This window comes from Nomascus leucogenys, chromosome 23 (assembly GCF_006542625.1).
Source record: "Nomascus leucogenys isolate Asia chromosome 23, Asia_NLE_v1, whole genome shotgun sequence".
Classification (NCBI taxonomy): domain Eukaryota; kingdom Metazoa; phylum Chordata; class Mammalia; order Primates; family Hylobatidae; genus Nomascus; species Nomascus leucogenys.
The window spans coordinates 3414856-3559034 of record NC_044403.1 but is presented as its reverse complement, the minus strand read 5'-3'; the positions used below and the strand labels follow the sequence as shown (position 1 = coordinate 3559034).

Sequence of the window (144179 nt, the reverse complement as noted above, 5' to 3'; positions counted from 1 at the left end):
CAGAGGTAAACCAATTGAGGAATGCTACCAAGAGGAGGCTAAGTTGATTCTCCAGAACCATACAATACTTGGGACGTATGTATACTTAAAAAAAAGAAAATTATTGTTTATCTAAAATTCAAATGTAACAGGGTACTCTATTTTTCATTTGTTTGTTTGTTGCTAAATCTGGCACTCTTCCTTCAGCTGGGAACATTCACCCATATGTTTGTCACTTTTGTCCCATGCCATGAGATGACTGGATGGGGAAGAGTTGAGTCAGCAAATATGTGTTACATTCGTGGTTGGAGTCTGGCTCTAGGGACGATATGAAAGAAGTCAGCTACTTCACCCTATCATTTAAGACTTGGGACCTGGACGGCTTGTACAGTGCATTCCTTATACATGGTGAGCACTCCAGAAATCTTTGTAGATGCTTGAAGGAATGAATGATATTGTGGGTTTTTATAAGATTGCTACATCAGTGGTGTGTAGGATATAGACTTGCAGATCTTAATGATTTCTGATTGTTGTTAGAGAGCTGGATGATACTGGTAATAGAGTTTTTATTGGAATAAAGACTTTCTGCAAAGAGATAAGAATTCAATTTTGAGGGATATAAGTCTGCTTGAACTAAAAGAGTATAATAGTTTAGCATCTGTCCCACTGCAATTTTATGGAAAGAAGCTGCAGTTACTGACCCATTATTCTTTTTTTTCTATATAAAGGAAATTTGCCACTCCTTCATAAGTGGTATCCAAATGGAAGGGCTTGCGATTAAGAAGGAAAGTGCTGATCTGAGTATTTATGAAGCCTGCATCAGCTTTTGAGCACAGGTCATCAGCTGAATTGAGTTTCAGGCCCAACAATGTTGGTACCACACTGCTGTTCACTAGTCTTTTTGAAAATTTGTTCAACTGAAGTAAATTCATTTTTACTTATGGAGAACTGCATACTCCAGTGGGAGATACTGGAGTAGATAAAGATTCATGAGACAAAAATTCTGCCATGAAGAAGTTTATAGAGCACCAGATTCCATGCATTCGGCCTGCTCAAACACATCCCTCCAGTAATGTCCCCTTCACTTCTAACATTGTCACCATCATTTTTTGCTCTCTTCTGGATTGCTTCCATCAGTATATAAACATGCTGCTATTGCTGCTGTTCTGTAATTAAAACAAAACTTTCTCTGGACCCCATTTCCTCTGCCAGCTACTGCTCTATTTCTTTTCACTAAAACTCCTAAAAAGATTTTACTAAACTCACTGCTACCAATTCTTCATCTTCTGTTCTCTCTCAAACCCACCCAGACTTTCCATCTACCTATCTCCAGTCCTCTGATACTATTCTAGTTAAGGTCACCAATTCTTCCATGCTGCTAAATTCAATGGCAATTCCCAGCTGAAAATTTCATCAATTTAATAGCAGTATTTGAAATGGTTCATCACTGTCCTTCCCTGGAGCACTTTCTTCACTTAACTTCTAAGACCACATACTCTCTCAGCTTTCTTTCTTATCCCTTAGGTTTGGGCTGCAATAACATTGCACAACAAATAATCCCAAAATCTTAGTGGCTTGCAAAGACCACCATTCCATTTCTCACACACGGGTCTGATGGTTGGTTGTGGCTCAGCTGATCTTGGTTGGCTTAGCTGAGCCAGGTTGAACTCTAGCTTCTGGTTCTGCTCTATAGCCCTTCATCCTAGGACCCAGGCTAGGGAGATAGCAATTTCTTGGAATGTGCTATTCTCATTACAGATTATGGAGGCACAGGAGAGGTGGACAGAAATAAGCAACACTTCTTAAGACCTTGGCTTAGAACAGGCACATTGTCGATTTCACCAATATTTCACCACCAGAGCAAGTCACATGGCTAAGCCCAGTACTAAATTAGGTGAAAAAACAGTCTCTGCCAACTCCAGTCAGATTCATGCAAGTCATGGGACAAAGGGTGTGGACATATAATTCTACTACAGGTAAGAAGTGGAGAATTAGGGCAATGATATAATCTACCACATCATTCTATGTCACTGGCTGTTGCTTCTTAGATTCTTTATTTTTCCTTTATTATTATTATTTGTAGAGACAGGGTCTTGCTAATAGCTCACTGCAGCCTCGAACTCCTGGGCTCAAAGTGATCCTCCCACCTCAGCCTCCTGAGTAGCTGGAACTACAGATGTACACCACCACACTCACTCAATATTACCAATATTCTTTACTGGTTCAATATCTTCTCATTAACCTCTTTATTTTGAAGCTTACAAGAGCTGTTTTAGTCCTCTTTCTCTTCTCCATCTGTGCTCATTCTTTTATTGATTTACTCTAGTCCCATGACTTTAAATAATATCTGTATGCTGAAAACTTACAAATACCTACCTTCAACTCAGACCTCTCTCTAAAATTACAGATTTGGGTACTACCACTAGAATGTTTAACATCTCAAAGTCAACATGTCCAAGAGGAAACTTGGAACCCCGGTCTTCCTCCCATCCCCAAACCTGCAGCCTTCACATCTCAGTTGACAGCAGCTCCATCTTTTCCATTGCTCAAATCATAAACCTTGGAGTCATCCTTGACTCCTCTATTTCACCATGTTCATTTCATCTTTAAACAGATCTTGAATTTGACCTCTTCTTACCACTCCCAGTGTCACCATCCTAATTGAACCTAACATCACCTCTCTTGCCTGGACTATTGCAACTGCCTCCTAATTGGGCTCTCTGCTTCCACTCTTTGCCACAGTATAATCTATTCTCTATCACTAGAGTGATCTTTTTAAAAACCAAGTCAGATCATAAAATTTTCTTGCTTAAAACCCTCTAATGGCTTACAATAAAATCTAAACACCTTAAGATGACTTACATGCTATGGCCCTTCCCTACAGCTCTGATGTCCTCTCCTGCCACACTCCCCTGTGAGCACTGTGCTCCAACAACACTGACCTTTTCTTGTTCCTCAAACATGCAAACCATGCCCAGCTTCAGGGACTTTGCCCTTGTAGATCCCAGACTGACACATGCTTCCCCAGATATCTAGTTGGTTCCTTTCTCCACACCAAGCTTCTGCTCAAATTTCCCTTCCTTAGAAAAAACTTCCATCACAATCCTGTCTACAAGTCTACTTTCCATTTCTCTCATTCCCACAGCCTGCTTTATTTACCTTCATAGCACTTATCATTACATAAATTTGTATCATATACATAATTGCTTATGTATATTGTGTATTGTGCATAATGTGTATTGCCTGTCTCCCCCACTAGAATATAGGCTCTATGCGGTCAGGGACACACCTCATCATACACTGAGCTCCTAGTTGAAGCTGCCAACAACATAAGTACAGGCAGTGTCACTATAGAGTTTTGTACTTTTTAATATACCATCTGTATCGCTTAGGAATATATCCTATAATTATAAAAACTCCAAATCACAATTCTTTAAATAAATGGATGTATTTGTCTCACATAACAAGAAGCCTAGGTAGACTGTTCCTGGCAGCAGAACTTCAGTGGGCCCTCAGGGACCTCAGCATTGTCCTTCTTTCTATCCCATTGTGCTGACAATGTTGGTTCTTGTCTGTGTGTTGCCCCACAGTAGCAAAGATGGCTGCCCCTTCTCAAGCCTCAATTTATACTCCAGGCAGGAAGAATAAGGAAGTAGCAAAAAGTCGTGGGGCTTTTTGTTGGGTAGGATTTGAAGGCAAAGTGCCATAAGGTGAAAGATGACCGCAATTCATTGAACTTGTTGGAGTCAGAGTCCACCTCAAGCTCCCAGTGTTCAGGGAGACTGGAGGGCTTGTTTCCTGAAGAAACTAGCAAAGCGAAGCTCAGTTGTCATGGCAACCCACCAATCAATTTTTGCTGCCCTTGCTTTTTATAATTACTTCTTAAAACTCTTCTTTGTATAAATTCCCATGTTTCAGGACAGTAATTAGCAAATGTTAAGAACATGGTGAAAACAGGCCAGTTGCAGTGGCTCACACCTACAATCCCAACACTTTGGGAGGCTGAGGCAGGCGGATCACTTGAGGTCAGGAGTTTGAGACCAACCTGGCCAACGTGGTGAAACCCCATCTCTACCGAAAATACAAAAGTTAGCCAGGTGTGATGGCATGCACCTGTAATCCCAGCTACTCAAGAGGCTGAGGCACAAGAATTGCTTGAACTCAGAAGGTGGAAGTTGCAGCAAGCCGCGATTGTACCACTGCACTTCAGCCTGAGCAACAGAGCAAGGCTGTGTCTCAAAACAACAACAACAGCAACAAAAGAATATGATGAACAAAGTTAGTAAACTTAATGAGGAAACTGAATCTATTTTGTGTGCTTTGTAGCATACAACAGCTGAGTAAATATGCTGATGTACTTGGGAACCAAGTTTCTCATTGTAGTTGCCAGTAATATCAATATATTTACTCATTTGTTTTATCCTACAAATATGTAAATTTAGAAAGACCAAAGCTAAGAAATTTTCCAGTAGGTTTTTTTTGAATTGTAGGTACCAATTCGAACTCAAATTTTTGAAAGGGTTCTCACTTACCAAATTAATTCATTGGATTTTTTTAAAAGGAACCCAAGAGTCTACAAAGAGAATGGGGTGGGATGAAGTGCTGTTTGAACTTCATAACAGAGTAACACCTTTCACATTCCTGTAAAAGGAATGATAGAATTCAAAATCACTATTTTTCAGTCTCCCACGTAAGCACTGATTTAGGCAAGGATCATCAATGGATACTAACACCATTTTGCAGAACAGGATATTCAACAATATTCTCCAAGTATTATTTCACAGGTAATTACTTATTAATTTATTAGTACTATTAATTTCAAGGGTGAAATGTTACCCTTACTATGAAGAGATCTCTCCAGCACCACCCCAATAAAGAAATCTAACGTAGAATAGATTTGTATTCTACAACAGTGGCATACACTACCAATAATAGGACACACTGACATTATGTACCTCTTAATGTAATAGAATAAGAAACACACAATCTCACCTAAGTATTCTCACCAAAAATGTTTAACTTGAATTCCGAACACAATGGAACAATGAGAAAATTCAAATTGTGGGACATTCTATAAAGGAAGTGACCTGAATTTGCCAAAATGTCAATCTTATGAAAGATTATTTATTTAAAAAAAGAAAGATTGGAGGAATGTTCAAGATCAGCAGTTCTCAAAGTGTGATCTATAAATCCCTGGGGGTACTTGAGACTTAAAAAAAAACATAAAGTCAAAACTATTTGTATAAAAAGCTTAATAGGTTATTTGCCTTTTTCACTGTGTGGACATTTGCAGTGCTGGTACAGAAGCGATGGGAGTAAAATTGCTGGCATCTTAGCATGAACCAAGCCAAGGCCGTGGCACCACACTGTACTAGTAGTGATTGTATTCTTTACCACCAGGCACTTTTTATGAATTCTGTTTTCATTTTTAATTTTTGTGAGTACATAGTAGGTATATGTGTTTACGGGGTACATGAGATGTTTTGATACAGACGTGCAATGTGTAATAATCACTTCATGGAAAATAGGGTCTCCATCCCCTCAAGCATTTATCCTTTGTGTTACAAACAATCCAGTTATAGTCTTTTCATTATTTTAAAGTGTACAATTAAATTACTACTGATGATAGGCACTCTGTTGTGCTATCAAATACTAGGTCTTATTCATTCTTTCTAACTAAATTTTTTGAACCTATTAACCATCCCCACCTCCCCCTACCCCCACTACCGCCCCCACCCCCCAACTACCCTTCCCAGCCTTTGGTAACCATCCTTCTACTCTGTCTCCGTGAGTTCAGTTGCCATGATTTTAGCTCCTACAAATAAGTGAGAATATGTAATACTTGTCTTTCTATGCCTGGTTTATTTCACTTAACATGAAAGTGTGGTCTGTGGATCCCTGAGGGTCCTTGAAACTAGGGAGAACACAAGGTCAAAACTATTTATATACTAATGTTAAGTTTCTAACTCAAGCATACATATTTTTAACATTCTGTGTGGTAAAGTGGGAAGTACACATAAAGCACTTTTGCAAAGCAAAGAGCAATGGCTGTCCTAAGGAAAAGTACTTGTATAACTGAACTGCTGGCTGAGCCAGCCACTTGCATTCATAGAGCACAATTTTTATGTGAAAGAACTACTGACAAACACATGGTTTTTTGGACTGAGATATTTGGCAGACACTTTCTCAAAAATAAACAAACTAAGCCTGTCACCAAGGAAATCACTGACAGTATTTGTTGCCAATGATAAAATTCTAGTTTTCAAGCAAAAATTAGAATTTTGGAAAAATTGCACTCATCCTCATATTTATTTGTATTCATCAGCTTTTCAGTGCTTAAAGACTCTTAGTGAGATTGATGGTGATATCAATGCATGTGATTTTTTTATCTGGAATAATGAACAGTACTAACATTGCAAAAATCTGCATAATTCTGTGAACGGGTATTTTCCAAATGGCCAATGCATGATGTTTTATCCATGCATATATGAAAGCGGCACTGACAGTGCAAAATAACCAATGGTTTTTAATGTAACAGAGTATGAGAAGTTTATTAGTATGGTTTCAGATTCCATACTGCAGTTAACTTTTCAGTAACACTTTTTAACTTTTCAGTAACCTTCGCTAACATTTATGGAGTACTCACTATACACCAGACACTGTACAAGGTAGCTTACATACTGTGCCATAACAATTTAGATTTTTAACAAGGGCCTGTGATGGGATTCCACCTCAAAAACAACTGGAAAGAAGAGTAACGTGGAGTTTGTTGAGAGAGGAGAGTCTTATTATGCGTTGAGAAATGCTTTAGATGCAAAGCAGAAAAAAGGAAAGGGTAAAAGAGTATAATAAGACGTTAAATTAAAATTTTTAACTTAGGCACCAAAATATAATACCAGATTCTAACAGAGCGCAAGGCAAACCATCACAACGTGGCGATTTCAAAGAGTTGAAAGTGTACAGATGCGGAGGAAACCCTCAATGTATTTCTTTGGAGAAAAAACATTGGTGCATTTTGGCTCCCACCTTTATGGAGGAGGAATGCGTGCTCTTCCCTCAGCTCAAACCTAGGGCTAAAAGCTTCAACAGGATCACTTGGAGAACTTTCTATGTTCCTTGCAGTGGTGAGGGCAAAAGGGACTGTGCGTGACTCACAAGAGGGACAGTCAAAGTGGCCTGGCATACCAGAATGGAGGGCTATGTGGAGAGCAGCCTGATGCCTCGAAATTGGTCAGGGCAAGGGATGCAAGAGTGCTTCCCAGGGACCAGATGCAAACCATGAGGAAGAGGGTGACCTGGAGTCACTTTGACTACTGCCTAAGAGGACAATGGGAATCCAACAGTGAACATCTGTGCAGAAGAACCTGTCAGAAAAATGAAGGCTAAGGAAGAGAATTGTGGAAAAGAAAGTGAACACATCACCCATGCCAAAAAAGTTGTAATGGGACAGTTGGATCCGAAAAACCAGGAAGACACCCATAAGAATCAGTTTTAGACATCTGCCAAGGCCAGACAGTTCAAAGCCATCTTATGATAGTACCATTCAGGTAAGAGCTTCCTGCCTCCCTTTCGCTGCCCCCTCCTCATGTTTTGGAAGGAGGTTACTGGAGGGAACAGAGGCTAACTGCCTCACCCTCCCAGGAGCACAGGTGCCTGTGCTGGGAAGGGAAAAGGGGGAGATTCTTATCTTTAAATCAAGATTGAAGTTTGCTTGATACACCGAACTTGACATCCTAATCTATGAATCTTCAGGATTGTGAAGCCTTTTAGGATGTGAGCTTCAGGAAGAAATGAACGATGAAGTCCCAGGAGTTTCCAAATGACATCAAACTTTGCCAAGTAGTGAAGAGCTAGACAGAAGGATGAGGACAGACCATGGAACAAGTCTGTAGGAAAGGGCGATACATTATGCTCAGGATAGAAGACTCGCTGGCCTAGAATTCTCTCTGGGATTTTTCTTGTAAACCCAGGTTTCCTGGAGTACTGGCATATGGCCCAATTTTGAGGAATGTTGCACTATCCACAGCCCTTTTCTTGGGGTTTTATAAGTGTTCAGAGGTGGCTTTATCATGTAACCCTGATAATATGGGCACAACTCACCAAAAAACAAACCAACGAACAAAGAAAAACACATCTGGCTCTTGACCAAAGATGCTCTAAAAAATTCAGAACCTCCCTCGTGGGAATTCTAAGGGCCTTCTAAATTAGAAAGCAATTCATCAATCAATTGTATCCTCTCCCCCGGGGGGCTTAAGCGGCAGAAATACAGAGGGTGTGGTCTGTGTATAGAGAGAGGAAGATGAAGAAATGTAGAGTAGAAAGGTAAATAGAAGGCATGACTTGGAGAGCCAGGTTTGGGCAATCCATTAGAAAGAAAAAGCTAAAGAAAGAGAATCCAAGTATTGAATCCAAGTAAAGCAACTTTTAAATCTGGAGTGGATCACCAGAATGACTACCAGACTATTTGACCTGCCACTGCATTCTGAATGGTAGTAAATGAGGCTTCTATTGTCCTTAGGTGCAGGTGGTTAGATTTTCTTTTCCCTTGACTTTCTTTCTCCATCGAGTCCTTCAACAAACCCCCATTGATTGAGGTCATTGTACTGCTTTTCCCAGTAACTGGGAAGAAATTGATACAATGATAGGTGAATTCCACCAGGTGTAGATACTGAATGAAAGAAACCTGGGACTGGGCATGGTGGGTGACACCTGTAATCCCAGCACTTTGGAAGGCTGACAGGAGGACTGCCTGAGCCCAAGAGTTCAAGATCAGCCTGGGCAACATAATGAGACTCTTGTCTCTACCAAAAAAAAAAAATTAGCTGGGCATGTTGATGCATACCTGTAGTCTCAGCTACTTGGGAGGCTGAGGTGGGAGGATCACTTGAGCCTGAGAAGTGGAGGCTGCAGTGAGCCTTGATCACACCACTGCAACTCCAGCCTGGGTAAGACCCTGTCTCTGAGAAAAAAAAAAGACAGACACCTGAGTCAGCCAGCAAAGGTTATTAAAACTTTCCCAATAGACTCCCTCTGGGATTCCCTAATTCAAAGCAAAGGTCAGCAAACTTTTCCTGTAAAGGGCCAAATAGTAAATATTTAGTCACTATGGGCTGTATCATCTCTGTTGTAACCAATCAATTCTGCCAGTAGCAAGAAAACAGTCATAGACAATACATAAACAAATAAACATGGTTATATTTCTTTCTTTCTTTTTTTTTAATGAGACAAGAGTCTCACTCCGTTGCCCAGGCTGGAGTGCAGTGGAGTGATCTTGGCTCACTGTAACCTCCGCCTCCTGGGTTCAAGCAATTCCCCTGCTTCAGCCTCCCGAGTAGCTGGGATTTCAGGTGCCTGCCACCACGCTCGGCTAATTTTTGTATTTTTAGTAGAGATGGGGTTTCGCAATGTTGGCCAGGCTGGTCTCGAACTCCTGACCTCAGGTGATCTGCCAACCTCAGCCTCCCAAAGTGTTGGGATTATAGTCGTGACTCACCATACCTATCCAGAGCATGGCTATAGTTCATAAAACTTTAATGAACACTGAAATTTGAACGTATATACTTTTTACACATCATAGAATTTTTTTTCAGCCATTTAAAAATGTTAAAGCCATTCTTAACTTTTGAGCTGCATAAAAATAGGCAGTAGCCAGGCACAGTGGCTCACGCCTATAATCCCAGCACTATGGGAGGCTGAGGCAGGTGGATCACCTGAGGTTGGGAGTTCAAGACCAGCCTGACCAACATGGAGAAACCCCGTCTCTACTAAAAACACAAAATTAGCCGGGTGTGGTGGCGTATGCCTGTAATCCCAGCTATTCGGAAGGCTGAGGCAGGAGAAGCACTTGAACCCAGGAGGCGGAGTTTGCAGTGAGCCGAGACCATGCCATTGCACTCCAGCCTGGCTAACAAGAGTAAAACTCCAACTCGACAAAAAAAAAAAAAAAAAAAAAAAAAAAAAAAAGGCAGTTAACTGTCTTTGGTCCCCAGGCCATAGTTTTTCCACCCCTGGCTTAACCCCGTGACCAAAAACAGAATCCTTAAATGATTGTAGATCAGCATCAAGACTGCTAATTACAAACCTTGGCTTATCAGGGTGAAAACTCTGCCTCCCCAGGAACAGATAAGAGTTGAGAAGGAAACCAATGGAATAAAGTAGGCGGAGGGCATTGTATAAAAAGAAAAAAGAATCATTTACATTCATGACTTTAATTAACTGAAAAACTTAAAATCTTTATATGAAGAAATAAATACACATTGTTTTTCTCTCTGCTCCAGAAACCACAGAAGTTTGTTTTCTATAGAATTCTGCCAAAATAGCATTATAAAAATGATAATTAACTTCAAAAGAATAAAGAAAAAGAAAAAATCAAAGAAGTAGTTTAAAACAAAGTAATTTATATTTTATCTTCGTGCACTTAAATGTCATTGTCATTGTGGTTGTTGTTCTTTAACTAGAATCAGCAGAGGCTATGGAAGCAAGGTGGTGGCTCTGGAAGGAGATCAGCACAACACCCAAGCCATCCTGCGAAAGCAAAGCAATACTACAGGTATGGAACTGATGTTTATGATGTTAAGGCCTAAGATTATATGTTATTTATACAGGGAAAAATTCCCACCCACAGAAATAGTTCTTTTTCATGTATGATTCAGCCTAGGAGGCAGGCTCTGGGATTAGAAAGCCAGATAAGAATCCATTTCGGGGGCCGGGTGCAGTGGCCCATTCTGTAATCCCAGCACTTTGGGAGGCCAAGGTGGGTGGATCACCTGAGGTTAGGAGTTCAAGGCCAGCCTGACCAAGATAGTGAAACCCCATCTCTTCTAAAAATACAAAATTAGCCAGACATGGTGGTGCACACCTGTAATCCCAGCTACTCAGGAGTCTGAGGCAGGAGAATCACTACCCAGGAGGCAGAGGTTGCAGTGAGCAGAGATCGCACCATTGCACCCCAGCCTGGGCAACAAGAGTGAAACTCCATCTCAAAAAAAAAAAATCCGTTTTGGGGTTCTCAAGTTGTATTTAACATTGGGTCAATGGAGTTCCATATCTACCCTTTTTAATATAATGGCTCTCAATGATTTTGATTTGTGAATGTATTTGAATATTTTATGAAAACTATGGAACTTTCCTCTATAAAATACGCCGATAGACAACATTTTGCATTGAATTTTATGGAGTTCATGGTGTCCCTGAACTACCAGGACCCATATCTGAAAAAGTGTTATAAAGCACGAAGTGTGAAGGCACTTGTCTTAGGGTTACTCCACCAGCCACCTGATTTCACAGATACCACTTTCGCTGATGTTTTTCTTTTAACAATTCACTTTTGCAATGTCTAATAATTAAGTTACATTAAAAGTGCTGAGGTATGAGATCGCTTCTTCAGCAACCATGTGGAAAAATCATTTGTCATTTAAAGAAGCTTCTAAAAGGATTACAGGGGTCAGCCTCGGGCTTCACCCTGGAGGTGTCCTGGCTGTAAATAATTTAAAGGATGTCTCTTATAGGAGAAGGAGATGCTGAATGGGAATTGAATCTGTTCTGCCTTCTATATTTTTATCCTTCTCATCCTAACCTGGGGGCTGCCTCTATCCAGTTCTTCATGCTTCCAGATGTCATCATCAAGTCACAGAACATTAGGTCTGGAAGGCCTATCTGAAATTGCCTAGTCCAGTGCTTCCAAGACTTTAGTGCGTGTCAGAATCGCCAGGAGAGCTTATTAAAAGGTCGATTTCCTCCCACACCTCCCCAGGTCTGAGAGAGTACTCTGAGTGGTACCAGATGATTCTAACAAGTTCCCAGGTGATTCTTAGGTGGCCCTTTTTGGAATCACACTTTTAAAAGCATAGATTTAGTCTTCTTTTATAAAGGAGGGACTGAGACTGTGTTATGCCATTCTTGCATTGCTATAAAGAAATACCTGAGACTGGGTAATTTATAAAGAAGTGGTTTAACTGGCTTACTGTTCTGCAGGCTGAACAGGAGGCATGGTGCTGGTGTCTGCTCAGCTTCTGGTGAACCCTCAGGGAGCTCACAATCTGGCAGAAGGCAAAGGGGGAACAGGCACATCGCTTGGCAAAAGCAGGAGCAAGTGAGAGAGAGAGAGAGAGAGAGAGGAGAAAGAGGTGCCGCACACTTTCAAATGACCAGATCTCGTGTAAACTCAGAGTGAACGCTCATTTATCACCAAAGGGATGGCCCAAGCCCTTCATGAGGGATCCACTCCCATGATCCAAACACCTCCACCAGGCCCCACCTCCAACAGTGGAAATTACATTTCAACATGAGAGTTAAGTGGGGACAAACATCCAAACTATGTCAGAGATCTTCCCCTCTGTGATGGTTAATACTGAGTGTCAACTTGATTGGATCGAAGGATGCAAAGTATTGATCCTGGGTGTGTCTGTGAGGGTGTTGCCAAAGGAGATTAACATCTGAGTCAGTGGGCTGGGAAAGGCAGACCCACCCTTAATCTGGGTGGGCAACCTCTAATCAGCTGCCAGCACAGCCAGAATATAAAGCAGCAGAAAAACGTGAAAAGGCTAGACTGGCTTAGCCTCCCAGCCTACATCTTTCGCCTGTGCTGGATGCTTCCTGCCCCTGAACATTGGACTCCAAGTTCTTCAGCTTTGGGACTTGGACTGGATTCCTCACTCCTCAGCTTGCTGATGGCCTGTTGTGGGACCTTGTGATTGTGTGAGTTAATAAACTCCACTATATATATAATATATAATTATATAATATATATTAATATAATATAAATATTATATATATTTTATATATATATATATATTAGTTCAGTCCCTCTAGAGAACTCTGACTAATATACCCTCTTTCTGCCCTCCTTCCTTGTCTGTACCTTGAAGATGGTAGCCTAAAACTATTTGGATCATCAAATGAGATAATGTTTGCCAACACATCAAGCTCATTGCTGCCTCAAAACGTTTGGTGTTCCCTCTGTATTAAAAAAATATCTATCTTCTGCCCATATTTCTATGACTTCCTCCCTCCCATCACTAGGTCTTTGCTCCAGTGTCCCTTCCTCAAGTTTTCCTGACCATCCTGTGTAAAGCAGACAGCCCTCCACCCTACCCGCATTGTCTCCATTCCTCTACGCTGTTTTCTTTTTCTTCATATAACTTACCCCTATCTGAATTATGTATGTATTTCTTTACAAGTTTACTATCTATGACTGTGGTTTCATAGAGACAGCTTCTAGCACTGTGCCTGGGAAACAAGGGGCTCACAGTGAATGTTTATTGAAAGGGTGAATGAATATACCAGTGAAAAAATAAAGTACTTATTTATACTTTATACTATTCCTTAAATTCGTAACCTTTTTTTTTTATCTTCCCAGACGCACAAAAAGGGGGAAATATTTATGTTCAGCCACTGCAAACATAGTGGATGAACATAAATATTTCCTTCACAATGTTAGTCAATGTGATTGGGAGTGTATGGAAGCCAAGGCGAGATAAGCATGCATACAGAATTATTTAATTGAGAGAGAATTAAAGGAAATTTATTTGCCATGTGATTGCTTTTATTCATTCAGTCTATAAATATTTGTTAAAGGCATCTGAGGGGCCAGACTAGGGATAAAACACAGAACAAAGCCGTCATGGAGCTCACACCCTTGGGGGAGGAAGGAACAGCACAGCTACACAATATCAATAAGTACATTATAGAGTAGATTGAAGGTGATTGGTGCTTTGGAGAAAAATTAAGAATGTTAGGAAGATGCAGAGTATAGAGGGCTGCAATTTTAAATAGAATAGTCCAGGAAGGCCTCAATGAGAAGGTAACATTTGAGCAAAGACTTTACAGTGGTGAAGCAGAGAGCCACATAGGTTTTGAGGTAGGAGGCAAGACTGGACTCTGGAGGCAGGGCTCAGACACTGGACTAAATTGAGGACTAACTAAAACAGGGGCAGGGTGAAAGAAGCTTTCCATAGGACATGCCCATCAGTGTGCCATGTCAGCTTACCATTGCCATGGCAACACCCAGAAGTTATCACCCCTTTCCATGGCAATGGCCTGACAACCCAGAAGTTACCACCTTATTTCTAGAAATTTCTGTGTAATCTGCCCCTTAATTTACATATAATTAAAGTAGATATAAAGATGACTGCAAAACTGCCTCAGAGCTGCTCCTCTGGACACACTGCCTGGGAGGTTACCCTGCTCTGTGAGGAACAGCACCTCTGCACTGTCGCTTCAATACAAGTTGCTATCTAACACCACCAGCTTGCCCCTAAATTATTTCCTGAGTGAAGCCAAAAGATCTCCTGGACTAAGCCCCAATTTGGGGCTTCACCTGCCTGCATCAGTTTCTTGAGGAAGTGTGCTCCAGGCAGAGAAAATAGCAAGTGCAAAGGCCCTGGGGCTGGCCAGTGCGAGTGAATAGGAGGAGGTCGAAGATGAGCTCAGAGCCGGTGGGGGACTGTGAGTCACGCAGGGCTCTACTGGCCACTCCAAGAACTCTGGCTCTTCCTCTGAGTGAGCTGGACCTCACTAGGAAGATCTGAGCAGAAAAATGACTTGATCTGACTTAGGCTTTCACAGGATCACACTGCCTGCTGTGTTGAAAAGAGTACTTGCCTCAGATCCAGCCATGCACTTCCTGCTCAAAAAAGCAGATTCCAGAGATGTTTTAAAACAAAACACCAGTTGTTAATAACACTCACAGATATATTTAAATCAGCAAAGGACTTAAAGAGTTTAACTGATTCTCCAAAGAAGATTCACATATGGCCAATGAGCACATAAAAAGATGTTCAACATCACTAATCACTGGGGAACTCTAAAGAAAACAACAGTGAGATACCACCTCACACCCATTACAATGGCTATCAAAAAAATGGAAAATAATGGCAAGAATATGGAGGAATTAGAACTCTCGTGCGTTGCTGCTGGAAATGTACAGGGATGCAGGCACTATGGAAAACAGTATGCAGGTGCTTCAGAAAGTTAAACAGAATTATCAGAGGCTTCAGCAACTGCACTTCTAGGTTATATACCCCCAAAAATTGAAATCAGGGACTCAGATACTTGTATACCAATATTCATAGCAGTATTATTCACAGCAGCCAAAATGTAGAAACAACTCAAACGTCCATCAACAGATGAATGGATAAATAAAATGTGGTATATACATACAATGGAATATTGTTTGATCTTCAAATGGAATGAACTCTGATGCATGCTACACCCTGGCAGAACCTTGGAAACATTATGCTAAATGGAAATAAGCCAGACGCAAAAGAACAACTATTGTATGATTCTGCTTATGTGAGGTACCTAGAATAGGTGGATTCATAGAGACAGAAGGAGCACAGGTTGCCAGAGACAGAGGGGAGGGGAGAAAGGGAAGTTCTTGTCTAATGAGTATAGAGTTCCAGTTTTGCAAGATGAAAATGTTCTGAAAATGGATGGTTATGATAGTAGCACAACAACGTAAATGCATTTAATGTCACTGAATTGTACACATAAAAATGGTTACGATGGTAAATTATGTATATTTTATCCCAATAAAAAATTTTTCATTTTTCTAAGTTTCTAAGCTCTGCCTCAATGTACCTTTTCATTTAACAAATATTTATTAAGCATCAACTATGAACCAAGCAATGTGGATAAAATTTTCCAAGTAAAAAAAGAGGTACAACCATCATTTATTAAGTGCCTACTTGGGACACATTGGCTATATTCTTTTCAGACCCTTTGTCTTCCTTGGGATTTTGAGAAGTTAGAAGTCAAAAAACGTGCAAAAATAACATTGAGGACTTTGTAATGCAGGCTCCCAAGGACACAGATAAAGCATTACTGGCTTTTTGAAGCAGGAAAGATCACTTCTAACTGGGAGCTCCATCAAGTCTTCATGGAATGGCCAGCACGGGAACAGAGGCTGGGGCAGGGCAGATCTCAGGCACCAGCAGGAGGTCAACGGTGCTCAGGAACAGAGGGGAGCAAACGTGGTGGGCACATGGGATATATGAGGAGGAGAAAGGAAAGGCAGGAAGCCAGGGAGTTGGCAGGATCCAGATCCTGAAGGGGTCTTAAATTAGGCCAGTCATAGCCTTAGGGGTCAAGGAGCCATTGAAGACGTTTAAGAAGGGGATGCCAAGGCAAAGCCATAGACACTTGCAGGTGGGGAAAGTAAGATGCTGTGAGAGAGAGAACAGCAGGAGAAGGAAGGATGGAGTCACTGCCTATGGGGAACTCTCATCTGAAATGACTTCGTGTTGATGCAAAGCATTTCTTGCTAACTTCTAAGCATATGGAAAGTCTCATCTGCACATTCCAACTTCTGCCTGGGGAGGGAGAGCCAAGTGAGAATTTTTTCCATTAAGACTGTGATGAAGGAAAAATTCCTTAGGGCAGACAATTATGTCAACATATTTTTCTAATTTATATTTTTAAATGTGCAAATGTTCCTAGAGGCCTGGTGGCAGACACAACTTTTATAAATATAAAAATGTCAATCTGCACACAACTGCTAGCCTGCTGAAGACACCCACCTCCTTCCAAATTTAACCAGTCTGATTTTTTTTTAAGACAATTGTGTTTGGTAATTGTAAACATGCAGCTAATGAGTCTAAGGAAAAACAGAGTTTATCCAATAACATTGCACAAAGGCAAATTTCTCCCAAACCTTTTTTCTTCAGCATCAGAGTCTTTTTTCTTAAAATGAGAGCTAGGAGACCTGTTTGCATCACCAAGTATGTGATGTGAGGATGAAACATGATCACGTGCAGGCAGATACAGTGGTGTGAAGCCATCAAGGGAGGCTGGAGTCTGCAGTCAGGGGGGCCAGGTACAAATCCCAGTCTCATCCTTTCGAAGTGACATTGCCCTTGGCCAGATTACTTACCCCTCTTCCAAAGAGGAAGGTCAGTATGGTGGCTGAGGGTCTGGACTCTGTAAGCCAGACTTCCCCAGGCTTGACTCCCGCTCTGCCACCTCCATGCTGGTAACCTCTCAATGGGGTGATAAGAACAACAGTATCTGTCTCATGGTGGGATCATGAGGAGTAAATGAGTTAACATATGTAAAATACCTAAGAGGGTACCTGTTATCTAAAGTGCTATGTATAAATGCTTGCTCATTTGTTATCAGTTAAAATGAAAAACTAGATATAAGCCCTCACAAGGCATTCGTGACAATTAACTGAGATGTGGGTGGAGGCACACTCTATGCGGGTTCTAAACCTAAAATCCTAGCTCTACCACTCATTAGCCATATATTCTAAGTTCCTTTATCTTCCTGTATTTGATTTTGAGGTTGAACTTCGCATAGGCCCTTGTGCACAGTGAGTAGACAGGAAATCTCATCAGCAACAAATGTTAGTTTCCCCTGTCCTTCTCATTCTCATTCCAACATGTTTTCTCCTAAGAGGACAAGATCTTCTGGTCTGTTGAAGTCCATTTAGGGTATTCTCCAGATGAGGGTTGTTGCAGGCTGAATTGTGTTCCCCAAAAATTCATGTATTGAAGACTTAATTCGCAGCACCTCATAATGTAACCATATTCACAATAAGATCTTTAAACAAGTGATTAAGTTAAAATGACACAATTGCAATTGGAATAGGCCCTAATCCAATCTGATTGATGCTCTTGCAAAAAAAGGAAATTTGGACACACAGAGAAACATCAGATGCATGCCTGCAGAGGAAAGACCAGGTGAGGATGCAGTGAAAATCTGGCCATCTAGAAGCCAAGGAGAGAGGCCTCAGGAGAAACCAGCCCTGCCAGCATCTCGATCTTGGACTTTCAGCCTCTGGAACTATAAGAAAATCCATTCCGTTGTTTAAGCCATCTATTCTGTGGCATTTTGTTATGGCAGCTCTAAAAAACTAATACAGAGTATAAATGTTATTCTCCTACATATTTTTGAGAAAAGGATACTTCATTTTTCAAAGTCCAAAGAGGGTGGCAATTTATTCAGCAAGCATTTGATGATCCCCTGATATGGAAGAGGATCACTTGATATGGAAGTTGTTCTAGGGCTCCAAGTAACTTGACGTAGCACTGTGTGTCCTCAGGGAGCTCACAGTCCAGGGACTGACCCTGACAATTAAAGGAGGAATTGTAATTTGGGGTGATGGATGGTATAGTAGAGCCACATGAGATATGTTTGGACTGTGTCCCCACCCAAATCTCATGTTGAATTGTAATCCCCAATGTTGGAGGTGGGGCCTGGTGAGAGGTTATTGGATCATGGGGGTGATTTCTCGTGGTTTAACACCATCCTCTTTGGTGCTGTTGAGTTCTTGTGAGATCCGGGTGTTTAAAAGTGGCACCTCCCCGCTCTCTCTCTTGCTCCTGCTCCAGCCATGTAAGACGTGCCTGCTTCCCCTTTGTCTTCCACCATGACTGTAGGTTTCCTGAGGCCTCCCAAGAAGCAGAAGCTGCTATGCTTTCTGTACAGCCTGCAGAACTATAAGCCCATGAAACCTCTTTTCTTTATAAATTACCCAGTCTCAGGTCTATATAGCAGTACAAGAACAGACTAATACAACCCATAAGGTAAAGAAGTGACACAAAGGGGAGAGAGAACAACTCTGCCAGAGGGAGGAAAAGCCTTTTCCAGTGAGGAACTGGTGAGCTGGGCATAAAGTGTGCAAGGAGTCTTCCAGGCAGGTACGAGTACAGAAAGCATTTTAGGCAGAGGGACAACATTTATAAAAGACTCTTCCTCCGGATGCTCACCATCTGTCCAGGGAGGTGGGTGGATAAATGTTGTTGAGTATACATACACTGGTGAAGGGATAAATACTCTGCTACGAGACTGAAGTCAGGAACATTTAACTGAGGCTGAGGAGACCAGGAAAGGTACTAGCTTAGCCAAGTTTTGAAGATTGTGTGAGTCACAGAAGGGCATTCCAGGCACAAGGGACAGCATGAAGGCTTGAGAAAGAATGGTGTATAAAGTAACTCAGAAGTGCAGGCATGTGGAACTCAAGACAGGATAAGAAGATTTGTATTAAGCAGGGTGCTACATGCTTTCATGCATTATCTCAGCTGATCCATTCTAACAACTCAATGGGGTAGTTTGTCATGGTTATTAATGCTGCCTAAATAGAAAAACCCTGAAATTTCAGGGGCTTAATACAATAATGAAACTGAAAAATAACCCATTAAGTTCAATGAGGGTCAGGCAGTCTGCCTACCTCAACCAGCTATGCCATCCTGAACATCTCCAAGGTGGTCACAGCAAGAAAAGAGAAACATGGGGGAAGGTCACAGGGCTCACATCAACTCCACTTCCAGTCAGTTGGCCAGAAATAGTCACATGACCCTGACTTAACTTCAGGAAAGGCTGAGAAATCCAGGGAAGTGTGTGGGTATTTGGTGACTAACTATCACAGGTAGAAATCTTTATTATATTCTCATTCTGTCAGAAAAGTTTAAGTATTTTGCCCAAAGCCACACAACTAATGAGCAGTAGAGCCAAGAGTCTCATACAATTGACTCTAAAACCTACATCTGAGCCGCCATGGTGTATTGCCAGATCATACAGAGCTTTCTATTATAAGACTGGGGCCGGACACAGTGGCTCATGCCTGTAATCCCAGCACTTTGGGAGGCTGAGGTGGGCGGATCACCTGAGGCCGGGAGTTTGAGACCAGACTGACCAACATGGAGAAACACCATCTCTACTAAAAATACAAAATTAGCTGGGCGTGGTGGCATATGCCTGTAATCCCAGCTACTTGGGAGGCTGAGGCAGGTGAATCACTTGAACCTGGGAGCTGGAGGTTGCGGCGAGCCAAGATCACGCCATTGCACTCCAGCTTGGGCAACAAGAGTGAAACTCTGTGTCAATAAAAAAAAGAAAAAAGAAGATTGGACATTACCCTGTAGACAATGGGGAGCTAGGACAATCAGATTTTCCTTTTAGATAGACCACTTTGGCTGTGCTTTGAAGGATGGCTTTGAGAAAGCAAGGTTGGGTGCAAGAAAATCAATAGAGAGGCTATTGACATAGGTCAGATGAGGGATGATGAGGGCTTCAAGTAGGACAATCATAGGAGGAACAGAGAAGATGGACATATTGGAGAAGTTTTGGGGACATGGATAAAAGTAGCCAGACTTATTGCTTTAGTATGAGGATGAGAAAAGAGTATTCAAGAAAGATATCCTTGTATTTGTATCATGACCTAGAAAGATGGTGTCAGGCCAGGCGTGGCTGCTCACATCTGTAATCCCAGCACTTTGGGAGGCCAAGGCAGGAGGATCACTTGAGCCCAAGAGTTCAAGACCAATCTAGGAAACACGGCGAAACCCAGTCTCCACAAAAAAAAAATACAAAAATTAGGCAGGTGTGGTGGCATGCACCTATAGTCCCAGCTACTCGGGAGGCTGAAGTGAATCACTTGAGACCAGGAGGTGGAGGGTGCAGTGAACCAAGATTGCTCAACTCCAGCCTGGGCAACACAGCAAGACCCTGCCTCAAAAAAAAAAAGAAAAGAAAAGAAAAGAAAGATGGTATCATCAATGAAAGAAAAATACAGAAGAAGGAGCAGAGAAAATGGTGAAGAAAACAATGATTTTAGTTTTGGAAATGCTGTTTAAAGAACTTGGGAGACATCAAATGGCAACACATACTCAACTTCTTATATAATCCCCAGCTTGGGAAAGAAGTTGGGGTAGGGAGTTACAAATATGTAGATGTTAGTTGAATAAAAGGAGAGTTGGAATCCTGTGGGAAACAATTATAAAAGTTCCCAAGAACAGATGGGAGAAAGTGACGGAAGCATCCAATGCAGATAGGCCAGTATAAACAATATTACTTAGGTTTTGCCATTAAAAGTCATTGATGACCTCCATGGAAACAGCCTCAGTGGAGTGGGAAAGGGTGGGGCAGAGTGAAAACAAATGTAAAGTGCTACCACTTTTAATCCTCTAAATAAGGCAGTATTATTATCCCTATTTAATAATGAAGCTGTGATATTGTGAAATATGTTTAGCCTTTGACCAGGTTTCCTGGCATGTAACTCCTTAAATCCTTGGACTCTGAAGTGGTAAGAGTGCTTTTTACATGCTAATGAGATGACTGGTGCCTGGCTATCCCTAGGTAGTTTCAGGATGGGGACTGGCCACCAGAAAGACCAAATCATGATTAGAAGGTTGAGACTTTCAGCCTCACCCCCCAACCTGTAAGGGAGGGGAGAGGGACTGAAGGTTAAGTTGCTCACCAATAGCCAATGGTTTAATCAATCGTGTCTACATACTGAAGCCTCCATAAAACCCAAAAAGACAGTTCAGATGAGCTTCCACATAGCCAAGGCTCCTGGAAGGTGGTGCACCCAGAGAAGGCGTGAAAGCTCTATTCTTCCTTCCCCCACACCTTGCCCTATCCATCTCTTCATCTGGTGCTCATCTGTATCCCTTGTAATATCCTTTATAATAAACCAGTAAAGATAAATGTGCACATCCCTCAGTTCTGTGAGCTGCTCTAGCAAATTAATCAAACCTGAGGAGGGGGTTGTGGAAACCCTGATTTATAGCTGGTTGATCAGAAGCACAGGTAAAACAACCTGGGGCTTGCAGTCAGCATCAGTGGTGGGGGCAGTCTTGCGGACTGAGCCCTCAGCCAGTGGGATCTGATGCTATCTCCAGGTAGATAGTGTCACAGTGAATTGATTTAGAGGACACCCAGCTAGTGTGCACTGCAGAATTGATTGCTTGCTTAGTGTGTGGAGAAAAACCTACACATCATGATTGTTGAGTGAGAGTCTAAGTAAAACTGAGTTTGACCTGTTTCCCTATAATCTCAGAGCAGCTCAGAGTGGTGACTTACAATATCAAACAGTGGCAGAGAACCCAGACTCTGGAAGGCAGCCATCTGGACTGGGTTCCTTGGAATTAGACTCTGAGATGGATATTTGTATGCAGCTTTCCTTGGGAGCATTTTCAAAACCAATACCTGTAAGAAAATGAGAGAAGCAGGGTTGGGCAGAAGTGATGAAGGAGCTACACAGGACAAATTTGATCTTGCAGAGAGCCCTTGAGTTGGAAAGGGACTTCAAGTTGCCTCAAATACAGGCAAAGGGTTTTGACCAGGCCATTAGTCCACACATTGACCAGATATTGGTTAGGGGCTAACCCCAATAAAAGATCTAACTTTGGGCAAGGCAGCTCCCTTTGGTCAAGAACAATGCCCAGAGAGGGACACACCTGACAGCCACCAGGAGTCAGCTCTCCCAGAGGCTGAGGGAGTGAGCACTTCGGTTCTGAACAGGAAATCTGGGTGGTGCATGAGGCATCCCTGACACTGTCTGGCACCAAGGTCAGTTCAGCTACTTACTCAGTATGAGATCTTGGTTAGTTTCTTAATCCTTCTGTGCCTCAGTTTCCTCAACCTTAAAGTGGGAATAATAATGCATTTACCTCAAACAATTGTTGGAGAATTGGATGAGTTAAGACTGCTAGAAACACACCTGACACAGAGTTAACACTTCATAAGAATAGAAGGTCGAAACCTCACGACAACCCAAGTCTTCTGATTTCCAGTCCTGTGCCATTTCTTCAAGTCATTCATTTCATCAAGGCTCCTCCTTTCTCATTCTGTTTCCAATATATGTAGTACATGAGCATTGTGTGCTGCAATGTGCTACCCATAACTATATTGCACCTTTACAAAAGTATGTATTAATTACTATGACCAAAACAAGGGTATTTAACAAAACAACCTGGAAATTTTAGTGGTTTGCAGCCATCTATTACTCACTGACTAACTCACCTGTGGGTTTGGCTAATCTGGGCTAGGCTTGGCTGGGCCTGACTCCTAGCTCCATGGCTGGGCCCAGGCCTTTCCCCATGTCTCTTGTCTTTCTTAGATTAGCAGTACTCACAGCATATTCTGTTCATAGTGAAAGACAGGAGCTCAAGAGACCACACCTAAATATGCAAGCACATTCTAAGCCTCTGCTCACATCTGTGGTCATCCCATTGGCTAAGGCAAACCAGGTGGCTAAGCCCAAAGTCAAGCACACACACCAAAGAGAGAAGGTACCAATAGAGGTTGAGGCAACAGAAGGCCTGGAAATTTGCTGAACAATAATCTTCCATACAGCCTGATGAACAAAGAGTTTGCAATAGAAAAGAAGATACTCATGACCAGAATCTTAAGAAGAAAAAAAGCTGCAGGTGAAAACCTTTACTAAATACTTATTACCAGTATGTCTAGGCAGATCCTTCTAGCCTCTCTCTGACTCAGTCTCCTCATTTGCAAAACAATTATAATACTCCCCTTCTATTTAATTCATAGAAATGGGATATCATCATTCTCATCCACGCATCATACTTTTTTGTGGAATACTGCAGCAAGTCTTTGTAATAAGTTGGCATTCTCTGCCATCTAGCATGCTTATAATTCTTTACTGAGCATTCCAGCATGGGACTGATCCCCCCAGAACTGTCATAAAAAGGCATGAGAATTGCAGAATCACTTCAGCAGGTAGGAGTGGCTAGAATCTAATGTGCTATAGATTTTTTAAGCATTGGGTCTTCATCTCATAGACTTCTATCTATCCTGACAGCACTTGAGTATATATAAGCCCTCCATAAAATCTAGTTGAATTTTCTGTTTTCAAGGTCAGTTAAATAGAGGATGGTACCAACACTGCTGAGACACCAATCAGCCAATGCCCTCTGCTAAAAGCCTAATGCAAGCTTCTTTGCCTATCGTAGTTACTAAATACCCAGCTGAGCACTTTTGCTCCTTAATTCCAAAACCTTCTATTTGGGTAGCATCAAATTCCTTTAAAATAAAACAAAAGAATGATGGTTCAGCAAACTGTAGCTTTTGGTCCAAAAAATTACATTTCTAATTCATTTAGTTACAGCGAGACAGATGCCAAACTTTTATGGCTTTTTAGTCTAATCAAATTTGTGTAAATAAAGATGAAATCCTCCTCTCTCTACTTGCCAGGAATGAGGCATAATCTTTATTCCAATAAAAGCTTTATTGCTACAAGTATCACCTAGTTCTTTAAAGACCCTCTGAAATCATTTTGATCTCGGGAACTCTTTTTCATACCTCTTCCAGATTGATCTTATAAACGTACCATAGAACTTCTAGCAAAAAAAAAAAAAAAGCAGAAAATCTTAGTGGTTTGGTGACTATTTGCTAAGGTTGCTAGAATTAAGTACCACAAACTGAGGACTTAAACCACAGAAATGTATTATCTCACAGTTCTGGGGGCTGGAAGTCCAAGGTCAAAGTGTCAGCAGGGCTGTTCCCTCTGAGCGCTGTGAGAGAGAATCTGTTCCATGCTTCTCTCCTGCTCTAGTACTGTCCTGGCACGTTTGGCATTCCTCAGCTTGTAAATTATCACCCCAACTCTGCTTTTATGTTTACATGGCATTCTCCCTGTGTGTGTATCTGTCTTCAGATATACCCTTTACACAAGGACACCAGTCCTATTGGATTAGAACCCACCCCCAATAACCCCATTTTAACTTGATCATCTCTGTGAAGACCCTATTTCCAAACAAGGTCACATTCTAAGGTAGGGCTTACCTTACCTTAGGGCTTACTGGGGGTTAGGGCTTCAACATATTAAATGGGGGGCAGGGAGAATACAATTCAACCCATAACACATTGACCTTGTGTTAAGCAAAGATTTCTCCCAAATTATAAAAAGCACAAATTACAAAAGAAGAAAACTGTTAAACTGGTCATCATCAAAATTAAACACTACTACTATTTGAAAAAACACTCTTAAGAAAATGAAAAGTTTTCCAGTCAGAAATGACAACCACAGATGGAATTAATCATACAGATAAATGACTGTATCAGGATTTCATTTGCATGTTAGTCCACAGAGTTGCCCAGAATCCTACATTTATTCATAAGAGAAAATATTGATTAATTATTGGTCATTCCTCATAAGTGTAGCTGTTGATGTGTGCATCTGATTACTGCTTTTTTAATTTTACGAAAATTGTGTAAAATTACATTTTTTTCCCAGGGGAGAAAAAAAACATCAAACAAAAAGAGAAACATCTAAATCATCCTTTCTGTTCTTTTTCAGTTTTTAACCACTTTTAGGTTTTCCCCTTGCAGAAACTACAGAAATATTCCCTTAGAATAAAACAGTATATTTAAAAAAATAAATGAAAAGACAAATCAGCTAGGTAAAAATATTTCCAAACACAAAAAAAGAGCTTGTATCTAGAATATATATTTAAAACTCTTACCCAATAATAACGACTCAGTAATAAAAATACAACTCATATTAAGACAAACAACCTAGTGAAAAATGGGCAAAAGATCTGGACACCTCATCAGAGAAGATATACAAATGGCCAGAAAGCATGTGAAAATATGCTCAAAATCATTACTGATCAGGGAAATGCCAACTGAAACTGCAAGTTACCTCTACATACCAATACAATATAAAATCAAAATGATCGACAACACCAAGTGTTGACAAGGATACGGAGCAACTAGACCCTCACACAGTCACGTTGGAAAACAGTATGGCAGTTTCTAGTAAAAGTAATAACGCATCTACCATACAACACACCAATCCAAATCCTAGGTGTTTACACAAAAGAAACAAATACCTATGTTTACGCAGAGGCCTCTACATGAACGTTCATAGCAGCTATATTGAGTAGTCAAAAACAGGAAACAACCCAAATACCCAACTGGAGAATAGATAACCAAATAATGCTATATATGTACAATGGAATATTCCTCAGCGATAAAAAGAATGAATTACTAATACATGTATGCAAAAATATACATATTCCACATTCCATCTATATAGCATTCTAGAAAAGACAGTGCTATAAGCATAGAAAATAGACTAGTGGTTGGCAGGAGGTGGTGGTAGTGCATGGGAATGACTGAAAAGGAGTAAACAGGAACTCTTGGGGGTGATGGACATTTCTGTATCTTGAGTGTAATGATGGTTAGATGACAATATATTTGCCAAAACTCATTGAATTATACACTTAAAAAGGAGAATTCATTTTAAGTAAATTATTCTGCAATATTTTTAAAGTGCTACGGTATCCTTCACTCTCTCCAGCAGCTACAAGGGTTTCTGGAGTAGCCCAGCCTCACATGCTAAGCACTGTGAAAATTCCCCAGCACGAAGTCTTTAAGGGCAGGGTTGTAGTTTACTCCTTTCAGCTCATTCCTAGAACCAGCTTCCCAATAGGAACATAATACATACTTGCTGGCTTTATTATTCTGCATCCAATCATTCTATGGGATAAGATAAAAATGATAAACATACAGGTAAGTTTTCCCAACCCTTTTCTCTGTCAGATAAATCAGGTTCTGATTCTGCAAACTGTTTAGTTCCTCCCCCTCTTCTCCTTTTGAACAAGAGTAAGGTTCTTGGGAGGCAGAATGAAAAGGCATTGAGGAATGAATGACCTATTCTTGTGAAACTGGCAGTGAAGGTAAAGAGGGGCTTCTCTTCCCAGGAGGCATTGAGTGAAGAAAGATCCTACACCTGCAGACTCTGGAGAGCCCAGGGCAGAGCTGGGAGAAGTCACTTCGAGCTGGATGAGGAGTGGGCTGGACAGCAACCGGGGATGGGCCAGGGTGAGTGAGAGGGCGTCCTTCTGTGGAAGGAGAGTGACAGGCCTCAGGAGTTGCCAGATGCTACAGAATGTGAGAAAAAGGAGATCTTAGTAAAACCTGTCTCCGAGCTCTACATTTGATTTGTGTATGAACTGAATTCCTGTTTGTACTAATCTTTGAATATGGCCCCACTGCTGAATGACCCACAAAAGTCTTGACTTCAAGATGATCATAAGTGCAACAAACACATATTAAACACTTTCTGGGGCTCCTACATCTTACTGGCCACACAGGGGAGACAAAAATATATAAAAGACAATATTAGAGACACTTGATTAGGTAAGAGATGAAACATAATCAATAACATTTGTAAAGTCATTAACTACTTTCAAATTCTTAGTATGTGTATTAGTCCATTCTTGCTTTGCTATAAAGAAATACCTGAGACTGGGTAATTTACAAAGAAAAGAGATTTAATTGGCTCACAGTTCTGCAGGCTGCATAGGAAGCAAGGTGCCAGCATCTGCTCAGTTTCTGGCAGGCCTCAGGGAGCTTTTACTCGTGGCAGAAGACAATGTAGGAGCAGACACATCACATAGCAAGAGCGGAGCAAGGGAGACAGAGTGGGGGTGAGGGGTGCCATACACTTTTACATGACCAGATCTCCCAAAAACTCACTCACTATCACAAGGATAGCACCAAGCCATGAGGCATCTGCCCCCATGAGCCAAACACCTCCCACCAGGCCCCGGCTCCAGCATTGGGGATTACATTTCAACATGAGATTTGGGTGGGGACAAATATCCAGATTATATTGGTGTACTTGATACATTATGATTTTACTGAACCCTCTTAGGAACTCTAAAGTAGACAGGACAGGCCAATTCGTTATTATCTAAACTAAATGATCTGACAGTGGCTGACATTCAGCTCAGCAGCAAGAGTCAATCTGAATCTAAGTCTTGAGAACTCCAAAGTTTGTTTTCTTCGTTCCCTCTGCAATTTCTTCTCTCTGGCATGGAAAGAAACATATAACACAAGACAGAGACCCAGAAGTCGAGGTCCAGTGTCTGATGTATAAAATGGCTTTTCAGGATTACAAGAGACATGCCCAGTTACTTTCAGTGCAAGGATATCTCACAAAAATTCAAGAGCATATTAAGTCTCAAGTCATCCATCTCCCTTCTGGCTGGACAGTCACTGATATGATCTGACTGTGTCCCCACCAAATATCGATTTGAATTGTATCTCCCAGAACTCCCACGTGTTGTGGGAGGGACTCAGGGGGAGGTAATTAAATCATGGGGGCTGGCCTTTCTCGTGCTATTCTCGTGATAGTGAATAAGTCTGACGAGATCTGATGGGTTTATCAGGGGTTTCCGCTTTTGCTTCTCTCTCATTTTCTCTTGCCGCCACCAGGTCAGAATGGCCTTTTGCCTCCCGCCATGATTCTGAGGCCTCCCCAGCCATGTGGAACTGTAAGTCCAATTAAACCTCTTTTCTTCCCAGTCTTGGGTATGTCTTTATCAGCAGCATGAAAATGGACTAATACAGTCACTCTTGGTCTCAAAGACTTGGCTACACCTCAGAGCTCATGGAACACTGCACATATCTCAGAAAACATTGGAGTGTAACTTCCACTTATGTGTATCTCTCAAAATCTATATTTATTATTAAGAAAGAGGATCAAATTGACCAATTTGTCACCATCCCATGTGGAGTTCCTATGCAGGGCAGTTCTGCCCAATACCCCACAAAGACATCTGGCTTCCCTGGCTTTTTAAGAAGAGGGTTGTAGGTGTGGTAAGCCGTGGTGAATGGGGTAGGCCTGTGACTTCAATGTGGATGATTAAAGTAATCCCGCTATTGTGCTGTGTTTCCTGAAATAACAAATATGCAGTCTTGGTATTTCCTTTGGCACAACGTAAACCTACTACCTCATGTGCTCTCACATATTTGTCTTAAATCCTTTCAGGCACCATTGGATTTTTAGAGCACTTATTTTTAATTCCCCTCACCCGCCCACTATTCTTTACTTCATCCTCTCAGCTTTGAGAGTATGTTGATTTAAATTTAGTAGGGGAAGAAAAACACGCATGCTGTTATTTTTTAAATAACACTGAACCCCTTTCAAAGGCAGCATTCATGTGCAGGTATCACTTATCATTAAGGGATTATAAAGGTTCTGAAAGAAATATTTTAAAAATTGACACAAATTACTTGTGGGTTATATTATTTACTATATTTTAAAGTTTCATGATTTTTCATGAAACTGTCTGGTTTGTAACTCAAAGGTTGAGTGTTATCAAGATTTAAAAATACATAATCTTTAATATAGTACAGACAAATGAAAAGTCATGCCTGCTGTATTCAGAGTAATTTAATATCATTCAATTCTGTAACACCATCATAAAGAAAGATCAACAGTTCAACAGCTGCTCTGTAAGCATAGCAATTATTGTTGTTGAAATTCAGGATTCTATAAGCTACCCCCTCACATTGAACTGTATCAAAGAAAATAGACAGCAATTGTTGATTCAATATAGGATTAGGAAAGGATTGTTGCCATTACATCACTTAGATCATAATCCTTATAATAAAGTCAACCATTGCAGTGTTTGCAAAAGATCATAGGACTGACCTTTTTACCTAAGATGAAAGAATCCATCTGGAGAGATCACATTACAGCAGCAGCCTTTTTTGTCACTGTCATATCCCATCTCAGAATTTCATGGTAGGCATTCACATCTTGTATGAGTCAGTTTATCAGGGCTTACTAGGACTAGATTTAAGGGCTGAGAACTAGTAGGCAACCATTCACATTATGATTTGGAGGATTCTGGAAAGGATTTCCTTCACCAAACGTATCTCCTCTATAGTCTGTTAGGATATTTGAAATCCAGGCATTCTTGACTTTCTGACATTTGTATCGCCGAACAGGCTAGTTGGTTCTTTTTCCAAAGTACAAGACTTGCAGAGCTGGCCCCTGACATGTGATGAGGCCCCTAATCCAGTCATGTATGCCTTTTCTTTTTCTGCTACGCAAAGGTGACATACTTAGAGAAAAAAGGCAAAGGAGCAGAAAAAAATGTGAAAAATGACTGAAAACTTACATTTGATGAAAAACATTAATCTTCACGTCCAAGAAGCTCAACATCCAAGAAGCTCAACAATCTCTAAGTAGGATAAACTCAAACAGATCCACACCTAGGCACATCAAAGTCAAACAAAGGATAAAGAAAAAACTCTAAATGTAGCAAGAGAAAAACAATTCTTCACCCAAGACCCACAATAAGACTAACACGCTTTTTTTCACAAGATGGTGGATTACACACTTTTAGCATGCCTCAGTCACTTGGAAATAGCAAGATAGTGCATAAAGATCAACTCTGTGAGCATTAATTCAAGAAGGAAAATAGGAATTCACCAGAATCATGAAGGACACCTCAGATCCCAGAGAGGAAAATGTGGGCAAACAGACCCCATGACAGCATCTGGCTGATAAAAGTGAGTGAAACCCCAGTATGTGAGAGAGGCAGACAGCCTCCTTCTGTTACTTGCCTTTCCACTGGGGATCAGAGCAACCCAGGCCAAGGGAGGACACGTTGTTTATCCTAAGCCTTGCAGCCAACCTGGGGAGGAGCTTGGAGATGCTATGAGAAAAAGACACTGGGGAACACTGCAGGCATTTTCCCAGACCTGGGACCAAAAGCAGGATGTGCTTTAACCCAGGGACATAAAGTCAGCCATTCTTTAGCAACCTGGCAGTGCAGCCATGCAGGCATTTTAGTCTCAGGTCAGAGACTGAAGTGCCTGCTCTAGAATGGCGTAGGGGTCTCCAGAGCTAGAACTATGAAAAGTACCTCAGCAGTAGGCACTGGAATTGTGTTCTTCCCCATTGCAAGACTAGGGTGGGATGGGAGCTGCTACCACTGCAGTTTCTCCTGAGCAGCAAGACTTGCAGCCAGGGTCAGCTTAGTGACTTGGAACCAGTCTGTGCATGCCCTTTCTGGGTGCCCCATCCTGTTCCCCTGAGATCATGGTGCAGTGGGGCCCTATCCACTCTACCCACAGGCAGAAATCCAGGCATTTGGAGTACCTGTTTGCCTGGACCAGCAGCCTGAGCTGCCCCACCCTTCATAGACACAGATCAAGATATAGTGGGGCCCTTTCTGCTCCATGCCCAGGCAGATCTCCAGGCATTTGGAGGACCCATTTGCTTAGTTCAGCAGCTTGAGCCACCTCACCCTTCCTGAGCATAGATTGTGGTGGAACAGGGCTCTCTCTGCTCCACAACAGGCAGCTCTCCAGGTATTCAAAGTACCCACTCACCTGGATTGGCATTCTGACCTATGCCATTCTTCCTATAAAGAGATCCTGGTGAAGCAGGGACCTCTTCACTCTACACCCAGGCAGATCTCCAGGCACCTGGAATGCCCCCTCTCCTAGGGAGTTTAGGCCATCCCCCATCCCTGTGCAGTGAACTTGGGGCTAAAGAGTTTTCCCAGCTCCATGCCGAGGTGCACCTCTAGGTACTTGATGGCTGCTCACTGGATTCTCCCTCAGCACTTGTGCTTGTCCCTGGAGGCTGTAGGCAGACTCACCTGGTCCAGCTCCATCTATCATGTCCCCCACTCACCAGGGGCTAAACAGGAAGCTCAGACCACTGTGCACTCCATGGATCAGCCCATTTGCCTGAAGCAACAGGGAGCTTCTCCCAGTAAACAAGGGTCAAGTATATCCCCAAATTGGCTGCAACCAGCTCGTACCTATAAGTGCCATCTACAGGCTTAGAGTTTGAACTGCACAGCCCAATATAAAATTTGCCATCAGAAGCGCATATAGCTATAGAAGCAAAGCCAAACAACTCTACTCAACATTCTCTACAGTTATACCTGTGGAGAGATGGAAAAAAGGAAAGAAAAAATAATAATAATATAGGGAAAGAAATAAAAAGAAAAGTTCTACCTGCTAGAAAATAAATACAAAAATTATAAGTGTCAGCATCTCAGATGAGAAGGAACCAGGGCAAGAATTCTGGTGCCATGAAAAATATGAATGTAGTGATACCATCAAAGGATTGCACTAGCTCTCCAGCAATTGTTGCGAACCAAAATTGAAACTAAGAAATGATAGATAAAGTGTTCAAAGCATGGACTAGGAAAAAAAAAAACTCAATGATATCCAAGACAAGGTTAAAAATCAACACAAAGAAACTTCTAAAGCAATCTCCGGGAAATGAAGGAAGAGATGAACATCCTAAAAAGAAATTAATCAGGGCTGGGTGCAGTGGCTCACACTTGTAATCCCAGCACTTTGGGAGGCCGAGGTGGGCAGATCAGTTGAGGTCAGGAGTTCGAGGCCAGCCTGGCCAACATGGTAAAACCCCATCTCTACTAAAAACACAAAAATTAGCTGGGCGTGGTGGCACACATCCGTAATCCCAGCTACTCAGAAGGCTGAGGCAGGAGAAATGCTTGAACCCAGGAGGCAGATGTTGCAGTGAATCGAGTTCATGCCACTGTACTCCAGCCTGGGCGACAGAGTGAGTCTCTGTCTCAAAAAAAAAAAAAAGAAAGAAAGAAAGAAAAAGAAAAAAAAAGAAATCAATCAGACCTACTGGAATTGAAAAACTCACCTAAGGAGTTTCAAAATACAATTAAAAGTTTTATCAATAGATTGGGCCAAGCAGAAGAAAGAATTACAGAGCTTGAAGACCAGTCTTTCAAACTAACCCAGCCAAACAAAAATAAAGGAAAATGAATGTAAAAAAAGAACAGTCTTCAAGAAATATGTAATTACGTAAAGTGAAAAAACCTACAAATTATTAACATTCCTGAGAGGAAGAAAAAGTAAACAATCTGGTAAATATATTTTTGAGGGAATAACTCAAGAAAAGTTTCCTAATCTTGCTAGAAAGACAGACATCGAGATACAAGAAATCCAGAGAACACCTGCAAGATACTATACAAAACAACATCACCAAGGCATATAGTCACCAGACTGTCCAAAAGTGAACACTAAAGAAAAAATCTTAAAGGCAGCTAGCAAAAAAAAAGGTCAGATCACATACAAAGGGAACCCCGTTAGGCTAACAGCAGACGTCTTAGCAGAAACTTATAAGTCAGGAGAGATTGGGGCCTATTTTTAAAATTCTTTAAATTGCCAAAGCAATCCTAAGCAGAAGGAACAAAGCCAGAGGTATCACATTACCTGATTTCAAACTATACTATAAGGCTACAGTAACCAAAACAGCATGGTATTGGTACAAAAACAGACACCTAGACCAATGGAACAGAATAAAGAATACAGAAATAAAGCCACACACCTACAGCCATCTGCTCTTCAACAAAGTTGACAAAAACAAGCAAAAGAGAAAAGACTCCCTATTCAATAAATTATGCAAGATAGTTGGCTGGCCACATGCAGGAGAATAAAACAGGATCCCTACCTGTCACCATATACGAAAGTTAACTCAAGATTAATTAGAGATTTAAATGTAAGACCATAAACTATAAAAATCCTAGAAGAAAACCTAGGAAACATCAGGCTTGGGAAAGAAATTACAACTAAGACCACAAAAGCAACCACAACCAAAAAATTAAAAAGCAGGACCTAATAAAACTAAAGAGCACAGTAAAAGAAACTATCAGTCAATTGCTAGCAAGATGGCTGAATAGGAACAGCTCCGGTCTGCAGCTCCCAACGAGATTGATGCAGAAGGCAGGTGATTTCTGCATTTCCAACTGAGGTACCTAGTTCATCTCACTGGGACTGGTTGGACAACCACAGAGGGCAAGCCAAAGCAGGGTGGGGCATTGCCTCATCTGGGAAGTGCAAGGGGTTGGGGGATTTTTCCTCACCTACCCAAGGAAAGCCTTAAGGAACTGAATCCGAGGAACAATGCACACTCCAGCCCAGATATTGCCCTTGTCCCACAGTCTTTGCAACCTGCAGACCAGGAGATTCCCTCCAGTGCCTACCCCACCAGGGCCCTGTATTTCAAGCACAAAACTGGGCGGCCGTTTGGGCAGACACAGAACTAGCTGCAGGAGTTGTTGTTGTTGTTTTTTTTCCATACCCCAGTGGTGCCTGGAACGCCAGTGAGACAGAGTCGTTCGCTCCCCTGGAAAGGGGTGCTGAAGCCCCAGGGAGCCAAGTGGTCTGGATCGGCGGGTCCCACCCCCATGGAGCCCAGCAAACTAAGATACACTGGCTGGAAATTCTAGCTGCCAGCACAGCAGCAGTCTGAGATTGACCTGGGATGCTCGAGCTTGGTGGGGGAAGGGGCGTCCACCATTGCTGAGGCTTGAGTAGGCAGTTTTTTGCTCACAGTGTAAAAAAAGCAGCCAGGAAGTTCGAACTGGGTGGAGCCCACTGCAGCTCAGCAAGGCTGCTGTGGCCAGACTGCCAGATTTCTCCTGTCTGGGCAGGGCATCTCTGAAAAAAAGGCAGCAGCCCCTGTCAAGGACTTACAGATAAAACCCCCATCTCCCTGGGACAGAGCACCTGAGGGAAGGGGAAGCTTTGGGTGCAGCTTTATTAGACTTAAACATCCCTGCCTGACAGCTCTGAAGAGAGAAGCGGACCTCCCAGCACAGCATTTGAGCTCTGCTAAGGGTCAGACTGCCTCCTCAAGTGGGTCCCTGACCCCTGTATATCCTGACTGGGAGATATCTCCCAGTAGGGGCCGACAGACACCTCCTACAGGAGAGCTCTGGCTGGCATCTGGCAGGTGCCCCTCTGGGACAAAGCTTCCAGAGGAAAGAACAGGCATCAATTTTTGCTGTTCTGCAGCCTTCGCTGGTGATACCCAGTCAAACATGGTCTGGAGTGGACCTCCAGCAAACTCCAGCAGACCTGCAGCTGAGGGGCCTGACTGTTAGAAGGAAAACTAACAAACAGAAAGGAATAGAACTCTCCACCCCAAATCAACAGAATATACATTCTTCTCAGCACCTCATCGTACTTATTCTAAAATTGACCACATAATTGGAAGTAAAACACTCCTCAGCAAATGAAAAAGAACGGAAATCATAACAGTCTCTCAGACCACAGAGCAATCAAATTAGAACTCAGGATTAAGAAACTCACTCAAAACTGCACAACTGCATGGAAACTGAACAACCTGCTCCTGAATGACTACCAGGTAAATAATGAAATGAAAGCAGAAATAAAGATATTATTTGAAACCAATGAGAACGAAGACACAACGTACCAGAATCTCTGGGACACATATTTAAAGCAGTGTGTAGAAGAAAATTTAAACACTAAAAGCCCACAAGAGAAAGTAGGAAAGATCTAAAATTGACACCCTAACATCACAATTAAAAGAACTAGAGAAGTAACAGCAAATAAATTCAAAAGCTAGCAGAAGACAAGAAATAACTAAGGTCAGAGCAGAACTGAAAGAGATAGAGACATGAAAAACCCTTCAAAAAATCAATGAATCCAGCAGCTGTTTTTTTTTTAAAGATCAACAAAATAGACTGCTAGCCAGACTAATAAAGAAGAAAAGAGAGAAGAATCAAGTAGATGCAATAAAAAATGATACAAGGGATATCACCACCGATTCTACAGAAATACAAACTACCATGAGAGAATACTATAAACACCTCCATGCAAATAAAGTAGAAAACCTAGAAGAAATGGATAAATACAACTTCCCAAGTCTAAACCAGGAAGAAGTCGAATCCTTCAATAGACCAATAACAAGTTCTGAAATTGAGGCAGTAATTAATAGCCTATCAACCAAAAAAAGTCCAGGAACAGACAGATTCACAGCTGAATTTTACCAGAGGTACAAAAAGGAGCTGGTACCATTCCTTCTGAAATTATTCCAAACAATAGAAAAAGAGGGAATCCTCCCTAACTCATTTTATGAGGCCAGCATCATCCTGATGCCAAAACCTGGCAGACACAACAAAAAAGGAAAATTTCAGGCCAGTGTCCCTGATGAATATCGATGCAAAAATCCTCAATAAAATACTGGCAAACTGAATCCAGCAGCACATCAAAAAGCTTATCCACCATGATCAAGTTGGCTTCATACCTGGGATGCAAGGCTGGTTCAACATAAACAAATCAATAAATGTAATCCATCACATACACAGAACCAGCGACAAAAACCACATGATTATCTTTATAGATGCAGAAAAGGCCTTCGACAAAATTCAACACCCCTTCCTGCTAAAAACTGTCAATAAACTAGGTATCAATAGAATGTATCTCAAAATAATAAGAGCTATTTATGACAAACCCATAGCCAATAGCATACTGAAGGGGCAAAAACTGGAAGCATTCCCTTTGAAAACTGGCACAAAACAAGGATGCCCTCTCTCACCACTCCTATTCAACATAGTATTGGAAGTTCTGGTCGGGGCAATCAGCAAGAGAAAGAAATAAAGCATATTCAGATGGGAAGAGAGGAGGTCAAATTGTCTCTGTTTGCAGAAGACATGATTGTATATTTAGAAAACCCCATCATCTCAGCCCAAAATCTCCTTAAGCTGATAAACAACTTCAGCAAAGTCTCAGGATACAAAATCAACGTGCAAAAATCACAAGCATTCCTATACACCAATAACAGGCAAATAGCCAAATCATGAGTGAACTCCCATTCACAATTGCCACTAAGAGAATAAAATACATAGGAATACAACTTACAAGGGATGTGAAGAACCTCTTCAAGGAGAACTACAAACCACTGCTCAACAAAATAAGAGGGGACACAAAGAAATGGGAAAACATTTCGTGCTCATGGATAGCAAGAATCAATATTGTGAAAATGGCCATACTGCCAAAAGTAATTTATAGATTCAATGCTATCCCCATCAAGCTACCATTTACTTTCTTCATAAAATTTGAAAAAGCTACTTTAAACTTCATATGGAACTAAGAAGGAGCCCGCATAGCGAAGACAATCCTAAGCAAAAAGAACAAAGCTGGAGGCATCCTGCTACCTGACTTCAAACTATACTACAAGGCTACAGTAACCAAAACAGCATGGTACTGGTACCAAAACAGATATACAGACCAATGGAACAGAACAGAGGCCTCAGAAATAACACCACACATTTACAACCATCTGATCTTTGACAAATCTGATACAAACAAGCAATGGGAAAAAGATTCCCTATTTAATAAATGATGCTAGGAAAACTGGCTAGCCATATGCAGAAAACTGAAACTGGACCCCTTCCTTAAACCTTAAACAAAAATCCACTCAAGATGGATTAAAGACTTAAACATAAGACCAAAAACCATAAAAATCCTAGAAGAAAACCTGGGCAATACCATTCAGGACATAGGCATGGGCAAAGATTTCATGTCTAAAACACCAAAAGCAATGGCAACAAAATCCAAAATTGACAAATGGGATCTAATTAAACTAAAGAGCTTCTGCACAGCAAAAGAAACTATCATCAGAGTGAACAGGCAACTACAGAATGGGAGAAAATTTTTGCAATCTATCCATATGAGAAAGGGCTAATATCCAGAATCTACAAAGAACTTAAACAAATTTACAAGAGAAAAACAAACAACCCCATTAAAAAGTGGGCAAAGGATATGAACAGACACTTCTCAAAAGAAGACATTTATGCAGCCAACAAACATGAAAGAATGCTCATCATCACTGGTCATTAGAGAAATGCAAATCAAAACCACAATGAGATGCCATCTAACACCAGTTAGAATGGCAATCATTAAAAAGTCAGGAAACAACAGGTGCTGGAGAGGATGTGGAGAAATAGGAATGCTTTTATACTGTTGGTGGGAGTGTAAATTAGTTCAACCATTGTGGAAGACAGTGAGGCAATTCTTAAGGATCTAGAACTAGAAATACCATTTGACTCAGGAATCCCATTACTGGGTATATACCCAAAGGATTATAAATCATTCTACTATAAAGACACATGCACACGTATGTTTATTGCGGCACTATTTACAATAGCAAAGACTTGGAATCAACCCAAATGTCCATCAATGATAGACTGAATTGAGAAAATGTGGCATATATACATCTTGGAATATTATGCAGCCATAAAAAAGGATGAGTTCATGTCCTTTGCAGGGACATGATGAAGCTGGAAACCATCATTCTCAGCAAACTATCACACGAACAGAGAACCAAACACCACATGTTCTCACTCAAAAGTGGGAGTTGAACAAGGAGAACACATGGACACAGGGCAGAGAACATCACACACCAGGGACTCTCAGGGGGTAGGGAGCTAGGGGAGGGATAGCATTATGATAAATACCTAATGTAGGTGATGGGTTGATGTCTGCAGCAAACCACCATGATACGTTTACACATATGTAACAAAACTGCATGTTCTGCACATGTACCCCAGAACTTAAAGTATTACACACACACACACACACACACAGAAAACAAAACAAAAGAAAAAAAAACTGTCAACACAATAAACAACCTACAGAATGGGAGAAAATAGTCACAAATATTTGTCAGAAAAAAAACTGACAAAGATCCAATATCCAGAATCTATAAGGAACTTAAACAACCCAAGAAGCAAAAAAACAAATAACCCTGTTAACAATTGGGCAAAAGACATGAACAGACACTTCTCAAAACAGACATACAAGCAGCTAACACACCTACAAAAAATGTTGCACATCACTAATTATCAGCGAAGTGCAAATGAAAACCACAGTGAGATAACATCTCACGCCAGTCAGAATGGCTTTTATGAAAACGTTCAAAAACAACAGATACTGGCAAGACTATGGAGAAAAGGGAATGCGTATACACTGTTGGTGGGAATGTAAATTAGTTCAACCACTGTGGAAATCTGTTTGGAGATTTCTCAAAGAACTTAAAACAGAACTGCCATTTGATCCAGCAATCCTATTACTGGGTATATATATTCAAAAGAAAACAAGGCACTCACATGTTCATCACGGCAGTATTCATAATAGGAAAGACATGGAATCAAACTAGGTGCCCACCAACAGTGGATTGAACAAAGAAAATGTAGTACATATACACCATAGAATACTACACAGCCATAAAAAGAATGAAATCACATCCTTTGCAGCAACATGGACAGAGCTGGAGACCATAATCCTAAGCGAATTAATGCCAAAAGCAATTTCAACAAAAACAAAAATTGACAAATGGGATCTAATTAAACTAAAGAGCTTCTGCACAGCAAAAGAAACTATCAACAGAGTAAACAGACAACCTACAGGATGGGAACAAATCTTCGCAAACTACGCATCTGAAAAAGGTCTAATATCTAGCATCTATAAGGAACTTAAACAAATTTACAAGAAAAAAACAAACAATCTCATTAAAAAGTTGGCCAAGGACATGAACAGACACTTCTTAATAGAAGACATATATGTGACAAACAAGCATATGAAACAAGCATATGAAAAAAATCTCAACATCACTGATCATTAGAGAAACACAAATCAAAACCACAATAAGATACTATCTCACACCAGTCAGAATGGCTATTATTCAAAAGTCAAAAAAGATGTTGGTGAGGTTGTGGAGAAAAAGGAATATTTATACATTGTTAGTGGGCATGTAAATTACTTCAACCATTGTGGAAGACGGTGTGGTGATTCTTCAAAGGCCTAAAGACAGAAATACCAATGGAATGGACCCAGCAATTCCATTACTGGGTATATACCCCAGGGAATATAAACTATTCTATTATAAAGGCACATGGATGTGTATGTTCATTGTAGCACTATTCACAATAGTAAAGACATGGAATCAACCTAACTGCCTATCAATGATAGATTGGATAAAGAAAATGTAGTACATATACACCATGGAATACTATGCAGCCATAAAAAGGAACAAGTTCATGCTCTTTGTGGGGACATGGATGTAGCTGGAGGCCATTATACTTAGCAAACTAACACAGGAACAGAAAACCAAACACTGCATGTTCTCACTTATAAGTGAAAGCTAAATGATGAGAACTCACGGACACATGAGAGGGGAACAACACACACTGGGACCTACTTGAGAGTGGAGGTTAGGAGGAGGGAGAGGATTGGGAAAAATAACTAATGGGTACTAGGCTTAATACCTGGGTGATGAAACAATCGGTACAACAAACCCCCATGACACAAGTTTACCTATGCACCAAACCTAAATTTAAAATAAAAGTTATAAAACAGGCCAGGCGCGGTGGCTCACGCCTGTAATCCCAGCAGTTTGGGAGGCCGAGGCGGGCGGATCACGAGGTCAGGAGATCGAGACCATCTTGGCTAACATGGTGAAACCCCGTCTCTACTAAAAATACAAAAAATTAGCCGGGCGCAGTGGCGGGAGCCTGTAGTCCCAGCTACTCAGGAGGCTGAGGCAGGAGAATGGTGCGAACCCAGGAGGCGGAGCTTGCAGTGAGCCGAGATAGCGCCACTGCACTCCAGCCTGGGCGAAAGAGCGAGACTCTGTCTCAAAAAAAAACAAGTTAAAAAACAAAACACAATAAAAACAGTGCTGTTATAGAGAGTCTTGTAAGTGACTCCTGTTATGCCTGTGCAAGAGTTTATCTTGGTAGGAGTGAAATTTACAGGTTATAGGATAATGGCTGTTTAAGTTTTCAAGTTGTTGCAAACCTGTTTTACAGTGGTTGTGTCAAATGACACTTGTTAGCAATAGACCTTTTGATCTCATTTCTTGCAACAGTGAATACTATCTAATTACTTGGAACATTCAATAATTCAGAGAATGTTGTTCATGTGAATTCTTCTTAAGAAAACTAGGGGAAAAACTAACCAATCATGAATGACCAGGGAAACCTCAACAAAAGGACTTCTCATGGGCATCAAATATATCTACCTGTAAGCTATAAGATGAAAAACAATGGGGAAAATAAAGGTGACAGAATAGAATGAAAGTGATGTAAGATTTGACAACATAAAACTTTTTTAAAAAGCAAAGATGGGGAAAGAAAAGGTGGAGGAAAGAATAAGCTTGCTAGTTGCTTCATCAATAATACCTGGCAACCAAGAGATAAATCAAGTTGAAAAATCAAGCTTTAGAAGTATAGCATACTTAACAATATAAAAGTAAACACTAAGAAAGACAGTATTATTAACTAAAATTGTATATTTGAGGGGAGGGATGAAGAGGGAAGAAAAGAATATAAGTTAATTTTAATGCTAATTACATTAAGAAAATTATAGATATATTTTTTTTTTTGATATGGAGTCCCACTCTGTCACCAGGCTGGAATGCAATGGCGTGATCTTGGCTCACTGCAACCTCCGCCTCCTGGTTTTAAGCGATTCTCCTGCCTCGGCCTCCAAAGTAGGTGGGATTATGAGTGCGTGCCACCACCCCCCACTAATTTTTGTATTTTTAGTAGAGATGGGGCTTCACCATGTTAGCCAGGATGGTCTCCGTCTGCTGACCTCATGATCTGCCCAGCTCAGCCTCCCAAAGTGCTGGGATTACAGGTGTGAGCCACCGTACCCAGCCAAATTATAGATATAATTCTAAAGAAAGCAGAGAATAAGCTGGATATGGTGGCATGCGTCTGTGGTCCCAGCTACTCAGAAGGCTGAGGTGTGAGGATCGCTCGAGCCCTCGAAGTCAAGGCTGCAGTGAGCCAAGATTGTGCCACTGCACTGCAGCCTGGGCAACAGAGCAAGACCCTGTCTCAGAAAAAAAAAAAAAAAAGAAAGAAGAAGAAAGAAGGGGCCAGGCGCGGTGGCTCACGCTTGTAATCCCAGCACTTTGGGAGGCCGAGGCGGGCGAATCACGAGGTCAGGAGATCGAGACCACAGTGAAACCCCGTCTCTACTAAAAATACAAAAAATTAGCTGGGCGTGGTGGTGGGCGCCTGTAGTCCCAGCTACTCGGAGAGGCTGAGGCAGGAGAATGGCGTGAACCCGGGAGGCAGAGCTTGCAGTGAGCTGAGATAGCGCCACTGCACTCCAGCCTGGGTGACAGAGCGAGACTCCGTCTCAAAAAAAAAAAAATTTAAGGAAAATAATTTTTGCATAACCACCCTCTTTTTCTTCTCTCCCTGTTTTTTTTTGTTTTTGTTTTTTCAACTTTTAAGTTCAGGAGTACATGTGCCAGGTGTGCAGGTTTCTTACACAGGTAAACCAGGGCAATGGTGGTTTGCTGCACAGATCATCCCATCACCTAGGTATTAAGCCCAGCATCCATCAGCCATTCTTCCTGATGCTCTCCCTCCCCCACCCCTCCCTCCAACGGGCCCCAGTGTGTGTTGTTGCCTCCCTCATCACTCAACTCCCACTTATAAGTGATAACATGCAGTGTTAGCTTTCTGTTCCTGCATTAGTTTGCGGAGGATAACGGCTTTCAACTCCATCCATGTCCCTGCAAAGGACATGATCTTATTCGTTTTTATGGCTGCACAGTATTCCATGGTGTATATGTACCACATCTTCTTTACCCAGTCTATCACTGATGGGTATTTGGGTTGATTCCATGTCTTTGCTATTGTGATTAGTGCTGCAATGAGCATATGCATGCATGTATCTTTATAAAGAATGATTTATATTCCTTGAGGTATATACCCAGTAATGGTATTGCTGGGTTGATCCCATTGGTATTTCTGTCTTTAGGTCTTTGAAGAATTGCCACACTGTCTTCCACAATGGCTGAACTAATTTACGCTCCCACCACCTGTGTAAAAGCGTTCCTTTTTCTCTGCAACCTCGCCAGCATCTGTTGTTTTTTGACATTTTAATAATAGCCATTCTGACTGGCATGTTTTCTCCCTGTTTTTAATGCTAAATTACAAGGTAAAAAAGAAACAAAAAAAACCCTAAGAATATAGACAATTTTCCTTTTATACAACGTCACGCTCACGATTAGAGGGTGTAACTCACCAAGGCAGCCAGGTCTTCCTCTACAAATCCCTGTTCTATAGACAAAGAAACTCCTACCCAGTCAGTGTCAAAATGCAGAAACTCAGATTTCCTCAACTTCTGCTGTCTGAAAAATCACATTTTTTCTGCTAAACAGCTTTGTCTAATACTTAATTAGTAATATCTAATACTGAAAATAATAATCTATAAGACAGAGTCATTTTGTTATTGGCTAATCTTCTGAAAAAAGAATGTGAAACTGTACCTCAGTAGCACCGTGACACTTTGGTTTAATTTCTTAAACCAAAAATATCATCACTTACCTTTTCCTCTTTGGTTCTGATTTTCACGAAAATCAAAACATAGAAACTGGCCGTTTTCTAAGAGTCTCAATTCACAAAGTCCATCTGAAATTTTGGAAACTAAAGTAAAGATTAAGCAAATGATTGGTATTCTCAAGCTGTTTTTTTGAACTGCTCTGTCAGGCTGATAGCAGCCTTTAACTTGCAAAGCTATCAACCCCTCAAATACTTTTTTATGTCTAAAATATTTAAATTAAAAAATTCAAGTCACCTTGCAGCAGTCTTCCTACCTTGCTCATTATGAACCAATTTCTTCTATCCCTTTTCTCTCCACTGCATTTTGAGTTCATAGAGTAAGGTGCATTAACAAGTGGATGATTAAGTCAACTTCATTTTCTGCCCTTTGGGGCTGTAAGGATGATGTCCTATTGGCTATGTTCTATAGTTACTGAGAAAAGTGATAGATAGTCAAGTCCAAAAATAACAAGTACTGACTACAAGTGCTCACAAGTCCCACCTACTGTGTGTTCAGCACAAAGCAGAGCCCTGGGGCAAGGGTGGGGTGGGGAGAAGCGCAAAGGAAAAATATGGCATCTCTGGCATCAGCCCTACCAGAGTGACCACCGCCCCTACCTCCCAATATGCACATACACACAAAGCCTTTGGGAGTGTGTAGGTTAGTTTTTCAGTGGAAGGATTTGACTTTGTTCCCAGCCTTCCAATGATGACAACATGACTTATGCCATTATCCACTCTATTTCCTCATCTACTCTTCTCCTTCTATCTGTTGCTTCTTTTATATCAGATAGTCAAAATACTCAGGGTGAACCAGACTAAGAACTATTCCATCTCTAAAACTCTAGTAGATATTTAATGAGCTTAGCATGTATAGCTAGTATGTTTCTAATATAAATTAAATTTTCAGATAGGAGTAAAAGGAAATAAAGAGGTATTGAAAGAAAAATTAGAAAATGGAAGATAAATGAGAATGATAAAGCACAAAAGCTTGTTAAAAATGGTATCAATGACCTTTAAAAGGTATGTTGGTCCATAAATGCTCTTTTTAAAGACAACAAACGACATACCAAGGGTTTACAATTCCAGAATGTTTTACAGAGTATCAAGAAATGTGTATGGGCAAAAATACTTTCTGATGGTCTTGATCTCCTGACCTCGTAACACGGTGAAACCCCGTCTCCACTAAAAATCCAAAAAATTAGCCGAGGGTGGTGGCGGGTGCCTGTAGTCCCAGCTACTCGGGAGGCTGAGGCAGGAGAATGGCATGAACCCGGGAGGAGGAGCTTGCAGTGAGTCAAGATCACGCCACTGCACTCCAGCCTGGGGGACAGAGCAAGACTCCGTCTCAAAAAAAAAAAAAATACTTTTTGAAATACAGGAGACAAGAATTGGTCTGTCCAGAATTAGTAACAGAGAATGAAGGTGGCCCCCGGATGAAGACAAACAGCCCAGTCCCCCTCCCCGGCTTGCCCAGTGTGCATGGCCAAGGCAGAAGCTGGCCACGGCCCTGCTCACGGTCATATTCTTCTGTGGTGACTTTTAGACATCCTTTCTTCTCGATTTCTGGTGACCTCTGCACATTTCTACAGCTCTCAAAAGAGGAAATTATGCAAAGGCAATTCACTCCATTTTTAAAACATTCTTTTTCTCTCATATATGTATATGTTTTTAAATTCTATACTTAAACTTTGCTTTAAAAGGGCCATAAATTAATACCCCAAGGACCATATTTACCATTGTATAGAAAGCATGCAGTGGAAAACATATTCATCATAAAGAAACGCACTTTACAGCATTTAAAAAACATGTTTCCTTAATTAAGGTATACTGTTAATCATGATATAGTACAACTGGACCATGTTGATTTCATTCCCTTGCAAAATCTCTTAGAGGTTCTGTTAAACCTGATTGACAGCACAACCCATTACTCTAATTTACTGGTTCTCTGCATGGCAGAATAAAATTAACAGTGTCACCATTGCCAAGCCACAGCTCAACAGAAGATCTGAGGAGCCAAAAGCCTGTGTTATTATATGAGCAATTCTCTTCTTGTCTTTAAAGCCCGCAGTGAATTCTAAACCCAGAAGTCTCTGAAAAGCAGATTTCTAAGTTGAATATAAACATGAGATGGCAAAAATCGAACCCAAGGGCAGAAGGCATGCCAGGCTTATGAATACTCCCAAATGATTCCGAGAAAGCTTTGCGGCAGTGCAAGTTTATCATGAACTTTAAACTGATCTATTGAACTGTGTCAGTTGCGTGACTTAGTAGAGCTGACCCACTGAGTAACAGACACATCCATTACTACAAATCAGCGTATTAACAAGTATAACTCAAGATAATGCCTGAATATGTGAGAAATTCATTCAGCCACAGCTACAAATGGGGTTTTATGACCACATAAATATAACCTATAAATTAGATCATGCCTTTTCATTTGTAGAAAGTTTTACATATTAAAAAAATAAAGCTGGCTAAAAATAAAAATGATAGTCCCTGAGAACAAAGGCATAACATCTGTAAACAGATGCAAACCAAATCTAAGCTACAGATTGTCATATCTGTTTTTAAATGTAGCTTAGTTTGAAAGTAGACAACTGAGACCATTTTAGGAAAACTCAGTTATATTCACTTTTGAATTTCACCCTATCATTGAATTTTGGGGTGAGGAAGGGTCTTGGAGATTGCCTAGTTCTGCTTCATATGAGAGGTCTGCATTGCCTCTCCTGTGTTCTTGTATGGACAATGCCTGATTGTTCTCCTGGCAGTTCAGTGTGCATTGCCTTTATTTATATTGCAAAGCATAGGAGAGCGTATGGGACCCTAGGTTAGAAGAAAGAGACTATTTCAGATAACACAAACATTCCACTCTGTAGCCCCCAAATAAACAGAAGTAAAGGCTTCTGCCTCACTTGTCAAAATGAGAATCCAGTGTTCTCACACTCGTGCTGGAAATCATGTTTAGCCTTTGTTTTCTGTTCAATTTCTATTTTTCATGATCTTTCCCTTGCTCTCTTCTTCACTATGTTTTTACCCCAATATTTCTCACAGTTTCTACATTTTTACAAGTTACTAAATATTGGAGCTTTCTGAGCTTTGTGTGATATTTTACCCCAAATCATAGCTTTTTAAAATGGAATATGTATCTTTAAGCAGGCCACTTTCAAAGATAAACAGCAACAAGAGATAGAAATGATGTTAGAAGGCATGTCAACTTTTATTTGCCAACAGACTTCTCCCTTAGAAAAGAGATGAGAAGCAGGCCGGGTGCAGTGGCTCACACCTGTAATCCCAGCAATTTGGGACGCCGAGGCAGAAAGATCACTTGAGCTCAGGTGTTTGAGACCAGCCGGCCAACATGGCAAAACCCTGTCTCTACTAAAAATACAAAAATTAGCCGGGCATGGTGGTGTGAGCCTGTAGTCCCAGTTACTCAGGAGGCTAAGGCAGGAGAATAGCTTAAACCCAGGAGGCGGAAGTTGCAGTGAGCTAAGATCGCACCACTGCACTCCAGCCTGGGCAATAGAGCGAGACTCCACCAAAAAGAAAAAAAAGAAAAAAGATGCTATCTTTCATGAAGAGGTGGTCTGTGTCCCCTCCTTTTGAATTTGGGATGGCCTTGTGACTCATCTTGGCCAACAGGATGCCTAACTGGCATTGTGTGACTGTTGAAGCTGGGCTATGGAGAAGCCCCCTACATGCATCCATGTCTGCTTTCTTGGAACACAGTCATTGCTGGGTGAAGGAGTCCAGCCTAGCTTCCTTGAAGACGAATGTTCAAATAGACAGGCCCAGCATGCAAGCTAAGCCCAATCCTCCATCAACTTGCCACTTGACTGCAGCCACATGAGTGACCACAGGCAAGCCCAGCAGCAGTATTCAACCAACCCACAAAACCCTAAGAAATAATAAATCATTGTTGCTTTAAGCCATAAATTTTAGAGTAGTTACACAATAAAGGCTGAGATAGGGGTGGGGTGCTATTATACCAAACAAAAAAACTAAGCATGTGGTATCAGGTAACTATTAGAAACTGGAGAGAGGATGGGCCACATTCTGTAGGAGAGGAAAAATCGGTAAAACTGGTGCCCATGGTAACTCAGAAGGTTAAGAAATCCACCTAATAAACTTGTGAGTCTGGCAAAGGGGATTTAAAAGTAAAATTTGGGAGAATCAGTTGGCTTTTTTTTTTTTAAGCTATGTATGATGCAGCTTGGAAAGAAAAAGATAAACAAAAGAATTGTTCAGTTTGCAAGTCAAATTTAGAGAAAAAAGAGCTAGGGTGTTCTAGATCAGGAAAGAAAACTGTTCAGTATTTCTAATATCTCCAATCAGCAAAACATCATCAAAATAAGAGATGACCTTAGTGTTGAATCAAAGATATGGCTGGTGGTAAGATCTTTTGTTGTTTTTTTTTTTTTTTTTTTTTCTTGAGACAGAGTCTCGCTCTGTCACCCAGGCTGGAGTGCAGTGGCACGATCTCTGCTCACTGCAAGCTCCGCCTCCTGGGTTCACGCCATTCTCCTGCCTCAGCCTCCCGGGTAGCTGGGACTACAGGTGCCTGCCATCACACCTGGCTAATTTTTGTATTTTTAGTAGAGACGGGGTTTCACCGTGTTAGCCAGGACAGTCTCGATCTCCTGACTTTGTGATCCACCCGCCTCAGCCTCCAAAGTGCTGAGATTACAGGCGTGAGCCACCACGTGCAGCCAAGATCTTTTGTTAAGACATCAGATTTAAGGGAGACCTAGCAGACATTTCTCAGCAAGGTAAAGGATTTCTAACAAGCTTAAAACATTGTCTTACCTGTGGGACAAATTAGAGAGGTTTGTCTCAAAAAGAATTATGGCTTTGGGGTATGGAGTAAACCCCAATAAGACACGTAGCAAACCCACAAAGTTTCTGAGAGAATTATATTGGTGAGAGCACCACTGGTTTGAATTAGAAGGGACAAAGACCATTCACAATGAAGAGAGTTCGGGGTTAAATTTTTTATAGTTGGTAAACAAGCTGAGAAGTCTACTCAGCTACAAAGATGGGCCATTTTTATTGAAAAGGAAAAACATCTCAGAAGGCAGAACCCAAATATCATAGCAGAGCCAAAAGCTGGGGAAAAAAAACAGGACTAGACAATCACTCCCAGGAAGCAAAGTGAGGTCTCATCAAGTATTCCCTGTCACCAAAGGAATGGGTCCTGGCAATGTGTGTCCAGATAGATTTCAAAATTCCTATGGGCTAATCTTTGCTAAGTACCTTCCATTCCTCACATTTTTAAAATATCTATGTGAATATTCTCTCTCTGCCTCACCTTTGTGTGTTGGATGGAGGTGAGGAGGGCAGCAAACTTCTTTTAGTTCTCTGGTGTCTGCATCAAGAAGAGCACATACTGCTTTTGGACCTAATGCAGACAGATTATAAAATAATGGATTTTGAGTATGATGCCATAACTGGATGAGACTTTGGGAGTCTTGGGAAGGGACTTGAATTACTGGGAGAGAATGCAGATTGTGGTATATTTTTACTATAATGGCTCCCAGTGAACTACAATATCCTGTGTCCACCTGCTTTTGCAAAGTGACTTTGCCACCCCACCCATCAAGAGGTAGAATCTACTGCTCTACCCCTTTAATCTGAGCTGAACTTGTTTTATTATAATAGAATTTAGCCTAGGCCAGGCACAGTAGCTCATGCCTGTAATTGCAGCAACTTGGGAGGCCGAGGCATGTGGATCACTTGAGCCCAGGAGTTCAAGACCACCCTGGGCAACATGGTGAAACTCCATCTTTACAAAAAACACAAAAAATTAGCCTGGCGTGGTGGCATGTGCCTGTAGTACCAGCTACTTGGGAGGCTGAGGTAGGAGGATCACTTGAGCCTGGGAGGCAGAGGTTGCAGTGAGCTGTGATCATGCCACTGCACTTCAGCCTAGGTGACAGAGACCCGATCTCAAAAAAAAAAAAAAAAATTGAATGTAACCTAAGTGATATTGTGACTTCAAAGGCTAGACCATAACAAGTCAGGCAGCTTCTATTTACACTCTCTTGTGAAGTAGCCGTCATCATGTAAAAACCTTTGGTCTTTCTCCTTGAGGATGAATGACTACATGGAGACGGGGCCTCGTGACTCAGATGAGCCCAGCCCCAGGCAATCAAGCAGCTAAATTCGGCTGTGGGAGTGAGCCCTGACAATGTCAAAAAAAAAAAAAAAAACCACCTGATCAATCCACAGAACAGGGAAGGGGGGAAATTATTTTTTTTTAAGCCCGCAAATTTTGGGGTGATTTTTTATACAGCAAAACTGACTGGAAACAGTACATAATGACATGCCTACTTAACAATAGGTGTCTAATTAATTTCAAATCCCTTTCTTAAATTGTCAGAAGGGCTAATTCCCAAATTTCTGCAGTCATAGTTAAGCCTTACATAGATACAGATAATCTGACCAGCTTTCTCTTCTTAAGCTTCACAGTGCATGAAAAATTCCTCTTTAGAAACATAAAAAAGAAAAAAATGCTCCATCCTTTACCCTGCCTTATCTCCTCTCAAAGTGGGCTTATGAACGTGTATTAGTTATCCATATTAGCATAACAAATGGTCCCCAAATTTAGCAGCTCAAAACAATAATTGTTTATCTCACAGTTTCTGAGAGTCAGGAATCCAGCAGTGACTTAGTTGGGCAATTATGACTCAGGGCTTTCATGAGGTGGTAGTCAAGCCAGGGCTAAGTTTATGAAGACTTGTCAAGGGTTGAAGCATCTACTTCCATGTTGACTCATATGTCTACTGGAAGGAGGCTTCAGTTCCAAATGATGTAGGCCTCTCCATAAAGCTGTTCATGACATGGCTTATGAGCCATGACATTAGAGCAAATAGTATCAGATAAAGCACCCAAGAAGGAAATCAGTTTTTCATAACCTAATCTTGGAAGTGACATCCCATAACTTCTCCTGCATGCTTCTAAACTCATAGTCCAACCATAGAACAATGTGAGGAAATTAGTCAAGGGATAGCAAGAATCACATGGGGCCATCTGGGAGGCTGGATATCACAAGCGAAGAATAATCCATCCGCAGTCACACATCTCTCTAGATGCAAAGTGCAAGTGTGTCTCCTACCTCAGTTAGCGTTCCACATTGTAAGCAACAGCAGCCAGCTCTAGCTAATTTAAGTAGAAAAGGAACTCAATGAAAGGATCCTAGGTTCTCACAGAACTAAAAGGAAATCTTACAAACAAGGCTCAGAAACTGTCAGGATATTTGCTGAATGATTAAAGAGGTATTTGATAAATGAAAATATTACATTGATAATATTTTACATTTGTTTAGATACTATGCTATTATAAGAAGTACATTAAACAATCACAGCCTAAGGGATGTAATCAAAATGCAAATTTATTTTTGTTTTCTATTCTCTCTTTAAATGTTATCCACTGGAAAAAGTTTTTCTCTGCTTTTAGCTAACAATCCCTAGCAGACCTGAGGGTTTTCTGATCATGCTTAGGAAATAGGCCTCAAAATCACTTAATATTGTAAAACATAATCTTGATTTAGAAATTTAAATGTCCAGCCCAAAATATTAATCAATACTTCAGTCTTCAAAGATGAGAATTCTCCTGCATCTGTCCTCCACCAGTCTGTGTATTTATTTTCTATTGTTGCTGTAACAAATTACCACTAACGTAATGGCTTACAACCCACAAATGTATCATCTTACAGTTCTAGAGGTCAGCAGTCCTAGATGGGTCTCACTGGGCTAAAATGAAGGTGTTGGTAGGTCGACATTTCATCCTGGAGACTGTTTCCCTGCCTTTTCCAGCTCCTAACGGCCGCCTGCATTTGTTGGCTCACAGCACCCTTCCTCCATCTTCAAAGTCAGCAATAGTGGACTTAGTCCTCAAATCTTGTCACTCCAGCCTTCTCTTCTGCCTCCCTCTCCCACTTTTAAGAAACTCCATGATTACATTGGGTGCATGTGGATAACCCAGGATACTCTCCCTGTTTTAAGATCAGCTGATTAGCAAACTGAATTCTATCTGGAATCTTAATTCCCCTTTGCCATGTAAAGTTACATTTTTACAGTTTCCAAGGATTAGAACATAGACATATTTGCGTGTTTGGGGATCGTGGTTCAGGAGTCACTATTCTGCCTACCACAGCCTATAATACAGCAGCCAATCACAGGACAACCACTGGTAAGGATTAACACAGTGTGGTGGGATCATGAAACAGCAGAAAGGGAAGTAGCACCACCTGGCAGTGGTGGCTAGTTAAGATTATTCCCTATTTATTAAACCTATGTTGAAAGAAGAGGCTAACAAGTGGAGTTATACTGAAAAAGTAAACAATCTGCTTATTTATTTCTGCCTTCAGAGAATCACTTGACTATACTGCCCAGCCACAACCCCATTAATGGTACTTGCAGTACCCAATGTAAAGAGTCTAAAACTTCACTCATTGGAAATATGGTGCCTCACAGCAAAGGTTTCAAATGCAACCCATTTAACTAGCAAAATGAAAATTGGTCTTATTCCCCCGAAGTAGACAACACCCTCATGAAGAAATAAACACTTCTTGCTGGTACCTATTGATGTTAAATATCTTGTTTTATTTGAAAATGCTACCAATCCTGACCCCACCCAGCTGAGGGTTGTCTGACAGCAGCAGCTGCAGGGAGCTAAAAATTATGAAATTAAATTTGTAGCTTTGATTACCGGGATTGGCCAACATTGGGTTATCTGGTTTGGAAATCTGTGTGTAATACATACATACAACAAACTCCTTATTTTGAAAAAAGTACATAATTTGTATTAGTAAAAAAAAAAATCAGCTTCTTGCTAAATAGCAACACAAAAGCATATGAAAGTATAAATCTCACTGCTAAGGGTAAATACATAGACAAATATAGAATAATGTAATATTGTAATGATGGTGCATAAATCACTTTTAACCCTAGCATAAAAGACAAAAGTATTAAGAATATAACCACAAAATATTGGTTAATGGATACACAACATGAAAAGCAAATTCCAACATCAATAACAAAGTGGGGAATGGGAGAGTAAAAGTGTAGTTTTTGTATGTGATTGAAGTTATCAGCTCAAAATAGACTGGTACAATTCTAAGGAGGGTTATGCAAGCACAGTAACTACAAAGAAAAAATCTTCAGCAGATACAAAATAGAGAAAAGAATCAGAGTATATAACCATAAAAAATTATCAAATCACAAATACAGCAAGAGGGGAAGAGAGGAACAAAAGAACCACAAAACAGAAGCCAATGAAAAAAATGGCAGTAGTAAGTTCTTACCAATCAATAATTTCTTTAAATGTAAATGTATTAAATTCACCAATCAAAGATATAGAGTAGCTGAATGCATTAAAAAGCAAGATCTAATTATAGGGTGTCTGCAAAAGACTCACTTTAGATTTAAGGACATACATAGGCTGAAAGTGAAGGGATGAAACAAGATACATCATGCAAACGGTCACCAAAACAGAGCGTAAGCAGCTTTTCTTATATTAGACAAAAAGACTTTAAGTCAAAAACTGTCACAAGAGACAAAGAAGGTCATTACATAAGGATAAAAGGGTCAATTCAACAGGAAGACATAACAATTATATATGCACCCAACATCAGAGCGCCTATATATATAAAGCACACATTGATAAATATGAAGGGAGAAATAAGGAGTAGAATGTATTAGGAGACTTCAATACCCCACTTTCAATAATAGTTCATCCAGACATTAGAGAAATAGAGAAACGGTGGTTTTGACTAACACTATAGGCCAAATGGACCTAACAGACATGTACAGAACCTTCTACCTAACGGCAGCAGAGTAAACATTCCTCTCAACTGCACATGAAAGATTCTCCAAGACAGATTACATGCAAGGTCACAAAACAAGTTCTAACAAATTTAAGAAGACTGAAATAATTTCAGTTATCTTTTTTGACTACAAAGAAATGAAACTAGAAATCAATAAAAGAAAACTGGAAAAATTCACAAATACATGGAAACTAAACAATATATTCAACCATTGGGTCAAAGAAGAAATTTTTAAAAATAGAAGATATTGTGAGACAAACAAAAATACAACACGCCAAAACTTACGGGAGGCGGCAAAAGCAGTGCTGAAATGGAAGTGTACAAATGTCTACATTAAAAAAGATCTCAAACAACCTAACATTATACCTCAAGGAACTAGAAAAAGAAATAAGCCCAAAACTAGCAGAAAGAAGGAAATAATAAAGACTAGAGCAGAAATAAATGAAGACCAGAAAAAAGAAAAATCGACAAACTGAAAGTTTTTTTTTAAAAGATAATCAAAATCAACAAACCCTTAACTAGGAAAAAATAGGATAAAATCAGAAATAGAAGATATAACCAATGCCAAAGAAATTTTTAAAAGGAACTAATATGAACAATTATATGTTAACACATTGGACAACCTAGAAGAAATGAATAAATTCCTAGAAACATACAAGCTACCAAGATTGAATCAAGAAGAAATAGAAAGCCTGAACAGATCAATAACAAATAAAGAGATTGAATCAGTAATTTAAAACCTTCAATCAAAGAAAAGCCCAGGAACCAACTGGAAGAAGAAACCAGTGAACTAGAGGCAGTGAAAAAAGGCAACTGGAGCGTACTTTCCAAGAAGTTGCACACAATGAGATAGCTGAGGAAGGGCCAAATTACTTAGGGTGGCCAGGTGGCCTCACACTTCCAATCCCAGCTCTCTGTGAGGCCAGGGTGGAAAGATAGTTCAAGGACAGGAGTTCGAGACAAGCCTGGGCAACATATTGAGTCCCTGTCTCTACAAAAAATTAAAAAACTAGCCAAGCATGGTGGTGCTTGCCTGTACTCCCAGCTACTCAGGAAGCTAATGTAGAATCACTTGACCCCATGAAATCAAGCTGCAGTGAACTGTGATTGCACCATTTCATTCCAGCCTGGGCAACAAAGTGAGACCCTGTCTCTAAAAATAAAGTAAAATAAACTTAGGGCATTATGACCCATGTTAAGGATTTTCTTTATCCTAAAGCCATTAAGAGATCTTAATCAGGTTTTTTATACAATCAATATTTTGCATTTTGAATAAATCATTCTATTGTGTGAATAGGTTAAGGATGGTGCTGTGGGACAGAAAAGCAGATGTAAGAGCTAATATTTGAAGATTTTAGAATATTCTAGTAAAGCAATGGTGGTAGCTTACACTAAGGTGACATCGAAAGAAGTGGAGACTCAAAATATATTTTGAAGAGCGAATCAGTGAGACATAGTAAGTGTTTGGGTCTGGGGAGTGAGGAAGTGGAGTGAAGATGAACAAGCTTAAAAATTAAATAGAGAAGAATGAGGCCATAAGGGGAAAGGAAAGGAAAAGAACAGCTGGAGTTAGAAGAAGGGTGCTTTGCCATGCAGACTACAGAAAGAGAGGTCTGAAAAAAAAAATAACCTACCTGGAATGCTGCTGCACATAGAAACTGGGCACTGGATTTAGGAACAGAAAGTAGGGGGCACAGTGACCCACAGACAACAGCTCCCTTCCAAAGGCATACATCTACTTCACCATCCAGCTGCTGTTGCACACTTGTTCTCTCCACAGGAACCTATCTCCAAGATCTTATTTGTGGCCTCCGAGATGCCTCTAAGATCCAAACTCATTGGCAGAACATCGATTATCCATTTGTTCATGTGTTCATTCTATTTACCATGCTTAGCCACCAGATGCAGGGCATTAGAAAGACAACAAAACATGTCTATAAAATATTAATACCACATAAAGCATAATCTCTGCCCTCAAGTCTATAATCAATGGTGTGAGCAATTCAAGGCCAAACAAAACACACACCAGTGGTGTGGACAAGAGGAAAGGGCTCATTCCCATGGCAGGGATTACCCGCATGTGATGGCATTCTAGTTCACTGGCATGCTGTAAGACAAGTAGAGTCAAACTGCATGGAAATCAGGAGGGATGAGGGTCCAGCTACAGGCAGTTCTCAAAAGAGAAATGACTGGCAAGGAAGAGAAACTGAGGGTACTGCCCACACTCACTAGGCAGCAGGAATGGTGGGTCACTCTAAATTTAAGAGTGATGTGTTGAGACACTGGGCCACAGCGGACAGGTGCCTGTGAGGCCCTACTTTGTAGTTCCCTTTCTCCCCAGGTTTTCCCTTCATACCTAGGGAGATCCAGTGGGGAAAGTCTCCATAAGGTCACTCCTGCCTGAGTTGCTCTCAGCCCCCGCATATTCCATAGCCTATAGAAAGCCTCCAATTTCCAGCTCTTGAGGGGCACCCATCTACTTGTGAAATCTTTTTCAAGTTGGATGACCTCCAAGATGAGCTTCTTCCCATGTGTCCTGCAAGGAGCATGTGCATCACCTTCTCTTCCTCCTTGATGTCTGGGCTTGCACTCCCTCTTCTTCACAAGACAGCCCTTTCTGGCCTGGACTCTCAGACCACCTAGACACATGCCTTCTGTCACCTACACATCTTTCTTGGCTACAAGATCAGCCATAGTTGCCCTTTGTACTTCTTCCTCAAACATAGTCTATCTACAGAGTATAAGCCATCTCTTTATTTATTGATTTTGCAGCCTTTCTTGCTAGCAGACTGCCTAGAAATTTCCCAATCCACCCAGGCAGCATTTGTACAGCAGTCTCAATGGACAGAGTAAGGTAGAACAGAAAAGACTGCTATTTAAGGTTCATCTGGAATAATTTTTAATGCATGAAACATTCATGCATACACGCACATGCACGTACATGGTCCTAATACGTGGCCACATTTCCCTTTTATGCCTGGATTATTCAGTCTCCCTTGCTAAACAGAAAACTGTACTATAATTCGTTATATTACTTAATGACAATTTAAAATAACTGTTTTCTTAGGAATTTTCACTGATTAACAATGTAATGGGTCTTACCATCATGCAAGTACAAGTATGTGCCCTGTGACCTTTCAGTCAATAATGGACTACATAAATGACAGTAGGCCCATAAGAGAATGGAGCTGGAGAATTCCTATCACCTAGTACTTACTATGCTTGTTATTTTAGTGCATACTCTTACTTATTAAAAAAGTTAACTGTGAAACAGCCTCAGGCAGGTCCTTCAATAGGTGTTCCAGAAGGAGGCATTGCTACATAGGAGATGACAGCTCCATACATGTTATTGCCCCTTAAGACCTTCCAGTGGGACAAGATGTGGAGGCGGAAGACAGGGATATTGGTGATCCTGACTCATGCAGGCCTACGCTAATGTGTGTCTTAGTCGCTAACAAAGTTTAAAAAGTAAACAAATTTTAAAAATAGAAAAAAGCTTATAGAATAAAGATACTAAAAAGGAAAATGTTTTTGTATAGCTGTATGATGTGATTTAAGCTAAGTGTTATTACAAAAGAGCTAAAAAGTTAAAAGTTCACAAAAAGTTACAGTAAGCTAAGATTATTGAAGAAAATTATTTTATAAATTTAGTGTAGCCTAAGTATACAGTTATATAAAGTCTACAGTAGTGTGCAGCTGCAGCAATGTCCTAAACATTCATGTTCAATCACCACTCACTCACTCAAAGCAGCTTTCAGTCCTGCAAGCTCCATTCATGCATCTTTATCTTTTATACCACATTTCTAGTGTACCTTTTGTGTTTAGATACATAATTACTTACCATTGTGTTACAATTGCCTGTAGTATTCAGTATAGTACAGTAACATGCTGTACAGGTTTGTAGTCAAGGAGCAATAGGCTATCCCATATAGCCTAGGTGTGTAGTAAGCTACACAATCTAGGTTTGTGTAAGTAGACTCTAGGATGCTCACACAATAACAAAATGCCCATGAAGCATTTCTAAGAACATACCCATTACCGTATTACCAGTCCAGTTTTGACTGGTAATAATTTGATAGTAGACCCATCAGAAAATCGCACCATTTTAGTGACCCCTTCCTTTCCTTTGAGGTCCTGCTGTGGTTGAGCGCCCTGTGCCTTTCCAGAGCTCCAACACTCTTTTGTGCGGACCTCCTAGTTCATGAGATGGGCTTTCACTCCCTACTTCTCCCCATGTATTAGCTGTTCCTGATAAGCCCTGGTTACCCTCCCAGACCTACAGTCCACCTTGCTTCAGGTCCCCAGATGTCAGGGAAACATACTGATGGGTTATTATCAACTGCTTAAAGCACCTCCACATTTCAGAAAACATTTCACACAGAAGAGTTCAGAATCCTGGGAATCAGTCCGCATTTTATTTTATAGTACATTCATATAAGTTCCTGCATTTCCAAGGTAACCAGGTCACATTCAGGTTAGCACTGCTGGTAACAAAATCATACAACTACCCTGGCTTCAAAAACAAGATAGGGTAATGCACATTAATACCTCTTTCCCTTTAATACTGCAGAAGACAATACATCACAAAATAAAATCTCAAAAATCACATGCCTTTTACAATCCAGTGTGAAGGCATATTATTTATGTTAAAATTAGACCATGTGGAACATGAGAATAAAGAGTTTGAAAGCTCTCTAAAATTTCTCCCAATGCCATCTTTCGCTTCTAACTGCCAGTTGGCACATTCAGCTTCAATGCCTTGGAAAGGGAGGGGCAGAGGAAAGCAGGGGGTCACTGAACTCCAAAACTCATGGTTTTTCAGGCTACTTCTATAGAGATTACTTAACCTAAAATTCTAAAGAGTTAATAGGCATGAGGGATGGTAATATAGGAAGCACCTGAAAAAAATTCCTCCAGTCACTGATGGGAAATTTAAGCTGTGAATTTTTGTGAATTTTCAATTTCACAGAAAGGAAAATCTGTCACATCCAGTAATATGTTAAGTTCTGAAGATACATTTTCATTTTGCTGAATAAAAACCCTATGACCCATGTTCTGGTCTTGAACCAGGTCAGAAAAACACTGTAATCTCCATCTGCAATATTTCCTATAGGCCACCTAAGAGTGCAGTTGCCCCAACCCTTGAAAAGTTTGAGAAGTCAAACTGAGCTATAATAAAGACACAAACAAATTAGGTAGGAGAAAATTCAAATAGGTGAGAAAGCAAGAAGTTAGATTTGTTTGGGTCTTTTTCCTAGATTAAAAAAATATATTATAAAATGCTTTGGACCCTAGTCCAACACAGCTGGAATGAAAAGTTATTTAAAATACAAGTCCCCATCCAGAAAGACAGTGTGCTTATGCAGCACCTTTCTCTTAGAAGTTCAATGTGCTTTAGGTATGATTATCAATTAATTGCATAATTACATTATTCAGAATATACTCAGACTTACTGTTAACTCCAGTGACTAAAGAGCCCCTGCCACTTGCTGCCAAGAAAATGAGTCCTGAACTTACCAGGTTAGGAGTGAAATTGATATGTGTATTTGTTGACCCCAAAAGAAATACCACCCCTTTTCAAGGCAGAAAATAATGAGAAGAGGGAGTAAGACATTTCTTTAAAAAGCCACAAAACATCTTATGAAAAACCAGAGCCAGTGCATATTTTATAATACAACCCCTGAAAAAAGCCCCCCAGCAGCAGGGTGAGCAGAGGGAGCAGTGAAGATTTTGAAACCAGAGTGACTTGCAGTAACTGCCTAACAATAAATTCACAGAGTAAAATGCAGAATAGTCGACATATAACCAAGGTTTATGTTGTATCTAGAAATATGTTTTATGCTTTAAAAAAAATTGCAATGCACTCCAAAAATTTTTTTTCTGATAATTCATGTACAACAGAAGGCACTGTTATCCGCATAAATCCATTGATTCTGCATGGCAAAAACCTGAGACGTGCAAGTCTATCCAATCCTCTAAAACAACCTTGGGCATTCAGCCTTTGGAACATATGGTTTGTCCTTTCCAGTCCAATGATTGTTTTTCTTTCATTTCATACTTACAGTAGCTGTTTAAAATATATATTTCAGGGTGACAAAGGTCAAAGGGGAAAGAGTAGATAAAAGTGCTGCCTAATGCCAGATGGTAACTGGTACAGCAGGAGGGCCCTAAAAGCAGCCCCCTCATTTCATCCCCTTGACCCTCACACTCCTTTTGTGAAATAAAATGCAGCGATGACATTTGGTCAGCTGATGTTCTTTCCTTCAGTTGTTGCTGGGCATAGTCCCAAAATTAAATGCGGAGAGGACTCCTTTGTTTTCAAAGGTGAAGCCTCCCTGTTGTTCAATCTTCTTCTTTGCCTCTAGCATTTTTCAAAAGAAAAGGGGAGAAGAAAAAAAAAAGAATGCTTAAGGTGACAAAGTTGGAGATGACTCAAAGGAGCCAGATTCTTTATATGCTTAGAACTGTGAAAGAATGTGACTGGTAGTATTAGTTATCCTGCCAAAGAATAACTAAGAATAACAGACCCATGTCAATAAGGTGGTATGTTCACTACCACTGGAAAATCTGCAAAAAACGAGTGAAAAGAAAACACGTCTCAGAGGTGGATTCTACTTCACTGTCTCTACTGCTGAAAGGGGGCCCAGACTTCTCACACCAGGAGGGCTGACTGAGAATCTGCACAGAACTGAAAATCTAAGTCCATGCAGAAGAATCAGCATTCTAAACTCTAGATGTCTAGTTTGCCATGTTTCCTACTGAAATTTTTTTGTAACTACAAAATCTTTTCCAATGACAATCTACAAGTAACTACAATAATCAACAAAGAATAATTCCTCCAGCTTAAAAACTGAAAATCAACAACAAGAAACAATGTCAAATAAAGCCCAACAATGAGAAACGGAGAGCATTCCATTTCCAGGAATACAAGCTCCTTGCAAGAATTCGTCAAGTCCCTTTGGCCCACGGTTGAAATGTTTAAGGGAGTGATCCAACTGATTAAGTCTCCCTTGGCAAGACTTATCCCAACCCTTACTTTGTACCTTTGCCTCCAACATAGGATAAGAATGTGAATGAGAACACCACTAGGAGATACATAGTAATGTGCAGGTTTCTGCAAAGCTAAAACATCATGAGTGATTAAAACAATCATACAATAATGACAATTCCTTATTATCTTAAAGGCTGAGTCTCTAACAATTTTAAAAACAGTGTTTAGGTGCCACCTGGCTCATCAAATAAGGCTGTCTGTTGGCACTCTGACACATGCACTCCACTCTGGAGGTTACTCTGGCTGACCTGCCACCGTCCGTCGGTGCTCTGCCAGTGTGTACACCTCCTGCAGTGCCGTCCTCTGATCCTCGCTGAGTGGTGCCATCAGCAGCTGGTACCAGGCAGCATCTCGACTCTGCACAGCTGTTGCATTTTGGGAGGAAAAGACAGGAGGGTACAGTGACTATTAATTTAGAGAACAAGTAGTAACATGATCAAATTACAAAGAAATTATCCCAGACAGTAAGAGACAAAGAGTACAGTACTACAACACACACAAGGTAATGAAACTTACGCCAACAAAGGATTATTTCTGAGTACCCACTTAGTACCCAGCTATGTGGGATATCAAAGGAAGGTTAGGACATTGCAAGTCTCTGGTCTGCCTAGTTCTCTGTCTCCTTTGCTGTCTTCTATGGATGTTCTCTAACATCCAGAACACCAGTACTCACTCGTTACCATTTTCCTCTGGAATTTTCACACTACCTGCAGCTTCTGCATTGCTACCACCCCAAGGACTCAAATCTGTACCTCTAGGAAAAACCTTCCCCTAAGCCTCCTGGACTGTTCCATTTGAATAGCTCATCTCAAACTCAACACAACTAAAACCAAATTTAACAATTTCCTCCCAAACCTTCTATCTCTCCATTTATCTCACCAGTTCTATTAGTCTCCCAGTCAACCACTGTACATCCTTAACATCCCTGAGCATGCCCTCTCCACACCCAAAGCTCTGCTTCTTTCTTAATGTCTTTCATCTATATGCTGCTTTCCATCAAATGTCACCCTCCCCATTCCAGGTCTCTATACATCTAAATTAATAAAGTGAACTTCCAACACTTGGCTCCCACATCTAGTTGTTTCCAGTTTTTTCTGCACATCATCCATCACCGGATAACTCCCCTGAAGTGAATTACCACATCTACAAGGTCACCGCCTCAGAACACAACTTTCAACACTATTCCAACGGGCAATGGGATGGACCACCTCAGTCCAGAATTCAAGGCCACTATAGCCCAGCCCAACTGTATTCCTTCACAGTCTTTAAGCAGTGGCCCCTACATGCTGGTTTAAAGTTGCTTGTCACTTGAGAAGCATCTTTAAAAGTACATCTCCTGAGCTCCTACTCAAGACCTAAGAGCTTCCTTGGTGATTATGACACACCCATGTCTGGAACTACACTCGGCCACATCCTCCATATTTCCATCTCCACGTTTATGCTGTTATGTTTCCCATGCTTTGGAATATAGTTTCCTGTGTTCTCTGCCTCCAATTCCTGTGAATTTCAATAAAAACATCTAGGTAGCTTTTTCTTCATTAATGCTATTTGTAGCGACACTAAAAAACACCAATATATTAAGCTAATATTGCCTTATTAGTAACAACATTTACATGTAAGGATGTTCATTTTAATAACCCTCATAATGGCAGAAACATTGGAAACAATCTTAAATGTCCCACAGTGGAACTAAATTACAATATAACTATGGAAATACTATCTAACCATAAAACAAATAATCTATATTAATGAGATTTAAAATAATTTATTTGATTAATAATTTTCTAAATATCCTCAATGGCTTGTTTTTATTCTGTAAATCTTCCATTTCCATTTTCTACTAGGTTACTGGTCTTACGCATTTGGGGATGGCCTCTGTACACTGTGTACATTACGCCTATTATGCGCATGTGGCAAATATTTTCTCCCCCGCAATCATTTATGAGTCCTGTAACTGTAATTATACTGTTCTTTGTTGTATAAAATTGGCAAATTACTTACAAAGTAAAAAGTCACTCTCTTATGGCAGCAATTTCATTCTAGGGATTGTGAATAACTAATAGGTTGTTAGCCACAATTGTTAAGCAACATATGCCTGAAACACTTCACTCTTTGCTATAAAAATGCTTGCCCATTTATGCCTAAAGGATGAACAATATACACAGATACTCCATATATTACTTTTGCAAGGATAACCTACAGGCTCACCCTGCTACTTCTCAGTGATGAAAGTTGCTAAGAGTGGGTGACAGGTGTTTCATTATTTTAATTTCTATCATTTCATGTATGTGTGTTTGGGGATTTCTATCATAAGAATAAACAATAAATTTTTTAAAAGAATCTAGACCAATCTTGGGCAAATATCAAAACGGGAAGAAATGAAGAAAGAGTTTAGGAAAAAAAAATCAGAAGATGTGGGGAGTAAAGACATACTTATCAGAGCTTGTGTAAAAAACTGATATTCATCCACACTATTGTCAAGGTCAAGTGGAGTACTGAACCCCTCAAGCGCGGTTTCTTCCAATACTTCTTCATCCCAATCATCATCTTCCTCCTCCTCATCTTCACCTCTTCCATTATTTGACTGCATTGCTTGAGCAGTTACATTTGTCTCCTCTTCATCACTTGAAATCTCCTCTGTGAACACATTAATTATTTAAAAGGAATCAAAACACATAAGGACAAAATATAAACCTTCACAACAAAAACCAAAGACTATAAAACTACACTCTGGAAAGGAAAAAATCTTCCACAAAATTTTAATAAAAATAAATCCTATCCCTGGTCTAAAGAGGAGAGTCAAAAAATAAAAATAAAAAATAAAATAAATAAACCTTATCTTTACTGCAGAGTTTGCTAAGTTGAGAATGTCCTTATCCTCCTCACTGAAAACAAGTTCCCTAAACCTGTTATCCAGATGAACATTACTACTGTTAGGCTATGCAAGTTCATTAATACAAGAATATTATTCAATTGCAGATTTCAAAATTAACTTTGTTTAAAAAAAAAAAGTGACTGTACAGTCAGTGCATGTGTTTTAAACAATGACTTCCTATTGAGAATTCAGTCCTCTTAATTAACTGAGTTGATTATAAACTGCTTAGAAATGCCCAAATGAGATCATTTCTGCTAGTAGAAACAGTAAAAATACAGATCCAGCCATCCCACTTCAGGATATATATCTAAAATATTTTAAATCAGTATGTAGAACAGATACCAGCAGCCCTGTGTTCATCGCAGCATTATTCAAAATAGCCAAGTTACAGAATCAACCTAAGTGTCCATCAACAACAGATGAATAAAGAAAATGTGGATTCTTTAAAATGAAACACTATTCAGCTTTTAAAAAGGTAATTCTGTCAATTCCAACAACATTGATGAACTTGGACATTATGATAAGTGAAATAAGCCAGGCACAGAAAGACACATACTGCCTGTTCTCACTTATACATAGAATCTAAAACAATCAAACTCATAGAAGTAGAGAGTAGAATGGTGGTTACCAGAGGCTGGAGGTGGTGGGAATGAGGGAATGTTGGTAAAAGGGTACAAAGTCTCAGGAAGAATTAGGTTTTTGTTTTGTTTTGGTATCTATTGTACAGCATGGTGAATAGAGTTAATAGTATATGTACATTTCAAAATTGGCAAGACTGTAAATTTCAAATGTTCCCACCATTAAAAAGGATATTTAAGGTGATGGATATATTAGTTTGATTTAATCATTCCATATTATATTCACAAATCATAACATCACTTTGTACTCCATAAATATATAATTTGCTAATTTATAATAAAAAGAAATAGCAAAAATGTAAAGAAAAATAGTTAGCTACATGTCGCTTGAAAAGTTAAAAACTTGAACTACATTATGTATCACCATGGATTCTGTATCTATTTTCAGTGTCAATCTGTTCCTAGCAGTTAGACTGTAACTGAAATACTGGAACAGGAAGGCAGTAAATGCGGAACAAAAATCAAGATAAGAGAGAAATCCTGGAGTAAACCCAAACCAGGTAATATTAACCTAAAACTAGTTCTATTACACACCATATTGAAGCAGGTAGATTGAACTAGGTAGTTTTAGGAATAAGGCACTTAACCATAGTTGGGACCAAATACACAAAAAAATGAATGGCAAATTATAACTATTAATACAAAAAGACTGAGAAATACCTCCACTAGTTAATCATTCCATACTTTAGTAGAAAGTATAAGAAAGTCTGGGATATTACTAGAAAATTTTCCCTCAAGCCATATAGTATAAGCCAATAAAGAGTTGCCAAAACAAGAAATTAGAGATCATAACATACTGGAAAAAATAAAAGAATTCTACAACTGTTGACACACAGTTAGCTAAAAACAAAACAAAACAAAACAAAAATCACACATGCAACACCTCTAATAAAGAAGCATTTCTTCAAAAGACCTATACAGATTTCAGAAAAACAAATTAGAAGCTGTATTTTGTGCTCGGGAGGGAAGAAAGGGTAGTTTATAATCCCTGGTATATGAACAAACTGGGATGATGCCAATTAAAAGTGTTTTAAATCTATACATGCTAAAATCACAGAATTTAGCATCAAAAATAGAGCTGTATGTTTACCAGGAAGAGTTCTGATTTTTCTCAGCTAACGAGGTATCTGTTTTTAACCAGGAGAGGAAAAACTCCACCTGGAATTGGAGAATGCTACTTCCTAGTCTCTAGCAAGTAGCTCCACAATCTCATCATTAAACAAAACAAAGGTCTAATATTCAACTCTAACAATCTTATTCCAATTCTCAAGTATATCCACTTCATTTATGTACTTTACTTTAATTTATATTTAAATCACAAATATCTCTCTCAAATATAATTTTTGATAATGAGTTATCTAAGAACCATTCCAAAAAAAAGAAAAAAAAGAAACTCTCTACTAATCTGTGGTACTAACACTTCGGCTCTTAATGTAATGATTCATTTAACTGATGGCTGCTGCCTTGATGAGGCTGTTGGCACAAACAAGAAAGTTAGATATTAGATTGCTAACTTATAGTCAAGACCATTTGATTGTTATAAATGTGTTTCTTGATGTGTAACAACATCTATTAGGCTCCATAAAAAAATCACTGAGTATATTAGGTGTCAGAAGGTGCACAAATCTAAATTTATATCACATGATACAATTAATAGCAAGTCAACCAAGCCCAAAATATTTGTTATATGTGCAGCAAGCCAAAGAATGTAAATCTGTTTAATGTCTCCATATAGACTAGTATTCAAATAAAATGCATACACAAATCAAAATCAATTGTAACATTCATTTCAATTAGAAGACTTTACCATTTTCTTCCATATCAGCTTTCTCTGCTTTTGAACGATCTTCCCGGTTTACCAGTTGTCTAGTAGCACAGACCTGCTTTAGGCCAAGGAAAAGGAAAAGAATTGAGGGAACAATCTGTCCCACCACAGCATCTACTGCAGGAGGTCGATTTTGCAATTCCAAAAGGATACTCAGTCCTATTATACACATCTTCCGGTCATGATGCCTGCAAATTTTGAAGAAAAAAAAATGTAGACATGAGAAGTGGAATAAAGAACAAATTCTGCAGAAACTACAAAATGAAATGTCCAAGGCATACTCTAAGGTTCATCTGTTGGTATCATACAGAGATATTCCCCGTTTTGTACTGTATGAAATCCTGTGTAAATCAAATTTTGTAAACCAATTATTTTCAAAGACCTACTGGGAGTCTGCAATTAACATGGTGAATCTTGCTGTAATATCAATTTATGATTAATATAAATGTTATATATGGGCCTCGGCATAAGGAGTTTTAATAAAGCAGAAATACCTATACTTGACAGCATAAAAGTCCTATACAATGGTGGGGGGGAATGAAGAGTTTCTTAGACTCTTCTTCTCGGCACACATAATCTACCCAAACCCTAAGAGGTGAAAGATGTTTCAAAAACTCAGCATCTAGTAAGATAGTAAGCTGAACTTAATGTAAGCAGTCTACTAAAGTCCTGTGCTATAAAATAGCATAAGAAAAATATAAGGACAAGAAAAATTTTATTCAGAAAGAAAAAAAGTTTGACCAGTAAACATCAGACATTTTTCTACTAAATGCTTCCTCTAAGTTGCTTAAAACTAAAAAATTAAGAATTAAAAGATTACATTGGCAAAACATTCTTAAAATTTTAAGTGTAAATAAAAAATTCACTTGCAGTGATTCCATGTGTTTAAAGTGAGAATAATATAACAAATCCAATAATGAATATTCTACAGGCTTCTGTTATTCTTCATTATTTGCATTCCTTGATTGATTCAAGTCACTAATGCCCAACTAGTACGCTGTAACAGAACTGTACTTGACCTGAGGACCTTCTCATCCATGCAGCCCCTAAATACATGCCACATGGATCACAGCAGAAAAGATGATTATCAAGCAGAGCTCGAAAGAATCCAAGGACGCACAACCCAAGGACTCCCAGTCTACACAATAGCAGGGAGGCTGCTTCCAGTGCTAATAAAAGACATAAGAGAAGCAACCGCTTAACTTTAAATGACCAAATCTCTACTCCCTAAATCTTTCTCAGAGACAACTTTAACAACAATTTCTTTGAAAGTATGTTCTTCCCTTCAAGGTTTTAATAACAAATCTCAATCAGGGATAAATTCCAGTGTCCTGCAAGTAGAAAAATTAGAACACGCATAGCAGCTTATAAATATGTTCCCCCATTCCTAACGCCCCATCCTAATCCAGGCCTCCATCTTCTCCTGCCTGTGGCAGCAGTGTCTTAACCACTGTGGGGAGTCTGTTCCTCTCAGGAAATTTTTCTAAATGATCTCTCACAAAACTTAAAAAGAATACTATTAATTTCCAGGTAGATATTAGATAGTGTTTTAAAACAAATTAGACAGCTAGCTCAATTTCTAGCACAACACAATCACTAATCCGTGTTGAGTGACCTGAGGTGCGCACATAACACTAGTTGGAATCTCACTCTTCCTATTTTTTTGAGATGGAGTCTCGCTCTGTCGCCCAGGCTGGAGTGCAGTGGCACGATCTCGGCTCACTGCAAGCTCCGCCTCCTGGGTTCACGCCATTCTCCTGCCTCAGCCTCCCGTGTAGCTGGGACTACAGGTGCCCACCATCACGCCCTGCTAGTTTTGTGTGTGTGTTTTTTTAGTAGAGACAGGGTTTCACCATGTTAGCCAGAATGGTCTCGATCTCCTGACCTCGTGATCCACCCGCCTCGGCTTCCCAAAGTGCTGGGATTACAGGCGGGAGCCACCGCACCCGGCCTCACTCTTCCTGTTTTTGAAAACTAGGAGAGTGCTTCACATAAAACCAAATTCTCCTACTGGGGCAGCACCTGGGCTACAAATAACAAGCCTTCTGACTCCACTTTTGAGAACAGGCATCCTTGAGATCTGCAAAGCGTTAACCATTCTGTGACATTACATTATATCTTTGCCAGAGGGGTACCATCCTTAGAAATCCGACTCCATTTAGAATGTTTTACCCACTGACACTTAATAATGGAACCCAGACAATTAATTCTTGTTGCCCAGAGATACAATGATACACTTGTGTTTAAAAAAAAAAAAAAAAAAAAAGGCAGGAAAGGGCTACATCAAATTTTCAGAGCCTGCATTCTTTCCACTAGATTACCCTGCTGAAATGCATTCTTAATCCTCTAAAAATTAAATATTAACAATACACTAAAAGTAATTCCTAAGACATGAAAATTATCTTTGTACATGCTATTATATGCAAATATTAAAAAGCAAACTTTCCAGAAACAGAAAAGCAGTGTAAAATCCAAAAGACACATACCCAAGAAAACAATCTGTATCATTCATCCATTGATTTATAAACTGTACAGTGATAGGTCCAGGGTTGTGAGGCAACTGAATTCGTTCTAAAGTGTGCAGCAGCAAATCAGGGTTGTAGTACAAGGCAGCAATTGCAACCTGAAGACACATAGTACGAAGCTCACTAGTTTTGACCCCTCGAGTTAATCTCTCCAAAACAAGTTGAACGAAGAGTGGAATGCACTAGAAGACAAGCAAAAGAGAGTCAACCACACAGATAGCCCAAGTAACTTTTATAGAAAGCTGAATATTGGCAGAGCATTCTCAATAAATAAGACAGTCTTAATGGCAATGAGACTTTTGACTAAATCATTTTAGAGGTATTTAAAAGATTTATATTATTATAAAAACCTAGAGAGACTAAATAGACAAAAACAAGTCCTATAGCAGTGCCACATAATCTCCTTCCTTCTTAAGTAAATTAAAGTCAGCTGAAGATTGTCCTGTAAGAGTCCACGCTTAAATAGTGTCAATAATCCCTATGTGGACACAGCCACTCGCACATCTAAGGTGAAATCACTGCATGTCATTTTCTTTGACAAATTAAATTGGAAATAAATAAATGGGACTGAAAATAATTATGATGTAATCAGATTGTTTTTGAGAAAGAAAATTCCTGTTGACATAAGATGAAAAAGGCTGAAGAAAAAATGGTGGAGCCTGAACATTAAAATAAAATCTGACTCCAATTCTAAGGTGCAATATTGATGAACTAATTTTACTAGAACTATTTCCCAATAGTTATTTTCAGTTAAAGGGGATAAGCTGAAATGATTTGTATAAAATAAAATCTGAGGTCTTACTATAAGCCCCCAGTTAAATTAAACTTTAAAAAAACAAGGTTTTGTGTAGAAATTTAAGAGTTATATTTATTATTTTCTTTTTAGTAGGCCAAATTGCATATATATTTGGGTCAGCAGACTATTAGTCTGGTTTAGGATAACATATTAAATCAAAATACATGATTTAATACACATACTTTTAAGACTATAAAGCTCTTTACAAAGATGAGATAACTAGTTTAACTCTACGTCTACTTATGCTGATACAACATATTCTGTGTTCTAATTTGAGATAACACATATAAGCTGTGTTAAAAATTATTACCAGGGTCAAATAATTAGTTGTGGATAAACGCAGCCACAAGAAAATATAAATTAAGTTTGAAAAGCTCTTTTTGAGATGTTTTAAAACTAAAGTTTCAAAATTACAGCTAGGTGGGAGATATAAGTTCTGGTGTTCTTTAGCACTATGGGATGACTATTAGTTAACAGTAATACATAGTTTCAAATAGCTAGAAGGAGGACATTGAATGTTCCCAACACAAAGAAGCCATAAATGTTTGAGACAATGGATATGCTAATTACCCTGATCAGATCACTACACATTGTATCAAAACATCACTATGGGTTCTATAAACATACAATTACGTCAATTTAAATAAATAGAAAATAAAGTTTCATTTTAACAAATATTTACTATTACACACAAACCCATAAGAACATAAAGGAATTGCGAAGTTTTAGAACTAGTAAAACTAAAAGAATTCCATTATATTAAAACAAAATCGATTATGGAAGCTGGTTGGACAACTACATAAATGCACAATTAGAGCACTGTGCAGCTGCAGAAGCAATGCGGAATATCTCTATATGCTACTATCAAGTGATCTGCAGGATATGTTACTTAGTGTAGAAGGCAGCACAGAAAATGTATAGTATGCTACTATTTACCTAAGAAGGCAAGGACAGAATATCTATTTTTCGTTTTTGTTTTGTTTTTTAATGAAAGGATGAACTAAAACGAGGGGAAGAAACGGAGAAGGAGAAGAAGGGTAGAGGGATAGGGTGGAAGCTGGACTTCTCTGAATATACCTTGTCTTATAAATTAGACCTTAGAACTGTTTCTATGGTTCACATATCTGTTACCAAAAAATTAAGCTATTTCTTTTTTTTTTTCTTTTTTGGAGACAGAGTCTTGCTCTGTCACCCAGGCTAGAGTGCAAATTAAGCTATTTCTAAAAATTAAGATAAATTGAAGTAAGTGAATCAACCAAATGAGGATTATTTTAATAACTTTAAAATTTAATTATTTGACTGTCTAGTGGATGAACATATCTTAGAGATAAAAAGAGCTACTAAAAAAACCAGCAGTAACCATTTCTTGGTAATAATGTTGGTATAATTAGTCTGAGACTAAATGTATCCATTAATGGGATAAAGCAAGCAAGTAATTAAGATGAGAACTAGAATTTTTGGTGCGGGAGACACAGAACAGAATCAAGTAGGTTAAGGATAAAGAATGTAGTCATGAATTTGAATTAGGAATATCTGTGTGTGGCCAGGCGTGGTGGTTCACGCCTGTAATTCCAGTACTTTGGGAGGCTGAGGTGGGAGGATCACCCGAGGTCAGGAGTTTGAGACCTGCCTGACCAACATGGTGAAACCCCTGTCTCTACTAAAAATACAAAAATTAGCCGGGCGTGGTGGCAGGCGCCTGTAATCCCAGCTACTCGGGAGGCTGAGGCAGGAGAATCACTTGAACCCAGGAGGCGGAGGCTCCAGTGATCCGAGATTGAGTCATTTGCACTCCACTCCAGCCTGGGGTACAAGAGCGAGAATTCATCTCAAAAAAAAAAAGAAATCTGTGCATATTAGAGTATTAGAGACATGAAGATGGAAATCATAGGTACGGGGACTCCAAAAGAGGTAAAGGAGAGAGTGGGGCAAGGGTTGAAAAATGATCTGTTGGGTACGGTGTTCACTATCTGGGCAACAGGTTCAATGGAAACCCAAACCTCAGCATCACACAATATATCCATGTAACAAACCTGCACATGTACCCCCCAAATCTAAAATTAAAAAAAGAATTATCTGTGTACATTAATGTTTTATTGACTAAAAAAAGCCAAACAACATATTTCTTGGCTCTATTTTGTAGAAACAATGACTAATCCAATATCAATGAATATATATATATAGCGATATATTAGATATATACATTAATATGCATTAGTATATATGTAGCTAATTATATATCAATTTATTAATATGATCTATAAATGGTATATGTTATATATACACGTATATACTATACATATATATATGTTTTAGATATATATGCCTAGCAATGAATATCCCTTGTGCCCAGCTTGTAGTCTTGAATACCATTTCCCAGGCTAGGACGAGACATCTATAAGATAAGCCTGGAATATCTAGTCATACCAAGACAGCAACAAAACTACCAAAGACTATTAGAATCAGGTTAAAAGGGCTCATAAGACAAATTCAAGAGGCTCCCATGGGACAAAAATGAAACTATGTATACTTAAAATACACTGAAACACATAGAGTAAATTTGGATCTATACATTCATAAGGATACTAAAAATTTTAAAAACCAAACAACGTAATAAAACATTTACTGATCATCTTTGGAGAATGCTAGGTAAGAAACTTATCTTGAATAATGGTAAATAAAGTGAAATACTCAAGCTGTTTCTCAGCGTAACCTGATAATTTATGAGAAAACATTTTTCTTTATAGGAATATTTCACCTAATAAAGAAGAAATGACAGAATTAGAAGATCACCATCAGCAACACTAACATCATGAGAGACCACCAGACATACTGTGCCTCCTAGTAAAATTACACACCATCACCCATGAAGTGCATGAGCCGAGATCGTGCCATTTGCACTCTAGCCTGGTGAGTCAAACCTGAATCCAAGACAACACTAAATGTAATCACTAATTTACAGGAAATTTAGAGGAATGGAATGCCAATCAATACAGTCCTTCAGCTGTCCTTGAGTGCACTGTAATGGTAACCTCACTAACAGTAGAGATCACCTTGTGTCCTTAACTTTCTGACACAAATTCTTGAATACTACTATGGTCTCGACATGGTTTGTCCTCCCAAAACTCATGTTGAAATTTGATCCCCAATGTGGCAGGTTTTGGGAGGTGGGGCCTAGTGGGAAGTGTTTGAGTTATGGTAGTGGTAGACCCCTTATGAATGCCTTGGGGCCATTCTCCTGTTGTGATGTAATGAGTGACTTCTCACTATCATTCTGGCACAACTGAATTACTTTTTGTGGGAATGAACTAGTTCCCATGAGAGTAGGTTGTTATAAAGCAAGGACACCCCTGGGTTTTGCCCCTTCGCATATATCCACTTCCCCTTTGACCTTCCACCACGTTGTGGTACAGCACAGGCCATAGCTTGCCAGCTTCTGGCATACAGAATGGATTCTAAAGTCTTTGGCATGGATTTATTCTATAGTCTTCTGAACCTCTCCCCAACCTATGTTTCCATTATTAAAGCCTATATATCAGAACCCTCCAAAATCCAGTCAACAGAACTAAATACTTCTTTAGCCCCACTCATGTCTTGTGCTTTACTACCTTCTTATTTTGTTAACATCATAATTATTTTTCACCTCCACTATATCACCTAAAAAGTACATAATAACAAAAGGGGGAAGAGCCTTCAAAGATACCTGTCAGGGACAGGTGGTAGTTCACATCTGTAATCCCAGAACTTTGGGAAGCTGAGGCGGGAGGATCACTTGAAGCCAGGAGTTAGAGAGCGGCCAAAACCACAGAGTGAGACCTCATCTCTACAAAAAATTTGAAAATGAGCTGGGCATGGTGGCATATGCCTGTAGTCAGTCCCAGCTACTCAGGCGGTAAGATGGGAGGATCACCTGGGCCCAGGAATTTGAGGTTACAGTGAGATACGACTGCACCATTGCACTCCAGCCTACGCAACAGAGAGAGATCCAATCTCCATTAAAAAAAAAAAAGTTTTTTAAATAAATATCAGTAAAACTTTATGATTTTTTAGAAAGGTCATAATTTTTTTTGTCACTAATACCCCAATAAAGCTTGGGGGTAGGCAGAAGTCATTCTCAAAAATAATGAAGATTTTGGTGGTAAGTAAACAAAAGGAAGCTCTACTGAGAGCAAAAAGATGGGCCAGCAGTTCACCAGAGATGGCCAAGGAAGGAGACAGGCAAAGCAAGTCCCCTCAGGTCCAAACAAACCTCAAAGATGAATTTTGCTTTTTGGGTTTTTTTTTTTGGAGACAGAGGAATTTTGCTTGTCACGCAGGCTGGAGTGCAATGGCACGATCTCGGCTCACTGCAACCTCTGCCTCTGGGTTCAAGCAATTCTCCTGACTCAGCCTCCCAAGTAGCTGGGATTACAGGCGCATGCCACCATGCCCAGGTGATTTTTGTATTTTTAGTAGAGACAGGGTTTCACCATGTTGGCCAGGCTGGTTTCAAACTCCTAACCTCAAGTGATCCACCTGCCTCAGCCTCCCAAAGTGCTGGGATTACAGGCGTGAGCCACTGGGCCCCGCCACAAAGATGAACTTTGAAAACAGCAAATCGGCCATCATAATGCTTAAAGAATAAAATAAACTACTGTTAAAGAAAGCTATGAGACAGTATCTCAAAGATAAAATTACAGTAAAGATACAGGCATTGTAAAAGAGAACAAGGCCAGGTGCGGTGGCTCACGCCTGTAATCCCAGCACTTTGGGAGGCTGAGGCAGGTGATCACCTGAGGTCAGGAGTTCGAGATCAGCCTGGCCAACATGGCAAAACCCCATCTCTACTAAAAAAACAAAAATTAGCTGGGTGTGGTGGCGCACACCTGTAATACCAGCTACTTGGGAGGTTGAAGCTCGAGAATCACTTGAACCCAGGAGGCGGAGGTTGCAGTAAGCCAAGATTGCGCCACTGCACTCCAGCCTGGGTGACAGAGCAAGACCTTATCTCAAAAAAAAAAAAAAAAATTCTGGGCCGGGCGCGGTGGCTCACACCTGTAATCCCAGCACTTTGAGAGGCTGAGGCGGGTGGATCACGAGGTCAGGAGATCGAGACCATCCTGGCTAACACAGTGAAACCCCGTCTCTACTAAAAATACAAAAAATTAGCTGGGCAAGGTGGCGGGCACCTGTAGTCCCAGCTACTCGGGAGGCTGAGGCAGGAGAATGGCGTGAACCCCGGGGGGCGGAGCCTGCAGTAAGCCGAGATCGCGCCACTGCACTCCAGCCTGGGCGACAGCGAGACTCTGTCTCAAGAAAAAAAAAAAATTCTGGACTTAAGAAGTGTAAGCAAACATCTCAAATCAATAATCTAACCTGTTACTTTAAAACACTGGAAAAAGAACAACTAACGAAAAGCAAGCAGATGGGAAAAAGTAAGGATTAGAGTGGAAACTAATAAAATGGAAAAAAGAAAAATAGAGAACAAAACCAAAAGTTCGCTCTTTGAAAAAATCAAAATTGATAAACTTTTAGTCAACTAAGAAAAAAAAGAGAGAAGACTCTAATTACTAAACCCAGGAACAAAACAGCGTCATTACTATGGAGCCTACAGAAACAAAAAGACATAAGGAAATACTATGAACCACACGCAATGAATTAGATAAATTACGTTGAAAAATTCCAAGATGCAAACTACTGAAGTGAATTTAAAAAGAAATGTAAACTACGAATAGATCTATAACAAATAAAGAGACTGAATTGGCCATTTAAAACTACTCACCAAAAACAAAACAAAACAAAACACAGATAAAAATAGGCCCAGATAGTTTCACTGCTCAATTCTACCAAACATTTAAAAAAGAAGAGCAATTCTTCACAACTCTTTGCACAGAGAAAGGATGAATGCTTCCCAGCTCATTCAATGAGTCCAACAATACTCTGATACCAAAGCCAGATAAAAAACATCACAAGAAAGTTAGAGATCAATATATATTATGCACATAGACACAAAAATACTTTTTAAAAACTACCAGGAAATTTAATCTAGAAATATATACAGAGATCATATTTGATAAGTGTGATTTATACCAGGAATGCAAGTTTGATTTAAAATCTGAAAATCAATTAATGCAATACATCTCTATTCTAAAAAGACAAAAACCACATGATCATCTCAACAGATGCAGAAAAAAGCATTCAGCAAAATTCAACAAGTTAAATGATAAAAGCAACAAGTTAGCAACAGTCAAGAACTGAGCCTGACAAAAGGGCATACATGAAAAGCCCACAGGTAACATCAGACTTAATGGTGAAAGACGGAATGTGTTCCCTCCTAAGACCAGGAACAAGATGAGATGTCTCTTTTCATCATAGCTATTCAATATTGCACTCCAGCTTCTAGCCAGGGCAATTAGTCGAGAAAAATAAGAGGCACCCAAACTGGAAAGGTAAAACTCTTACTTGTAGATAATATGATCCTGTTTACAGAAAATCCTAAAGAATCCACTAAACCACCATTAAAACTAATAAATCAGTTCAGCAGGGTTGCAGGATACAAGATAAACATGCAAAAACAATTATATTTCTATACACTGGCAACAAACCTGAAAATAAAACAACTCCATTTACAATAGCGTCAAAAAGAAAATATATAAAAATATTTTAGGAATAGAATTGAAAACCTTATACTCTGATAACAACCAAACATTGTTGAAAGAAATTAAAGAAAACCTAAATAAAAGACAGTCACCCCATGTTCAGGGATTGAAAGACTATTTTTAAAACAGAAATACTTCTCAAACTAATCTACAGATTCAGCACAACGCCTGTTACAATCCCAGCTGGCTAATTTACTGAAATTGACAAACGGATCCTAAAACTCGTATGAAAATTTAACGGACCCTGACTAGCTAAAACAATCTCACAAAAGAATGCAGTTACAGGACTCAAACCTCCTGACTTCAAAACTTACTACAAAGCTAAAGTAATAAAGACAATGCAGTACTGGAATAAGAACAGATAAGTACATAAATCAAGTAGACTGAGTCCAGAAAAAACCCTCACATTATAGTCAACTGATTTGACAAGAATGCCAAAACAATTCAATGGGGAAAAAATAGTCTTTTCCACAAATGGTGTTGAAGCAACTTCATAACTACATGCAAAAGAATTAAAATGCAGACCCCCTCCTCACACTATGTACAAAAATTAACTCAAAATAGATCAAGACCTAAATATAAGAAAAAAACTATAAAACTCTTAGAACAAAAGAGGATAAATCTTCATGACACTGGAGCTAGCAATGTTTCTTAAATATGACAACAGCCGGGCACAGTGGCTCATACCTGTAGTCCCAGGACTTTTCTACAAAAATTAGCCAGGTGTAGTAGCACGTGCCTGCAGTCCCAGCTACTCAGGAGGCTGAGGTGGGAGGATTTGGAGGTCAAGGCTGCAGTGAGCCAAGATTGTGCCACTGCACTCCAGCCCAGGTGACAGAATGAGACCCTGTCTCCAAAAAGAAAAAAAAGAAAAAAAAGACACCAACCACAAGCAATTAAAAAAAAAAAAAAAATTAATGGACATCATCAAAATTAAAAACATTTGTGCTTCAAAGGACACCATCAAGACAAACTGGGAGAAAATTTTGCAAATGATACCAGATAACAGGCTTCAATGTAGAATATATAATGAACTCCAACAACTCAATAAATAGACAAATAATTACAAATGAGCAAATGATCCGATTTTTAGACATTTCTCCAAAAAAAGATATACAAAAGGCTAATCAGTACATGAAACATGCTCAAGATCATTAGCCATCATAAAAATGCAAATAAAAACCATAGTGAGACACTACTTCACAAATGAAATAAGCGCTGGCAAAAACACAAAGAAATTGGAACCCTCTATCATTGCTGTAGGAATGGAAAATGGTGCAGCTGCTTTAAAAACAGTTTGACAGTCCCGCAAATGATTAAACACAGAATGACCATATTCCACTCCTAGGAAATGAAAACATATTCACACAAAAATTTGTACACAAAAGTTCCTAACAGCATTATTCATAACAGCCAAAAAGTAAAAATAACCCAAATGACCAACAACTGATGAATGGATAAAATGTGATTTAACCATACAATGAAATATTATTTGGCATTAAAAGAAATAAAGTACCAATACACACTACCACACAGATGAACCTTGAAAACCTATGACAAGTGAAAGAAGCCAGTCACAAAGGACCACATATAAGATGATTCCATTTACATCAAATGCCCAGAATAAGCAAATCTATAGAGACAAAGTCACAGTGGTTGCCCAGAGCTTGGGGCGAGTGACTGTTAATGAGTTTTTTGGGAAAGCGGTGATGAAATGTTCTAAAATTGTGCTAACAATTGCACAATTCTGTGAATACATTAAAAACCATGTACGCATACACTTTAAATGGATGAAATGTATGGAACGTGAATTATATCTCAAAACTATTATAAGAAATACATAAAGCAAAACTTATAGAAAAGAAAAATTCAATTTTACTTGAAAATTTCAACATTTTTCTTAGTTATTGAACATACCACAATAGTATCAAAAATTGCATTAATCTTGTTGAAACAAAGATTAAAAATTTATAACTTATGAAAAATATAAAGTATAAAATTTAGCCTTTTAAAATGGTCAAGAAATATTTTTTTCTATAGTACCTTAATTTCTGGTTAGAAAAGGTACCTAGGAGTATTTAAATAGGATACACAAAAACAAAGGGAACATGAAATCTCTGAGACGCCAGCTGAGTAGAATTTACACATTTCCTTCATTATTTTTTTGATAGTCCCTTAACATTATTACATATTTTTCTGTGCATACCTTTTTCAGCTACAATGCAAGGTACAGTTTCCAAACTACCTGGCTCTTTTTGTCAATTAAACAGGATTTGCACCAGAAAGCACAATCTACAGGCTGTCCTTTCCATTTTTCATCATAATATAAATGAAAAGTCAAGCAGGCATGTAAACTTCAAATGTAACCGTCAAGTAAGGCACTTTCCAGACATACATTACCTGATCAATTCCCCTTCCTTTGCACTGAAGAATGATGACTTCCAGAAGTTTAGCTGCATGACATTCTGCATCTTCTCCTGCATCTCCACATAGTACCTGCAGTAATTACAATTTAGCTCAGCAAAAAGTGGCACTGCATAGAGGTTAATCAAGTCCACATGCACAAATGTCCCATATAAATTCAGCCATAGGAACCACAGCTTTGCTTGCTGTGCAAGTTTACCTCACCAACCCAAAGAAAAATGGTCAAAATAAATTCCATCTATCATCTCATTTCTTATAAGGAGCAATAATTCACTTATTTGACTTTGGATTAATAAAGTAGACTATATGAGCTAATTTTCCAGATAAATGAAGCTTCCCTTTAAAGGCACCAAAACTACAAAATGAAATCAAAACCAAAACAAAATAATCTTCTTATTAAACAAACTATTTTTCTGTTCCTTTTGAATCCTGGTCCCTATGAACCCATTTTTTTCATAACCACCATAATTTCATATTACATAGCTTTCAATTCTCCAACATGAACTTAATAATTAGGAATATTTTTCATGGACACTGTAACCATTTATAACTATACAATATGACAGTAGGTGAATATAACAAAGTTATCAGACAGTTCCCCTATTATTAATTCTGTATTTTCACTATTATAAACAATTCCACAATGTACATGTTCATACATAAAATGTGGAATATGACTGCCTTATAATAAGATTCCCAAAAATGTTCCTAGAACATGCCTATATTAAAAATTGTTTAAGGTAAAAAGAATAAATTAATAATTCAAATATAAGACATAAGAAAGAGAATAGACTTAAAGAAATAAGGGTGGGCCAGAAATTTAAAATACAGACAAAAAGAGGTAACAGAGAGAACCAAAAGCAAATTCATTGAAAAAAAAGACTTAATGAAGTAAGCAGCTTTTATATGTTATTTTTAAGTAGAAAAAAAAGCAAAACATTAAAAATACTAGGAAAGAGACATATACAGACAAAAGACAGATTAGAAATAAGACTATAAAGAACACTATATTCTTTACATTTAAAAACTCAGATTAGATGATTTTCTAGAAAAATAAAATTTAAGAAAAATAAATTAAGAAATTCCAGATAATTCTGACAGATTTAACATTCCCGTTTAATTTCATTCTCTCCCAAAATGCTATCAAAATGACAATAAAGAGATTTTAAAGATGTACACATACAAAGACAGAAAAAAGTAGAGATAACAGCAATAGACATTTTGGAAGCTGGAAAGTAGTGAGCTGAATGATAAGCAGATATCAGGCAAAGCCAAGAGTCAACTGTATTTACATAAATTTAAAATGCTATCTCTAGGACGGTATATCACAGTCTAGCTTCTAAATGTGAACGGACTCTGGAACCAGGCTGCTTATGTTAAAACCGCAGCTCTTCCACTTATTAGCTGTGTTTTTAGAAAAGTTACTTAACCTCTTTGACTGTCCCCATCTATAAAATGGGAATAAAAGAACCTACTTCATGGGGTCGTATGATACAGAAAGAAAAATAATTACTCCCTTTTCTCAAAATTGCATTTACTTGGGGACCGTTTGTTTTGGTTTGCCAAAAGGAAAGAAAACAAAAATGTATCTTGTAATTTTTTAAATGGCTCTGGAGTCAGATTAGTTTCAAATCTGGCTCCAACACATAGTAGCTATGTGATTACAACTATTTCCTAACTTCAGGCACAGTGCAAGAAATTATGTCTTAGTTTCCTTTTGATACAAATGTGATACCTTCCTCATACTGTCATAAAGGTTAATATTATAGAAAGTGCTTAGAAAATGGCTGGTATACAATAAGAATTCAACAAATATTAGCTAGTATTAAAACTAGTATTTCATATTTGTAAAAGAATATGAAATATATTATAACTACTTGATAAGGAAATCATTGTGAATATCAATTTTACTATATCTGTAAATATACAAGGAAGCTGTGAATTACTAATGGAATACACAGAACTGTTTTACTTGTTTTCTTTCCCTCTTTCTCTATCAGCTACCTCTCTAACAGGGAAAACTGAAGACTGCCCGGTGATTATGATTTAACAACATGGGTTATCCACAGAGGTAAATGAATCATTACAACTCACAGTTCAGCCCCTTCATTTTATGCCTGAAGCAGCTTACTGACTTCCCAAAATTTCCCTGACTCTTTAGAACTGAACTGAGACCTAGACCTAAACCAGAACTACTGATTATCAGTGCAGAGCTCTTACCAGATTTTGGGTACACCCCTTCTAGTGAGGAAAACAAAAGTGTGTTGGGGGGGTTGTACACTAGCTATTTCACTCCCAGCTCTACGGCCAAACTTTTTGGTTTCTGGTTATTTGAGCTTTATAAAATCTGCCTGCCAGCTTTATGCAATATAGTTTCAGTTTCATATTTATGTGTGTGTGTGTGTGTGTGTGTATTTACTTATTTATTTACCTAGGAGAAGGAGAAGAAAAACGTTATTTAGCCAAAGATCCCAAAAGATAACCAATAGTGGGCCAAATCTATCTTGTGGCAAAGACAATATGGTAGACAATCATGTTTGTGTATAAGGATAACAGTAGCCACTATGTAGATTATAGATTATAGATTATCTTGTTAAATGATGCTTTTCCAACTATTATAATTTTTACCTTATGCTGTTTATGCTCAAATTACCTCCATCTAGTGACTTCCAATATATACATTACATGAAAAAATAAAAAAGATCATTCCATTTGTCACTGATTAACAAAACGTGTGGTAAATTTTCCTAGCACTTTAATCAAGTAGAAAATTCATGTCCAAAAGAAAAAACAAAAAGTAAAAAGTACAGATATAGAAGTGGCAAACATTCATAAGCACGACACACAATATGAAACTTTCAAATCCCAAAGATCCTTTTGAAAATACAAATGAAAAAATATATGTTGATGAAGATAATGCAGAACTAAATGTGTAAGAAACAAACTGAAAAAGTATCCTGAAGCAAAACGGGCAAACATTAGTAAGAACCACTGAAACAATAGATTAGGACATGCTTACCTTCCTACACATTGTAAAAAGAATTTCTAAATGTTTTGGATTTGATAGTAAGGTATCTGTATCTATTGTCACATAATTATGCAGGAGAGGCATCATGTCTGAAAAAAAATCAAAATCCCAATGAGACTTGAGTGTCAGGAATAGAAATAAATTATTCCCACTGAAATCATATTTCTGTAGCACCCACACATTAGTATATTCCCATGCAACCACAAAAGGCTAGAAATGAAAGGAATAAGTCTGATGTGTATTTATAGATGGAGAAAATGTGGAGCAGAAAGACTAAGATGCTCATCATTTATGCAGTAATTGTGCTGAATTTTTTCCCTTTCTCCACTGCACACTCATCCCTATCTGACATATTTTATATTTTCTGGCTCATTTGTCTGAGTGATTCCCTACCCTCCCATCATCCCCATTAGAATGTAAGCTTCAAAAGGGCAAAGCCTGTTTATTTTGCTCACTGCTGGATTGCTGAGATTAGAACAGGGCTTGGAATATAGTTGGTGTCCATAAGATACTTATTAAATTAACATTTGGATATATGTTCTGGTCATAAACAAACTTAAGACTCAATAAGAAATACAGCCTACCTCCTCTGCCTATATACCTAGGGCTGAAAAACACTGCTACAATAGCCCCAGCTTTTATGTGACCGGGAAATAAAAACATTTTCTAATCAATATTGGAATCATATGTGTTTTTATTTCAGGTGTCGACAGGAAGTAACATCTAGACACAGAAAAGCAAAAATTTTATATGGTCAAAGCCATACCTGTAAAGTATTCAAAGCAATCCTGCTGAAACACTTCATATAGTATACCTAGAAGCTGCCACATTTGAGAGGAAATACTGTGGCAGGTTAAGCTGTATGCCAGGGAAAGAATTTCTTCATAGAATTCTAGAAGAAAGAAAATCTCTAGTTAGAATGCTAGGAAATAGCAAAAGTTAAAACAAAGACCACACACAGAGGAGGGTTTAGACTACCTACGCACACAGAGTCCTCCTCTATCCAATGTACTCATAAGCCTCCTTTTCTCAGTATTTGTATCTTCGGCTATATATCTGCCCCCTTCCATTTCTTACCAAGACCTGCCCCTCTGTTCAATAAGGCAAGGCAAAAATTTGTTTTCACTAAACTTTCTTATACTATTGAAAAAACAAAGTTTTTTCTATTTTATAATCTATATTTATAAAACTGTATTAGAAATAGATACAAGAAGGAATAGATTATCACTCCTCATTTATGTCGAGGATTTAAAATGCACAAATAATAATATTCTTTGGACAGCTTAATTATATCAGACTAAAGTATCTACCTATCTCAAATTTATACTTTTACTAACAACTATATACTAGGCAGTATTTTGTCAATTTACATAACTTGTAAAACATACAGTATTCTTCAAGTTAATCAAGACAATAAGACCCACTATAAAGTAGAAGAGTTCGAAGGAAATGTTCTTATACTCACAAATATCATTATCCTCCATCAAAAGTAAATTATAGCTACACGTACAGCCAGGAAACACAAATCTCAACAAAAATTTCAAATAGTTGCTACCATACCACTGAGCAAAGAAGTCTCACTTGAAAGGTTTTTCCTCTTATAAAAACTAGTGTTCACCCTGGAAACTTGATTAAAGTTTCTCTAACATTACTTAAAACTTAGGGGTGGAGCCAAGATGGCCGAATAGGAACAGCTCTGGTCTACAGCTCCCAGCCTGATCGACGCAGAAGACAGGTGATTTCTGCATTTTCATCTGAGGTACCGGGTTCATCTAACTAGGGAGTGAGAAACAGTGGGTGCAGGACAGTCGGTGCAGCGCACCCTGTGTGAGCCGAAGCAGGGCGAGGCATTGCCTCACTTGGGAAGCGCAGGGGTCAGGGAGTTCCCTTTCCTAGTCAAAGAAAGGGGTGACAGATGGCACCTGGAAAATCAGGTCACTCCCACCCTAATACGGTGCTTTTCCAACGGGCTTGGAAAACGGCACACCAGGAGATTGTGTCCCGCACCTGGCTGGGAGGGTCCTACGCCCACGGAGTCTCACTGATTGCTAGCACAGCAGTCTGAGATCAAACTGCAAGGTGGCAGCGAGGCTGGGGGAGGGGCGCCCGCCATTGCCCAGGCTTGCTTAGGTAAACAAAGCAGCCAGGAAGCTCGAACTGGGTGGAGCCCACCTCAGCTCAAGGAGGCCTGCCTGCCTCTGTAGGCTCCACCTCTGGGGGCAGGGCACAGACAAACAAAAAGTCAGCCCTAATCTCTGCAGACTTAAATGTCACTGTCTGACAGCTATGAAGAGAGTAGTGGTTCTCCTAGCACGCAGCTGGACATCTGAGAATGGGCAGACTGCCTCCTAAAGTGGGACCCTGACCCCCGCGGAGCCTAACTGGGAGGCACCCCCCAGTAGGGACAGACTGACACCTCACTCGGCCGGGTACTCCTCTGAAACAAAACTTCCAGAGGAACGATCAGACAGCTGAATTTGCGGTTCACAAAAATCCGCTCTTCTGCAGCCACCTCTGCTGACACCCAGTCAAACAGGGTCTGGAGTGGACCTCTAGCAAACTCCAATAGACCTGCAGCTGAGGGTCCTGTCTGTTAGAAGGAAAACTAACAAACAGAAAGGACACCCACACCAAAAAGCCATCTGTACATCACCACCATCAAAGACTAAAAGTAGAAAAAACTACAAAGATGGGGAGAAAACAGAGCAGAAAAACTGGAAACTCTAAAAAGCAGAGCACCTCTCCTCCTCCAAAGGAAAGGAGTTCCTCACCAGCAACAGAACAAAGCTGGATGGAGAATGACTTTGACAAGTTGAGAGAAGAAACTACGATCAAACTACTCCGAGCTACAAGAGGAAATTCAAACCAATGGCAAAGAAGTTAAAAACTTTGAAAAAAAATTAGATGAATGTTTAACTAAAATAACCAATGCAGAGAAGCGCTTAAAGGAGCTGATGGAGCTGAAAGCCAAGTTTCGAGAACTACGTGAAGACTGCAGAAGCCTCAGTAGCCAATGCAATCAACTGGAAGAAAGGGTATCAATGATGGAAGATAAAATGAATGAAATGAAGCGAGAAGGGAAGTTTAGAGAAAAAAGAATGAAAAGAAACGAACAAAGCCTCCAAGAAATATGGGACTATGTGAAAAGACCAAATCTACCTCTGATTGGTGTACATGAAAGTGACGGGGAGAATGGAACCAAGTTGGAAAACACTCTGCAGGATATTATCCAGGAGAACTTCCCCAATCTAGCAAGGCAGGCCAACATTCAGATTCAGGAAATACAGAGAACGCCACAAAGATACTCCTCGAGAAGAGCAACTCCAAGACACATAATTGTCAGATTCACCAAAGTTGAAATGAAGGAAAAAATGTTAAGAGCAGCCAGAGAGAAAGGTCGGGTTACCCACAAAGGGAAGCCCATCAGACTAACAGCGCATCTCTTGGCAGAAACTCTACAAGCCAGAAGAGAGTGGGGGCCAATATTCAACATTCTTAAAGAAAAGAATTTTCAACCCAGAATTTCATATCCAGCCAAACTAAGCTTCATAAGTGAAGGAGAAATAAAATACTTTACAGACAAGCAAATGCTGAGTGATTTTGTCACCACCAGGCCTGCCCTAAAAGAGCTCCTGAAGGAAGCACTAAACATGGAAAGGAACAACCGGTACCAGCCACTGCAAAAACATGCCAAACTGTAAAGACCATCAAGGATAGGAAGAAACTGCATCAACTAACAAGCAAAATAACCAGCTAACATCATAATGACAGGATCAAATTCACACATAACAATATTAACTTTAAATGTCAATGGGCTAAATGCTCCAATTAAAAGACACAGACTGGCAAATTGGATAAGGAGTCAAGACCCATCAGTGTGCTGTATTCAGGAAACCCATCTCATGTGGAGAGACACACACAGACTCAAAATAAAGCAATGGAGGAAGATCTACCAAGCAAATGGAAAACAAAAAAAGGCAGGGTTTGCAATCCTAGTCTCTGATAAAACAGACTTTAAACCAACAAAGATCAAAAGAGACAAAGAAGGCCATTACATAATGGTAAAGGGATCAATTCAACAAGAGCTAACTATCCTAAATATATAGGCACCCAATACAGGAGCACCCAGATTCATAAAGCAAGTCCTGAGTGAACTATAAAGAGACTTAGACTCCCACACAATAATAATGGGAGATGTTAACACCCCACTGTCAACATAAGACAGATCAACGAGACAGAAAGTTAACAAGGATACCCAGGAATTGAACTCAGCTCTGCACCAAGTGGACCTAATTGACATCTAGAGAACTCTCCACCCCAAATCAACAGAATATACGTTTTTTTCAGCACCATGCCACACCTATTCCAAAATTGACCACATAGTTGGAAGTAAAGCTCTCTTCAGCAAATGTAAAAGAACAGATATTATAAAAAACTGTCTCTCAGACCACAGTACAATCAAACTAGAACTCAGGATTAAGAAACTCACTCAAAACCGCTCAACTACATGGAAACTGAACAACCTGCTCCTGAATGACTACTGGGTACATAACGAAATGAAGGCAGAAATAAAGATGTTCTTTGAAACCAACGAGAACAAAGACACAACGTACCAGAATCTCTGGGACACATTCAAAGCAGTGTGTAGAGGGAAATTTATAGCACTAAATGCCCACAAGAGAAAGCAGGAAAGATCCAAAATTGACACCCTAACATCACAATTAAAAGAACTAGAAAAGCAAGAGCAAACACATTCAAAAGCTAGCAGAAGGCAAGAAATAACTAAAATCAGAGCAGAACTGAAGGAAATAGAGACACAAAAAACCCTTCAAAAAATTAATGAATCCAGGAGCTGGTTTGTTGAAAAGATCAACAAAACTGACAGACCGCTAGCAAGACTAATAAAGAAGAAAAGAGAGAAGAATCGAATAGACGCAATAAAAAATGATAAAGGGGATATCATCACCGATCCCACAGAAATACAGTCTACCATCAGAGAATACTACAAACACCTCTACGCAAATAAACTAGAAAATCTAGAAGAAATGGATAAATTCCTCCACACATACATCCTCCCAAGACTAAACCAGGAAGAAGTTGAATCTCTGAATAGACCAATAACAGGCTCTGAAATTGTGGCAATAATCAATAGCTTACCAACCAAAAAGCGTCCAGGACCTGATGGATTCACAGCCGAATTCTACCAGAGGTACAAGGAGGAACTGGTACCATTCCTTCTGAAACTATTCCAATCGATAGAAAAAGAGGGAATCCTCCCTAACACATTTTATGAGGCCAGCATCATCCTGATACCAAAGCCTGGCAGAAACACAACAAAAAAAGAGTATTTTAGACCAATATCCTTGATGAACATTGATGCAAAAATCCTCAATAAAATACTGGCAAACCGAATCCAGCAGCACATCAAAAAGCTTATCCACCATGATCAAGTGGGCTTCATCCCTGGGATGCAAGGCTGGTTCAACATACACAAATCAATAAATGTAATCCAGCATATAAACAGAACCAAAGACAAAAACCACATGATTATCTCAATAGATGCAGAAAAGGCCTTTGACAAAATCCAACAACCTTCACGCTAAAAACTCTCAATAAATTAGGTATTGATGGGACGTATCTCAAAATAATAAGAGCTATCTATGACAAACCAACAGCCAATATCATACTAAATGGGCCAAAACTGGAAGCATTCCCTTTGAAAACTGGCACAAGACAGGGATGCCCTCTCTCACCACTCCTATTCAACATAGTGTTGGAAGTTCTGGCCACAGCAATCAGGCAGGAGAAGGAAATAAAGGGTATTCAATTAGGAAAAGAGGAAGTCAAATTGTCCCTGTTTGCAGATGACATGATTGTATATCTAGAAAATCCCATTGTCTCAGCCCAAAATCTCCTCAAGCTGATAAGCAACTTCAGCAAAGTCTCAGGATACAAAATCAATGTACAAAAATCACAAGCATTCTTGTACACCAATAACAGACAGAGAGCCAAATCATGAGTGAACTCCCATTCACAATTGCTTCAAAGAGAACAAAATACCTTGGAATCCAACTTACAAGGGATGTGAAGGACCTCTTCAAGGAGAACTACAAACCACTGCTCAATGAAATAAAAGAGGATACAAACAAATGGAAGAACATTCCACGCTCATGGGTTGGAAGAATCAATATCATGAAAATGGCCATAATGCCCAAGGTAATTTATAGATTCAATGCCATCTCCATCAAGCTACCAATGACTTTCTTCACAGAATTGGAAAAAACTACTTGAAAGTTCATATGGAACCAAAAAAGGGCCCACATTGCCAAGTCAATCCTAAGCCAAAAGAACAAAGCTGGAGGCATCACGCTACCTGACTTCAAACTATACTACAAGGCTACAGTAACCAAAACAGCATGGTACTGGTACCAAAACAGAGACATAGATCAACGGAGCAGAACAGAGCCCTCAGAAATAATGCCACATATCTACAACTATCTGATCTTTGACAAATCTGACAAAAACAAGCAATGGGGAAAGGATTCCCTATTTAATAAATGGTGCTTGGAAAACTGGCTAGCCATATGTACAAAGCTGAAACTGGATACCTTCCTTACACCTTATACAAAAATTAATTCAAGATGTATTAAAGACTTACATGTTAGACCTAAAACCATAAAAACCCTAGAAGATAACCTAGGCAATACCATTCAGGACATAGGCATGGGCAACGACTTCATATCTAAAACACCAAAAGCAACGGCAACAAAAGCCAAAATTGACAAATGGGATCTAATTAAACTAAAGAGCTTCTGCACAGCAAAAGAAACTACCCTCAGAGTGAACAGGCAACCTACAAAATTGGAGAAAATTTTTGCAACCTACTCCTCTGACAAAGGACTAATATCCAGAATCTACAATGAACTCAAACAAATTTACAAGAAAAAAACAAACAACCCCATCAAAAAGTGGGTGAAGGACATGAACAGACACTTCTCAAAAGAAGACATTTATGCAGCCAAAAAACACATGAAAAAATGCTCATCATCACTGGCCATCAGAGAAATGCAAATCAAAACCACAGTGAGATACCATCTCACACCAGTTAGAATGGCCATCATTCAAAAGTCAGGAAACAATAGGTGCTGGAGAGGATGTGGAGAAATAGGAACACTTTTACACTGTTGGTGGGACTGTAAACTAGTTCAATCATTGTGGAAGTCAGTGTGGTGATTCCTCAGGGATCTAGAACTAGAAATACCATTTGACCCAGCCATCCCATCACTGGGTATATACCCAAAGGACTATAAATCATGCTGCTATAAAGACACATGCACACGTATGTTTATTGTGGCACTATTCACAATAGCAAAGACTTGGAACCAACCCAAATGTCCAACAACAATAGACTGGATTAAGAAAATGTTGCACATATGCACCACGGAATACTATGCAGCCATAATAAATGAGTTCATGTCCTTTGTAGGGACATGGATGAAACTGGAAACCATCATTCTCAGTAAACCATCGCAAGGACAAAAAACCAAACACCGCATGTTCTCACTCATAGGTGGCAACTGAACAATGAGAACACATGGACACAGGAAGGGGAACATCACACTCCAGGGACTGTTGTGGGGTGGGGGGAGGGGAGAGGGACAGCATTAGGAGATATACCTAATGCTGAATGACAAGTTAATGGGTGCAGCACACCAACATGGCACATGTATACATATGTAACAAACCAGCACATTGTGCACATGTACCCTAAAACTTAAATAATAATAATTTTTAAAAAAAGAAAAATTATAAAGGTTAAAAAACTTAATATATTCAAAAGCTAGCAAAATGGAAATTACAAATATTGATAAATAATTTATGTAAGAAAATAATTTGAAAAATAAATTATCTAAATATGGAATTTCTAAAAGTTCTAGCATGGCACTGGGATAAAAACAGATACACAGACCAATGGAACCGATTACAAAGCCCAAAAGTAAATCTACCCATTTAGGGTCAATTAATTTTCAACAAAGATGCTAAAAACACACAATGGACAAAGGACAGTCTCTTCAATAAATGGCACTGGGAAAACTAAATATCCATTTGCAGAAAATCAAATTAGACCCTCATCTTACACCATATGCAAAAATCTACTTGAAATTAATTAAATACTTAAGCTTTAAGATCTGACATGATAAAACTACTAGAAAAAAAACACGGGAAAAGCTTCATGGAAACTTGGAACACTGGTCGGGGGAATGATTTTTTTTTTATTTTTTTTGATATGAGGATATGATCCCAAAGCACACACAACAAAAGCAAAAACAGACAAAATAGGATTACATCAAACTAAAAGGCTTTTGCATAGCAAAGAAAACAATTCACAGAACAACCTCCAAAATCAGAGAAAATATTTATAATCTATATCAAATGAAGATTTAATATCCAAAATATATAAGGAACTCAAACCATTCAGTAGAAAGAAAATAACCCAACTTAAAAATGGGCAAAGGAACTGAATGGCTATTTCTCAAAAGATTATATAAAAATGGCCAACAAGAATACAAAAAAATATTTTAAATCACTAATCATCAGAGAAATGCAAATCAAAACCACATCATATGTACAAGGATGTCTATTATCAAAAAGATGAAAGTTAAATGCTGGAGGGGATGTAGAGAAAAAGGAAACTTGTATACTCTTGGTGAGAAGTAAAAACAGCCACTCTGGAAAGCAGTATGGAGGTTCCTCAAAAAATTAAAAATAGAACTATCATATGATCAAGTCATCCTAGTACTGGGTATATATCCAAAGGAATTAAAATCAGGATCTTGAAGAGACAATGTGCCCTCCTATGTTCACTGAAGCATGTTTCACAATAACCAAGATATGAAAATACCCAAGTGTCCACTGACAGATGAAAAGATAAAGAAAATGTGGTATATATACATGATGGAGTACTAGTCCACCTCAAAAAAAAGAAAATCCTATTATTTGCAACAACAGAGATGGACACACTATGTTAAGTGAAATAAGCCAAAAGAGAACTTCCAGAAATTCTTTTATTATTAATTAAAGGCCATAGTTTACATTAAGGTTCACTCTGCATTGTTCATTCTAAGGGTTTTGACAAATGTATAGTGACGTATTCATCATTATTGTATCATACAGAGTAGTTTCACTGCCTAAAACTTCTGTGCTCTACCTATTCATCCTTCCCTCTCTCCCATCCCCAAGCCCTGGCAATCACTGGTCTTTTTACTGAAAGATGTACTTTTTAAAAATATTTATTTTTTAATTGACAAATAAAAATTGTATCCATGATTTATACACCATTTTGAAATACATGTATTTTGTGGAATGACTAAATCTGGCATCCATTACTTCACATACCTTTTTGTGGTGACACCACTTAAAATCCACTCTTAGCAATTTTCAAGTATATAATACATTGTTATTAACTATGGTCACCATTTTGACCAACATCTCCCCTCCCTCCACTTCCTGCTAACTAAATTCTGTTCTATGAGTTTGAGATCTTGTGGTATCTGTCTTTCTGTGCCTGGCTTATTTCACTTAGCATGATGTACTCCAGGTTCACCCATGTTGTCACAAATGACAGGATTTCCTTTTTAAGGCTGAATAGTATCCCACTGTTTATATCTACCATGTTATATTCAAGTACTCTTTAGATATTATTCACATGTATTAGCAGTACATGCTCAACTTTTTACTCACAGAGTGAACAATAAAAAGCCTGGAGACAACTGCTCTTAATCAGAGACATGCTTTTCCTGCGTCCTTCTATCTGAGTACTACACAGCTTGCATCTCTCTCACACCCACATGACGTGGGGCTAGCATCTTCAAAATGCTTGAATATGATGGAAGACTCACCTCCTCTACAAAATTCCCATCAGCTTGTAACATCTAGCATTAGTTACTGATTCTACTCAGAAGTCAGGTGCCATAATAGATAATAGAACAATTAATTCATACTTTGAGACAGGACTTCACTCTGTTGCCCAGGGGGAGTGCAGTGGCACAATCACAATTCATGGCAGCCTCTACCTGCCAGGCTCATGTGATCCTACCACCTCAGCCTACTGAGTAGCTGGCACCACAGACACATGCCACCACACTCAGCTATTTTTTTTTTTTATTTTTTGTAGAGACAGTGTTTCACCGTGTTGCACTGGCTGGTCTTGAACTTCTGGGCTCAAGCAATTCACCCACCTCAGCCTCCCAAACTACTGAGATTACAGGTGTGAGCCACGGTGCCCAGCCATTTCACATTTCTGATTTTAAAAAATGCCTATTAAACATTTTTCAATCCCAGATTAAGGTAACCTCACCTAAACCTCATCCCAGTTCATTTCTAGCAATGTACAATTTAAAATTACTGTCCTTTAAAATTCTAAAACCAAAAATTCTTCGTTGGATGTATAATTTTTTATCTCTGAATGAAAATACAGATATTTAACACTAGAAAGGACATCCAAAAATTAAAGTCATTATGCTTCTCTTTCTCAAAATTGTCCATCTTGTTAAATCTGAAGGGTCCTAAAATTATACTTTGAGTTCAAATTTTAAAATTTTTTCAATTTATCTTTTTATTTAACCTTTGAACTTACCAATTACATGTTTCTGCAGAACAAGATCAATGATCCGTAGACAGATATTCTCTAACTGCTGGGTAATCTAAAGACAAATTTTAAATATTAAGCTTAAAATTATCATAATTAAGTTAATATATAAATTTAATATTGTGCCAATAAAAATATCAACAGGACATTTTTGAGACGGTAACTTGACAATTCTAAACTTCATGTGAGAAACTAAACATGAAAGAATAATCAGAAAATTTTGAAAAATAGACTGACAGAAATGGGGGTAAAATCCATAACTTAACAATTTATATTAGTTCCTTACCATATATTTTATACCAAAATAAATTCCTAATAGATAAAAGATTTCAGTGTGAAGAAATAAACCATAAAAAAATAGAATAAAAAGAATTCTTGTATAATCCTGAAAAGGGAAAGTGACTCAAAGCCCAGAAATAAAACATGAAAAGAATGAAATCATCTGACTAAAAAATTAAAGAATTTTGCATGGGGCATGGGGAAGTAAAAAAAAAAATGAGTGAAATATTTTCAAATGGTATCACAAAGATCAAATTCCCCTTATATAAAATTGGTGAATTTTTAAAAATTGAAATACAATAGAAAACAAATGTGTTTCTTTTTTTATCATCTTTGCCTGTGTTTATAAAAAGATGTTCATTATAATACATGGTAAGAGTACAAATTCCAAGTGCAACATTAACAATTTTGACCTATTAAGACTGGCAATGATCACAATTATGGGGCTGGGAAGAAAGACCCTGTTGTATATTGACTTCTGGAGTGTAAATGGTACACACAGTGAAGGACAAGTTGGCAACATCCTTCAAACTTACCCATACAAATCACGATGCAAACCAGCAATTCCACTTCAAGGGATTTACCCTTCACACATATTATGTGTGCAAAATGACACATAAAAGGCCATTCATTCATTTCAGCAATGTTTGTGATTACTAGCAATCAAACGTCCATTTAAACAAGAGAGTTAAATTATATCCACTAAACTGGGACTGGTGAAATAAATCTGACACATCATACAAGGGAATATTAAGCAACCATTAAAAATATATAACTTTATTGATTGACATGGAAGGATCACCAAGATATATTAAGTTAAAAATGGCAAATAAAAACCGTGTATAGCATGCTATCATTTCCGTAAAAGAAAAATATACACATTCAGTTTTTGCTTATATGTTAATAGAAAAATCTCTAGAAGGACCCAAAAACCTGGTTTAAAAAAAAGGAAAAAAATAGCTACTTCCAGAAAGGAGAATTAGATAGCTGGGGAGTTGAGTGAGAAGGTAAAATTTCACTGAATTTTCTTTTCACATCTTTTGAATTTTTCAACATATGTTTGTACCAAATATTTTAAAATAAGTTAAAATCCATGACGGGTTACATTTTTCATGTAAATGTCCTATTTTAACTGTCAAGTATATTCTAATATTCAACTTAAACTACTGCCTTAAGGTTCAAATGATCCAAAATTTCCCACTTTAAAAAACTGTCAATATGCTTAAAACCATTAAACAAAAATGCATATGCTTAAGCACCTATTTTAGATTCACAATTTTGTGTTTCATACACTATTTGTCAGTGTTTCATAAATGTGGTTTATCCTTTTAAGGAAATACTGTTTTCAAAGTTTGCTTTTAATCAGTTAAAGCTCAAAATCTTGGTCAGGAGACCAAGATTCCAGTTGGTTTTGCCTGTAATTATTCATGGCCTTGGTAAAGCCATTTAGCTGAAGGCTTTAGGTTTTTTTTGTCTTTAGGTAAGGATGCTATATTAGTGTGTCTCAATTTTCACCCATGCCTCTCTTGATAATCACAATAAGTTCACATGTCCCTTTAACATTATTTGGAATTCAAAATAAATTTAATATCAAGAGAAAAAATAAAAACAGAAAGATGCTGTTTTGTTGTTAAACTATCCCTGCAGCTCATTCTACTACGCCCCACACACACTTGTGAAAACTGGATGAGGTGATTTCTAAGGTCTCTTCAAATTTAAAATACAAGTCCTAAGTATAAGACAAAAGAACTACCCCTTAAATTTACTTGTAATTTAATTTGGAACATCTCACTGTTACCAAGAGGACCATATAGTTTCAATACAGAAGGACACAAAAATAAAATAATGAAAATGAAAATAAAAATTAAGCCCTTTAGGCAAATGAAGACTAGTATCAAGCTTTTTTTTTTTTTTTTTTTTTTTGAGACAGAGTCTCGCTCTGTCCCCCAGGCTGGAGTGCAATGGCACGATCTCGGCTCACTGCGAGCTCCACCTCCCAGGTTCATGCCATTCTCTTGCCTCAGCCTCCCAAGTAGCTGGGACTACAGGCGCCCACCACCACGCCCGGCTAATTTTTTGTATTTTTAGTAGAGACAGGGTTTCACTATGTTAGCCAGGATGGTCTCGATCTCCTGACCTCGTGATCTGCCCACCTCAGCCTCCCAAAGTGCTGGGATTACAGGCGTGAGCCACCGCACCCGGCCTTATCAAGCCATTTTTAAGAACCAAGACGGCCGGGCATAGCGGCTCATGCCTATAATCCCAGCACTTTCAGAAGCTGAGGCGGGCAGATCACTTCAGGTCAGCAGTTCCAGGCCTGCCAGGCCAACATGGTGAAACTCCTTCTCCGCTAATAATACAAAAATTAGCCTGGCATGACGGCAGGCAGCTACTCAGGAGGCTGAGGCAGGAGAATCACTTGAACCGGGAGGCTGAGGTTGAAGTGAGCTGAGATTGTGTCACTGCACTCCAGCCTGGGCAACAGAGCAAGACTTGTCTCAAACAAATAAACAAACAAACAAAAAAAACCAAATCATCTTCCATTGGCACAACATAAACACAGGATAAACCAACAGCTATGGCCGGGCACAGTGGCACACACCTGTAATCCCAGCACTTTGGGAGGCTGAGGCAGGCGGATCACGAGGTCAGGAGATCGCGACCATCCTGGCTAACAAGGTGAAACCCCATCTCTACTAAAAAAATACAAAAAAATTAGCTGGGCGTGGTGGCAGGTGCCTGTAGTCCCAGCTACTCAGGAGACTGAGGCAGGAGAATGGCATGAACCCAGGAGGCAGAGCTTGCAGTGAGCGGAAACTGAGCCACCGCACTCCAGCCTGGGTGACTGAGCAAGATTCTGTCTCAAAAAAAAAAAAAAAAAAAAAAAAAGAAAAAAAAACACAAAAACAAAAAAAAAACAACAGCTACATGGTTTAACAATGCTATTTAAAGAAGTAGTAGCAGCCAGGCATGGCGGCTCACGCCTGTAATCCTAGCACTTTGGGAGGCTGAAGCGGGTGGATCACCTGAGGTCAGGAGTTCAAGACCAGCCTGGCCATCATGGTGAAACCCCATCTCTACTGAAAATATAAAAATTAGCTGGGTGTGATGGTGCACACCTGTAGTCCCAGCTCCTCGGGAGGCTAAGGCAGGAGAATTGCTTGAACCTGGAAGGTGGAGGTTGCAGTGAGCCAAGATCATGCCACTGCACGCCAGCCTGGGTGACAGAGTGAGACTGTCCCAAAAAATTAAATAAATAAAAGTAGTACTGGCACCTGCTTCCTAAGTGCTCACCTTGTAAAACAATAATTGCCATCAGTGCCAAACAAGTCAACTTGCACTCACGGAAGTAATGAACAAAAATCTAATTTGAGTTAAGGAGAGGCCATGGGATACTTGGGAAGAAGCTATAGGTTTTAAATTGGGATAAACTGATACATTATCAAAATGATCTGACTACAAACCCAAATGTATAACTTACTAGCTCTGGGACCATGAGCAAGTTTCTTAAATCCACCTGAACTTTGTTTTCTGCTTCTGCAAAACAGACTACCATTACCTGTGCTAGCTATGTCATGGTGGCACTAGTAAGATCATATCAGATGATGGATGTGAAAGCATTGGATAAATAGCTGTATAAAGTCTTATCCCAATAACACTCTGGAATTCAGTTGAGTAAATATGCTTTTCAACTCTTTCACTTATTCCTTTCCATTTTTACAGTACTTGTTATATCAGAATTCTGTTCCATTACCTAACACTTGCAACTGTGATTGAACTGCTGTCTGTCACTCTCTACCAAGAATTCTAGATTGCTGGTTCCCAGAAAGCTGGGCTCGTTTCTTATTCAATTTGGTATTCCCCAAGAACCTAGCCTGGCACATAGCAGATATGATTAACTGAACTCAAGTTAATATAAAGGGATATACTATATACTTTATAATATTTACATTATAATATTATAAATAGTATGATGCAATATTATGTTACTCAGTCATTTTAATGTTTCTATAAAATGTGAGGGCAATTTTTAAAGCCTAGCAACAGATCTAAGTAGCAATTTAAAAGTGGAGACTTCAAAATTCATGGCCACTGATCACATAAATTTCAGTTAAATGGTACTATTATATCATAAACCACAAAGAAATCTCACCTCTTTATGATCTTCTACAACTGTTAAGATAGTATCAATGGTATGTAAAATTCCCATAGCCATTACTGTTTTGTCTTCGACTTCTTCGTATTCATCACTTTGAAGAACTTTGCCAAATATCTCAGCCTATGAAAATAACATTAAAGTATTCCAAAATTAGTAGTACTCTTATGTCCCCCCTTTATAAAAGTTAGCAAAATGGCAGTGTCACACATCTGAAGTCTGCATTGCTTAAACTTTGAAGTCTGCACTTTGCTGACTGAATCATCTCTCTTCTTAAAGTAATAGAACCTGTCATGTTTTAAATATAGCTATTTACATTAGCTATTATATCCAGAGAGCTAATATTTAACTTCTGATTGTCACTAAGCAAGTAAAATCACAATCTAGGACAAGTGAAATCAAGTAATAGTAAAAAGAAAAATGCAATAGAAGATTGAGAAGTCGAGGAATCACTTAGAAAATGAAACAACAACAAAAAACCAGACATGGAAAACAGGAGGAAAAGTTTTTTTAAAAAAATTAGAGACACAGTCCAGATGTGATTCTCCACATCAGGAAATACAGAACAGAAAAAAGAATAGTAAGGAGAAATTTATCAAAAAAGTAAAACAAAAAATTGCCCCAAACTGAAGGAAATGAGCTTCCTGATTCAAAGCCCAGAAATTAAAACTTTAGAAGGCACATATTATAAAATTTCAGAATATTCTAGATGAAAGAAATTATCCTAAATGTGATTAAAATCTAATGAACTATAGAAGTATCAGAATAATTTTTTATCAATATTTCAGTTACAGTCATGCATCGCTTAACACGGATATATTTTGAGAAATGTGTCATTAGGCAATTTCATCCTTGCTTGAACATCATTGAATGTACTTAGGCAAATCTAGATGGCATAGCCTGTTGCTCCAAGGCCACAAACCTGTACAGTTTGCTAATGTAGCGAATACTTAGGCAATCACGACACAATGGAATTATTTGTATCTAAACATACAAAAGGTACAGTAAAAATATGGTATTATAATCTTATGAGTGCACCATCGTATATGCAATCTGTCATTGACTGAAATGTTGTTATGCAGCACATGACTGTAGAAACAAAACTGAACTCCATATTTTGGAGTTTATTTAGATTACTCAAGGTTTCTAAACCAAATTAACATAAAACTGCCCGGTCTTACCAAGTGTTGGGTCATATCAACAGCAATTGAGGCTACCTCTTGACTGTATTCACATATCATCTTCTGGATGACATTAGTAACATCATCATTTTCTGTCTCTCTAACAATGTGCAACAGTTCCTGCATAATAGGCCTCACATGTGGCTTCATATATTCCTTAGCTAATTCAATAAAACAAACAAAAGTAATAAAAATTACCATGCCCAGATGATAAAAGGAATTAACTTCATCACAAGGTCAAGTGACCCAGGGTAATACCTAAATCAGGTTCTAGATACACACTTGCTCTGTGGTAAGTTACAAAGCTGTGCCAAAATAATGTTCACCAATATATCAATTTCCCAAGAATAATATAAGGATAAGAAGTTCTGCACAGGAGAGAACTGTCCTGTGCAGAAGCTATCCCAAAATACTAATAGCCCCCTCTGAGAAATTCTAATTATACATACACTTGGTCATCAGAATGACTTGGAAAACATGAATCAGTTCTCATGACAAGTTATAAAAAATCATGTACATGAAGACTATCCCGAATACTGATGGGGCCCCTTCCCTGCCCCAGGCCATCTCTACCACCCTCCCTTGCCATGTGTACAATATCCAATCCTCCCACTGAAACATTGCTGAATAGAGGCAAACTACATTCATGTTCTTCATAAAGCTGAACTTACTTTCAAAGGTTTATTTGAACTTTGATCAGAACACTGAACAAATGAGACGTCTGTTATCACTCACTAGAAATACTACTTGCTACTTTCAAAACTAGGGGAATCAGAATCCCAGAGGTGAAAGGAATCATGAAGTCATCCGGTCCAACTCCCCTAAACTTAAATATGTAGAAACCTGAGCCTTGACAGATCACACACCTTGCCCAGGTTTCCATGGCAAGTTAGGAGCAAAATCAAAACTGGGCCCAGGTCTCTTTATACCCAGCCTATCCTAGGGCCCCATAATGATTAACATGTTTCCTAACCTAAAATTCTGAAAACTACAGTCAGTAGGAACACCTAAAAAGGACAAGAATAAATTCCTACAAAATTCTGAGAGGGCAAAACCTCAGAATTCCAAACCCTGAACCCTCAGACATGGAGATGCATCTTCATTAGGGAAGAAAGTAAATGAAATTATTTGAGAAAACGTCTAAAAGGTATTTTGGCTTTACCTTGTATCTGGTTAGAAATTAAGGACTGAAGAGCAAGGGCAGCTTCAACTTTGACAGGCATCTCTTTATCTTCAATCAGGCTCTTCTTCGCTAATTCAACTGCATTTCTTAGATTGAGCTCATTATGGAACTTCAAAGAACTAAATGCATGAAGTACCCAGCAAGACTGTATTATTAAAAAAGGTAAGTAGGGAGCTATTAGGATTACAGCATTCTGTAATAATGTCACAGATGTAAGAACTTCTTAGTAAAATATCATCAATTCTATGAAGAAATGTTTGCTTTTGGGGTAACACAGTAGCCTTAGTTTCTAACTTCTACATCCCCCTTTTTACAAGTAAGGCATTTTCATTACTTCTAAATTACCCATATGCAATAACATTTTTCATAGGAAAGAGAAAAAGAAGCCAAATACGTCTTTGACAAAAATCTATTTATGCTTTTAATAAATATTATAACTCATAATTAATTTGTTATATGTAAAAGCAACTCCAAACCAGTATCTGAAATTCATTTGTCACACTTAGGTAAAACATTATTTTCCCTTACACTAACTGGTTTAGTAAGCTTCCTTTTTTTCACTCACATAGGTACCAAAAATTTTAAACCTGGTATAGCTGATCACATTTTAACTATTAGACCACAGAATCATTATTATATTTTACTCTCTGTGTGCATCAAACACAATCAACAGAAATTAATTCTAGTTACTAAAGACTTTTAGCAAGAGAATCACAATTCATGTAACTTCTCAAAGGTAGGAGCCCCACCGTAAAAATGCTCATGTGCCCTCAGCGTCCCTAGTCCACATTTGCCCAGATATTGCGCTAGTAACTATCATTTTGTAAAATGCTTTCTAGTGGGCCAGGCGCGGTGGCTCACGCCTGTAATCCCAGCACTTTGGGAGGCCAAGGCGGGTGGATCACAAGGTCAGGAGATCCAGACCATCCTGGCTAACACAGTGAAACCCTGTCTCTACTAAAAATTACAAAAAATTAGCCGGGCGTGGTGGCAGGCACCTGTAGTCCCAGCTACGCGGGAGGCTGAGGCAGGAGAATGGCGTGAACCCGGGAGGCGGAGCTTGCAGTGAGCCGAGATCACGCCACTGCACTCCAACCTGGGTGAGAGAGTGAGACGCCATCTCAAAAAAAAAAAAAAAAAAATGCTTTCTAGTGTACAAGGCATTGTTAATATATGTTGTTTTTAGCCAGACATTTTTTGTGTTGATATATTTATAAAGAGAAATACTAGGCTCTTGAATAAAAGTCCTGTTTCTGTTTCTCCATAAAATATATTGATTCTAAAAGAATATACACACAGAGCACAATTTCACATGGATTATTAATCTCTCCATTTTATTAAGGCAAATCTACCTAATATACTGAGAATCAAATTCAAGTTCTTAACCAATCTAGAATTTCATGTCATTTTATACACAAAATAAATCCATTTGTGAATTTACATTGTATCACTGCTATAAAATCACCTTTCTCATTTCATGTTTTACATATGCAGCAAGTAAGGCTAGGGTGACAAATGAAATAAAACCAGCAGGAAATAAAATCCATAAATCTTTTCCTTTTTTTTTTTTTTTGCTTTTTGAGACAGGGTCTCACTGTCACCCAGGCTGGAGTGCAGTGGCACAATCTCAGCTCACCACAAGCTCCGCCTCCCGGGTTCAAGCAATTCTCCTGGCTCGGCCTCCCTAGTAGCTGGGATTACAGGTGCCCGCCATGAAGCCCAGCTAATTTTTTGTATTTTTGTAGAGACTGGGTTTCACCACGTTGGCCAGGCTGGTCTCAAACTCCCGATCTCAAGTGATCCACCCGCCTCAGCCTCCCAAAGTGCTGGGATTACAGGCATGAGCCACTGCACCCGACCCATAAATCTTTTTCTTTAATAGTTTGTCCTTTATTCAGCTGATGTGACCATAGGCAGACATCCTAATTGACTCTATTGCATCTCAATATGTGATAAAAGGTCAATTTATCCAAAAACATTTGAATAATTATCTTATGAAGATTTAAGATACATAACAGAAATATGAAAAACTTATTTAACAGAAATACGAGAAACTTACTCTAGCTCGAAGATATCCCAGGTTAGACAATAATAATGGAAATACATGATTTTGTAGAAACAACTCCATTTGGTCCTTGAATAAACTCTTCTATTAGGAAACAAATTTCAACTTATCAATTTCTTTTTCATATGTAAGAATCACTTCCTAATCAAGTATGTTTACTATGACTTGCATTTAATATACTTCTAATTTTGTAAAATTATTTGACCTATATATTGCATGTTTTAAAACAAGATAAATATTACCTTAGATCAGTTTGATATTGATTGATTTTGTAGACATAAGATATTTTGTATCCCTTTCACATAGCAATAGTTTCATACTGAAACCTCTAAACAGTCAAATTTTCTTTTTAATTAAAGAAATAGGTGACAGAAAGGAGGATAGTTGTGAACTCAATTATCCAGAGGTAGTCACCAGCTTTAAATTAACCATAACTTTCATATTCTCTCATTTGCCCGTGCTTTACAATGTTATTAAGTAAATTAAATTTTGATTATCTTAACCTTCAGTAAAATCTCAGCTAGGGAACCAATCACATGCAGGGCTCCATCTTTCTTCCTAGGGTCAAAGTTCGGGTCTGTTAGGATTTGATAACAGAATGCCATCATTTTTGGCAACACCTAAAGAAATAAAAGAATCCATTTAGTCTACATGAACTTTCATTGTCTTACTATAGTATTAACTATGATGCACAAATTTTTAAAAATAAAGCCATTTTATTATGTTTTATCAAGCAACTATAAGCTCAATAAGAAAAGTACAATTTATTAAGAAAACGAAATAACCATGATACCCCCTTTCCCCTCACCAGGAGAGGAAAAAAAAAATTCTTAAGGTGACAAATTATAATGAATAACAACATAATTTCTCAAATACTAGGGATATACTAGAGTATCAAATCAACACAGGCCACCCTTCAGTTTGGGATTTAAAAAGAAAAATGAAATACCTCTTTTCTTTTCTTTGCTGCAGTATATAAGAGAGTCTGGGCTGCTGTGGTGGGAGAAGCATAATCTTCAAAAATATCTAAGGTTTTAAAAGGTTAAAACCATGTTAGTGAAAATATAATTACTTATTCCAGATTTTAAACCTGACTGACCGCTATTCCAAACCAAAAAAAATAAAACCATCCACATATGACACTGCTTGACAGCACTAAAAAGCTAAGGATATACAGTGGCACCACAACATTGCTGTCTCCTGCACAAAACAATGTTCCTCAAACTCTACAGGTTGTCCTTTCAAACTATTATATTGAAGAAAACAATGCATTTGCACATCTGTTTCACTGAGAACAGAAAAAGTGCTTTATCTCTATCAAAAAACAACAAAAATTCACTCAGCTCTTACTATGTGCCAGGTACCGTTCTAGACCCTGGGGATACAAAGATCAAACAAAAAGGTTCTCACAGAGCTTATGTCATGAGACAAAGAAACAGATTATACATATATACACACATAATAAGTCAGGCTAAGAACAAATGTAAAATAGGGTAAAGAGACAGAGTGACAGAGTATGGGGTGCTAGTTTAAAGAGGGTGTTAGCGAAAGCCTCTCCAACTCTGTTAAGGTAAGATTTAAGCAGAAATTGAATGAAATGAGGGAGAAAGCAATCCATGGATAAAGCACTCCAAGCAGGGGAAACAGCAAGTGTAAAAGCCTTGAGGGACTGCTAGGACCATGCCTGGCTCTGTCGATACGTAGGTTCAGCAGGTCATCAATGGATATTCGTTGAATATATACCTATCTACAACTTAACATATCACTTAATACCATGAACATTTTCACAAGTTTCAGAATAGGCAGTTTTACATAAGAAACTGAAATCTTGAGAGGTATCTGGTATGTCCTTGTTTCAATATAAAAGATAAAACCAAATCTAAGTCTACCTCAAAATATAAACTACAAACATAATAAGAACATTTTTGGAGTACTGCACTTACTCTGTGCCAAGCAGTATGCTACAGATTTAGAAGCATCTAGTATTCTATGCTAAGCAGTTAGTTCATGTGTATTATCCCATTGAATCCTCCCAGCACTATTATCATCACCCGTTTGACAGCTGAAAGCACTGAATTTTAGAGAGGTTAAGTAACCTGTCCACAGTCACACAGCAGGTAAGTGACCAAACCAGCATTCATACCCACGCTATCTTAACATCAAAGCCTGAGCTCTTGTTAGTTCTTACCAAATCAAAAAACATTATTGGGCGAAGTGGGGAGATGTTGGTTAAAGAGTAGATAAAAAGAATAAACTAAAACATTATTATTAATCAGTCAATACGTTTAGATAGGAATGCTTTGTTTCACGTGAATAATTGCAAGTGCCAAACATATAAAAAGAAAACGCAGTAATTCTTCTTCCCTATGGTTACCCAAAAGTAAAATACACATATCAAATAAAAGCCACTGCATTCCAGTCTACAGAAGGAAAGGATTAAAGAAAACTCACTTCAGCTAGTCAGTCTTGAGTTACCCATATCTGCTTTTAAACAATAAAATGTAAATTCCCACTGTTAATCAACAGACATAGAGTTCTTATTTTCTAAAAACTGGGATATTTATACCTATCTTATCAGATATGAAGAATATATAAATAATGGTAACTTTCTGAAAGCTAAACAAATACTCTGTACATCACAAAAACACATAGGTATTATGAAAGAAGTAAACACTAAAAGAATGCCTTGCAAGGCAGGAGGATCACTTAAGCCAGGAGTTTGAAAACAGCCTGGGAAATATAGGGAGACCCTGTCTCTGCAAAAAATAATTAGCCAGGTGTGGTGGCACATGCCTGTGGCCCCAGCTACTTGGAGGCTGAGGTGGGAGGATCACTGGAGCAAAAAAAAAAAAAAAAAAAAAAAAGAGAGAGAGAGAAGAATGGTTGGCTAATCACTCAAAGCAAACTAGAAAAACAAAGGCATAAGAAAGGGGAAATAATAAGTCACACATATGAATAATGATTTTCAAAAGAAAAATAACAAATCAAGCAGATGATAAATGTTTCTCATTCGCTTTTCTTATACTTTGTCTCCAAGAGAAAACGGGATCCTCACTTACTGAATCAAATAATATAAACACAAAGCTCTGTAAAAACACAGCCCAAAAAACTAGCATCTGTACCAGTAGATTTAGCTTACGTAGCTAGACACACCTGGCTCAACTAAGGGGAAAGCACTGCTTTATTACAGCACTTTCAGCATGCAGCGCTAGATTTAGCAATCATTTGTTTCAACATTTATTGAAGGCATACTGGAGGCCAAGCACTAGTGGAGGAATGCAGAGGTGTAGAAGAGATAGAAAATGCAAAATTAAGCAAATAAGGTAAAATTCCTGTCCTCAGAAAGCTTCTAAGTTGTGGGAGATAGGTATGCAAATTAATATTTTGCTATGTTAAGTGCTTGAGTGTTCCATGAAGCAATTAATACAAACTGGGAATAAAAGGGAATAAATCAGGCCACCTACACAATTCAACAGTTTCCAGGAAGATCCAAGTTAAAAGGACACCCAAAGAACTGGACCACACACAGTGGGGCCCCCATACGAAATTTATTTCCCTTGTGGAACACTTAGTCTCTCAGACAAGCAAGCAAACCAAATTGGGGTACCCCTAAAATATGCAGAAATCCAAAGTATTTCCCACATGAGAACAACCCAATCTATAAACGAGTCTCCCAAAAGGCACAAAAACGGATGGTCCCTGCAGATCAGCATCACAACAGCATAAGTAACAGATGGCTCCATGGGAACTTGAGCACCCATAAGAGAGATGAATGAGGTGGCTTTTCATCTCCCACATCCGACAATCTCAAGTTCTCTAGTTCAACAAAATAACATCAAACTCTCAAAGTTTCAGATTACATCATGCAAAGCAGAACCTGGGAGATTTAACAAAGTAATAACATTTGCTTAAAAATATAAATTTAGTTATATTACTTTACATATCCAGGAACTGATGAGAAATAAAACCATCTCAATTACCAAATTTCATCCTTATATACTCATATGGATCTTCTTGCCACAGCTCTTCATCCTCATCTTTATAACACATCACAGAAAAAATCACATCTTCAGAGATATTCTAAAATGAGAAAAAAAAAAGTAACAAATGGGTATAGGCTATTCAAGTTTGAGGAATACTAATAATGTACTTGTTGACAGCCTTTATGATGTTAGTTTTCCAAACTCTGTGTGTGTAAAATGTCAAGTCGAGGTTATATTTACTATTATAGTTCTTATTTAGAAATTTTTTTTTAAGATTTCCATTTTAGTCCTAAATGTCCATGTATTAACAATATTAAAGGGCCAGCCATGGTGGCTCATGTCTGTAATCCTACCTCTTTGGAAGCCCAAGGGCACAAGGATCACCTGAGGCCAGGAGTTCAAGACCAGCCTGGGCACTGTAGCGAGACCCCCATCTCCAAAAAAATACATAAAAACGTAGCCAAGCATGGTGGTGTGCATCTTGGAGGGTCTCTTGAGCCTAGGAGCTCAGGGATGCAGTGAGCCATGATCATGCCACTGCAGTCCAGCCTGTGCAACAGAGTGAGACTCCAGCTCAAAAAAAAAAAAAAAAAAAAATTGGAATTTTCTTTACTTCTATTCCCAAAAAAACTAATTTCCTACTCTACAAATGTAGGTTTCAGTTAGAGAGAAGTCCTATCTACTAGCCTCTCTGTGCACTGCTACTAATGTTCTATTAAGCCCTTTTAGGCTCTAACAACAATTTATATAAAAACAGGATCATCTCTTACCACTTATTCCAAATTAAATAATTCTAAGTGAAAAAATTCAGCCTAAGGATCAGCGTTTTCTTATTCCTACTTTACAGCTATGTAAAAATAAAGCCAAAGGTATGAAGTAGAGAAGAAATGCTATCACAACTCACCCTTACTTTATAGGAACACAGCAAATGAAATCAGCATCTTTATTAATTGCAAAGAAATTATCACTATTTGATCAAAGTGATCAGGCAAATAGTTATTAAGATATCTACATAAATCAAAGAAAAGGTATCTGTTGGCAAGACGGGTAATAACACTAAAATTCTATCCTGGACAGCAAACAGAAAAGTGAAAGATTTTTCTTTTCAGATATCATTTATAAAATGTAAGAATTCACAGTTTGGGAGAGAGTAGGTATTCAGTTCCTAACATTGTTGAATTATCCAATTATTTGTATACAAGTAAGTATTTATTTATTAGTGGCCTATAATTTTCCATTCCCATTTGTTCTTTAGCTGAATAACAATGCTGAATTCTACCTTTAGGCAAACAATTGATATAGATATAGAAACAATGATGCAATTGAATTTAACAATCCAAGAAAAGAAATAAAAACCTTGCTCATACCTACAAAATAAAACGGTCACATATCAGTCTTCAATTCCTGCAAAATAACACTACCTTAGTAGGGCCCCGGTTAAGTTTTCAAAATACTTTCTCACAAAATACCTCATTTAATCCTAGCAACTTTTAGATAAGGATAGAAAAACACTATCTGCCTTAATAGAGGAGAAAATGAGGCTTAATGAGATTAAGCAAGGATAAGTGAATCTAGGTCTCCCGACTCATAAAACTTGAAAGCTTCACTTTTCTCAAATGCTTAAATTTCTAAGCCCTTTATATCTGACATAGGACTTCACTCATTAGAAATCATTAATGGTAAAATGTATATATATAAATGTTAAATATAGGATTAGTAATACTAACTTTGTCTAGAAAATCTAATTTAACCAGAGAATAATTTTGGAGAGCTGCTCTCTGACACTAACCTGTATGTGTGGCTTCATCTGCTTCCAGGTTATAGAATGAACCACCCCTTGGTTGAGATAGTTGAATGCTTGCTGGAGAACACGGGGAGCTACATATTCTTTCTGTCTATATTGATCTAAAATTTTTAGTAGTACCTATAAGAAAATAGAAAATACAGAAGAACATAAACGATTATAAGGTTAAAAGGGGGAGGTGGCATTTTTGGCATGACCTAAAATTCAGAATCCATAGAAAAATTAACAGATTTGGGAGAGAAATCAATGTTTTGTAAGAAAGCTCAGATAAACAGCTTTAATTTTTAGACAGGTCCATGTTATATTGAACTAAACGGTGTCTCATTGTAACTTCCAGGCAAAGTCTAAATTTCTATTCCACTGCTAGCTCTTCAAAGTAAGTTAAAACTCCTGTTTAAAAAATTACAATAAGAGGGGCCGGGCACGGTGGCTCAAGCCTGTAATCCCAGCACTTTGGGAGGCCAAGGCGGGCGAATCACGAGGTCAGGAGATTGAGACCATCCTGGCTAACACAGTGAAACTCCATCTCTACTAAAAACACAAAAAAATTGGCCAGGCATGGTGGCGGGTGCCTGTAGTCCCAGCTACTCGGGAAGCTGAGGCAGGAGAATGGCAAGAACCCCGGAGGTGGAGCTTGCAGTGAGCCAAGATCGTGCCACTGCACTCCAGTCCTGGTGATAGAGCGAGACTCTGCCTCAAAAAAAAAAAAAAAAAAAAAAATTACAATAACAGATCTGACTAAATAAACATTAAAAACTTCCATACAACAAGAGACAGCACAAAGATGTTTCTTTATTTCATAAAGACTTTTTCAAATTAGAAAAGTTGTTCAAAAAATAGTATTGGCACAACTGATTAGCCCTCTGAAAAAATTTAAATTAACTCCCTCAACGTCACACCAAAATAAACTTCAGATGGGGAACTATTTTAACAATGACAAAAAATGATAGCACAGGATTCCTTAAAGAAAACGTGGGAGAATTTTCTTATATAATCTCAGATCACAGAAGGTCTTTGTAAACATAACACAACTGAGAAGTTATTTTTTAAAAACTGATTTAAAAAATTATTTGTAAGGAAAGAGCCATGCCAAAGCAGCTCTGACTGGCTCAAGGACCTTTAGGCAACTTTCTTCACTACAGAAAGTTGCCTTCCAATTCCTGGTCTCCAGAGCTCTTCACCATATCAAGCTTATAAGTGAGTTGCTGAATAAATAAAAAGCATTCTTTCAAAATAGGTACAGAAATTATAAATTCAGAATATAGATTTTATTCAAGTTTCCCAAAACTCAGGTTTACCAAATTTGTCAGAAGTCCTGTCATCATGTAGAAATCCCTTCTGTGATGCAAGCTAGAAATGGATGATACTGAACATGATTCTAATACAGATGTGGCTCATACAAAGTAGGGGTGATGGGAGATGGGAAATGGGAGATTCTCTCCCCACACAACAGTGGGGGAGAGAAGAGTCCCCGATAAGAAAACTATTTTTAAGTATCAGGAATATATACCTTAAATAACCATGGTACCAAGAGTTTATAACACAGATATAACGGCATTTTGATATGTGTATACATGTATACTCACACATACATGTTTATGACACTGAAAAAAAATCAACTCACCACACTTCAAGTGGAAATTAACTTTAAGATACTTTAAGGAGTTTAACATTAGTGGACAGCAGTGGAAGGGGCAGAAGACAGCTGACCAGCTTCCTGATTGTCCTGGTTTTATTCACTAATTTTCCCTATAGATTGTCTCACCAGCCAACAAAATAACTTGTGAGAAATTCAACTATATAACTACAGCTTTCCTGAATTGTTGCACTGTACTTTTTAGAAAGCATTCTACTAGGCAAAATGATAATACATAAAAGGAAGTATTCCATCTCAAGACAACAGGTTCTAAGTACTTAACATTATAATGCTGACAATAAAGAGCTATTTAAAAAAAAAGAATCTAGAGCCAGGCACAGTGATTCACACCTGTAATCCCAGCACTTTGGGAATCCAAGTTGGGTGGATCACTTGAGATCAGGAGTTCAAGATCAGCCTGGCCAACATGGTGAAACCCCACCTCTACCCAAAAATATAAAAAATTAGCCAGGTGTGGTGATGTGTGCCTTTAATCCCAGCTATTTGGGAGGCTGAGGCAGGAGAATTGCTTGAACCCTGGAGGCAGAGGTTGCAGTGAGCCGAGATTGTGCCACTGCACTCCAGCCTGGGCAACAGAGCAAGACTCCATCTCAAAAAAAAAAAAAAAAATCTAGAAACACCTTCTACGTCATTAAAGCTTTTCCCTATGTCTAATTAGTCTTTGCTTCCTCAGTATGGTCCTGACACAGCCAGTGGTCAATAATTAGTAAATTTTATTGAAACATAAAAATTGATTTAAATGGCAACACTGATCAACCAATTTTCATGGACCACTTGTCCTTTGTAGCTTTTAAAATTTTTAAACATTATATCAACTTGGATTGTTTCAGGAACTAATTTTCACTATATAGAATGGTTCCCAAACTTCCATAGAAATGTTTAAGTTCTCAGCTAAGAGCCTTGACGTCTAATAAGCTCAACTACTCTTCATATAGACCAATTCATATTATATAAGTCTTCTAAAATAAAAACTTAGAACAAAGAGGTGAAGAAATAAAGATCAAAAAACTCATAAGAGGTCAGAGAATTAATAGAAGAACCCAATCTAATACTGGTGACTGCTACACCACTATCAACTTAAAAGGTTTGAGTCCAGAGTCTAGGATTCAGTTCTGGTGGTGGCTGTCTTGGGACATTTGGTTCTAAAACTAATTGCACTGGAAACTTGGTTTTAAAACTAACTGCACTGTAATAGATTACCAGAACTGTCCTTTCATCCTCTATAAATACGTAATGAATTAGTATGTTTGTAACCTACTTCCAGTAGATAGTAATGACTTTACTTTCAGTAGTAACCATTCTTCTATTTTAAAAGCATAAGTTTATTACCTGCTGAATGCCCACCGCATAGGTTTTCAAAAAGAATTCAGAAAATTCAAAATATTCTTTTGTGACATTTCCTGGGCTTCCATATCTTAAAATACAAAGAGAAAATGTACAAATACCATGAATTTTACAAACAGCATGCTTGCTAATTTAAATATAGTCCCTTATTCAAAGATGGATTCTACTGGGACAGAAAACTAACACTGCCTTTTTTTCCCACAAGCCACAAAATGAAATCAAGATAACCTGTACTTAGACTATGGGCCATACTGTAAAGTTTCAGACAGAAGCTTTCACTTGCTAAACCAAGAGCTCCTAAAGGGTGAATATTCAAAATTAAAATGTTACAACTGACATAGATTTTTTTCAATAAATGCTTTTAAAATTAAATTTGACATTATTACGGAGTTGAGTGACCATGCAGCTTCTTGCATAATTCTTAGATATTACCAATGGGCTGAACAATTTTTTTCCCAAGTTTTTCACAGAAGAATAGAAACGATCCAGAGAAGACCACTCACTTCATTATGATCTCAAAGCCAATGATTAAAATTAAGCTACTTTAAACAGAGTGACTCTTGGCTCTCAGTGGCTCTAAAGGCAAATAATCATATCTGATACTGAGATACTGGCTGTATGATCATCAGTGTAATAAACAGATAATTACCGTTCAAAGAGCCGAGCTACAATATGCAGTGCCCACTTCTTACACTTCCACCATACCAGTTCTGGTCTATCATCCTCATCAATGTGCAGAGTCTCCTAACAGGACAAAATTACCCAGATTAAAGTTCTGCATAATAAAAGGATTTATGTGAATAACAAAGGCAAGATAAATCTTGATATAGGTTAAGTCATATTAAATGTGAAGTTAGATTGCTATACAAATGAAAATTCTTACTTTATAGATTGCTAGGTAGGAATTAAATAAGCAAAGTAAATTTCAACTAACCAACGCTGCTGTTCACGTTTACCTCCTATCTTCAAAAGGCCTAAATAAGTAGAGGACAAAATATAAAACCCCATGGTTCCTTCAGGACACTGAGATGATGAAAGGGTTCTACATTTTTATCTGGGTGATAACACAAGTGTATGTCAAAATTCACTGAACTAGTCATTAAGTTCTATGCATTTATGTATGTAAGTTAAATGTCAAAACACTTTGTCTCACGATATGGACAAGAGAAATAATACTGCACATTTTAAGACAAACTAAAATGTTAATAGATACAAGAACTAATGTGATAAATTAAAGATAGTATTATTGCAGATCAAAATGAAACACCATCTTTTCCCTATCAAATGGAAAAACTTAGAATTAAGTGTGTACCCATAACGGACATTCTCAGTCACTGCTTATTGAAGTGTAACTGAGGGCACACTTTTTTGAAGAGCATTCTGCAAGATTAGTGAAAAGCCTTCCATGTTTCTAGTTTATCCAAAGAATATAATCATATATGTGCACAAAAATTTAAGTATATTCTTAAGAGTTAAAACACTAAAAAATTAAAGCCTAAACATCCAGCAAGTAAAACATTCAACAAAAATGACAGTATAGGCCGGGTGTGGTGGCTCACACCTGTAATCCCAGCACTTTGGGAGGCCGAGGTGGGCGGATCATGAGGTCAGGAGATCGAGACCATCCTGGCCAACACCGTGAAACCCCGTCTCTACTAAAAAAAAAAAAAAAAAAAATTAGTCAGGCGTGGTGGCGAGCACCTGTAGTCCCAGCTACTCAGGAGGCTGAGGCAGGAGGATGGTGTGAACCCAGGAGGCGGAGCTTGCAGTGAGCCAAGATAGTGCCACTGTACTCCAGCCTGGGCGACAGAGAGAGACTGTCTCCAAAAAAAAAAAAAAAAAAAGACAGTATAAAAGCATACATAATTGTAAAAATCTTTGTAAGTTTTAAGTGAAAACTGAATTTCAAAATAGTATCAATAAATACTTCTTTTTTTTTTCTTTTTTGAGATAGGGTCTTGCTCTGTCCCCCAAGCATAGTTTGCTGCTGCCTCAAACTACCCGTGATCCCCCCACCTCAGCTTCCCAAGTAGCTGGCACATGCTACCACATCTAGCTATTTTTCTTTTTTCTTTACATTTTGTAGAGTCAAGGTCCCACTATGTTGCACAGATTGGTCTTGAACTCCTGGCCTCAAGTGATCCTCCCAGCTTGGCCTCCCAAAGTGCTAGGATTACATGTGTGAGACACCATGCCCAGTCAACATATACTACTTTTATAAATTAAATATGTTGTATATAGATGCAGAGGAAAAAAAGACTAGAGAAATAAATATAAAGTTTTAAAAACAGTTTTCATTTTTGGTAGGATTTAAATTGCTTATCTAAGCTTTCTAAAAATGGTATTATGAATTATTTTATTAATTTATTTTATTATAGTAGTAAATTTTTTCAAAGAGCAGCCAGGGATAATGACTCAGTCTATCACGAACATTCCAAACCCGTTTCCCCTGTTTTTCTTGGGAAAAGCTTTTTCTTACAGGAGGAACGGTCCTGTCGATAATAGTTCGGAAGATCTCCATCCATGTTGTCATGGTTTGGTTATTCACTAGCTGAAGAGGCAATGCATACTGGAAAAGAGAAAAAGAACAACATGAACAGTAATTCCTCCCAACCAAAAAAATCAGCAATTTTATCTATATTGTAAGGCTAAAATATATGAAAGGGCTAACATTTGAGAATGAAAATAGCAATCTTGTATAGTTCAACCTAACTTAAAATAGATTTATACGACTATATAGAACTTAAATTTTTAAATTTAGACGACTACCTGCCATGAGTTGTTTCTTGGGTCTACTTTTTAAAAGGAAAAACAAATGAATACCACTGAGGTCTCATTTATTCAGCATGAGATTCTAAGTGAGTGATTTTTAGGACTTACCCCTTTGAGGGTCAAACTTTCCATTTTAACCACCTTGATGAAAATATTTATTTCACTAAACACTCATGAAACATTTTTTTTAATTACTTTCCTCTACACTGTAGCATAATAACTACAGTCCACTTTGTACTACACAGATATATGGCTCACCTCTGCTGTACTGTGAGTTGCAGAAGAGGGATATTGCCTCCACATCCATTCAGTACGCTACATGCTACAGACATAATAAGATAGACAATCTTTGCCCTCATGAAGCTTACACTCTAACTGGAAAAAATATATATAAAGTCATGCACCACATAACAAATGTTTCGGTCAGTGACAGACTGCATATACAACAATGGTCCCATAAGATTAGAACAGAGCTGAAAGATTCTTATCACCTAGTGACATAGTAACCATCTTAAAGTCACAGCACAATGCATTACTCAAATATTTGTGGTGATGCTGGTGCAAACAAACCTACTGCCTTGCCAGTTGTATAAAGTATAGCAATTTTATACAGTACGTAACTGGTAATGACAACTATGCTACTAGTTTATATATTTACTATACAATACTTTTCATCATTAGAGTGTACTCCTTCTACTTTTTTTTTTTTAAGTTATCTAAAACAGCCTCCGGTAGGTCTTTCAGGAGGTATTCCAGAAGGCATTGTTATCATAGATGACAGCTCCATGCATGTTATTGCCCCTGAAATGAAGACACTCCAGCGGGACAGAATACAGAAGTGGAAGACAGTGATACTGATGATCCTGACCCTGCATAGGCCTAAGCTAATGTGTGTGTGTCTTAGTTTTTAACGAAAAAGTTTGAAAAAAAATAAAATTCTAAAATATAAAACCTTTTAAAATATGGATATAAAGAAAATATTTTTGTACAGTTGTACAACATGTTAATATTTTAAACTAAGTGTTAGTACAACAGAGTCAAAAAGTTAAAAATTTTAAAGTCTGGCCAGGTGTGGTGGCTCACGCCTGTAATCCCAGCACTTTGGGAGGCCAAGGCGGGCGGAACACGAGGTCAGGAGTTTGAGACCAGCCTGGCCAACATAATGAAACCCCGTCTCTACTAAAAATACAAAAAATTAGCCAGGCGTGGTGGCAGGCGCCTGTAATCGAGGCTGAGGCAGGAGAATTGCTTGAACCCTGGAGGCGGAGGTGGCAGTGAGCCGAGATTGTGCCACTGCACTCCAGCCCGGGCAACAGAACGAGACTCCATCTCAAAAAAAAAAAAAAAAAATCTAAAGTTTATGAAGTAAAAAAGTTACAGTAAGCTAAGCTAGGGTTAATTTATTATTGCAGATAAATCTTATAAATTTAGTGTAGCCTAAATGTTCAACATTTATAAGCATAGACTAACGTCCTAGGCCTTCACATTCACTCACCACTACCTCACCCACAGCAACTTCCAGTCCTGCAAGTTCCATTCATGGTAAGTACCCTATACAGGAGTGCTTTTTAAAAAATATCTTATACTGTATTTTTAGCATATCTTTTCTATTACTTACCATTGAGTTACAGCTGCTGTCAGTATTTGGTACAGTAACATGTACAGGTTTGCAGCCTGGGAGCAACACACAGCCTAGGTATGTAGTAGGCTATAGCATCTAGGTTTGTGTAAGTACACTCTACAATGTTCACACAGAGACAAAAATTACCTAACAATGCATTTTCTCAGAACGTATCCCCAGAGTTAAGTAACACATGACTGTACATGTACAAAGGTAGGAATAAGAGAAGGTGAGGAGATGAAGGGCTTTATGGGCTATATTAAGAAGTTCCAAATGCACTTTATTCTAAGTGCATTTGGAAGCCATTTGGATTTGATATAGGGAACAGAGGAGACGTAGGCTGAGGGTTAGGCTGAGCTTATGTATAGAATATCCAAGTGTCCTGTACAAATATTATGCTACTTAGACAAGATCTGTTGTATCACATTTTTATTTTATTTGAGGCGGAGTCTCGCTCTGTCACCCAGGCTGCAGTGCAATGGTGCAATCTCAGATCACTGCAACCTCCGCCTCCTGGGTTCGAGTGATTCTCTCACCTCGGCCTCAGGAATAGCTGGAATTAGAGGCACCCGCCATCATTTCTGGCTAATTTTTCTATTTTTCTAGAGATGGGGTTTCACCATGTTGGCCAGGCTGGTCTTGAACCCCAGACCTCAGGTGATCCACCCACTTTGGCTTCCCAACATGCTGGGATTACAGACCTGACCCAACGCACCCGGCTGCTCATACTTTTAAAAACAAAATTGTCTGCTCCTTCTCATATTACCGCTGTTTACTTATGTCAGCATTGTAATAGTGGCTTCTAATGCCTTCTAAATTTCTACTTCCCAGAGGAGAATATTAATGTATTAGTACATAATAGATTACCAAAATGGTTAAAAATGTTGAGGTTTTTCAGGTTTTTAGCAAGTATAGACTGAGAAAAATATGTAGATTCTGTCCTCTTAGCAAACCAATTAGAGGTAGAGGCTTTAGAAAAATTATTTCATCAGCCTTTGTCTTACTTCCCAATTTCTAGCTGTTTCTCCCAATAGAAAAAGGAAGTCTGGCCTCTGAATATTATTTCAAAACAAGTGAGAGAACATATTTTCCTAGTATTCTAGTTTCTTCTCTTCTCACATTTGCCTCCCTCCCCTTTCTCTTTCCCTGCAAAAAGGCTGCTCTGGGGGGGAAAAAAAATCTGCCTCAGACTATCCCTATTAAAAGTTTAAAAGATGAAGCTTTAATAAAAATATAATTTTTATTAAAGTAAAATATTTTGAAACAGTTTAAGTATCTAAGTCAATAAAAAGCCAAGGATGGATCCAAACTATCTTGGTTTTTAAGCTCAAAAAAACCATCCTCTTCTCATGACAAATTCAACTAGAAAGCATGTAATAGAGTTTAATTCATTCATCAAACAGTTAAGACTGAAAACAATTATTCTTCCTCCAATCAGACCTAAATAATTTACCCAAGTCTTTCAAGGATTTGATGTTAAATATTTTTATATTTCAAACATATTCCATCTTTATCTTCTAATTTCTTTCTGGATTCCCATGTTGGTATCCCTTATAGCATTCAGATTTTTTTTTTCTTTAGGCAGTATTTTAAACCAAGGAAAATGAGCCCTAAATCTTCTGTTAGCTTTGAGTCAAATGCAAAGAAACTACCATCAATATGATTTCCCAATAGAAGAGGGACTCTCTTCTTCTTTTCCTTCTTCTTCTCATGTAATCGTAACTAATCTATAGGCAGGAATGCTACAGAACAGATAAGTCGAGTAATCAGGTTTTAGGGCAGGTAGGTTTACCTACCCTGGTTCTGCTTTACCCATGATTTCAGACACTGGAGTGAAAAGCACATAGGGGCAGATATGCCATTGAGACAATCTTGGGCAATTAATTTCTGTGAACCTGTTCCTCATAAGCATTTTTTAAAGACATATATGGGATAACACAAAATAATTTTTAATAATAAGTGACACTTATTGAGCACTTCCCATGTGTCAGGCAGAAATACAGGACTCCATATTTGTTTTCTGCAATAGAAACCTACCTGAACAAGTGCATAAAAGATTTTCAGAATTTGTTTCTGCAGTAATACAGAATAATAGGAGGAATCAGGAAGGAGCTGCACAATTTGTTGCTGAATACGAGGCAGGAATATCTGCATTGCTATTATAAGAGGTTCTCTCTCTTCTGCTTTCTTATATCTACATGAGCAAAGACAAAAACAGAAAAGTAATTTTTCCCACCCAAAGAACCATCAACAATAAATTACAAAATATTTTTTAAATACATAAAACTAAGAAAACCAAATTATTAACATTGACTTGTAGTTTGTTTGAATTGCTAGAATTAGGTTGAAAAGAAATTTAAAATAACACATCCTGTTTTAGGCACAACACCTAAAATCTTTCTGGAAAGATTTAGACTAGTTTAAAACAATCCGAGACCATTTTGCAGTTTTCCTACATGAATGTTTCTAATATTTAAATTAATTTTCATCCAGTCAAAATTCTTACTATAAAATATAAGTTGCTATGCTATTTTAAATAGACAAACTATATAAAAAATAATATGCAGGGAATTTTTTTTATTATATTACCCTGAATTGAGCAGTTAAAATAGTTTAAAATTTAGGTGCTCTTAGATCGCTTTAATTGCCATAAATCTAAAATATGTTCTATAAATTCCATAAGTAGAGTAGGAACTAGTCAGTTTAAAAGAAGAACTACAGGACTTTATATGCACATGTAGCAATCTTCCTAGAAACCAGAAAGCAATACTATTAAGTGTGATATTAGTCCTCTACCTAGCCAAGCTGCTTTTATGGAAAAGAATGTCATTAGCGAAGAAATGTTAACATTTTCTATCTTGCATCCAAAAAAGTAAATGTTTTGGTTTACTTAATATACTCCCTAGAAGACAAATATTAAGATATCTCTATATCAGAGTTTCCAAGGAAAGCTGTTAATAAATGGTACTGTGCAACTAACAAGTTTGAGAAGTGCTTCATATTATATCACTGTCTCAGAGGTTAGCAATATCCATCAGCACATTAAAGTTTCTTTCAATAACTGTAGCAAATAAACACATTTAAGCATGTTTAACCCAACATTTCCCAAACTAATCTGATAACCTGTGCAGAACATCCACAACAGACCACTCTTTGCAACTAAATTATTTCTAAGTTCTACAAGGCTGCTTTCTTCAGCCAATGGAAACCAACTTACTCATACGTCTTCACCAGTTGATAGAGGCATAATAAACTGCCAAGCCAACTTGCACTGCTCTGTGATTGCAAGTAATAGTCTATCTTGTCCACCACTGCTGGCCAGTGACCAGGAAAATCATGTTTTATGATGGCACGGAGACACATTGTTAATTGGACTCTACAAGGTAGGGAAGAAAAGTCCAAAATCTAAGTAGTTATAAATACTATGTTTCAAAGACCTCTAATATTTTACATAAAAGTTTGTTATCTTCTATTTACCTGTATTATATACTTATATATGTGGGGTAGGGGGAAAAGACATATCTAAAAAACATCCTCAGTGGCTCAACTTGTTGAAAATAAACAAAATGGGTGAGTTTCTAAAACAAATGAAACCTTTCAAACTATCTTATCCTAAGTACAGTTTAAAAAAATTTTTTAAACAGTTTAAAATTTTCAAAAAACTCCAATGAATCTACCTCCGCTTTGTAAAATTTCCCAGCTTATTATATCTCATATTTTGGTTATCATATCCTAAATGGGGAAAAAAATAACACTTCAAACAGACAAACCGAGTCTAAAGATGGTACAAGTAAGTAAAAAGAAGGCCTACATAATTGTGGGAAGCTTCTCTATGGGCCAAAACCTTGAACTCATCCATTATCAATTAAAACCCAACACCGTATGTTGAATCTATCGAAAGCAGTCTGAGATACTAATTTTTGTACCCCGAGTATAAGAAGGAAACATGTATTAGCAAGGCAATTCCTGAAGAGGAGAGCTAAGAGCTATTTCCAAAGAAATAAATGAAAAAGGCAACAGAAGAGACATAAAACAGAAAAAGAAAATATTCCTTTAATAAAACCACAAAGGTAAATGCTAAAATAAGTTATCTGATAACATAGATCAGTAATCATTTCCTCAATGAGATTTCAACTTTAACTGGAACTGAAAAGAAAATAGGGGGAAAAATTTCTTTTCTACAAACCATCAATTCAATGTTATCACCAAATATGACCTTACATGACATTTTCAAATGGTTAGAAAACAAACCTGGCAAAATTAGGATTCCACAGTGCAACTAAAAAAAAATAAAACATTTTCAGTTGAACAACCAGTAACTCAGATTCACTTAAAATGGTAAAATTAAACAAAATGATGCCTTTTCTTCACATTATCAAATCTATTTGAAAAATCCCTTTGTAATACTCAAACTTTGAGAATAGGTGGAAGAAATTTCAACAATGATTATAGTTAAGCCTTAAGAACATAAAAGGAGCAAAGCCACAGAGAACTATCCCATAATAAAGATAAAAGATCTCCTTTAGTGCCAGTAGTAGCTGCTCCTTTAAACAATAAATGTCATATTTGTATACAATAAAACTGAAGCTTTTCATTTTTTAAAATTTCATCTTCAGGTTGATTCTCCCAGTCCTTTTTCATTCCAAGCAAAGGATGGTTATGAAAGGCCACCCTTCATGCATTACTGTGTGGAACCACTCGAAGATTAAGGGAGATCTGAAAATTTAAGATTTTGAAAATAAATGGATACATGATGGTACCACAGGGGTATCAGTCCCATGACTGGCATTTGGGCAACCAATGAGAATAACGGTGATTTTTTTTTTTTTTTAACCAGTATACCTATTTTCTCCTCTTAACAAATTAATTGCTCTAAGAGTTCAATGTTTGTTCTCCTTCCTGTTACCCGTCATACTTCCTTCCTTTTCCACTGCTTATGTCATGATGGCTATTAGACACTCAGGGCTAACGTTATATTCAACCTCTTGACATTAAAAAATTTCATTCCTCTACCTCTGTTTTCACCTATTTGTCCCTCCATTTTCAAAAGATACCTCATTACTATCTTGTATGTTGAAAAGAATTTGTTTGTCCTATTTTAAGATTGCAAAATTTTTATGACTCTATAGCTGCTCTGTCCAACAGAGCAGCTGCTAGTTACATATGCACACTTCAAATGAATCAAAAGTAAATGGAATTAAAAATTCAGTTCCTCAGTTAACACTAGCAACATTTCAAGTGCTCAACAGTCATTGATGCCATGTGGCTAATATTAGATAGCACTGACACAGAACACTGTCACTACAGAAAGTTCTGAGGGACACTACTGCTCTACAGCATCTAATCTATGACTGTGAAAAACTGCTTCTAGTTTATACCTACACTATCCTGTCTTATCTGAAGGAAAACATGCTCAATTCATAAATGTGAATAAAAATACAGGGAAAGATTAAGATAGGTGGTAGGTAAAAATTCCCAGAATCAATCTCTCTGTATCAAAGAAAAGAAAAGCAAGTAGTAAAAAAACTCTAGAGATCATTATTAAGAATAAAGGTCATTTAAGTAGCAAGACTTACACAATTGTTTTGGTTAAGTATGTTTTTTTTAAATCTTACCTCTTTTTGTGGCAACATATGGCAACAAAATCTTTTCCAAAATATCTTGAGGCAAAGAATTACAAATGCAAAGACCACTAAGTAAAATAATATTCTTTGAGTGTCCCTCTTTATTACTTTACCTCTTTAGAAAAAGAAACATGAGGTCGAGGATTAGATCCAACAGCACCTACCCTCAGATCTAAGCATTTCATGCTTTCTAGTAATCATAAAGATATAGCACCACATACCTCACTAAATCTGGAGACCGAATTATTCCTTCCACAATGTTATCACGTATTTGCTGGCGATCGTTTTCATGAATGTTGAATGGAAATATTGCTTCTCCTGGTGGAGGTTCTCGATCTGGCCAGTACTGTGTCACCATGTTCTTCAGATAAATGGCAGCTGAGTTTGAGAAAAAATGCTCATGTAGCAGTACCAAAAAGGATGGCTTTAATTCAGCCTTACAGAGCATTAAAGTCTAAACCCTTCAATGTTAAACATGAAACCCAGCAAAAATGGATACTCTTACAGGTATAAACAGCCAAATCAGGAAGGCAAAGTGGATAAGAATTTAAAGGTTTCACTTCAGCTAGTCTAAGCAGAAAACATTTCATTAAGTCAAGACCCAGAGCTTACAGGACAAGAAAATTATCTAGAAATCATGCATAGTAAACATACTTTGAGATCATAAAATCATACTTTTCGCAATGCCTAATTCTGAGGTGACAACAGGTAAAGTTCTACTTTCCTTCATGAAGATGGCTTTTTTTGTTTTTTTGTTTTCCCACTGGCTACTATCAAACACTAGCATTTTGGAGTATCTCTTCTTTTTATAGTACTGGTAATTTTCATCCAACCTTTTTGAAATATTTACTACTTGTAAATAGCCGTCAAAAAATTTTGGAAAAAAGCTCAGGAAATTTTTATATGTTCACATCTATCAAAATACATAATCTGATTTTGTTCTATTCTTTTTTAATCGTTTTCAACGTTTAACAAAAGGTTTCTGAAAGAAACAGGCTGACATATTGCTATAGCATTTTAAGAAGGAATGTGAAGCTTTTCTTCTTTTTTCTTTTTCTTTTTTTTTTTGAGACAGAGTCTTTCTCTGTCATCCAGGCTAGAGTGCAGTGGCAAGATCTTGGCTCACTGCAACCTCTGCCTCCCGGGTTCAAACGATTATCCTGCCTCAGCCTCCCAAGTACCTGGGATTATAGGCGTGTGCCACCACACCCAGCTAATTTTTGTATTTTTCGTTAGAAAAGATTTCACCATGTTGGCCAGGCTGGTCTTGAACACCTGACCTCAGGTGATCTGCCTGCCTCGGCCTCCCAAAGTGCTGGGATTACAGGTGTGAGCCACTGCACCTGGCCAGAATGTAAAGCTTTCTAACCATCCCAGTTGAACAGTGAATGTAAGTAAATACTTATAATGTCGTGTGTGTGTGTGTAAAGAATAAAGATACGTGATTTGCAAAGCAGCATAACTTTCTTCCCTTAAGCTTCTCTTCTTTCCCCACCCAACTCTTTCTTCACCCAACTTTTAACATATAACTAAATTCATGACCCGGTGCAGTGACTCACACCTATAATCCCAGCACTTTGGTAGGCCGAGGCGGGCGGATCACCTGAGGTCAGGAGTTCAAGACCACCCTGGCCAACATGGTGAAACCCTGTCTCTACTAAAAATACAAAAATTAGGCCAGGCACTGTGGCTCACGCCTGTAATCCCAGCACTTTGGGAGGCCGAGACGGGTGGATCACGAGGTCAGGAAATCGAGACCATCCCGGCTAACACGGTGAAACCCCGTCTCTACTAAAAATACAAAAAATTAGCCAGGCGCAGTGGCGGGCGCCTGGAGTCCCAGCTACTCGGGAGGCTGAGGCAGGAGAATGGCGTGAACCCGGGAGGCGGAGCTTGCAGTGAGCCGAGGCTGCGCCACTGCACTCCAGCCTGGGTGAAAGAGCGAGATTCCATCTCAAAAAAAAAAAAAAAAAAAAAAAATACAAAAATTAGCCAAGCATGATGGCAGGTACCTGTAATTCCAGCAAATTTCTTGAACCCAGAAGGCGGAGGTTGCAGTGAGCTGAAATCATGCCACAGCACTGCAGCCAGGGCAACAGAGCAAGACTCTGACAAAAAAAAACAAAACAAAACAAAAAAAAAAACAAAACAAAAAACTAAATTGGGTAGTCAAAGCACTATACCATAAAGAATACACCAATACATTCTGCATTAGCTAAAACATAAAAGAAATTTAGTGAAATTATGAACTTGACATCTGGTAAGCTCCTCTTTCATTAGTTTTGAGTAGCTAAAGTTCTGAAAAACTGTTCCATCTATGATTTCAATTTATTTGGGTGAAAACAAAAATTATATAAAGGGGGATGTGTGTTAGGGTTTTCTTTTTTCCCTTACTTGTTTTTAATTCAGACCACAGAGGCTCTAGCCCGATATGTTTTATCGGGTATAGTCATTATATTACGTAACAGTGACTGGCAAAGAGTACACATTCAATAAAAATGTATAGGCTATTCAAAAAATAATGAACAAATGATCTAAGGATATGAACCAACCTGTCAGCAGTTCAGACTGATTTCACAGGATTTAGGGGTTTTTTGAGACAGGGTCTCACTCTATCCCCCAGGCTGGAGTACAGGGGCACAATCACAGCTCACTGCAGCCTCCACCTCCAGGGCTTAGGTGATCCTCCCACCTCAGTCTCTCAAGTAGTTGGGAATACAGGCGTGCACCGCCACACCAGTTAATTTTTTGTATTTTTGTAGAGACAGGGTTTCGACATACTGCCCAGGCTGGTCTTGAACTCCTGGGCTCAAGTGATCCACCCACCTCAGCCTCCCAAAGTGCTGGGATTACAGGCATGAACGCCCAGCCTGATTTCACAGGATCAATCTTTGCAAAAAGAAAAATCAACTATATTATTCACAAAATCATTTTGATCCCTATAGAACTAGTCTTGAAAACAAAGAAAAGCAACCTTTAGACAGTAAAAATACAGACATGGTAAAATCATGGACTTATTTATGATTTAGTCATTAAATACTATTAACATTAATTTTATAACTGAAAAGTTATAATTTAAAAATTATGGTGCATCAAACAAGACAGCTTTAAAAAAGGCACACTAATTTGTATATGCCTAAATAAATGTACAATGAGGTAAAATAAAATTGAAAATATATTAAAAAGAAAATTTTAATTACTATGATGGATAATTATGGATTACTAAGGATAAAGGAAAAATACCAAAGATAACTGTTACCATATCAACCAATAATCTAAAAACCTCCCTTTAATCTTTTAATTCAAGTACCTAAATACAAACCATTTGTCAGAACTAAGAAACAAAGGACTAATATCATCTTAATCCAATTCATAAAGGAAATATTAAATTTACTGTATCTGTCTGGGTGTCTTAGAGCATCCTTGTATTTTAATAAGAGATTAAATAGAGCAGAAAATTTACAAATGGCACTTAAATTTAGGATAGTTATAATGTAGAATTTTATAAATGTATTTCAGATTCTATCATAGAAATGGCTGCTCTAAGATAGTTTTCCTACAAAATCCACTCACCATTTTAAGCATCATAAGTTGAAATTAACTTTCTGAAACACACACACACTTTTCTCCTTCAGCACCATGAATCGTCACTTAAGCTCTGGACCCAGAGACACAACTACAGAATTCAACTGGGTTTCATAACCTCAAAGTGGAGAAAGTACTGTTATCTCAGTGAGCAGAATGTCATGCTTTTGAGTTGATGTTTCTAAGTCTTGCTGTTTTTCATTGTAATTTTGTAGCCCTTCTCTCCCTTATTACTCTGTGAAAGGCTAGATTAGACAACAAATGTGTCAATTATATCGAAATAATATTAAATAGATTCTGAGTACAAGCTACAAAGCTTTCTACAAATAAAATGCATGAATGTTAATAAAAGCTTCTTAAAGTGCTTCTGGACTGATCAGAGGCATCTTTCTGTTTATTTTTAGGTTCTGCACTCTGCAATGCTGAGGTCAATCCCTTAACAAATAACCTCTAAACAAATAACCACAGAATGAATTGTTATATCTTCTCCCTGTCCATCCTTTGGAAATATAAACAAAAAGAAAGAACAAGGAGCAGGCAAACAGAGAAATCAAAAACCATGCTATTTTTTTAAATGACAGTCCCACATCTGTCACGACTGATGACCTCTTCAGGTCTCATACCTCTCAACCACCACTTTTAAATCCAAACTACTCTCTCCTTCTCATAGCAACTCCAAAATGCACTGAAGAAAGTACATTTCTGAGCCTAAATTTACATATATTAGAGAAATTTTACTAAAGAGTCTCTTCTCTTCAGAGGTAAGGAGTAAAAACTTAGAAACAAAAGTGATTTGAAATTCTGGATCATAACTATTCTAAATTTAAGATAGGCTTCCTTCACCGTACATGATAATATTAATAATGCTATTATGCTTATCAACACCTCAAAAGAAAAGCAGCAGACCAAACATTCAAATTTTTTTGTTTTGCTTGGCAATATCAAAGTACTTCATTTTTTCCTGTTTCTTGAAAACTCACAGTAAGGGAAGAAAGGACATTCACCAGTGAGCACGCTTGGCGGTAGCAAGAACACTTTAGATTGCCCACAAGCAAAAGAGAAAAAGTATTTTGCAGATGTATTTCCACTTAACATTAGCATAATTTTTTTTTACAGCTTTATACAGGCTTTCTTTTAAAGCAAAAATCACAACATTCTTTTTTAAGTGTCATGCTAAAGATAAATTATCTGTCTAGGTGTCTTGGAGCATCCTTGTATTTTATTAATAGATTAAACAGCAGAAAATTTATAAATACCACTTAAATTTAGGTTATAATGTAGAATTTTATAAATGTATTTCAGATTCTGTGATAAAAATGGCTGCTCTAAGAAGATTGTCCTAATAAGTTAGGAAATAATCACCAAGATAAACTTTATCTTGTAGTTAACAGATTTGAAATCTAAATTATGAAAAAACAAATTATGAAGAAAAAAATGCCTTTCAATGCTGTTTACATTTTACATCAAAACTTCATTAAGTTGTACAGAGTTGGTGAGGATTTGGGGAACCTAGCATTCTAATGCACTGTTGGTAGAAAATGTAAGCAAAAGCAACTTAGTGAGAAGATTCTAAATTCTAAATGTCATAAATATCCATTAGCCAAGCATTTCTCCTTGTTATAACTTATTCTATAAAAACACTCCCACAAGTACCTAGATACATATCCAACGACACTCATTTAGCATTGCTTCTATCAACAATGAAAAAAAGACAATAAGCAAAATGTCCATCAATATCAAATTGTTTAAGTAAACCATGGTAATTCTTACATAAAGAAATACTGCACAGCTGTTATAAAGAATGAAGTATCTATATGCACTGACTTGGAGCGATCTTCAAGGGTACATGGTTAAATGAAAAAAAGGAAACTGTAAAATAGCATGTGTAATATAAACAAAAGAATTGGAGAGCCATGCATCAAAGCTGATGGCAGTCATCTTTGGGTGTATTAAGAACAATGTAAGATATAAACTGTGTTTTTCTAATGTTTCTATGTCATTAAAGGAAGACATTAATGTAAAAACTTTTAAGATCTTTTAAAATGTTATTTCTTAAATGCTTCATAGGAACTTTACAATGGCCCTATAAACACTTAGGTTTTTAAAATAGGTTCCATTCAACAAAACGTTATTCCGGAACAGCCCTATTTTATAAAACAAAGATGAAACTAGTGTGAATTATGGTTTCAAAAATTTACACAGATGTCTTGTAAACCTTATAAAAGCAAAAAATAATTCCAACATCAGTGTTGTTCCATAGGATTTTCTTTTTTATCTTAACCACAAAGGGATCTTTTAGGAAATCATACATAGTGTTATAAATCTTCCCAAAGCTTAATATTTCTTTATCTTTTTACTCTATCTTCAAATAAAATTAAACACTTTCATCAGCACGTAGATTATGATCCCATTTCTATGAAACTGTTCATCTATCCTTCTACGTGAACACATGGAAAGGCTAATGTTCACCTAACGTTAATGATGTCATTTCTGAGTAATGATGGCCATTTCTGAGTGATGAATGTTGGGTAATTTTACTTCCTTCTTTGTATTCTTCTAAATTGTCCAAATTACTTACGTGTACATGTCACTTACATAACAAGTCTTTTTAAATATTTATTTTTAATTAGCTATTGTCGTTTACCTCCTTTAGCTTTTATTATCTTTTGAAAACTCATGATACTCGAAGGCTCTAATTTTTAACCTTCTGGGCTCTAATGACCAGTCCATAAAAAAAAAAAGATAAAAGAACAACGTACAACATCATGAAACGATGTAAGATCCCACAGACTTAAAAAGCAAGTGTCATGTTTAAAACATAGTCCTGCTCCGCAGTCACCTGGGTTAGGAACATCTGTGCAACACATTACCTCCATGATTTGCCACGTAACAGAGCTCGAATTCACATATATAAATTCATGGTCTTAATCTACGGGCCCAAAGGCTAGGCTACCAGAAATCATAAAACGTTAGAAAGATTAGCTATTAAAATTGAGAAAGCTAACAAAAATAAGGGCAAAGTTACAGAGGCAAGGAATTGGTGGGTAAAAGGGAGAAGAGGAAAAAAAAAGAGCTAGAAGATATTTGAGAGCTCAGTATCTACCTCTAAATTTATGGGGGAAAAGAAAGTGAGTTTTTAAGTCACTAGAAATACTTCATGAGTGCTAGTGCTTCCGAATTTTTCAATAAATTACAGATATGTAAAATGAAAATAAAACTCTCATTCTACTCTCACCTATAAATAAATGTATAAAGGACAAAAAACCAACTCACCTGCCTGTCGTACTGGGAATTCCACATGGTCAGAGACTATAATCCGAAGTAAACTGGGGGCAAAATTGATAATCTTGTAGGACTGAAATTACAAAGAAATGTTTTATAAAATAGGGCAATATAAGTCAGTAGCTTATAAGTTAGCACCGGTTACTGAATACATTACTGTCCAAATAAAAGAAAAACTTTTAAACTGAGACAAACCCCTCAAGGCAAAATGAAGATTACTAAAATACTTCAAGTCAAAAAATTTTCCTGAGCAGAAACTGATGAATAAAAGAATATGAACATTGTTATGATTTTTTTAACATATTGTGAGAATGGTCTCCAGAAGTAGTATACCAATTTACACTCCCAACAGCTGCATATGATAGTGTCCATCTATCTAATACAAGTATCATCATTCCTTTGAAACTTTAAAATTTTATTAATGTTTTAAGTTGCATTTTCTCTATTACTAAGGAGGTTGGATGTTTTCCTCTTTGTTGGCTGTTTTTTCTACAAATTCCTTACTCCCTTTATCCTTTTGTAAATGGAGTATTTGCTTTATTCTTAATAAATTCTAACAGCTATTTATGAATTTAAAATCTCAATCTTGTATTTGACCTATACATGGCAAGTATTTCTTCCTACATTATTTGTGCTTCAATTTTGTTTATGGTATTTTTGACAAACAGAAAACAAAAAAAACAAAGGCTACAGGAAATCGGAGACCCAACAGAGCAAAACAGAGAAGATAATGTGACATAGCTGAGCACGAGCAATGGAGAGAAGCCAGTCCAGATTGGAACAGTGTGACTCATGAGACGGGGTTGAGCGCGCCGTCATCACCAGCTGCCCGCTACTGCTGTACTATCTTTTACACTTAATGCCTAAGTGAGCCTGTGGGGATGAAGCTCCTGCTCTGCCCTGTGGCCTGGGTCACTTCACCCCACAGGTGTGCTCTACTTTGATCTGCTCCTGAGTTTGGCGATGGGGACCTTCAAAGCAAAAAAAAATACAGAGCATCCACTTCTTCTGATCACGTTATATCCAGATGTACGGTACCTGGACTACATTACAGTCCTGTCACATTCCAGAGTCCACATATGCCTTTGTCCACTGACATTCATTTGAAAAGACTCAAATTCCAGTGAGGCCAAACCAGACAATGACCCAGAGAGTCTGTTCAGCTCACCCCTCTCCTCAGAGCCTGGATCTGTGGGGGCATCCCTTTCAATACACAGCTAGGTTTGGGCATATTATTCATTTTTTAAAATTAAAATAGCATCTATGAAGTACATGTTTGATTAAAACAATAATTTGGGGACAACTGGCATTTTAAAAGTATTAATCCTTTTCATCCAAGAAGACTGTGCTTTCCAAATCTTTCTATATCCTTCAAAAAATTTAGAATTATAATTTTCTTCCTTTCATCCTGTGTAGTCTTCAGATCTCAAATCTGTAGCATGTAAATTCTTTTTTATCCATAATTGAAACCATCAGAATTTTAAAGCAGTTTCTAAGAAAACAGATTTGTTCTAACAACAGTTGATAGGAGGCAAAATTAACACAGATTCACCCAGCCTTCACCTTCTACATATGCATTATAACTCATGTTTATAACTTTGTAAATACTGAAAGATCTTGTCATGAATCAAAGATTAAAACATCTATATAGTTTATTCTAATCACAAAAAAACTGACTTCCGTTATTTGTTTGAAAATCTTATTCCACACATACAAAATAACCTTTACACTTAAATAAATGCTACTTATTTGAAAGTAATATACCTATTGAAGAGACTACTTTTATGTCAACACTGTTGCCATTGTACACATTTTGAAACTCCCCTTTTTGCAACTGTTTGCCATTTTAAAAAATTTCAGAAAACTTGTCTACTTTCAGCATTGATTCATTCTATGTTAACTTGGCCAGCTAAAACATTCAGAGATAAAGTCAGATATATTTTCATACTACTTTACTCAGAAATAGTTACTCAATTTCTTTGTGCCTCTTCAGGCTTCGAGTTTCTAAAAAATAAATAAGACTAACTTCTCAATGATTTCCTGAGGATATTTTGTATCTGTGAAGTTTTCTGCAAATGAGCAGTTTGCTTAACTAAATTCTGCATTTATGAGAACTCATAAAGCAAAAAACTGATGTCTCCTCCCATCCGGACTCACAGCTCCGCTGCATTAACCTTTCTAGTCCTCCAGCATGCCAAGTCGAGGGCCTTTTCTGAACCGTTGTTCCTCTCTCAGCTCTTTGCCTGGCCCATTCCTTCACAACATCCAACTCTCTACTCAATGCCATTCTTCAGAGAATGGCTACACATCCTAACACTCTTGCTCGGGCTTTACTCTCTACAGCACTTATGACCTGAAGTTATATTAGTTACTTGTCTGTATCCTCAGCTCCATGGGAACAAACTTATACCAATATCTGCAATATATTAACTCAATAAATATATCTGTGCTATTTATATAAACAAATTATCTTAATAAAGGGTAATGAAAATGGCATGTACACATGCATGGAAAGCAGAGATTCCAAAGCTCGGCAATGCAAGTAAAAACTTATTTCCCTACCGAGGCCATGTGAAGGATAATTTATTAAAAGACGACACCTTTCTGGATGAATTACTTAAGCAAGGTACCTACCCATTCCTATTCCTCTATGCTGCCACTAATGGGACTTCAGGTCTATAGAAAATGAGGAAGATGTATAGGGCTCACTCAATATCCTGAGATAAAACTACAAATACATTTTCCCATAGAAACAATATCACAAATAGCAGTCAGAAAACTAGTCACTAGTAACAGAAAAATGCTGGCCTGAAAAAAATATATAGCTCCAAATGAGAATTTATCCATTGGAACATAGGCTATGGTGCAGAAGCGGCTTATTTTTCTAAACGGCAATTGACAGATCCATCAGTATACAGCCAGAAGCTGCTCCCATTCCCTATGCAGAACGTACTTGCTAAGGGGAGACCTAGACTAAAGTCAAAGAGGTGGGCCATAACCACTTATGGTGATTTACCCACCCATTTATCCAACGAAGTCGGATGTTACAGTGGTGACAAAGGACAAGCATGCAAAACCCATCATCATAAGCATGTTTTACTACACGGTTAGGTGACATTATATTTGTTCTACTTACAGCCGATTCAAAAAACCTTAAAGCATTTCACTATGCTTTATATAAAATATAAATGCTAAATGAGTGGTATAGCAATTAGCTATCTTTAGAAATTGCTGGGGAAATCACGGTCTGTGATGAGGTGGGACCCTATGGGGCAGGGCAGAGTGACGACGGAATGGATTTGGATTGAACTACCATCAAGAGTCTACGGCCATACCACCCTGACCGTGCCTGCTTTTGTCTGAAATACCATGGGAAAAAAAATAGGATTGGGTCTTAAATGTCTCCTAGTTCTGCAGGCTTTCTCATGTACTTTTTCCACTTCTATAACATCAACTGTACTTATATACTGATGAATCAGAAAGAAATGAAGGTTAGGTGAAGGGCAGGGAAGTGTAACCTGATATCAAAGGAACACCTGGCCTCATTGTGAGACGGGGGTCATAAACAGGCCAACTCCCCTGTTCATACTAGTAGACTGCAAATTCAGCTCCTGTTTTGTTCTTCCTAACTAACCCCTGGATTACTATACTTCCAGCCAGCCAACATACAGTACTTTTACTCTGCAAAGCCTGGGACAGGTACTGACTTTAACTTCCCCCTATTCTAAGTGACAGTCCACTTCTTTTTCAGGCACCAATACATTATCTTTGGGCATTAGTTCAACCCAACCTCCTCTCCACTGGCAGTTTTCACGCTCACTTTTATCTCTGGAGAATCCTGTATTTATATCTACTCCAAACTCCACCTAGATTTCCTATTAAAATAATCCCTTTCAAAGATTCCCAACACGCAGCTGCTTTTTAAAGTCAATTCCAACAGAAACATTTACTTAGGACAGTCACACTTTAGTCACACTTCGGGAGGCACAGAATCACCTGGGGGAGCTAGTGAAAATACAACTGGCCCCACCCCCAGTTTCTGATTCGTTAAGTCTGGACTGAAGCCCCGTAATTTGCATAATTTGCAAATTCTCAGGTGATGCTGAAGCTCCAGGTCCTGGGCAAGGCTTTGAGAACCACTGATTTTGGAATATTTACATTTTACAGGTTATCACAACCTAAAACAGCTGTTGCTCCATCCCAGTGGTAGCTGTTAATCCCTACTTTTTAGTAAGAGGTCTGTGATTCTTAAGTACCGGTAGGGAAAAAGAAATAAGGTAGAGTTTGGGATCATTAAAATTTTGAAGTGTGGGGGTAATGCTGGAAAGACGTCAAGGCTAATTAGGAAGAACAGGAGACGGAGAAAAAAAGAGAAGTCTTACACATTTTAGCATTTATAAGAAATTTCTCCAAACACATCTTACTTTGATGTGTCTTAGATAAAGCAGTATCACCTTGAAAACTGCCTATTCTTCCCAGAGCACTCTCCCAACAGCACTGCCCAGCGCTCCGCAAAACTCGGCCAATCCATGTCAAAACAGTCCTGCCAACCCGACAGGAGGAGGCGGTGGGCAGCGTGCTCCACAGCAACACCTAAGAAGGGCTAGGTCTGGAGAAAAGCTGAACTCACATTTGAATTTTAAGTAAAATTCCCACCTGCTCCCCAAGTCCGCGTACTTAAGGAAAAGAAATCACACCCTGAAAACACTAGCACAGGTTGCAAAAAATGCTTCTTGCGGACCAACTGGGCTGAACAAACTGCACTGGAGAAAGACGACGACACGGAAAGGTGCAAAGGTGGCCAACAGGTGCGCGAGCTGCTGCTCGGCAAAGATCCTGGGAGCCCAGCTCCACTGGACCCGGGAGCAGTGGGGGCAGAGAGCGGGACCAGCCGTGAGGCGTCAGCCCCAGCCCGGTGGGGGTGAGGACGAGGGGCGCCGGGGAGGGGGAGCCCAGCCAGCCGGCAGGGGCGCCCCTTCGGCGGAAGAGGGTCGCCGAAGGCCCTCTCCTCACCTGGTTGAGCTCGTTCTCGGCTGCAATCCGCAACTTCGGGTCGATGGTGCCCTTCAGCGCCTGGATGATCCGGTTGAGGTCCATCTCCCCGGGTGGGGGCTCCGCGGCCCCCGGAACAGTAGGCCGGACTGCAGCTTTAGTTTTCTTTTGACCCTCTCAGCCTCCTCTTCCGCGACCCCTGGATTACCTCACACCCCACCCCCCGCCACCGTCGCCACCTGCGGCCACTTGCTGCGCCACTCTGACTCCGCGCCCCCTGTCCTCCCTTTTTCCCCCCCACAACTCGCTCTCCATTCACCCTTTTACGACAGCCAGTGGGAGGCGGGAGAAGGAAGAAGAGGAAGCAGAGCTTCCTTTACGGCGGCCTCTTCCCCCGGGCGTGAGGCTATGATCGCCTCCTGTTGGCGGCCGCCATGGTGCTGTACGGAAAGCGGCCTAGGCTTCTTTCCTGGAAAGGAACCTGCGCTCCCGAACTCAGGCAGACGGCCGCCATGCTTCCGTACGGTAAACAGCCTCCAGCCTCTTCCCAGGTGAGGAAACTTGAGCTGGCCGGGAGTCTGCTTACAGCTGCTTCCAAATTAAGCATATCTGGATGGTGTGACACTTTTTGTTAGTGCGAGAACTGTATGGGCATCGCAACTGGGCCTGTTCCAAGATAGACTTGTTGGGACCTTCAAATCATGTACTTTACAGGAAGACAGGGTTCCTCCGTGTGTGGGAGTCATCGTTCATTCATTTATTCGCTTTCACTGAACATTTGTTAAACATACATTTTTGAACCGGAGTACTAGGATTTTTAGGTACCACATTATAACAAGATGAATTCCATGCAAGTTAATGTGAAGGAATTCACAACCTGATAGATGAGACAAATATAAACAAAAAAATATTTACAGTGTAGAAATGATAGGGGAGTGCTGGGAAGGGAAGAGCGTGGTCCCTTTAAATGATAGGGATGGGCGAAGTGAAGTGCTGGGTAGAGGAGTGTGTGGTCCCTTGCTAGGGCTCCACGCCCACCGACCTAAGTGAGGACTGGCACTCCTGCCTTCCAGCCCAAATGTAGCATTTCCCAAGACCACCCTGGCCTGCCACTCCCCCATACTGTGCCTATGAAAACCCCAGACCCTAGCAGGCAGGCACACAGGCAGCCAGACGTCCAGAGGAGCGTAAGGGTGGAAGAAGAGGAGCTCGCTGTCACATCCGCAGGCCATCCACGGGCAGAACGATGCGGAGTTTGGCCTGGGCAGTCGGAAAAGAGCCCGGGCCGCCAAGCGGCCCAACTCCAGGGGAAAACCATTTCCCTTCTGGGTCCCTCATCTGCTGAGGACTACTACCACTCAATAAAACTTTGCATTCTCCAAGCCCACGTGTGATCCAATTCTTCTGGTACACCAAGGCAAGAACCCAGGATACAGAAAGCTCGCTGTCTTTGCGACAAGGTAGAGGGTCTAATAGAGCTGGTTAACACAAGCCCCCTATAGGCAAACTAAAAGAGCATCCTGTAACACACACCCACTGGGGCTTCAGGAGCTGTAAACATTCACCCCTAGACTCTGCCAAGGGGTCAGAGCCCCACAGCCTGCCCGTCTGTATGCTCCTCTAGAGGTCTGAGCAGCGGGGCACAGAAGCAGCGAGCCACACCCCCAGTGCACGCCCTGTGAGAGGGACAAAGGAACCTCTCCCATTTCAGAAAGACAAAGGTCACAGAAACTGAAAACTACATCCCTGAGAGTTTTATGAAAAATTTTCAGACCTTCTCAAAAATGTAGTGAAAGGTAAAGAGAAAAGTTATATTGTTTCTATCCACTGTGGCCATATCTGGCGCCACAATTTCAATGGCATGAAAATATTAAGGAGCTGGTTTTTCCTAAGGTTAACCCAGAAGAGAGGGTTCTAATTACATTTAGTAAAGATGATGATGTGGGCAAAACACAGCTGAGGGGATGTGATCTTTTCAGGAGCAGATAATTAAGATAGATCGGGTCAATTAACTGAGTTCAGTCGAGAGAGTAGAAAACATGTGGCTGAAAACTTGGTGGCTTGAAATCTTCCCCCTCAGTTGGATGCAAAAGTGCTTCGCAGTGAATTTAACATGTCTAATTGCTTCCAGTATTGCCCCTCTTTAATCCATTATTCACACTGTCATCAGAAGAAAGTTTCTGAAAAGTTAATATTGCTATGTCTCTTCATTGATTTCTCATCAATTTCAAGATAAAATATAAACTTCTTAGCACTCCAGAGTCTTATGAACACTATTTCACTAAACCACTCTCTTGGACATCATGATTGTCTAAAATTTTTTTTACCTCTGAAAATCTTAACTCCAATATCCTCTTTTATAATTAGAACCAATTCTTCCATTTCTCTCTTCCTCAAAAATTCTAAGCTTGTTTTCCAATTCAAGCACTACTTCAGTTCTTAGTCTATCCATTACTCACTACACATCTTCTGCTATTAAACCCCCAATTCAGCTTCTTAACTCTAGCCTTGACCCACTGTGCAAACTGACATTACTACAAATATGTGTTCTTTAATCAGATGCAACCATCCTATTCCTTGCCTTTAATCAGCAACATCTTCTATTCCCTCAGTGGTGTTTCAACTCTCAGGACTCTTCTCAAGCTCCCTACGCCTTCTCACCAAACCCTGCAAAGATGAGCAAAACCCTCAGGCTCAACTCAACAACAAATTCATCTCTGCTTACCCCTCTTCATCTCCTCTCCAGTGTGAACCCAATTCTCTCCCATCTCCTCCAGGACCCTGTTCCATAAATCTCTCCTCTCTTAAATACATTTTTTCATTAAAATAAATTTTAGTCATTATAATGTGCTCATTGTTGACAATGTGAAGTTTTTTTCCTACTTTTTCAGCCTCTTTTCCTCCACTGATTCAACCTCAGCCTAAAAACATTTCCCCCAGCAAAAAAATAATCTTCAGTAATGCTAATTATTGCTCATTCTTTTCCACTTCATTCTAAAGAATGGTCTTCATTCATTGTGTCAGCTTACTTCCTATTCATGCTTCAACCACATATCACCAGGCTTCTCCCCTCATTTCCCACTAAAACTGCCAAGCAAAGATGAACACCGACCTGTTTAGGGGCATACCAACTGCAAGAGACATTTTTAGTTCTCATCTTAAATTTTCTCTCTCTCTCTCTCTCGTGTGTGTGTGTGTGTGTGTGTGTGTGTGTACACGTATATATAGAGAGAGGCTGAGAGATTGGGGGAGGGGGTCTCATTTCCATTGCCTCGGTTGTAGTGCAGAGGCATGATCACTGCTCACTGCAGCCTCGACCTCCTGGGCTCAGGTAATTCTCCCATTTCAGCCTCCCGAGTAGCCGGGACTACAGGCACATGTCACCACACCCAGCTTTATTTTTAGTAGAGACAGGGTTTTACCACATTGCTCAGGCTGGTCTTTAACTGCTAGGCACAAGCAATCTGGCAGCCTCAGCCTCCCAAAGTGTTGGGATTACAGGTGTGAGCCACCACACCCAGCCTCTAATATCTGGTATCGTATTTCATACTATTTTTAAATTGTCTCTTTTCTTGTTTTCTCTTACACAATACATTCCTAACCCTTTGATTACTCAATCGCCCAACTCTTTGACGCTTCTCAGCACTGTCCTCAGCCATCTTCTCTTTCTCGTCCACCCATTCTTCAGTCATTTCATCCACTTATATAACTTTAACCATCAACTAAACAAAGATAGCTTACAAAACTGGTTATAAGATCTCTTCCCTTAAACTAAATATATCCAAATGCCTATTACATTTCTACCAATATCTATCCCTCAAATCACTTAAGGCACATGTCTAAAACTGAACTCAGCACTGAAGATGATAGTTTGGAGAAGGGAGAGACTTAAGGCAGTTATTCCAATAACATAAAAGGAGAAATCAAAAACAGTGACACCACCGAATGCTGGTGAGGATGAACAGAAACTGGATCACTTTGGTGGTAACATGTACAGTGATACAGCCTTTCTGAAAACAATTGGGCAGTTTCTTTAAAAAATTGAATATGCAACTACCATATGACACAGCAATTGCACTCCAGAGCATTGGTCCTAGACAAATGAAGACTTGTGCTCATAAAAAAAACCTTGTGAGTTTATATGCAGCTTTATTCATCATAACGCAAATCCGGAAACAATCCAGATATCCTTCAGTGGGTGAATGGTTAAATAAACATGGTACATCTATACCATGGGATACTACTGAGCAACAAAAAGGAATGATACATGCAACAACCTTGATGAATCTTCTGAGAATTATGGTGAGGGAAAGAAGCCAATCTCAAAGGTTGCATCTTGTCAAACACCATTTATATAACACTCTTAAAACTTAAAAAATATAGAAGGATCCATGGTTGCTAAGGGTTAAAGTGTAGGTGGTGGCAAGGGGGAAGTGGGTGTGACTATAAAAGGGCAATATGAGGAATTCTGATGATGGAAATGTTTGTTTCTTGACTGTATCAATGTCCATATCCCAGTTGTGATGTTGTACTATAGTTTTACAAGATGTTACTGTTGAAACTGGAAAAATCGTACGTAGGATCTATCTGTATCATTTCTTACAACTTCATGTGAATCTACAATTATATCAAAATCTTACCCAAAGTACATAATTAAAAAGAGCTGATGTTCCCATGAAAACTTTGTATGCTTTGGACAGACTCACTGAAGACAAGTTACTAAAATACAATGCTACCAAATTAGGGGTGGCCAAGAAAACAGGAAAGATCAGAAAAAGCCATGAGCTCTCGGATTCTGCTCTCAAATTTCTTGGCAAGCGTTTTAAAATGGTTTTCCCTAAACTATAATCTATGTTCAACTTACATATGACTCATTGTTTGAATCTTTTTTTTTTCACTTTGCATAATGAGAGGCTTTCTATATTTATTGATGCCCTCAGCTCGTTTCAGGTAGAATTTGAACCAGTGATATTGTCTTGTATTTTCATGGTTTGAAATATGCCTCCCCTCTCTGTGCCTGTTTCCTCATCTGCTTCCAAGAACTGTTGTGGGGACTAGATGAGATAAGCCCATGAGACATGTGCAATAAATACAGCATTGTAGTCTATTTAAGAGAAGGAGGCCTTATTCAAAATTGCTGAATCAGACATCATCTCACACTATGCCTGGCATATAATAAACAATCTGTCAGTACTGGTTGAGAGAGAAGGGGTCCAAAACAGGATATCCACAGTAGGCATGAAGGCCAAAAGATATAAGCCATTTCACAGGAAGAATCAACAGTAATTCGTGATGGGTTAGGTATACAAAGTAACTAAGGTAAGTCAAGAATGATTTTAAAGTTTCAAGCTTTGATGACCTATGGAAGTCATTAACCAGGGAAAACATAACTAAATTTTGGAGGAAAGATGAGTTAGCCTTTGGATGTGTTGAACTAGAAGTGCTTATAGTTTACATGGCTGGAGATTTCCAGTGAATAACTCATCAATGAGCTGAGTGAGGAGGCAGAAAGCTATGGCTGGTGGAAGACAAAGAAATAAAGGGATGGAGTTAAGAGAGCTGTAAGCCTTATGTATGTGCACATAGGGCAGCTGACATCATAGAAGTGGATGGCATCACCCTAGAAATACAGCATACAGAATAACTGGCATGATTACAGCTCAAATTACAGAAAAGTAATTTTTACTCCAAGCACTGACACTGTGGACTTTTTTGAGATTTAACATTTTAGTCATCTAAATGGAATATCACACAGCTGTCCTCCCCATCTGTTGGCAGCAGCTCATCTGTTGGTGTATGTTAGTAAGCTTGAATCTAATCCATACAGTAAAGAGAAAATGAGAGTTAAAAACCAACACTTAAAAATCCTATCTGTAAGTTTAATAATGCACCTCTTAAATACTATAAAGTTTATCATTAAAAACCTCTGCTCCAAGTGTCTATACTGAGCAGCCACGTGAGTGGCTCACACCTGTAATCCCAGCACTTTGGGAGGCTGAGGCAGGTGGATCGCTTAAGGTCAGGGGTTCAAGACCAGCCTAGTCAACATGGTGAAACCCCATCTCTACTAAAAATACAAAAACTTAGCCGGGTATGGAGGCATATGCCTGTAATCCCAGCTACTTGGGAGGCTGAGGCAGGAGAACCACTTGAACCCAGAAGGCAGAGGTTGCGGTGAGCTGAGATCATGCCACTGCACTCCAGCCTGAGTGACAGAGTGAGACTGTCTCAAAAAAAAAAAAAAAAAGTCTATACTGGCAGAGCTCTATATCATAAGCACTTGAAATACATCCCCTCGTATGCCCAAGGGATTGGTTCCAGGACATCCATGTATACCCAAAGCCGTGTATACTCAAGTCCTCTAGTCATCCCTGCAGAACCCCAGGATACGAAAAGTCAGCCCTCTATATTCGGATTCCATATCCTGCGAAAATTGTATTTTCTATTGGCGTTTGGTTAAAATTACACGTAAGTGGACTTGCACAGTTCAAATCCACGTTGTTCAGGAGTCAACTGTATATGTGAGAGTGTATATATATATATATATATATATGAATTTAGAGAGGAATTTATATATATAATATATAGAGAATACAAAATATGCAGGAATTGTTAAGACGAATTTCTTAAAAAACAAAAAATCAGTGATACATAAACTAAAGTAATAGAAGTTGGAGCAGTGTTACAAAGTTTCTAAACAGAAGCCAGCAACTTTCTTCTCCAGAGGCTACAATGATAGCGGCAATGGGAAAGGATGCAAGGTGCAAACAGTAGTACTAACTAGGACAGAAGAAAAAATATTTACTTTCAAATAAATTTGTCTTCAAGATGTTTCTTCACCTCCTCAGGCTTTCCACTTTTCACATTGAAAAAGAGGCCATCCCCTTCCTCAGCTTCAGGACCTCTGAGAAACTATGACTTAAGACAACCTCAACTGAATGGTTTGTATAGTTCACAAACTGTCTAGTTTGCCATAGTGCACCAAAAGCATATGAATGAGACAGCAGTGGAAAATATGTTAACAGCTGCAGCACTAGAGAGCTAAAGTAGATACTGCAGAGAATGTTGCACTGTATTTGGACTTGAGAGAGTTAACTCTAGCTCAGCACTTTTGATAATGGCCTTAGAAAGTTAATCTCCAAGAGTTTCCATTTTCTTATCCCCTAAAACAGTATCTACCTCACCAGGGCCACTGTAAGGAAAAAATAAGTTTACATATATGGGCCAGGCCTGGTGGTTCACGCTTATAATCCCAGCAATTTGCGAGGCTGAAGCTGGCGGATTGCTTGAGCCCAGGAATACAAGACCAGCCTGGGCAACATGGTGAAACCTCATCTCTAAAAAAACCCCCCAACAGCTGGGCGTGGTAGCTCATGCCTGTAACCCTAGCTCTTTGGGAGGCTGAGGCAGATGGATCACTTGAGGTCAGGAGTTCAAGACCAGCCTGGCCAGCATGGTGAAACCCCGTCACTACTAAAAATACAAAAATTTAGCCAGGCATGGTGGTGCACGCCTGTAATCCCAGCTACTTGAGAGGCTGAGGGAGAATTGCACAAACCCAGGAGGCAGAGGTTGCAGTGAGCCGAGATCACACCACTGCACTCCAGCCTGGGTGACAGAGCGAGACTTTATCTCAAAAAAAACAAAAACAAAAAACTTCCCAAAAATTAACTGGATGTGGTGATGTGCACTTGTAATCCTAGCCACACAGGAGGCTGAGGCAGGAGGATCACTTGAGCCCAGGAGGTCAAGGCTGCAGTGAGCCATGATCACACTGCACTCCAGCCTGGGGGGGACACAGTGAGACCCTATCTCAAAAAACAAACAATAAAAAAGTTACATATATGGCAGTAAAGTATTAAGTGAAATGCAAAAATTAGTGTATTGTGGATAATACTTAGGCTTTTAAGTACTTAGGCTTTTTTCTAAAAGTATTATCCCAGACTTGATAATTAAAACAAACCCTCAAACTCTATCCAAAGAAAGACAGGCAGGGTAGGTATCATAGCAACCTACCATTTTATCTCTTAGTTTAAAATTTTTAACAAAAAAGTGATATATACCTTTTAAGTTCCAAAGTTCAGAATGAAAAGCAAGTCTTCCTCCCCCAACAAGCCCCAAACCCTTTCCTTAAAGCTAACACCTTCAAATTTCTTGTACATCCCACCAGAAAAGAAAAAAGTTCAAGCAATCAGATATATGCTTTTAAGATTTTTCACACAAATGAGATGTTATCAATTCTGTTCTACCATTTGTAGGGCAAATTCCTAGCAGAGGAATTTCTGGGTCAAAAGAGAGAGAGAGAGAGAGAGACAGAGAGAGAGTGCGTGTGTGTGTGTTTTACCTTAACAGTCATTACCAATTTACTCTCCAAAAATATAATTTTATTCCAAACTACAGCATGAATGCCCATTTCCCCACATGCTTGCCAAAGTATGTGCCTTAAAACCTTACATACGCTTACTGAAAATGTTTTCATGTATTAACTGCCTCTTCACATCCATTGCCCTTTTTTATTTATTGATTTCCTCCCACTGCAGGTGGCTGGCCATTTTGTCTTTTGACGCTGCTATTTTCCTCCAATCAAAAGTCTTGTGGGAATAAATTCTGTGTGTTTAATTTATCCTTAGGGCTTCTGGGTTTTGCGTCCCACTTAGAATGCTCTTCCATACCCCTACATTGGTGTTCCCTACCCTGACAAAAAATAATGCTATCATGAAGCCCCAAATGAGCAAGCCCTACCTTTTACATTCAAGCTTCCAGTCATCTTTTTGGTGACCCATTCTTTTTTTTTTTTTTTCCTGTTTTCTCCCCTTCATTTTAATAAACACTTTACAAAGTACAAAATATACTGTCTTTTTTGGGAAACATTAGGTACTTTTTTCTCTCCATCATACAGTTACATGAATCTCAAGGGCTTTGTGTTTCTTCAATAAGAACGTAAGCACGAAGGCCCCAGGAGGTTGGGATAGGATGGTCAGTTCTCCCCTTCACCTAGACCTTGGGACCAATGAAGCATCACTGCTATGGATGGTGACCTGTGCATGCCAAGTGAGGGCCAGAGGGGGCCGTGGGCAGACAGGAAGTCCTCTGTATCCCCCTAAGATGGGGCTCTGGACAGGGCTCCTCAGAGCTCCACCATGCACCCACCATGCACTCATCCCCATCTCTCAAGATAAACATAAATGATTTGGGCATACAGCAAGATGAAGTCTTGGAATTGTTTTGCTGTTAGCACCCTAATGTTTTGGAGCCAACTCTGCTCAATTCTTCCTGGACCATCTTCTGAATGTAGGTAAACTGAGGCAGTGGACGAGAAAATGCACTGAGCTTGGCCTGTCTTGAAACCTGAATTTGACCTGCTTTTCACCCCACACCCCACACCAGAGTTGGGGTCTCCAACTTTGTTGGACGCCCTTCCAGGATGACCCCCCAATAGGTGTGGGGTTGGTGCTCCATTCAAACAGTCAGCCAATTATCACAAGATTCTGAGCAAATAAAACAATGCAGTTAAGTGAATAGAATAGAAAAAGTGTAGTAAATAGACTACTTAGGGTAAAAAAACCTTTTTAAAAACTATCCTTAGAGTAATGAGAAAATAACGCAATCATGAAACAATAACAGAATACATACACAGTTGGCCCTCCAGAGCTACAGGTCCCACATCCACAGATTGAAAATATTCAGGGAAACAAAGGATGCTTGTTTCTATACTGAGCATGTACAAACCATTTTTTCTTGTCATTATTCCCTAAACAATCCAGTATAACAACTATTTACATAGCATCTACACAGCATATTATAAATAATCTACAGATGATCTAAAGTATACAGGGGGATGTGTGGAGGTTATTGGCAAACACTACTCCCTTTTGTATCAGGGACTAGAGAGCATTTGCGATTTTATTATCTGTAGGGGTCCTGGAAACAATCCCCCATGGATGCTGACGGACAACTGTATGTAATAAACATTCAGGTAACAGGTCTACTTAGAAATTTTGAATGTTAATGAAAATTTAAAACTTCATAAAATGGTAGGAAGATAAAGTCAAAGAAATCACCCAATAAAAATCAGAAACAAGAGAAAAGAAAGTTATAGAAGTGATCCAAAAATCTAGTTTTTGAATAGTAACACTTTCAGACAGAGAGGAGGAAAAGTGTGATAAAAATCAAATGAATAATTAAAGAAGAGACTTGCTCTCAGTGGGTGAAATGGACATACCTGATGTGTCTGAATATTTGAATGTCATTCATCTTTGTAGTCCCAGAGTCAGATACAAATCAGATAACCCAAATATTTGAAAGACTAATCATTACCAAAGTTTAGGGACTTTGAAATAAAATGAATAAAGGAATAATGCTTGAGAAACAGAATTACTGAGGCTAAGTCCTCTTGGTATTAATAATGAATACAATTATTTTATAATCTAGCATTCAATATCTTGCACTGGTAGCAAGTGAGCTGTACCTGTAAACTGTCGAAATGAGAACAAAGCTACTGTGGTCTAATCACAAAAGTGGTCAGTAAGAACACCCCTGATATAGAGTAACAAGTAGAGAAACCAGAGAGCTAAATTTTTCATCAAAATTATTTAAAGTATTTGGCAGAGACGGAGATAAGTCATACAGAAAAACATTTTATTTGAGACAGGGTCTCATTCTGCCACTCAGGCTGGCATGCAATGGCACAATTACAGCTCACTGCAGCCTCAATGCGCAGGCTCAGGTGATTCTCCCGAGTCTCCTGAGTAGTTGGGACTACAGGGGCACGACACCACACCCAGCTTATTTCTTCGATCTTTTTGTAGAGACAGGGCTTCACCATGTTGCCCAGGCTGGTCTAACTCCTGCGCTCAAGCGATCCACCCACCTCGGCCTCCCAAAGTGCTGTAATTACAAGCATAAGCCACTGTACCTAGCAATATGGAAACACTTTGTATATGCTAACAATTATTTCACCTTTAAAATACATAAAATAACATCCTAGTTATCATAAGGCTCACAATAGAACACTGATCATTAAAGCTACAGAGTTTAACTGTGCAAAGATTAACAGTATAAAAACACAGTATGTGATGTCATAGGATTGTAAAAATAAAGCTATTATGGAATTGAGAAAGGTAAACAGAAAAATGGGATGGTTGACAGATAACTAGTACAGGAAACAAGTGAGCAAACCTCTCAAAAAACATCCTGCTTTAAATGCCTGCATTTACTCAAATCATTTTAGAGGAGATAAAAGTCAGTGGCTCACAACTTTGGGCGTAGGGAGGAGACGTCACTTAATAAAAGACTAAAAGACTTAAAAAACTCCGAGGAGAATCTAGTAAACAGGAAACTTATTTTACCTCCCTCATCTCTGCTTTTAGTAAAACAACTAAGTATTTGTGTATTCAGATAATTATATGGAATAATTATATGGAATGTCTCTCCATGTCAGCTGTATCTACAATAAGATCTTCCCAGCAAAATATAAGTTCTTTCCACAAGGTCCATAAATGGACTTTAGATATCTCTGGATCCCTACTCTATCTCTTACAAATGTATGTAAATTCTGTGTATGTGCACATCCTTCCGTAAAGACATCTGCTTTTAGTAATAGCTTCCAGAACTAGCTTCAAAGTTATACTGCTTCAAAATGAAATATCTTGTCCATGCATTCTTATAAGTCAAAAAATGTCTAGTTCATTATCTTTATACTTAGCAAAGTAACATTTCAAATACTCTCCTAAAATATGACTCTTATCGTAAGGGGATACCCTAATTAATGAATCTCTTGGTTGGACACTTATTTTAAAAAAAAAGTAGAGTTGCCCAAAGTATTTTAAATAAACATTGTGTGTGTAAGAAAAAAACTACGCTGAATACTTTAATGCAGTAGGAAATTCACAGCTAGAGAAAGGCCCTACTGATCACCAACTGTTCTTAAACATCAAGTTTTCCCCTCCATCATTTAATCTATTACCACTTTTCTATGTGCTTTTTAGTTGTGTTGTGGACATAAAAGCCATGAGCTAATTTTTTTAACTGGAATACTATTATCCCTACCCTACGAAGTTCCTACCATAAGCTGAAAAAGTTATGTGAGGTACTGAATCAAATCCCATCTTCTATCTTGAGAACACTATACTAGCATTTAACACCACGGAGAGTTACACATGGCTTCAGGGTGTAATTGCTGAACCCACACCCAGCTCAAAAATATTAACTGTAATAAACATAATGCTCTTATACCATTTTCCTGAGATTACTCAACACCTCAGAGAGGAAAATCAAAACAATTATTGTAGGAGTTCAGACAGGGTGATGGCAGAAATTGTTAAGAGGAAATTATAGAAAGAAGCAAACCTTCTTGGAAGGCCAGGAGGTTCTGCAAAAGCTTCAAAAGACAATTTGGCTGAAGGCAGCTGAATTCTCTTAAAAGCTTAGGTTAGACAACAAGGGGATGTAAAGGAATTGATCTAGATAAGTTACTCAGGCCTCGGAACCTGGAACCTGGCCTCTAATCATTCGTGCACAGGACTGCTCTCTTGGTGGGTGGGGGAGGGGAGCGGGCATGTTAATTAGCCACAAGTGTGTTGACTCAAAGCCTTTGTCATTAAATCTGTACTAAATAAATACAAATATCACTGGCTTATGGGGGCTTCACTCTCGCTGTACTCTCTTGTCGGCAGTGCTGAGTAGTGAAGTCCCCTCGTCACACTGTCAGGCGAAATACCTGTGTCAGTGTACCTTTTTTCATCCATAGTTCAGCCAGGGTCTGCGGGTCAGACCCGGCAAATTATTTTCTGCCTCAGCAGATTACTTGTTTTAATTGATGTGTAATAACACCCTTCTCCAACCCTTAATATAGTCCTGAAAATGCAACCAAAATGCCCACTTTTTAAAATTTTTTTTTTTTTTTTTTGAGACAGTCTCTTTCAGTCACCCAGGCTGGAGTGCAGTGGCATGATCTTGGCTCACTGCAACCTCTGCCTCCCAGGCTCAAGCCATTCTCCTGCCTCAACCTCCCAAGTAGCTGGGATTACAGGTGCCCACCAGCACACCTGGCTAATTTTTGTATTTTTAGTAGAAACAGGGTTTCACCATTGTTGGCCAGGCTGGTCTTGAACTCCTGACTCTGGTGATCTGCCCACCTCAGCCTCCCAAAGTACTGGGATTACAGGCGTGAGCCACCACACCTGGCCAAAAATTATTTAAACTGAGAAATAAAAAAACTTATTACTGAAGAAGACATACAAGCTTTAAGTGTGAGAAAGTATCATATGGCTAGAATGAACACTAAATTTTACTGCATTTCTTAAATGTGTATGTGCCAGGCACTATGTTCAGTCTTTTAGATATGTTCTTAAACTTCACAATTGTCCTGATGGTAATCTATCATCATTCATATTTTACATTTGAGAAACAGTATTTAAGAGAGAGCGATATTAGAGGTAACACAACTTATCTAAGATTAGCTACTAAGTGGCAGAATCAGGACTCTGAAACACAGCATTGCCTGACCACAGAGCCTCTGCTTTTTAATGTCTTAGCATTTTGCCTGCTCAAATTAAATTGAGAATCCACTAGAAAGTGTAAGCCTTATTGATGGTGGGCCAGTAGTATTGCCTGTGTATCTCCTATTGTATATTACTACACATATAGTAGCTACCCAAAGATAGCTAAAGGAAGCCCATGCCCTACTGCAAAATAGA

General features: G+C 38.7%; 1 protein-coding gene across 2 annotated transcripts; it reads right to left on the bottom strand.

Moving 5' to 3' along the window:
- Nucleotides 1–56892: 56892 nt before the first annotated feature.
- Nucleotides 56893–130819, bottom strand: IPO8 (importin 8). Of its 2 annotated transcripts, XM_030804617.1 has the most exons (26): nucleotides 130504–130812; nucleotides 125482–125563; nucleotides 120636–120731; nucleotides 118845–119001; nucleotides 116217–116375; nucleotides 115037–115193; nucleotides 111086–111175; nucleotides 109256–109350; nucleotides 108592–108676; nucleotides 105591–105725; nucleotides 103799–103898; nucleotides 100768–100844; nucleotides 100322–100438; nucleotides 99813–99902; nucleotides 97733–97898; nucleotides 96571–96731; nucleotides 95387–95512; nucleotides 90943–91009; nucleotides 81073–81198; nucleotides 80298–80395; nucleotides 77255–77350; nucleotides 67382–67602; nucleotides 64878–65083; nucleotides 61991–62194; nucleotides 59806–59922; nucleotides 56893–58867 (listed from the first exon to the last, which is right to left on the bottom strand). In XM_030804617.1, exons 1-26 carry the CDS (start codon nucleotides 130585–130587, stop codon nucleotides 58770–58772), a joined length of 3210 nt encoding a protein of 1069 aa, XP_030660477.1. In that variant the 5' UTR covers nucleotides 130588–130812; the 3' UTR covers nucleotides 56893–58769. The 2 variants fall into 2 exon arrangements, with proteins under 2 accessions (XP_030660477.1, XP_030660478.1); XM_030804618.1 differs by lacking the exon at nucleotides 120636–120731 and having other exon boundaries at nucleotides 130504–130819.
- Nucleotides 130820–144179: the final 13360 nt, after the last annotated feature.

Coding starts and splice junctions, on each gene's coding strand:
- IPO8 (XM_030804617.1), bottom strand. CDS start 130,587: ATGGACCTCAACCGGATCATCCAGGCGCTGAAGGGCACCATCGACCCG. Junction 95,513..96,570: donor TTGATATGACCCAACACTTG/GTAAGACCGGGC, acceptor TTATTTTCATAG/GCTGAGATATTTGGCAAAGT. Junction 77,351..80,297: donor TTTTTACAATGTGTAGGAAG/GTAAGCATGTCC, acceptor TAATTACTGCAG/GTACTATGTGGAGATGCAGG.